We start from the raw sequence: 138,594 nt of genomic DNA, 5'->3' as shown, positions 1-138,594 counted from the left end.
TCAGCTACTGCATTAGCAGACATAGCAAAAGGAAATGGGGGGCCTATTTAGAAAGTTAACGTTGCAAAATGTCTATATTGTGAGGCAAAATATTATATTGTACAGCATATTGTTGCATGGCAAATATCACGAAACACATGGCCTTATTTGCATATCGGAAGTTAATGTTTGCACTAGAACACATTTATATGTAAAATTAACACTTATCACAACATAATGTGGGCTCGCAGGCTGATAAACTAGGATATCTGATCTCTGTAGGTCTTAATGAGGTTTGATACAGACCTCAGTCACTATTTCTAAGCAAATACCTACTATAATATGTATATTATATGGCTTAAAGTGTACATACATTCGCTCACATTATAAATGATGATCGGGTTGCATTTTTCTAGAACTTGTTGACAATGTTAATGTAACAAAATGAGCTGTGGTGAATTATTAAGACGTGATGATTCTTGGCGCACTCGTACCGCGCAGGGTATGATTGATTTTTACTGTTGGGACTCGGGTTTGAGTCCAGCATGAACTTTTTTGTTATTTTCATGTCAATGCACCTTGAATATTATGTTTGAATAGAGGATTCCTAATATTGTTTGCCGACACCAACATTCATGACCAAGCAGCATTTTAAAGTCTAAATATCCCCAATGACATTTCTGCTGCTATCTTTGCAAAACCAGGTAACAGTCACATGTTATCTGGATGAGTGCTGCACAATACCGTTTCTATAACCTGGGCGGGTCACGTTTTAACGTGGGCAGGTCCCAGTTCCCTGGGAGGATCACAGTTTAACACAGATGAAGACTTCTCCACGCTGCGTTTAACATTAACGCTGTATCTCTCTGTCTCTCGCTATCTCCTCACTAACCTCATAACATGGCGAAATGTTAATCCAATTTATATAGACTGGACCCATGTGCGAATTAATTAATTAATTAAGTCTGTACACCTGTTGTTCAATTGTATGTTTCACTAACAGACCGTATGAAAGTATAAACGGGTATAAAATCGACTCGACATCATATTAATAATAATATATGATACAAATGTAAGACTGACAACAATAATAGTTTGTAAAGGATTTATTGACGTGAATGTTTTGAACAGTGAACACTTAACACAGAAATCGTAACAGTTTAAAATGGGCGGGTCACAATTTAACCTGGGCGGGTCACATTTTAACGTGGGCGGGTCCCAGTTCCCTGGGAGGATCACAGTTTAACACAGATGAAGACTTCTCCACGCTGCTTTCAAACTGTGAGTAAACACCGTGTGCTTCACTTGGAGGCTGTCTGAAGGTATACACAGATGGACTTGGACATTAACTACGATATTCCGTAATAAGTCTGGCAACAATAGCTGGTTTAAAAGATTTATTCGAGCAACTCGTTTGTCTTGTTGTAGTCCTCGCTGTTCGCGTCCGGATATCGCCTTCGTAATCACAACCTCACACACTGGTACTGGATGTGCATCAACGTGTTCCTAAGAAGCCAAATATACCAAAAGATATATGTAAACGACAGAAGAAAGCGATCGAAATGTGTATTTCAGTCGAAAGCCACGTACCCCACCGAAACGAGTTGATCGGGAAACAAGTTGATCGGGAAACAAGTTAATCCGGAACACCGGTCACTCACCAAGATAGCTGCCCAGTTCTCCACTGGTTCTCCACACACCACAGCTCAATTTCTCTCCGATGGCCGTTATTTCTTCTAATCCTTGGCTGCTCCTGGTCTCTTGGACGCCTAGCAGGCTCATAATTATAAGGTTGTGGTCCGTCATATGCATTCGAATATTCATGTTCAACTTCTTCTGTGTCTTCTGTGTCAAAACTAGCATTGGGATCCATGTTTATTAATACGTTACACCGGCCGCTCTCCCCCTTGTGTCCCCCGTGTTACGTCACACGCGGGAGGTCACGTGCCGAGGCTTTTTTATGCGGAAGTGAACATTTCTTACAAAAACGACGCCAGATGTCACTGTAGTGTATATTTCTGTATATTTTTTTGAAAATCTAGTGTATTCATCATTTTCCTACACATTTATTCACAGGTGTCTTTAACCTGAAAGTTGCTCTTTAAGGCAAGAAGCAAAGCTGTTTTCCACGACAATGCTTTCACCATGTGAGCAGCCGCCATGAGACCCAGAGTCTGCATGATAGTAAAAGCTGTCACTGTTGCCCCCTGTCGCAGCCTGTGCACCCCCCGAAGAAGGGACGCACGTCTGTTCTCTGACAGGGTGGCGCGCAACGCGCCCGCATCGAGCACCACACCCAAATACAACGCCCGTTGGTGAGGTATGAGGGTGCTCTTTTTCCAATTGATCGCAAAGCCCAGTTTGGTCAGGTGTGTGATCAATTGTGCTGTGCAAAACATTGCCTGTTCCCGTGACCAGGCCATGATTATGAGGTCGTCTATGTAAAAGAAAACACTCATGCCGTGTGCGCGCAGCGTCTGAAGCGCTGTGGCCACTCATTTGCTGAATGTGTGTGGGGATAGAGAATAGCCGAACGGCATGAAGCTGTGGTTCTCTCTGGCGACCCGTCTCGCCGCAAAACTCCCCGTGAAGGGAAGATCTGCCCATGGAGGGTCGAAACCGAAAGGGACGACTATTTACTGAGGACTCTGAACGCACCGCCGCGTGCCCATGTGCGAGCACGCGCTCCCTCATAATGCCGTTCTCACGAACAGCATTAATCGGAGTCCCTATAGGAGTAGTGTGTTCTACTAAGGCCCCTGAACGCACCGCCACACGCTCTTCTGTGAGTGCAGGCGCTGCCATAATGCAGCTCCTACCACTATGGTAAACTGCATTAATTGGAGTCTTAGCCCCAGGCTTAGTGTGTTCCCTAACAGCAATACGCCGGCCATAATAACTCTGTACACGCATAGCACTACGATAGCACTGCCTGCGGTTTATCACTCTCATCTGCGCACTCCCACTAGCCTCCTCTCTTACAGGAGCTACGGCTGGGGCGAGTGGGGAATTTGTACAGACATCATGTGTAAGTGTAGCATTGTGGCAACAAAAGACACTTAAACTTGGATACAGGTCAACCTTTTCTTTATTTTTAAAAGATCTCAAAGGAATCTGTGCATGAAATAGGGAGGAGGCGGGATCCGCCCTTGCGTCCCGGGCAAAGAGATTTTCTCCCCCCGCCAGTCAGCTCCGGGCAGACGGCGCACCCCACCCGGCCGCTCTCTGCTGCTGAGGAGCATTCCAAAGTCGGGCAGCCCGCCCCTGTGGCGGCCGATACGCCGGTACCACGGGATGGGCCATAGAGGTGGAGGGCGCCACGGCCATGGAACCCCCGTGTCAGCGCCTCTCCCTCTGCTTCACTGTCACACTGCGCTCCCTCACCTTCATGATAACGCGCGGAGGAGCGCGTAGCGGGGCCGGAGGAGGGACCAGCGGTAGCATGCGGCTAAACTGGACCCTTTCCTCCTCCAGGCGGCTGAAGCGAGTGACGGAGGAGATCGACCCAAAGAGCCCGTCCGTGGACACGGGGGCTCCGAGGAGATCTTCTCGGTCCTTTTTAGATAGGGCAGTCAGTCCCAACCACACGTGAAGAGACGCCACTGTGGCCAAGGAAATCACCCGCCCTGCTGCAGTGGCCACGCCATGAATCAGATTATTCATCTGACCTATAGCGCGGTCCGGATAATCACTCCCGTCCTGAGACAGGAGGACGGGCCGACTGCCTGAGGGGTGATCAGGGAGACGCCCAACACGCCGAGATTATTCGCTGCAGCCGCCATCTGCGTACCGAGCTTGAACATCTTTTCCGGATATTCCAGAGTGTCTCGGTCCCGGGGCAGCGGGGGCAGGGGTCGTTTACCCTCCGCACAACCAGCTGCCCGCGGAAGCAGATGGGCCGCCAGGCTCTCATCAAGGGGGGGCACACCCGAACACGTTGTGTCCGAGCGGCCCTCCACCTTGATGGTGCCTGCCATAGCGGCTACTGGGGGATTCGTTTTAAATGGCTGTTGCCATGTTGCCTCCACACACCGCCATATATCAGGCAGCTGGGGCGAAACGAAGGTCGGCTGCGCTGGATGCACCGGGCCGTAAAACCCCTGTCTCAGGCGGCTTACAGGCCTCTGTTGCAGCGGCGGGGGGAGCGGTAGGCCTATGCGCTCCGCCGCCAGGGTCATCACCGCTGGGAAATCCATCCGCGCGGACCTGAGAGTCGGACCTCCAGACACCGAGGCGTCCTCGTCCTCCTCCTCCAGAATAGGGGTCGTCTGGCCCAACGGAAGGGAGAACCGGAACGGCACTCGTCTCCTGAATCGACCAAATCTCGACGATGTCGAGATCCGGATCCTCCAACTCCTCCTGTGGGGCCTCTCCTGACAGGAAATGCTGCCCACGATGCTCACGCTTGAGCCGAGGAAGCATCTGGCAGGCTGAACATGCCGGTGCCGGGGCTAAGCCGCTCACGGCGTGGTCAGGCCCCATACACAAGAAGCAGAAGGGGTGTGGATCCGCCCCCGCGATCAGGTTCAGACATTTCAGGCAGGTCCTGTGGTCAAGAACTGACTCCATTACTCTCTTTTCTTCACTCGTCTTTTAAAGCTCCGTGGAATCACTTCCGCTGCTGAAGAGAAAAGGATGATAGTCAGGAGGCGAGGCCTCGTTTTATACGGTGTGATGCGCGCACATTCAGGTAGGCTCGCTCAAGGGCGGCTACGTCTATAGAGAACCGCAGTGACGCGTCGTAGAACCCGGAAGTAAGTTAGCATTTTTAGCACTTCCGGTTCCTTCCTTAAAAAGCAATGCATTTTTTCCATAGGGTTTTGGAAAATAGCTCGAAATAAGGTCTGTGGTTGACACAAATTTAAGAGGTAAATCACGTTTTGTTCTACGACATTAAATACATCAGCAGTGACCCCACTGGGGATTTTTGAAGAGTTTACGTGTCTGAAAAACAATGGTTGTTACCGAATGGCTGAATAGGACTACAGAAATTGTCGAGGCCGTTGTACGTCATTACGCCGAACACACAAACACTCCCGCTAAGTTTGTTTTCCCCTGTGTTCTGCTTGAAAGCAAGTACCTGCCTATCTTTAGTATCTGTATATCTATATCTGACCATAAGAATCTGTATTTTTGAAATTGTCGTTTTTAACACCGTAGTTTTACAAATTATAGAATAATTAATTACCAGTGTTTTCCAATTTTACTCGGCAGTTCGTTTCGTTGGCTAACGTTAGCTAAAGCTAGCGCTACTAGTTAGCTACGCAATGGTTTGTTGCTTTGCTCCGGGTTGCAGCCACAGGTCTTCGCATGAAACGTGCTTGTTCTATCGTTTCCCGGCCAATGTTTTCCAAAGGAGAGTCTGGATTCGTGCCGTGAGGTAAGCTGACGTTACATTTTTGTCCATGTCACGGTCAAATGTAAATAATGGGTAGTGACTGTATCGCCGTTATAGAGATGGCGCTGCTGAAAAGACCGCAACATAAGTAAAGATAATGAATACATCCTATTAAAACCTGTGTGGCTTATATGATAAGTCTTATTAGTACAAGCAGCATAACGTTTCACCATGTAACTAAAGATTGTAGTCAGGGAAATCAGTTTGACATATTGAACTAATAACAAATCACCTCTGGCTGGCAGAGAACTCTCTGCTCCATAGCTTCTCTTGGACGTAAAATCACATGTACATTTTACATTTATATTCAATTTAATATTCCATCCCTCACATACTTTTGTATATATAATAACTTATATTTTGTTTTTCTTGTTATGCTGCTGCAACACAAACATTTCCCAAATTGGGATCAATACAGTAATATCTTATCTTAATTAATTAAGAAATATAACTATTATAATTAGTGTAGCAGCTGACACCTATTTTCAATATGGATTAATCTACCATTTATTTCTTTAGTTCAATTTTCATCTATAAAAATGTCAAAATAGTGAAAATGTTCACGAGACTTATCAAAGTGCAAGGTTATATCTTTAGATGTTTTGTTTTAGCCTATGTACTGTATGTCTTAATGCTCTTAGAGTATATGTGACGGTGTGACTTCCATGAAACTATATTTTATATCTTCCCAACAGACGAGCTGACAGGAAACCTAACACTCTAACAACCACAACATTGCAAAGGCGAGTAAATGTAAATTAAAAACAATTCACAATTTTTTAATTTCTTCTTCCTTGCAGTGAGGTGAAGCTGACCTTGCACTTGGTGCCAGTAAGGATGTTCCTCACGCAGGCTGAATGTTTCTCCTTCCTTACTGACAAAGAAGCCCTTGATTTGCAATGCTTCACTAATTGTCATTTCCCTGGCTCCGTAGGGACACTTTATCTCCAGCACAGCGGAAGACCCTACCAGACCATCCGGAGATGCCCCCAACAATCCTGATAGGGAGAGCCACAAATCTGACTCATGGACCTGCATCTGAGTTGCATTGGTGAATGCCCTGACGCCCTCACATTCATTCATAGTCCCCCACTGTACAGACAAAACACCATCAAGGGACTGTTGTTGCCCTAGCACCCTGGCAATAAGGGAAGCAGTCACACGCTTTGACCTCAGGACAGCTCCAAAGTTGCTGGCAGTCAACCTTCCTTTCCTGAACAAATGCCAGTTTGGGTTGGTTCGCTGACCAGTGGTAGCCACCTGAATTGCCCTCTGTTGCTCTTCAGACAATGCCATGCTTGCCACAATTGCCTCAGGTCCCTGATGCCCAACAGATTTGATAATTTCAGGAACAGTAAGTGTTTCCAAGCTGTAGTGTTCCTCTTCTGGCTTGGGGGAGAGAAGCCAAGAAATTCCTGAGAACCTGCCCCCGAGTCTGTCCCTCAGCCAGTCACGATCTTCGGAGGTGGGCTCTCTTGTCAGCGGGTTAAATTAGTTATTGGTTTCAACAGTCACATTAAAACAGTTACTAAATCAGCTTACTATCACCTAAAGAACATATCTAGGATTAAAAGACTAATGTCACAGCAGGATTTGGAAAAACGTGTCCATGCTTTTCTCTTCAGTAGACTGGACTACTGCAATGGTGTCTTCACAGGTCTCACTAAAAAATCTTTCTAAATTAGAAAGCTGCAGCTGATTCAGAACACCGCTGCTCGAGTCCTCACTAACACTAAGAAAGTGGATCACATCGCTCCAGTTCTGAAGTCTTTACACTGGCTTCCTGTGTGTCAAAGAATAGATTTCAAAATACTGCTGCTGTTTATAAAGCACTGAATGGTTTAGGACCAAAATGCATTTCTGACCTCCTGCTAAATGATGAACCATCCAGATCTCTCAGGTCTTCAGGGACTCGTCAGCTTTCTGTCCCCAGAGTCAGAACTAAACATGGTAAAGCAGCGTACAGTTATTATGCTCCAAATATCTGGAACAAACTCCCAGAAACCTGCAGGTCCGCTGCAACTCTTACTACTTTTAAATCCAGGCTGAAGACTTTTCTTTTTGTCGCTGCTTTTAATTGAACTATTCATATCTTAGACTGCACTGTAACTTTTATCCATGTATTTTTTCTTTTAATGTTTATTTTATTAGCTTTTCTTTTTAATGATTGATTTTAAATGCCATTTTTTTTAATGTCTTTCATTTTTTGTAAAGCACTTTGAATTGCCTTGTGTTGAAAAGTGCTATATAAATAAACTTGCCTTGCCTTGCCTAATAAAGATTTCATGTGACACATACAAACGTGCTCGCACATGGGCACGCGGCGGTGCGTTCAGAGTCCTCAGTAAATAGTCGTCCCTTTCGGTTTCGACCCTCCATGGGCAGATCTTCCCTTCACGGGGAGTTTTGCGGCGGGACGGGTCGCCAGAGAGAACCACAGCTTCATGCCGTTCGGCTATTCTCTATCCCCACACACATTCAGCAAATGAGTGGCCACAGCGCTTCAGACGCTGCGCGCACACGGCATGAGTGTTTTCTTTTACATAGACGACCTCATAGTCATGGCCTGGTCACGGGAACAGGCAATGTTTTGCACAGCACAATTGATCACACACCTGACCAAACTGGGCTTTGCGATCAATTGGAAAAAGAGCACCCTCATACCTCACCAACGGGCGTTGTATTTGGGTGTGGTGCTCACATAATTAATGTGAATAAATTAACTCGGTCTTAAAAGGTTAACGGTACTCTTGCTATCACTACTCACCGACACTATAAACCTTGTCCCTCATGCTAGCCCTGACAACACCGGTAAGCACACCTTCATCTAGGCTGCACTGTTTTACGTGTCCTGACTTGTAGTGGTTCTCTCCTCTATCTACACTCTTCTTGTCATCTTTGTAAAACGATATCAGACTGGTAATTGACACAGCCATGACTTCTAGTTAAATTCAGTGTGGCTAAAATGAAAATCTTTGTTAAAATATGCAAGCACGCGAAATTCAAATTCAGCTTTATTGTCAAAAATTCTACATGTGTTATACATCCAGAAATATCGTTTCCCACAGTGTGACATGTATACATAAAACAAAAAGGGCCTAGATAAACGTGGTATACATTAAACAAAACGGGCCTAGATAACCGGGGTATACAGTTTAAAATGTTGATATATTTAAAGTGTTCAAAGTGCAGTTTCAGTGAGAGTCAGTTGAAACGATCTTAAGTTGGCGTGACGTTGAAGTCGTGCGACCCTGCTGCTGTACTGGCTTGTAGTTCGTTTATAGCATAACGTTAGCATTTAGCTTTTGGCAACTAGATTTATGATTCAAAAATTATAAAGGTAGGGTTGACATGTGGAGATTATCCGGCTGAACAAAACGTGATCCCTCTCTTAAATGTGTGTCAACCACAGACCTTATTTTGAGCTATTTTCCAAAATCCTATGGAGAATTTGCATTGGTTTTTCGAGAAGGAACCGGAAGAAATTTACTTCCGGGTTTTACGACGCGTCACTGCGGTTCTCTATAGAAGTCTCAGTGGGAGAATGCTCGCAGGGTAAGGTAGTACCCCTAGAGTCCAGTAGAGGGCGGAGCCTGTGAGAGATATAACCCACGATTGGATTCCGCTCCAAATTTGCATGGCCGATTATACATACTTACAGTAAACTAAGTATCAATAAGGCCAGTAGTATATTCTGTCATCCCTTCTAGGAGAATGTGCACAGAGCTTGAGGAAACAAAGTCTTGGTTAACAAAGTAAAATGAAAACCACCATTATGGTATCCATCCTTTCTCTCTGATTAGAGTTTTAGGCTTTGTCAAGGCGATGAAAACCTGGGTCTGTCGTACTACATAGTTCTGACCTCAGGTGGATAAAATATATCGGGAATAATTCTGCTCATTTGACATAGAGATATATGGTGGAAATAGATTCAAACCCACAATGTGGTCATACCTATGTTGGCCCTTTTGTCCTTTTCTGAATGAAAATACGAGTCATTTCAATTGCTTCATGAGGCCAAATTTAAAAGAAATACAAACAACATTTATTTGTGTTGTTGTTGAGACTTAGAAATGAAAACCAATCAGTAAAGGTACAAAACTCAGTTAGCAGAACTGTGCACTACAACTAAGGCTAAAAAAGCAAAGCTTATCAACCATTCATTAATGATGGAACAAAAGTGAAGCAAGCATGTGGATTATTCAGCTGTGAATTACCGCGTCCTTATATTTATATGTAGAGCTGGGAGACAAACCTCAAAACACGCATGTAATTAAACTAAAAGCCTCTGAGATTACTTGTTTTGCTTATGGCTGACTGTACAATTTGTGAAAATCTGTTTTTAATCCTGTTGAACTTTTTGTTTAAAGTCACCCTCTGTGAGAGGATTTTCTAGGATGATTGTGGAAAAGGGAACAATATGTTTCCTCCAGGGGAGTCTCTGGACATGTAGTACCGTGTCAGCCAGTATACGTAACGCTAATTACCGGACAGATATGAAAAAAACTAATGGCATGGTTCCTCTATTTGTGTCCTCTAATCCTCACCTATAGCTTTCACACCTAATTTCCACATATTGTCAACACAGCCCTGTATGACCAATACATCATGTACCCGTTTCACTGGCTCTTTATGTAAGTGTTCATGTGACGCAAAGTAAATAATGATTTCCTATGTTGTGTGTATTTCGAATACGTTTTTGTCTTTACAAATGCACCCTTCACCACAACTTATATGTCATTTTAGTAATGTTTTAGTATGTGAGCCTGGGATTACAACTGTGTATGTACTCAAATATATTCAGGGCCATTTGCGGTTCTAGTATGTTTAAATCTGTTTAAACAAGCGTGCATCACAGAGCAAGTCACACAGCAAAGTCTTTAAGTGCATTATTGCTCAATACATGATGCTTGTTTCTCCCCTTGAACACAAATCAAAATGTCCCATCCCATCCTGCTTTTTAACAACATTCTGTTTCACCTAATTCGACAAAAGGTGATTAAAAAAACATACAAACATGAAATGAAGAAGATGATGAGGGGATAATGAAGATGTGTGAGAAACAACATTTTCAACTAATGGGCAACTAATAGATAATTGTACTTTTAAAATATTCAAGTAATACTGTACAAGAAGGGGAACAAGGGTTGAACTGGTCGTAAACAACAGAACATTGCAACCAATGACGCCATCAGTGGCAAGTAGACGTTGCTTAATATTAAGGGTACACATAAGGTTTGTAACAACTTTCTTATTTTTACTGAGTAGCTTGTTTTCAGATTAACTGTTGAGCAATAATGTGTGGCTCTCTGGGATGTGTGGGGTTGGTTCAGGATCGGTAAGCCTAAAAGCCGTACCGGGTGTACTTGTCTGATCTTTTACACACTTCAATCAAGCTAAGCTTCTAGGAACTTATCCAAATTGATGTATGGGGGTCTATAAATAGTAGAATTCACTCCACAAATAGTATGTTATGCTCCTTTTCTTTCCAACAGGTAAACATGCCATGAGAGACAGAGATAAATTGAATGAGGGAGAAAGAGAAAGAAATGGGGGAAAAGATTGAAGTGCATGGAGAGGTAGGCGAGCCTCTCCCATCAGTGTAAAGAGGATAATTGGTGGCCGACCCCTGGATGTCCATCATCCTCTGCTGAAAAGCAGGGTGACAATGACTAACACTGTTCCGGTGCATCAGGAGCTGCTGCATCACATGCACATTCAAACTCCAGTGTACACGCACGCACGCACGCACGCACGCACGCACGCACGCACGCACGCACGCACGCACACACACACACACACACACACACACACACACACACACACACACACATACACACACACACACACACACACACACACACACACACACACACACACATTCTCATACACGCACATTAAAACCTGTAACCTTGCAAACAGAGTCTTATATGTGTAGTACACACTCAGTGGAGTAGTTACTCACTAATGCGTGTAATTAGAGCTCTTTGATTAGGCCGGATGAGCACTCAATAAGTACACTGAGTACTGATGAGAGATGTGTATGAGGCATTTGTTGTGTGTGTAGTGGGTGAATGAGTGGGTTCATGCATGCATTTACAGATTTATTTTTTCTTTTATGGTACATGCTGCTCAAAGCAGAAAAGTCACCTGTCAGAACGATAAAATAAAAAGGTTTCTCTACAATCAAGGGAAATACATTGACTGGTTCATGGACACACATATACCGTGTTGTAATACTGTGTTGGGGATAACACTCTAAAACATAAAGTGCTGCATTCAGCTGCTTCTAAGAAAAGTTTGACATTTAAATATTGCAGCATTGATTGGATAAACTAGTAAAAAAAATGTTCTAATATATTCAACTGAAAAACCCAGCTTACTGTTTTTCCAATGTGGCTACCAGCACAAGAAAGTCAGCAATTCCGTCCAAGTCTCCCTTCAAAGCCAATAGCCCAAAATGATCATTATAAAGGTAAAACTTGTATACTGAACACAAGCAACAAACTCTAAAACTGTTTTCACAGTCGTCACGCAGCTTTTGGAAGGCTCAGTCAGCATTTTATGAAGTTTTGACAATCTGGATCACAACAAATGTTTCTAAAACAAATGCCAACCCTAGCTCAAAAGATAGTCAAAAGCAACCATCGCAACATTTCTGGTCCTTTTCCTTCTGGATAACTTTTTTATGTACACTTTGGGAGTTGGAGTGAGTGAGTATTTTTGTAAGAACTTTTAGAGAATTTATTTGGCTAAATGCGAATAATCTGTCGGGTTAACATGTACGATTAGGTGAAAATTGTCATCTCTGTGGTTGTCAGCACCTCCATGCAAAGCACAGTTAATTACTAATTCACTTTCAATAAAATCACGTCTGTACAGTTAACAATTATGTTCAATATGCCCTGTTTACCTTTGTGTTTAGGTTCTCGGCTTTTTCCGTTGTTGATTGAGCGTTATTTTAAGCCAGACCCTGTGAAACACCTGAGAATTTAAGATGACAGGGTTTGAAATTACTTCGTTTTTCCAAAGACTCTGTCATTGACTTAAAGTCATGCACAAAATTAACAAAACTATATACAGCTTTTTCTCGATTTCACAATTAGGTTCAGTTTAATACAGAACAAATGGAAGGTTGAACTGAATTCGACAATGTAATTTACTTCAGAAAAGGTAAAGGTACTCAACACTTAGCCTTGTCCCTCCCTTCTTCCTTATGCCAAATTCCCAGCATGCTTAGATAATTATTAGACCGATAATTGGAGAGACTAGCAAGGCTATTAAAGCTGCTTATACCTCCAAATAAATCTAAAGTTGTTAATCACACAGGACAGGTTAGTTCAAATCCAAACACCTTGACATTTATTGAAGTCCACTGAGACAAATGTAACATTTGTGATATTGGGCTATATAAATAAACATTGATTGATTGATTGATTGATTAATTGATTATTATTAGTGTCAGGGAATAATTCTGTAAACATGTTTGCCTTTTGCCCTCTGACGCAGATACCCAACCTTGGGCAGCCGCTATCTCCCTTAAAGAGGGGCTGCCCAAGCATGTTGTTGTTGTTACCAGTTTATGACCGGGCAATTCTTGGTCAGAGATAGTTATTTTTGTGGGACACCTGGAACCCATCCTTCTCGGGGTGTAGATGACCCCGAGCCATAAGCGACAACAAATGTGATTCAGTGTCCTCAGCTGTTTAGTCTATCTATTGATGAATGTTGATTATTACACTCTGAACTAGTTAAAATCTGGAACTACAGGAGGGTTCTTCAGATTTGATTGTGGCATCTCTACCGTGTGGTCAAACCCATGACATGTCTTGTGAATTCTCCGGCCGAAGCTCCAAATAAACAGTCAGTGTTTGCCATCAAAGCTCCAGCTCTCCTTGTGTCTCTCTGAGTCCTGACTCCAATTGCTTCAGAAGTTTCCCCTACAATTAGCATATCAGTCACACATGCCTTAAGTAAAAACAGTGGGAAAGATTTCTAATGGTAAAAGCAATTATTGTAGGAAGACAAAGCGTAGTGATTCAGACACTCAAGAAGTATTCAAAATAGATGACAAGATGGAAAAAATAATATCTCCTAAGAGGATGGCTATTGCTGTAACTATTTTTAAAGTGTCTTTTTGTATGACAGCGACATAGGCAAACTGTATGTTTCACTTGGCTCAGCATCCTGTTCTAATGTTGGGATCAGTTTAATCACTTCACCTTGAATTCAAGCCACATGTTGCCTTCTATTATATTATATATCAAGTCCCCAATTAAGTATTCGTAATTAGTATATATTTGATAGTGATAAGTGTTAATGTCTCAATGCAAATGAAAAGCAGTGAAAAGGCCTGGGAAGTGTCGTATCAACTTAAAATCAGCTGCTGTCTAGAGTAAATTATGAGTTAGGCAAATATGCAAAGAAACACAATATCGATATAAAGTATTTTGAGATCTTCGTTTTAATGCTTGCAAGCAGGACGCCTCCACCAAAGAGAGCTTCTTGTTCTGTGTGTTACAGCCACTCTTATGGAAACCATCCTTCCATCTTCTTCCGCTTATCCGTGGTTGGGTCGCGGAGGTAGCAGTTCCAGCAGAGAGCCTCAAACTGTCCTTTCCCTGGCCACATCAACCAGCTCTGACTGGGGGATCCAAAGGCGCTCCCAGGCCAGCGAAGAGATATAATCCCTCCACCTGGTCCGAGGTCTACCCCTTGGTCTCTTCCCAGCTGGACGTGCCTGGAACACCTCCCTAGGGAGGCGCCCAGGTGGCATCCTTACTAGGTGCCCGAACCACCTCAACTGGCTCATTTCGACGCGAAGGGAAACATCAAAGATAATTCACATGACAACACAACATGTTGGCCCAGGGTGATCACCCTATGGCAGTAGGCAAAACTCAAGACCTACAAAGAACAATGGGATATACAGATAACCCCTATCGTAAATTCCTTCCACTCATCCTCTCTTCCTGTAGTGTCATAAAAACCCCTTTCAAAGACATCTTTATCACACATCCATTTACATGTCATTCTCAGAATACAACAGGATTACATTATATTAAGCTTTAATACCATAATTGCCATAACAGAAGCATCCTGCCTAACTGTTTGACTATTTAGTGTTTAAACTTGTTTAGGAATGCTTAAAAGTAGGGTTAAAAAAAGAAGAAGTGTATGTTATTACCTGATTGATATATATTCAGTTAATTATTTTCAGATAGATTTCTCAAATAAACTCAGCATTTGGCAAATTCATAAATAAAAGCAGGAAATTCTGCGATAAGAGCAATGCTGCCTCCATCTGCCGTAGGACAGGAAGTACAGCAGTTTTCTAAATAGGGATTCAAAATGAAAGAAAGAGGACCATCTAAACTTAACTGGAGGAACTCTGATGAACATGTTAAATAAGATGTCCAGAGATGGAATACAAATCAGGGATCCAGCTATATTAATTTGTTGTTCCCACTGCGTACCTCTAACCATCGTAATCTGATTTTGTTTTATTATCCTGCTTGAGTGGGTTTCTTCATTAGGTCATAGCAGATGGGGTTTAAATCATATTAAATCCTTTGAATAATTGTAATGCCTGAAGCTTTTATTACAGGTTAAAACCACCTTGGAAATTATTTTTGCTTTAAAAAGGCACAATAATCCACGATTGGTTTGGTCAAAATAAAGATCTTCTGCCCTAAAGAGAGTAGAATATTTGACTGTTCTGTAAAATTAGCCATATGTTCTTCTTTGTCAGAAAACCCACACAGTTGAGCTATTGTGCAGATGGGAGGATAAATAAAGTCTGTGACCAATTTTCAGATACAAGTTGTGAAGATGAAGCAAATATAAACTTTTTGAAAATCACTGCTGACTTCTTTGGGTAGTCTGTGTTTTATTCAAGCAACAAACCCACTCCTCTGGCAACTGCAATATGTAGGAATGCTGAAATAAATATTTTATGAAAACAAATCTGACCTGGGTTTTTTAAAGTTTAAAATAGATAATTTGCTCTACAACAAAGGTCTTACTGTCGATCTTTCTAAGAGTGCATCCTCTGAGAAAGAGCATGACAATGTTTACTTGGACATTCAGCCCCCTAAAAGAGACAACCAGCAGAGAGTTAGATTAGACTAAAACTGGAAACAGGGTAAAACAACATAGAACTGTCCGACGGTTACTGCATCTGATATAACAATCCTCAGTCTGTTGTATTTTTGTATTTAATCTGTACAAATGGCAAATCACTGTTTTAAGAGGGGTTACGAGACGGACTATTTCTTGGCCTTGAGCTGTTCCCAGGCAACCAGCGGAGACTCCAAGGAGTAATTGGTCTGAGCCAAAATGAAGTTCAGCACATAACCTCTCTGCAAAATGGGGTATTGTTTTACAAGTCCGTTTTACATGTTAATTATTGAGCGTTAGAAGTGCCAGCAGGATAGCCGGTTCTCGATTCTATTCTTGTAATTAGCTAAACTTACCAAATGAAACACTCAGATATTGAGACTAGTATTCCTTTTATCACCTAACATTCAGCCAGAGAGAGAACACAAACATATTTCCCATAATGTCAAAACTCATCGCAGGGCTTTCGATCCTAGCCATTAGCAGCATTAGCCAGCATCAGGGTCAAGCAGAACAGCAGAGTAAGAAAGTTCATGTGGAGAAGCTTTAGGAGCCAGATGAGAAGTGCACACCTCCTAACAACTTGAGGTTTGACCATAACACTTAATCTTTAATTTTATCAGCACCACGTCACTATTATTTATTTATATGTACAATTTTAGCAAGTTTTTATATTGTCCTGTTCCTGTAAGCCAGTAAAACGAAATTTCGTTTTAATAGTACACTCTGTGTCTTGTTGAAATGACAATAAAGTATGTCTATCTATCTATCTATAAACAAAATATTCCTTAAGGCACCAAAGAGGACATATACAACCGCATTCCTAGCATTCCTCCTGTGTGTCAGTGTCAGAGAAGTTATGACAGGTCTTTACTTTATTTGACCTTAATTACTAGTTTCAGTCAAACGCGTTAGTCAGGATGGGAAATATTACCAAAAATATGTTGGCATTACTAACTCTTTTTTTTATAAAATAAAGTCAATAAATTCTAACGATGTGGACTCCAAAAAACTGTAGTTTTCTTTTGAGCCAAAGGGATGCTTCATGTCTCCATATGAAACACATGTTGCTATGGATTAAACACATTTACATTTCTCTGTTAACTTCTATTAGTGTTGTTCTAAACGTCTTCCCGTTATTTTTACTGTTTCATTCACACATTTATTCAAGGACCAAACTCCAATAAGTACTGCATTGTTGGATGCATCAAAATATTGTATTGAAGATGATGACAGCTATAGAGAACAGGAATGCAGCTCAATTGACTTAACATCCTTGATTTATCGCGTATAGCTTACGCTTTCCATCTGACTTCAATGCCAAGTAATCCGGTGGGTTTCACCTCAATACTACTATAAAAACAGAGTTGAATCACGTGCAAAGAGTGAATTTAATGATTTGACGCACATTCCTATTACTCCTGTTGTCTGGTGGCTTAGCAGGGTAAGTAACCATTGTAAAGCATGATGATTATTGAATAATAATAACACACATAATAATCATTCTAATTAACTCTGCTGCACTGACAGGAGCAGTTTTGATTATCTTGCTGAGATGCCTTGGATCTGTACTCCACTTTCTTATTCTTTATGGCCATAGACTACAAGCCAGTAAGGAAGGTATCTGGCGTCTCCATCTCCTCCAGTTGAGACTTGGCACAGAAGAAAGGAGGACTGTAGTCCATGGGGTTTGTGTTGCCAATGACCCAGTTGAAGGTGCTGAAACAAAAAATTACTATGTAAGAATCATCATTTACTGTTTGACACTTACAAAACAAGAACCTTAAATCCTTGCACAAGGAACAGCTGAGAATTAACTACTACAGCACAGGGTGTATCATTGTGTCACATTGATGATTGACTGTGATTCAGGGCGAGACATATGGTGTGATCTTAGAGATCAGGTATGATTACATGTCGTGGCCAATCATGCCCAGACTGAATTCTCTAGAAGTTTAGATTTGATTGATGATAATTCATTGGGGAACAGTTTGTCAGTTTTCCGAGGTACATTTCTGTTTAAAGTATTTAAGCACACATACAGGATTGATTGTAATGGTCCTCTCTCTTTAAATCTAATTTTGTATTTTACAAATCATGATACTGACAGTTTGATAAAACATGATTTTTCCAGACATAAAGCTTTAAAAGGATACAAGTTAAGGGTTAATTGAGTTTTGACAGATACCATTATCATTATCATTACATTAGTTTTAATTGGTTATGTTGTTTCTTCTATACTCCAGTGGTTTTGTAAGCCCAGGTTCTCACCTGATTGTGGCCCATCCAGTTGCGGGAGTGTAGGAAGTCATGGTCAAAGGGATGCAGCCAATCTCAGTGAAGACGGTTGTATAATGGCCTGATGACATCAAGCTTAGGTCAACAACAAACAGAGTGCTGCGCAATACTCACACAATACACTCTTTTTTTTCCTTCTGCACTTGCACACCATGCTTTTCACAAAGAAAATATTTCAGAGCATCATTTAAACATTTGGGTCACAGAGATTACCAAAGAAAACATTTATTTAAATCATCGAGTGTTTTGCCATAGAGATAGTTTTGGTTTTATATTCAGAATTTCTGAGTTAAACATATCTTAGATGTGTACTAGATAATCAACAATAGAGATAATCCCTCACACAATTTGTAACATGTATTACTCAGCCAACAACGTTACAATTTCTCGAAAGTTTTTCTATTTAAGTGGTGTCTTCTTAGGTGCTTAGCTAGTCTCCAGGAATCACCTCAAGAAAAACATGTGTAAAGCTAGTTCACGTTAAGATGAGGGGGAAATGCTAATAAAGCGAGAGAATATGTGTAACACTGCTCTCTCTACTGAACACAAAGATATGCTCCACTTAGACCAGGGGTGTCCAAACTTTTTTCATGAGGGCCACATACAGAAAAATATACGAAGGGCTGGGCCCCTTATATGCCTCATAAGTTCAGGTATAAGTTAGCAAAAATCAATCAAATGTAGGTAAATTATGCTTGTGAGAGTTGGCAGCTCATTCCTTAAAACAGAAGCCTCAGATTTATTATAATACTGAGAAACAGGAAGGGTATATTTCAAGCTTGTTATGAAAATAAGTTATTGAGCTTTTTTCTTACCAACTTAGATTTGTTAGAAAAAAATGTCAGCTTTAATTGACAGAATTTATTTGAAAAGTGGGCTTATTAACACATTAATACTACTGTATAATATCTGTTTACATCTATATTTAAGAAGTAAAAGACGAGCACAAGATTCATTTGAGGGCCATACTGCATTATATTTTTTGAATCTGCTGAGGGCCGATTCAAAGTGGTCCGCGGGCCGCATTTGACCCCCGGGCCGTAGTTTTGACACCCCTGACTTAGACGGTTAGGGTAACAGAGATATGTAGTGCAAATACTCAATGTAAAATATAGTAAATTCTTACACAACACTTAAAAATTAAAATAGAAATATAAAAGGGGAAATATTTAGTTTGATATCTGAATTACAGTGCGGTCATCCTGCCAGACATTTCTGTGGATGGATGAAATTGTGTAGCAATCATAGCAGCAGTATACGGCTAATCAGTGGCAGGTTACACTGTATAAAGAGCCATCATCTCTTCAGGTCTTGCCAAAATAAAACCAGATTATTTAGTTTGTATATTGTTATGTTTCCTCTTACCATTGTTTGGCAGTTCTCCATACCAGGTGTTGATAAGAGCACCCATTCCCCAGGAGGAAGAGGAGCCCATGAAAACCTGACCCCTCAGTTTAGCATCAAAGGGAGCATGCATGGTAATGAAGCTGGTATCCAGTGCTTTCTTCTTGCAAGATAATTTGCTCCAGTCAATCTCATAGTAGACTTTGTGGAAAAGGAAAAATAATGACAATAAATGGCTTCCTTTCCTGAGTCAACTCTAAAATCCTTGATTTAGTACTAGTGTGTACGAGTGACTTTTTTTTATGCGTTGTTGTCCTTACAATTGGTAGTAACAGTAAAATCCCAACTTGCAGTATAACTGCATGCACATACAGTATGAAGGTAAACATGCCACAATGCAGAAGCAAGTAAGTACCCATTTTAGGATGATGAGGATTTTACCCTTATTTGAATATGGAAGAAGTTGTATGAAGTCTTTATGTGATATTATGTTGTTTATAATCAATAAGTCAGGGAAGAAAATTAATCAAGTCAATGGTTTTTAAAAAGCCAAAACATTTTTTTTTAGGCTGAACAATAATTGCCGTTTTATTTGGAGAAGTTACAGCAAATACATAACAAATAGAATGGATTTAGATTAAAACTAATCTTGAGAAGTATTTGCAGGAACACTTGACCCAGGGTTACATACCTGTTCGAAAAGCATCAGCTGGTCCAGAAATGCGGTCTGATTGCCAACAAGCTCAAAGTGTCTAACATGCATCCTCTGACCAAAAGCATCATAGCTTAGTGTTCCTGTGGACATGTAGAGTCCATTAGCATCCATCTGAAAAAGAACCAGAGAGCAGAAATGAAGAAAAAGACAGGCACCCCTCGCCATGGGGCCGTTCAGCAGAGATTATGGGGAACGTTTTTGTGTAGCATATAAGTTGACTCACCAGACTGAAGCTTCCACTCATCAGGTGTGGGACAACTGCAAAAAAGAAAGTAAAAAAGGTTTAAGAAAACAGCATATCTATAAAATATCTAATTCATAAAATTGACAAACCATTATTAATAAGCTTAATAATAAATCATTTAAAAAATACAACTTTAGCTACCTAATTAATGTTTTGGTAATTAATACAAAGACAAAAATATGTGATACATTTTTAAATAGTTCACCACAAGTTTGATTTTCAGACACAAACATGGTCATTCTAGAAACAGTTACAGGCAGCAGTATTGACCGAAATGACTGACTGGAGTAATGCCTAAATAACATAGATAAGGAACTCAACTGACGTGCAAAAAATATGAAATACATTTATCCAAAACATAACTCTCTGTCCCCTCTGTCACGAACCTTGGAGTGACCTTCAATAGTGCTTTTAAATTCGATAAGCAGGTCAGCAGCGTAGTCAAAACGCGTTTTTTAAAATACGACTATTGGCCAAGACCAAGTCGTTTTTATCTTTTAAAGACCTGGAAAGGGTTATTAACGCCTTTGTTACCTCGAGGTTGGACTGCTGCAATGCTCTGTATGTGGGTATGGACCAGGCGTCAATTAAACGCCTGCAGCTAGTGCAGAACGCAGCTGCATGTCTACTTACTGGCCACAAAAAGCGTGACCACATCACCCCAATTCTGGCCTCACTGCACTGGCTTCCAATTCGGTTCAGAATTGATTTAAAACTCCTTTTATTTGTTTTTAAAGCACTAAATGGGCTGGCTTCGGCCTATATAGCTGAACTCCTCCAGCGCTACACCCCAGCCAGAGCTTTAAGGTCTGCTGACCAGCTGCTGCTGATAGTGCCCAAGACCAGGCTCAAAACCCGAGGGCACAAAACCATTCGCAGCAGCTGGCCTTAGGCTCTGGAACACTCTGCCCCTCCATGTGAGGTCGGCCCAGACCCTAGGGGTTTTTAAATATACACTAAAGACACACTTCTTCTCCCTGGCCTTCTAGTCAGAGCGGAGCACGACTTCTGACTTTTCCCTGTGTTTTTTATATATCTGTTGTAATTTATTGTCTTTTATCTTGATTGTAGTAATGTGTTTTTATGTGATTGTAGTATTTATTACATGTACAACACTTTGGCCCGACCAAAAATCGCTTTTAAATGTGCTTTATAAATAAATGTTGATTTGATTTGATTTGATAACGTTACAGTAAAAAAAATTAAGAGTTCATGTCCAGCTGCTGTCTATATATTTCAGTATTCTAACAAATCCGAACATTATGTAATTCAGGGGTTTTTCTAGAAAATTATAGTATGAGGGCAATACTGTGGTGGTGGCGCTGATCTTGAATATAAGATATATCTATTCTCACGAGAACAAAACCGGGTAACTGACACTACCCATGTAATATTATTGTTTTCCTTTAACAGTTTCCACACAATAAACTGACATGAAACAAAAAGAAAATAAATAAAGGTTTTCTGTGGTCACCAACAGGAGTGACTATACTCACTGCATGGTTTTGGAGCCTGGGCGGCAGCCAGCAGCAGGCCGAAGCACGAAAGGGCGCTGATGAAGTTCATGTTGCGAAGCTTTAGGAGTCAAACGTGGTCAACCCGTTAGCGCTCTGAGCTCTGGAGACAACACACGCCTCTATACCTGTGCTCACAGCTGGCCTCTCCCACACTCTGATGTTCAATCCCCACTTTTTCCGTTTGGACCCATCAGGGAAAACATAGTTGGTGTGACATATGACCATTGATAAGATAAGGCTATGACCAAACACCAGCTGATCAGATATTATGTTAGCCCTTTAGTCTGAGTTTTTAGATGTTAGACCTTTTCATTATTCCTTCCACATTTAAAAAAAAATTAGAAAGAAAGAAAATTAACATTAGGCGCTTTCACACGAGTACTTTCACACCGAGTACTTTTCCCAGGAGTAGTTCCGATAGTTCCTGGGATTTTGCGTTCACACCAAAAAGATCTGGAACTAGAATTTTTTTCCGGAAACCTTTTCACCACTTTTTTAGTCCCTGCTAGAGAGGTGGTACTTTCCTTGGGAGGGAAAGGTTCCAATTTCGGATTGACAGGGCGAATTGCAAACCATGCCCCGTAAAACAAAAAAATGTCATTCTTATCATTAGCAATAGCCTAGCGCACCAACGGGGAGAGACTAACTTATGGCAACACAAAATAAAACGTAGGAGCGGTGGAGTGATGAGGTGTCGGCGCTTCTGGCGATTTACCCGGGACTTTGGGTGGCAGTATACGCCGTTAAGTTGTTTGCGGCCTGCCAGTAAAACCAAAGCAGAAGAAGAAGAAGTGACGTCAGCGGCTTCATGCTTGATTTGCGTAACCCTCCCTCAGGGACTTATTCCGGTGTGAACGCGATCAACTAGATAGGAAAAGTACGTGGTGTGAAAGCGCCTATTGACATTATTACCTTTGGTCAAATTCTATATAATATTTATTACAAGAATGCTGTATTTGATCTGAAAATGTGAGTCAATGTTAGAAAGCATTTAGGCAATGTTGTATAAGACACCACCTCCTGATTAATGTGTTTCTTTTATCAATGATGATAAAATAATAAAAGTTTCACTTTAAACACGTATACCACTTGTTATGGGTGGAACAATATCCTGTTTCGCTTCATCGTGGTCGTGGGAAATGTTGTGCCTCGTTCTGAGCCACATTTAGCATCAAGAAAACAGGTCACAGCTCCAGTGTTTGACTGTGTTAAGGGTCTTTAGGGCTGCATTTATCTGAGAATGCTACAATCCAGTTAAATGTACTTAATCTGGTTAAAATATAAACCTTTTTGTCTTGGCAGTGATTACTGTATCACATCTTTGTTTTGCTTAATGCAGAGAAAACTTTAATCATAGCTAGTGATTGGTATCGTTTTAAATGTATCAATTCCGATTCTGCTTAATGATTCCGGTTCTTATGGATCCCCCGTTTAGATTCCAAAATTGTAAAAGAAAGAGGTCAAACGTTTAGATAACAAACATATCTTTATTCTTTTAAGCTTTAACTGACATTTTTATTGTATTGCACAATAGCTGTGCTTTATTTTAACTGAGCTATGCCTGTAGCAAGCTATTAACAGGCATTACACTGTGCCTTGTCTTTTTCTTTTTTAGTGTAGTCGAGCCTCACTATAGAGCGTTTACCGCGATCCATCTTTGGTGTTATGAAGTGACTGAGCTTGTGAACTGTCTACAGGAGGGCGGGGGGAGCCTCGCTGCGGGGCAACTGTGCACCTCTGTCGCCTGTCAGCGCAACTTACATGATGCCGTTATTAAGGGCGGTGCCGGCCGTCAGCGTACCGAGCCGGCCGGCCGTTCTGTGATTCTCCAGGTCCGCCCTGTATTCCACCGGGTCACGCGGCGCAGACGGACCCACTGGAATACACGGTCTACCGCATTTAGGAACCGTTAAGCAGAACCAAAATTGTGCATTTTGTATGGATACCCGGTACCCGGCATTTTCTTATCGGTTCTCATCTGGAACCGAGTTTCGATTCCCAACCCCACTCATAGCCTCTCTTTCAAATGCTTTGCCTGCGGATAAAAGTCATCAATGTGTGCAGGGTGTGCGCAGAATAGTGAAAGTTGTTCAGGTGTAGTAAAATAAAGTCAGGTGTAGTAAAATAAAGTCATAGTCAGGTGCACCATCCTTATCTGCAGGTTTAGAAAGTCACCTATAATTTACCTCAATGCATTCATTTATGGAGGGTATAATAATTATAGTCAATATTGCACATTATACTTAACACATAAATCTATTGAGATGTACAGAATCAAAATCCAGTCATTCAATGGTGTGAATTGGAATATGTCATTTTAACATATGTAGAATCATTTTTCATTTGTAAATATTCTTACATTTTTGCTAATGTTTGGTGAATATTAGCAATAGCCATACATTTCTTGAACATTTTATCAATCAAATGTGAAATAAAAATTAGGGCTGTCAGTCGGTTAAAATATTTATTTTTTTTATCTGTTCTAAATGTACCTTAGAGGGATATTTTTTCAAGTTTGTAATATATTCTTTATGCAAATGTTTGTTTATTATCATTTGAACAATGACAAATATTCTCATGAATATTAAACACAACAACCTCTGAACATTACAAATATTCGCCTCAATTCAACCTGGAACCTCTCTCATACAATACAATAATACAAAGTGTGTGTGTGTGTGTGTGTGTGTGTGTGTGTGTGTGTGTGTGTGTGTGTGTGTGTGTGTGTGTGTGTGTGTGTGTGTGTGTGTGTGTGTGTGTGTGTGTGTGTGTGTGTGTGTGTGTGTGTGTGTGTGTGTGTGTGTGTGTGTGTGTGTGTGTGTGTGTGTGGAGAGACACTGTGATGGATCGTTGGAGCTATGTGCAGCTCAAGGCATTATGCTCGAACGGGAGCTGCCTGGACGCTGCAATCATGTTGCGCGCACTATCCGTGTTGAGTATGCTGACTTTTTGTACAATGTCCCACTGTCTGGCTACCTGCATTGGCTACCGGCATTTCTGGCTACCTGCACTGGCTACCGGCATTTCGCCGACTTTGTTTTCATAACTTTCAAAGCATGAGACTGAAGTTCCCACTGTGGGTAAAAATAATGCGCTGTGACACCGAGGTAACTGTCATTACTGAGTGAAGTCCTATAGAGAACCGCAGTGACGCGTCGTAAAACCCGGAAGTAAACTTCTTCCGGTTCCTTCGTGAAAAACCAATACAAATTCTACATAGGATTTTGGAAAATAGCTCGAAATAAGGTATGTGGTTGACACACATTTAAGAGAGGGATCACGTTTTGTTCAGCCGGATAACCTCCCCATGTCAACCCTATTTTTATCATTTTTTAATCATAAATCTAGTCGCCAAAAGCAAAATGCTAACGTTATGCTATAAACGAACTACAAGCCAGTACAGCAGCAGGGTCGCACGACTTCAACGTCACGCCAACTTAAGATCGTTTCAACTGACTTGCACTGAAACTGCACTTTGAACACTTTAAATATATTAACATTTTAAACTGTATACCCCGGTTATCTAGGCCCTTTTTGTTTTGTTTAATGTATACCACGTTTATCTAGGCCCTTTTTGTTTTGTTTTATGTATACATGTCACACTGTGGGAAACGATATTTCGATATTTAAGGATGTATAAGGTATGTAGAATTTTTGACAATAAAGCTGAATTTGACTTTCGCGTGCTTGCATATTTTAACAAAGCTTTTCATTTTAGCCACACTGAATTAGTTTTGCCAAAATAACTTGATTTAATTGTATTTAAAATAACATTTCCAAAGAAATAAATCCTTCGAATCTGCCTATTCAGTTTCTGTTGGAATGTGAGGGGTTAAATGAAAGAAGCTCGTCTCTGCGAGTTACTGTGAAGAGAGGAGCTGTTGGACGTCCATGCGGTCCAGCTATGAATTCACAGAGGGCCCAGCTATAGTAACTGAACGAGAGGGTAATGTCAAATGACAGTACAATTGCCCAATCATATCTTCCCTCTAAATGGGTGGGTGTTATTATCGAGGACTTTATGACAGGTTCCGCCCGCTGTGAAACTTTTCTTGTTTCCATAGCAACAACAACTTCCTGTCAACAGCGTTAACTCGCCAAATTACATTTAAGACATACAACTGCAATGAAAGTAACAAACACAATGCAATATCCTTTTCAATTTCAAAGAACACAAATAGGGTTATTTACAGGTGTTGTTTTCTTTGGTAGAGGGTCGCTTTCATTGATGCGTTTTGCACCCCGGGCCGTTGTTTTGATATTCCGCTGAAGTATACGCTGTGACTAATAACTCGAGGGAAGGGGTGGGGGTCAGAGGGCCTAGGTATAAAAGTCACGGCTCGCCACTGGTCAAGAGTTACATTTAGGTGCACAGTGCTGTCTCTTGACTTGCAAACTCTTTTACCAAACAAGCTAACGCTAGCTGGGTAAATATGACGCTCTTTGTATCAAAACAAAACGTACCTTCTTATATATCAACTTTTTCCACTTCGATCAACTTTGTTTCCTCCGGCTTCAATTTGCAGCACTCTTGTTCGTTCTCTCTATGTCTGGTCAGACATCAATCTGTTCCACGTAGCACGCCCCCTAGAGGCCTGGAGCACTTCCGGAATGTTTTTTGTATTTTTGTATGTGTTTTGGGATTTGTATGTGCTTTGGACTTTATATCGTTTTGGTATTTGCAGCATTTTTTTGTTGCGTTTGTTTTCAGGGTTTGTGTGTTGTATTTAGTTTGCATAATTTCTGTAAATGCAGCGTTTTTTGGTTGTATTTTTTTTCAGGATTTGTTTGTTTTTCATTTCAGGATTTTCCTGCTAATGTATGCATTTTTTGGCCGTTGTTCCGCTTTTGCACCTGCTGGCCACTGTATAAATGTTCAATAAAAAGTTATGTTTGAAAGGATGTACTTGAATTATTATTGTATATTATCATTATGTCAGTGGTCTAAAATGGTCTTACAACGGTGCCGACAATATTATCGTTTATCACAATAATTTCCAGGAAAATGTATCGTCCAACAAAATTAATTATTGTGACAGGCCTACTTTAGACTTCTACTCCATTACTTTCAGAGATAAATATTGTTGGATTACTTTTTCATCTACATTTATTTGTCAAAATTACTAGTAATTGTGTACAATAAAAACACATATGCTGATATGGTATAATGCAGTACTGTACAACTTATCTACACAATCTTTCTAGTGACTACAGTTGGTCAACATTGACCAACTTTAATGCTAAAATTAACTTACTGTACATGTACACAACTAAATGGTGTGAATGATCCATTCTGCGTAGTAGTACTTTTACCTTTGACACTTAAAGTATAGTAGTACATTTAGCTAATAATACTTCTGTACTTAATATTATTCTAAATGGGCCGTTGTGCAGAGTGAGTACTTATTTACTCTGAGCATATTTGATTATAATACTTTTCCACGCTTCACTAACGTTGCTAAAATGTGTTCACAGCATAGGTAGGCAGGGGCGCCGTAAGGGGGTGAAAGGTTAGGACGATTCTAAGGGCCCGTGACTGACAGGGGCCCCAAACATTTTTAGAAATTAAGAAAAATGTTTAAGTAACCTTTCATCAATCATCAACAATTAACATTAATATAAAGTTAAATTGATAATGTACCCACTACACTTACGATTCATTTAACTTTTTTTTCTGCCAAAAGTTAATTATCCAAAGCCTCTGTACACCCCTCTCTATTTACATGTAATGGTTTGGTCCTGCCTCCAAAAACAGAGAGTGAGAGGCGGAGCATGTGAGGAGGGGTCTAGTACTACGTGTGTGCCATGTCTCAACCACTCACAAAGTCAGGCTTTCAAGAAAGAAAAGAAAGGAGAGAAAGAAGAGAGAGGGACTAAAGGGCGACAGTATGTCACCCAGTTTTTCAAGAGAAAAGGTGTGTGGTCCATGGTGGAAATTAGTCTGTTAGCTAAGCTTAGTCCATTGTAAATAATAATTGTAATGTTTTGCTGACATTAAGTACTGTTAATATCATCACAGAAAATGCTGAGGTTTTTCATTTCACTGCTCTTTTAGCTCACATTTAATAAATGCAGGTACATTTTTAGCAGCTATTCATATAAATCAGTTGTCCCTGCCCCTGGTGCCAGGACCAACAGATCCATCTCTAGGCTCAGCAGCCCTGTCCCCCCATAAGGCTTTGCAGTCTTGCCATGCTGTCCATTGAAAGCCAGTTGGCTAGAAAGCTGGACTTCAAGGACTTTATCAGTGACTTTGCCTGTAAGAAGGCTAGGCGCTGGGCTCTTGGTGAGTAAGGCTGAGCAAGGGCTCGTAATAACTGTTAAAGGGCAAGGCTATGGTAACGATATTGGATCACTACACACAAGATGCATGATGAGAAAAAGACTGAGAACAGGTAATAGGCTCTGATTTAGCACCACCATCAGGCCTTTTCACTTCCATTTCCGTTTTGTTGTCAATTTACACTTTAATACCTGCTTATTTTGTAGTTGGTATGTATTTTATTTAATAAAAAAATCTGCTGCTTATGTTATTTTTTTTGTTATAGCATTTTATAAATGATAATATTGGTGTTAATGTTCACTTTATTTTAATTTAAGAGGTCATGTATATTTAAGTTATATTTATTTATATTTATGAATGTTCCATTGAAAAATGTTATTAAAAAGGCATGTACACCATAAAAGATGACTTGAGATCTATTGTCAGGAATGTTAGTCTTATATCAAATAGTGAATTCTACTTTAGAATGTTGCACGTCTGCACAGTGTTATATGTTCACAGCTCAGTGTCAGTAAGTATTGTGCGGTTAGTATTGGACTACAAGATAGAGGCAAGCCTGTACAGGTAGAGTTATTTAAAGCATAAATTAGTGGGTTGGGTTCTGGAGGTGTGGTTACAGCAATTGTGCTTGGTTGGCGTGGCCTGGGTCTGGTGGTGGGGCCCAATGTGATATCTTTTCATGGGGCCCAAAATCCCTGGCGGCGCCCCTGTAGGTAGGCTACTATTACAATATTTTGTCTGCTTTATAGTTAAAAGAAACAGAACATGCCTTACCTGAAGCCCAGGTTAGCATGGGTCAGCTCGGCTAACTGCAATGGTGTAGTGGGCGTTGGACGCGGGGGTACGCCGTACCCCCACTTATTTGAAGCATGATTTCTTTTTTTAATAGTCTAATACATCTAAAATCATTGCCAGTGTTATAAGTTGCAAGTGTGTGTTTGTTGTAATAATGACGAAAACATAATAGGCAGATTTCACAGTAATTATAATAAAAACGTAGCTCAAGCATTTATGCAACTTGATTTGAAGCGTGTGTGTGTGAGGGGCAGAACCGTGTGTGTAGGGTGACCAGGTGTCCCGCACTGTGCGGGACTGCACACACAGCATTTTTATTATTTGTCCCGCGTCCCACACATTGAGACTATGTCCCGCATTTGAGTGATATTCGCGCAGAAAGGCCAGATCGGTTCGCTGACAGCCGGCACCGCCCTTTATTATTTTAACGTTCACAGATGGAGTCGGAAACAGGCTTCAAGTTATTAGGCTTTAATAACTCTTCTTAGCTTATAGGAATACAGGTACAGGTACAGCTTGGGGTTTCCACCTTACACTCTCTCTGACGCTAACTCCCACACATACCCATTTATATAACAGTGTCTACGTCACAACTTCCCCGCCCTCCCCCGTCTGCTCCCCCAACCACAGGACCGCACCTAGACCAGCATCACTGTGCAGCTCTGTGATTGGCAGAGAGACAGGGGATGCCTGAGTGACACCCTCAGCATCCTATCAGGGTCGCTACATTATTATAATTTCTAAACGGCATCATGTAAATTGCGCTGACAGGCGACACAGAGGTCTGCTGCACGGTACGTCTACACTACAGGCATCAAAAAATGCTTTCAACGCTTCGCCCATTCACTTGAATGGGGTGACGTAGAAGATTTTTAATATTCGCCGAACTGCATTGTGGGGAGCATGGCATGGCATGGCTTTGCAACTTTTGAGGCTCGATGCTTGGCATCAGCCAATCAAATCCCGTTTATGCAAATCCCGCCAGTGCAAGCGCAGCCAATCAAACCACGTGCAAGCTGGGAGAGCCAGACCGCAGTTCATTTCCTCATATTCCAAACGAGATATTACGGTAGCAAATCACCCGGTTCTTTACGACCGGAACTATTTACCGGGATACAAACCGGAGGAACCAAGCATGGAGGGAGGTGGCAGAGACAGTGGGTGAAACTGATAGTTTTTTCGCCTGTTTGGAGAGTTTATATCCAGTTTACTTCGTTTTAACATTGCTATTGCTTTGTATGTCGGGGGCGGGAGATTCATGTGATTGGTTGCTCGCAAAAAATCGCCAAGCTTCAGACACCCCCAGCTTCAAGATTTTTTCATGCCTGTAGTGTAGACGGGCATACTCTTCTGCTGTCACTTGATTCGCGCCTTATCAAGAATTACAACCAATCAACAACTTTGTTGAGGAATGTTAGCATGTTGACATTAGCATAGCCGCACAGAGCTGCTAATATTCTATCAAATGCATCAACATTTCACCATTAAAAGCAGTAGCTGATGTGCAGTATGTGTTCTAGTAAAGTGGGGTTCCTACGGGAGCAAATTGATTAAGTATTAGTTTTCTAATTGACATTTACATAACTTTGCCCGCCTTTTGTCAGCAGTGCAGTAGCCTACACTAAACAGATTACACATCTTCATCAAAGATAATTCATTACAATTCACAATAATGAAGGAACTAATTCAGATTTTTAGAGATGTTCATTCCTATATTTGTTGAATCCTATGTTCTTGTTGTATACATTATGAAGGTTATGTCTTAGTTGAATGACGAAATAACAAAGTAACATGGATGTTTCAAATGCAGTTTTAGATTACAGTTGAGACAACGGTCTTGTCAGTACAATCAAGGGTTAATTGAGCATATTAGGCTTTTAGCTGTAGATGGTTAATTCCAACTGATTGACCCAGGCCCAGGGTAACACACATTGAGGTCATACAATCTTCTGAGATGTCACCTTAATAATGTCCTCCGAGGAGGATAGAGCGGGGTAACAACTTCTACTGCATACATTTCTGAGCAAAAGTGTGTAGCCTCACCTCTGACCCACTGTTAATACATTTCCTTAAACAAAAGTGTGTGTACCCTAGCCTCTGACCCCGTCAAGTAAATCAAGTAATAAATAAAGGGATAGCCTAAATGTAGGAACCAATATCACCATACACCAAGACAGCAGAAGATCTCCTAATTACAAACTTGGTTTCTTTTTGTCCTTGATGCTGATGTCAATCTAATTGTTTTTAAAACATTAACAGCATATGAACTTTGAATTTGTGGTTTCAAAGTAAGAAAAATGTCTACCATACCTTCAGTTTTTCACATAGAGTTTCTGTAAGTGGAAAAGCTTGGCATGCTACGAATGTTGATTTTGGTGTTGAGTGCAAACCGTTGGTGGGAACTTTGTGTTTGAAAATCAGTTTTATATAATCTGATCGACTCATTATCCAACATATTTAAAAGGATTGTACGCAAGTGTCTAGCTGTGTTAGCTTTGTGACAAAACATGCATAAAAAAGGTATACGAAAGAGAAGAAAAAAAACACAAACGCCACATACTGCATATTATTTTTATTTTCCAATATGCATATTAAATTATTATCTGTTTTTATTCTTTAGATTTTCTTGTCATATTAAGGTTGGCAATTATTAAACCAAACATCTTCTGAGCAAGGAATAGTTTAAATGTTTCAGTGCAAAACAGCGAAAGCCAAGTTATTTAAAACAATACACCCCCCTCCAGCCCCACCAGAAAAAAAAAGATTTTAAAAAGCCAGTAGTTAACAAGTATAAATAAAAACATAATGCATTTTAAGAGAAGAAACACTTGTTTATGTGTAGGTTCTCTTGTCTTGCAGCAAAGCTCTAATTTACAAATGTCCACCTCATATACATATATGAATATCAACATTGTGTATATTATAATATAATCTTGTTACAATCTATAAAAGGTCCATGTTAATTGTGTTAATAGCTAAATTAGTTGCATTTTTGCTCATTTTAAGTTAAGACGTACTAAGGGTTTCTGTGTACAATCCGACAATAATTTGTTGACTAGATTTGAAAGATTTTCATTACTGTGCAATCTCAGATTCGCTGTCATACACTCCTTATTGTCGCTATACACAGGAACCTTGAGTGCTTTGTGTGTGACCTTGTGGAAACAGAGGCGGTCACGCTACTGGTTTGTTGTGTAGTGTCGGGGGAAATATCACTCTTTCTCCAGTCGCCGAGTAGATTTATCACTGGTTCTGTTCTGTTCATTCAATATAAAGTCGGCTTTGGTGTTTACATAATCATCTGTTCCTCCTCCAGCCTGCCCTTCCTGGATCTCTACATGTAACAATAAGCCTGTATAACTCTTACTAACTACAGCTCTATTGCATGTATTCCCTACTTATTTGTTCAGTGTCCTGCTACTCCTTCAAGAAATCACAAAAACAGTCATTCTAACATTCAGGCACTCATCCAGTGCACACAAGAAATCGTAGGACTATGTAATGCGTTAAATCCTCAATAATTGAGTGCAATTGAAAATGCACCAACGGTAGAGACACACGTAAAGACTCAGGGACACAGACAGGGTCCTTCTGGCCATTTGAAACAAAAAAACATGTGTGATTTAGGAGTTTTAGGTGTCCCTGTTGTGTTTTGTTTGTGTCCCGGTTTGGCAGGCAGGGATTCTGGCACCGGTAAGTTTGATGCAAAGTGATGAGAGAAATTGCTGGGCAGGGAAGAGCATAAAAAGACTGTTCGTATTCGATTTTGACGGTGGGGTTAAAATGTGAACAGAAAGCCATTCGATGCAAAGAATGTTCAAGGATTTCGAGCATGAACAGTGTTTTCCTGCAGAAGTTGTAGGAGCTGAGCGTGGGGTCCAAGTCTCTATCTTTTACAGTTTATGGACCAGTAATTTGTCCCTTGTTCTTGTATAAACTCCCTCCTCTCCTCCATACTCCTTTGTCAGCAGTCAGAGACTTCAGAGGTGTTGGAATCACTGGCCAGTTTCCTGCGTTGTCTCACAGTTTTTTCCTCATCCTAGAGAGCAGAAGAGAGTTTTTTCTTTTAAACGTACACACACTTTTGGATTGACATCACATTATTTTTGACACTTTATTGACCAAACTATCGATTAATCTAGAATTTATTTTTAAGAAAAAGTATGAACTACTGTGATTCTATCTAATGGATGACATGAACGGACAAAATAAAAACAAAAAGCTGAATTTTTCAAATTACTTCTATTTTTCAGTAAAAAATATTCCGGGAACACATTTTTATTTTTTCAGGTGACACTATTTTAATTTTCACTCCCAATCCAATTTACAACAAGAAAATAAACAGTAGTCAGTTTTGGCCAAATTGTTCTTTTAAATATTGGTATGGGTCCAGAATTTTCAAATGCCATGAAAGAAAAGACTGTATTATTTGGATGGGTCACATCATGTTTGTGTTAATGTGTGTGCTTACAGTCTGAAAGACTCCATTCTGGCCCCACTCTCCAGGGGAGATATCGTCTGGATCCTCTGCCTCTTCCTCCTCCTCCTCCTCCTCACCCTCTTCCTCTCGTACTGTGTCCATGCCATCTTCCTCGTACTCCGTCAGACAGTCTGACTCCTCCGCTGAATGGAAAGATTTAGAGGAGATATTGCAGAGAGAATTTATTGTGTGACTGACACGCTGGTTTAGATTGTACCCATAAAATATAAGGGCCATCTCCTGCTGTATTTCAATCAAACAGACCGGAAAAAGCGATGACCCCTGATTCATTACAAGGATTATATTGAACCTGATCTTGAAGGTTAATCGTTCCTTTATAGGAGACTGCAGCATAAACCTTTTTTGTGTGCAAGCTGTGTTTAAATATTTTAAACCATTCTTAACAGGAAATATTATTAGATAATGTTAATGAAGAAACTGGCACGTTGTCGTACCTTCTGTAGCCACGTAGCTTTGAACCGGCTCTATCCTGGATACAATCTCTGCAAGGTCAGTGAAGTCAGCTGCTGGACATGTGCAGGACTAAGGACCAAAAAAAAACATCATTATATGTGTATGTAGTAATACATGAACCATATTTATAATTCAATATTAGTAAACTTTTTTAAAAAAATGCAAATTGTGTGTCTGTGTGTGCTCTCACGTCAGTTCTCTTGCTGTCATTGTAGTCGGCTGAGCGGTGGTCCTTCAGCATGTTCTCGATAATGTCGCCTCGGGCCCAACCAGTAAACAGCAACTTGCCATGCTGGAAGCCCACATCCTGAAGTATTTTTAAAACAGAAATAAAAAAGGTACTTTCAATACAGCAACTTTGTTTCTTAATTATTATTTTTTTATTTGGCAACATTTCATTCATGTTAAAAATGTGCTGCTAGTTGCGGCAATGATCTATACTTCAGAAGAACATATATCTTCAAAACTGTATTTTGTACGTGCTGCAGTGAATCATTGTGTGATGTGCAATCAGAGGTGTAACAGAGGCACAGCTAGTGTTCACAGCTAAAATAGAGAGAGTTACGGAGTTAAAGCACATTTCCTGCTACTTCCCTGGCTCTTTGGATAACTTGTCTTCAATGTGGGTAATTGGCTGGGTATTGTGTTTAGGATGTGGCAGTGGGAACCACATGAAATGCCTAATGATTAAAGTGACCATGACCTTTGACCACCAAAATGTAATTGAACCATCCTTGTGTCCAAGTAGATGGTAAAAACAGGCATTATTTATAAAGTTACTTACATAAATCTCGTCAAACTTGCCGAAGTCCATGGTCTTGAAGCGGTCGATGGGTGGTCTGATGTACTCGCAGTAGGCGCTCTTCTTTACAACCTCTAACTGCCGCACACAAGAGACGTAAGCCAGCCGAGACTGGATCTCTGCCATGTCGGGGACCTGGGGAAGGAACAGTGTAAGAACCAGAAATTAACACTAACACAAACGCATGTATTTCGCAATCTGCAGACAGAGCCGATCCCCTCTTCTACATATTTATTTAAAAAAAAAAAAAAAAAATACACTACTCAGTATTTATAAGATGCTGAGTCACCAATAGTAGCCAGAACCTTGGGCTTCTAACTGTACCTTCACTTTCTCTGCCCAGGGATTGATCCGTTTCCAAAGCAACCACCAGCCAGACAGGCTGTCTCCATAGTTACAGAGGTCGGTCTCATCTTGGCTACCTACATCGATGGCAATAACTGTTCTGGCACCCATGTTCCTCGCAATGTCCGCTGTTGAACGTGTAGCAACCACCAGCATTCACACACAGACGCACAAACACAGCACGGCAAAATCCAGCAGCAGAGATGGTAAAACAATGGATCCTGTGTTATTATATATATATATATATATATATTTATTTCATTAAACATTAATTTTAGCAGCAGAATGTTTGAAAAGACTTACACCACAAAAATGTTTCAGTGGTCAGATACACTGCAGAGGATTTATAGCCAATTAGGGACAGGAAACACTGCAACTTTGAAAGTGGAAAATCTAGACTTCCCTGGCCAATGGGCGCAATGCCGGAGGTCATTACCTTTCTCATTGACTTTCTAGTGTTAAAACGAGCGTTGGGACAGCGAGCATTTTTGTGGTGTTGAGCCTATTCTAAGACAGAAAAACAGGAAGACGTCCCACAAGCCCAACGCACTGATCCATAGTGCCAAGAACAACTAGAAAATGCAGCTGATTGAGCACAAACTCCCTAGAGAGCAGGCAGAGAAACAAGAGTCAGAAATAAACAATGTTGATTTTTAAAGAGCCTTGAGTTAAATCAATCTTTGGACCCAAAAAGCAAAGCCTCACTTTTCACAGACCTCAAGAACGAGCAGAGAGAGAATTACATCAGCTCAGTCCAGAGCACTGTGAAACATGGCCCTGCTGTTTCTAGACAGAATATGTTCTTTACCATAGCGACACAGAGACCGACTCAAGGGGAGTTCTCATTTGCACACCAAAGTAATTTGTGTATTAATGAACACAAATTGTATGGCTGGGCAATATTGTTTTATTAACAGAATATTAGGAAGGATATTTTTCTGATATCAATCTTAACCATAGAACAAATCTTACTGAGGTTCAAGCAGAACTCATGAATTACATGAATCCAAACTCCTCATAAGTGATAAACTAGAACTTCAATAACTCCTTTTGTTGTTTTTAAATTACAATTTGCTTGAAATCATTCATTTGCACATCCTAATGATAACATGATATGATCATATCACCACAGTATGATTCAGCTCAAGGTGAAATATTGCCCAGCTCTACAGACAAGTGCTCATTTTGACATGAGGGGAACCTGACTTTAATATCAAAGCAGACTGGTGTCGTATGGCATAATTATAGCAAAATCACAATATGGTCTTAATGTGAAGAACTGCTAATCTGCTTTTCCCTTCCAATTTGATACAGTTGGTAACCCCTCTAAGCATTTTTTATTTGACGCCTTTCTGACACCGGGCTGTTTGACAGGCTAATAACACATTCCCCTTTTCAATGTGGTATTGCTTGAATAACAAAGTGTTTAAGTGTGACCTTGTCCTCATTTACATTCAAATCCAGCCTCATCACAAGTTTAAATGCTGAATTCTCCCCATCTTGTAATACAAAGAAAATGTCAGGGTCTGATAGAAATCGTTTCCTTACTAAACACAAAAATGTGGATACAATTTGTCTCATTTGATGGTTTGAACTGGCTCCATATTCCGACAGGGAAAACTCAGCACACTCCTCCACTACAACTTGACTTCCATTCATTCGCATTAAGAAAACCTCACATTTACATACTTACCTTAGCCTACAAAAAAACTGATTAAAATGACTCATAATAATCATCCCCGTCCCTCACTCCATCTCCCCTCTCCTCTGGGGGACAGGAGTTTGGTGGACATTGAGGATTGTTTTCTAGGGTGAGAGGGGGTACCACCTCTACTTGCCTGGCAGGTTGTTGATGTAGCCACCGTCCATTAGCAAGTTGCCGTCTTTGGGGTCGCAGAGAGGCGGCAGGTACCCCGAGAGGGTCATGCTCGCCCGCACATAGCGCCACAGAGAGCCTGACACACCAGGAAGGGGAGGAGGAAGGGGAGGTCGATAACATCTCAATAATGTTTGCTATACGTTTCAGGTTAGTGTCGACACAGACCACAATCCCAACATAAGAGGGAGGTCGGACAAAGAAGGTAGCCGATCCCTGCAAAGGCTAGGACTGTAGTTCTGCCCACCTTTACACTCTGTAGTAAACCACCTCAAACCTCATTACCTTGCACAGAGACCCTGTGTGACTTGTGCGTAAAGGTAAAAAAGTAAATGGCAACCATCACAGAGCACCAAGGCTGGTTGAATCTCCAAACAGTGTCCCAACAACAACAGTGCTTTAGGGCATGGGGCCATATTATAGGCTTCTTTCTAAAGCAAAATCGTATACAAATGTAAGATGAAACCAATCATGATATTGATTGAGAAGAATTAAAGAATAATGTATTAATTGCCTAGATGTGAGAGAATGAGCAGCGGCAGATGCTGTGACAATATTTGGAGATTCTTCACCGTGAACATGGCAGGGAAGCACCCAGCCTGCCCAGTCCTGCAGTCCAGCTCAGTGCCAGCAGGGGGCAGGAGCAGGAAGGGTGCTGCATGGGTTGGAAGGATAGGGAGCACCACAGAGAGAAGCGTTGGGGTGCATCTATGCTTGAAGTATATGTAAATGCTGAAGAAGAATCCATTTACTGAAATATGACTTGAGGGGATTCACTAAAACCTACAGCTTTATGTATTTTGTACATGATGTACAAAGGGCAACAGCAGGATCCAGAACACATAATCCTAAATAATGATAAAAAATCTATAGAAAAATTAATAATTAATCCATGCCATCAATATATAAAGAAACATATGGCTCACAGTGCGCAACACTGGCATGCACATAGAAGCAAGCAAAGCTAGGGGAGAGGACAGGTGCTGTACATGTAGGGGAGGCTTGGCATGTTTTTGTAGGTAGAAGTGATTGAAATGAAACAGTAGCAATTCAACCGTTTTATAGAATACAAGGAAAACAAGCTGCATTAGGCCCAATAAAACGCACAATGATCCTGACCGACAGACAGATGCGATGTTGACATGGTGCAGCCGATCACTATCTCCACTAAGTGTCTCCTGCAACGCTACTAGATTTCCTTTAATCGAAGTACACAATACTGCCGGGTCCTTAATCTCACAAGGAAAATCCAGCTCAATCCATACCACTTAAAAAGGTATGTCACCCGCTAAATGACCATTTGTTCATCAATGACTTAGCCCCCGTGACGTTTAATTCATGAAGGAAACCTTCATTTGGCATGCCTTAACAGTAAACTGAGAAAAGTAAGGTGAATTAAAGCCAATGGGGGCATGCAAACAGATATTTGGGCTAACACTGTCCATAACCCCCCATTTAATTAATTTCAAAGTCGAGGCAAAGAATAGAAGGTAACACGCATGATTAATTGATATTCAAACGATCAGTTTGATCATTATAATGCCACGTAAGGTCATTACAAATAGTGAATACAAGCCTCATCCAGAACTTGATGGTAATTAAAGAGAAGGTTCAAAAGTTTAGCAAATCTACTTAGGGGGCCAGAAGAATCCGGACCATCATGCATCTCTCTATGTCCCATAGATGTCCAGACATGCATGGGCAAAACCTCAAACTTACTAAGACAGTCTAAAAGTCTAAATCTCAGCAGTTATATTTAGAGGTTGTGCAAAGCCAACAGTAGAACATGTGCTGTGTGGGTGAATCGAAAAAGCCAATTGGAGTTAATGTAATATTGGCCAGTATAAGATGAGGCACTGCTTGGCTCAATCAAAAAACGTATAGTGGATTTAGTCTTTCCTTCCAAACCATGGGCTCCCAGTGTCCACCTGGTCAGGGTGGGGTTAGTTACGAGTGAGAACTTGGGAGGGAGAGGACAAGAAAGAGGAGGAGGGACGCCGAGTGGTCGATTGTCGACTTAGGGATGAGAGGAGGATGTTTTGGTGAGCGGGTTTTTAAAATCTGACCTGGGACATTGTTAACATAGCAACCATCCACAAGCAAGTGGCCATCCTTGGGGTCGCACAGGGGAGGTAAATAGGGGGTGTAGGAGGCGCTGGCTCTAACATATCGCCAGACGCAACCTGTCGGGAAATGGAGATGTAGAAGGAGGAACACATCAAATATGGACCCGACTCAACGTCACAGATGGATAAAGAGAGCAGGAAAGACATAAAGTATAGAGTAGAGTAGAGTAGAGTAGAGAGAAAGAGAGAGAAGAATGCTGAGAAAGAGAGTAAAGGTAGAGAAAGAAAGATTTAGAGTAAGAAACGCCCGCAACAAAGAGAAGTAAAGTGAAAGAGGTTGCAAGGAGCAAAACAGAGAGGAGGGGGAATACAATGTCAACAAAAATAATTTACTTCTGCCTGTGCTATCTAACAAAACGTTCTGTTAAGAGGCCAATTTTAAATAAAAGCATACTCTAGGCCAATTAATTATAACCTTTCAAAGGCTGATAAGGAAGTATAATGGACTTTGTTCAGAATGATGACAAGATACTGAAATAATAAACACAATAACAACACAACTTAAACTAAGTATACATAAACAGTCTGTGATATGAATGATATCAAATACGTCGGATAAATGAAACGAGATCTATGTAAATCAGATTTACAACCCAAAAACAGTAATGCAAGTTTTAGTTTTGATGTGTTCATTAGGCATATAAAAAGTAGTATTAGTGTTGTTAGATGACGAGTTCTTCAAGCAAGGTGGGAGGAAGACAGGCAGAGAGTGAGAGACAGGCAACGAGAGAGGCAAAAGAGGAGAAAGACTGAGAGAGAGTCCGTGATATCAGGAAGAGCTGTTTGCTGTTTAACTAAATACTCCAGACTGTAGACTGAAGTGAAAACTGCAGGTGAAACTGGAAAAGGTTTTACCGGAAATATTCCTGATTTGTGTCTAATCTTAAGTTTTCTCAGATATTAGTGTTATTTGTTTTTCTATCTGGATACAAGATGTAATTCAAACAGGAGCGCAAGTGATACATTCAGGTTAGCATCAAGCTAGCTATGTTTGACAAAAGCACACCAGAAAAACTACAGAAAGCCCAGAATTATGATGAATGATAGAAGCAAAATGGGAGGTCATAGGGAGTCATGAGGGGGAAGCAGGGGGGAGTGTTCTGGATCCTACATGTTGATATGGACATGGGAGACGAGTCAGCGTTTCTGGGGTCAGCAACTACACAAGTTATTTGTCTATGAAGTTACCTACGGATGGACAGATCTGTGATATCTCTATGTGCACAAAGACCGGATGTCAGGATTATAATCAAAGGGCATAATCAGGGAGTTTTAGACTCAAATGTGGGAGATAAATAAACTATAAAAAATCTACAGTTATATGAATTTAGTGTATGAAAAGGCAGGAAGTTGCTAAGAAAGAAGAGAAGTTTAATAGAGACAGAAAATACAAATTCTAGATATAAAAACTGTTTGAAAGATGGTTAAAAATTGGAAAATTAAAAGAACAAATAGACAACGAAAGAAAGAGTGAACTAAAATAAAAGGAGAAACCAAAGAGATAAAGGAGAGGAAACTATGCTGTAAAACATTGGAAAAGTAATGATAGGAAAAAGGATTTAGAGAGAGGAAGCTTTGCTCCAGCAGTTATTTCAAACACATGACAAGATGCTAACATAAGAAAACCCCTCAAATCCAGTCACCAGCCTAAATTATAATAATTCAGAACGTTGCCTTAAGACTCGCTATGTCTTAAGTTGATGCAACTTACTGTACATGACAGTGGTAGCATTAAATGATTTGACTGAAAAGTTAAATGGCATAGAAAAATGGCAAACTGGATTTGCAGGGTTGTTAGGGAGGTCTTCCAGGCTTCAGCTAATGTTAGGGATGGTGCATTTACTCAAGTCAAACAGAATACATTTGCAATTATATCATTAAATACAGTCACCGGCATAGAAACATCTAGAAAGTGTTTTCTTTTGCACTTATTAAGTCAAATCGGTCTCAGCCCTTGGCCGTGGTGTACTCCAAACAAGATTGAAACTGGCAGGTTTATGGAGACTAAAAAAGGGGCTTTGTTACTAAAAATGAAGAATTCATTTGGCTTTGATGACTGCAGTGTATGCATGTTGGTTAAAGAAACCTAGTATGTTTATTTCCCCAGTCAATAACACATTATTGCTTGTAAATCATCTATAATATGATTTAAATGGCTGCTGCTTTTAAAAATGATCTCTGAGCCTTGTGTTTTTGGATTGTAGTCATTGAATTTGAGAACATTTTTACACTGTTGTGTGGAACTTAATATTGTCTATATCCAACAAGACGCAAAGTCCTCCAGCCGGTGAGGAAACTATTACACAAACGCATAAGGAATCCTAGTAACTATTTAGCAGCAGTTTTATAATGCAACAACTTCAATTTAGCTCAAAGTACACCCGCCTTAAAACATAAATCAGAGAGCATGCAGTCACTCGAGATGAAGCATAAACTATTACACACATTTTTGCCTAGAATATTTAGAGACTTATTGTATAAATATATGAAATGCAAAAGGGCTAGTGTCACTAACATTTGAGTGCAATAGCATAGCATTACATTCACTTAGAAAATAACTTTAGTTAGGTTGCCATTTTACTCTTGACTGTCTGCTGCCAGCATTATTCAATGCTTAATTATTTTTGATACAGGAATTGATGACAATGCCAATTTCAGAAATTAGTTTTCCGTCATAGAGAGCAGTATTATTGATTGAGTTTTGTTAAATGAAATTAATAACATCCTTTCTTGTGTTTATGTGTATGTGCTGGCATTTATGTAATATATGTCGGTCTAAAGCTATCAAATAGTGTGCGAACTAACACACAGATGTTATGTCCTGAGCTTATCTAAATCTTAAAAAAACACTCAGCCAATGGCGATAGTGATCTGATAAAGCGGCCACTGCAGTCAGCTCAGCTGTAACTTACCATCCTGGTGGACACGCATGGCTGAGGCCGTGATGTCAGTGGTGACGTTGAAGTATGGCAGCCACAGGTCCTGGGGGCATAGAAAGTACTAAAGTGTCCTAAAGGTACCTTTTTCCAGTGACTGCTTCAAAAACATAAACCTCTCAGGGTCTTGCAGACCTTACTGCAGCAAAACATTTTAAAATATTTGAACTCCAAACTTGAGAAAGACTTTTTAGGAGATTCCTCACCTCAGCTTGTTTGTCCAGAAAGACTTTATAGATGCTGGTGTTGAAGGCAGCCCCAGAGAACATGGAGGTGATGGGATAGGTCAGGTCCAGCACTGTTTTAAATACCGAGTTCATTGCCTGTACAGTCAAGTTGGACACAAGTTTACTGTTAATCATATATTTTAGTGGAACATGTCAGGTTGTTGCTTTTCATCAGTTTTTAAGCCAGAGATGGAGTAGGCCTACTCGAGTCCTGGACTCGCGCACTGATTGACGCGGACTCGAACTCAGACTCGTGAATTCTCGCGCACGATGACTCTGAATCTGACTCGTGAATTTTTCGCCCACGATGACTCGGACCCAACTTGTACATTGATGCTCCGACTTGGTCTCGGATTCGAGCAAGTTTTGTTTTGAGTCAGATGTACTCTGTCCTGGCGTGTGCACCTGCTAGGCGAGTTCACATACTGTGCCCCGCTATTCCAGTCTAAAGATGTCTGGAGACCCACCCCGCATCATGCTGTATGCTTTAACACATTTTGCTTCGACATTGGGAAAGAGCAGCGCAAAATGCTCGTTAAATGGAAAATGATTGAGGAGAAGGCTCCGTAACACATTACTCTAAGGATCGAGTTCAGACATATAGGGTGTCTTGAACACTATCATCAGAGTAATGTGATCTAATCAATAAATAAAGATTTAGCTGATAACACGAAAACACATGGCTACTTAATATGCAGAATGTGTCATTTTGCATGCTAAGTAGCCATGTGCTTTCTGGGGCTTGATCTTTATTGATATCATTTAAACATTCCCTATAATAATTGTAGCATCCCCGGCTGAATGATGGTCAGACTCTCCAACTGATGGTATCTGTTTATTGCACACCCTTGCTTGTATACAATCATTACCAACGTAAGAGCTTGTGCCCTTATCAGCCAGGTGCTAAAAACCCAATGTAACTATTTAGTATATGTTAATTTATTCGTCATCTATCCGTCATTATACATGTGTGTTTACACTGCTCCTGTTCATTAACTTCGGGTTAAAGTTCCTTCAAAATAAAAGTTCCGATTTTATTACTATCAAAACGAAAACTTTACCATAAGAAAATATTGGCATACAAATATAATCACTTCTCTAAAAGGTAACTCATTTTAAATATAGTTGGACATATTAAAAGGTCATTTACAATAATAAAAATAATGATAATAATAATAGTAATAAGCTTTATATTTGTATAGGACCTATTACAAGAATTGTAGCCAAACTCGCTTCACAGCAGTTCAATAGACACATTAGTATGACATAACAGGATAAAAGCAATGTAGAGGAGCAGCTACATTTCAACACATATATCCACTAAGATTAATACATGAAGACTTGTGACTCTGACTTGACTTGGACACTCCTTGGGTGACTCCGACTCTCCCTAGGTGACTCGGACTTGACTTGGACACTCCTTGGATGACTCGGACTTGGACTCGACTCCGACTCTCACTAGGTGACTCGGACTTGGACTCAAAAAGTGGGGACTCAAGAGTGACTTGGACTCGTGAATTGGTGACTTGACTACAACACTGTTTTAAGCATTTCCCTTTCAATATTTTGCAATACACCAAATTAAAGGCTGCTCATTAACTAACCCTTTTCATTTACAAGTAAAATGTCCTAGTCTAAGACAGAAATGATTGAAACATTTATATAAATGCCAGCTGTACCTTGGACCACTCTCTGGCTCTCTGCTTGGTTCTGACGGCACTCCTCTCCTCAGCGTACAGTGCACCAATGAATGAGCCGATTGAGGTGCCACCCACTATGTCAATAGGAATCCCTGCTTCCTCCATAGCTTTGATCACACCCACATGAGAGCAGCCTCTGCATGAGGAAACACAAACTGTCAGGTACACTAGATCAGGGGTTCCCAAACTTTTCAGCCCGCGACCCCCAAAATAACAGTGCCAGAGACTGGCGACCCCCTGTCGACAGGGGGGGGGAGTGGACGGGGGTCCATGAGTGTTTTTTATTGGTTAAGTGGTCCTTGGTATAAACAAGTTTGAGAAACACTGCGCTAGTGGATTGTCAAAGGGGGAGCCTCGTTATTATTAATAATAATAAATAAAAAAATAAAAATTAATACATTTTTTTTTTAAATTTAATTTTCCTGTTTTTTTTTGTAATCATCTTGCGATCCCCACTCAGGGTCTCGCGAACCCCACACTCGATAACTGTTTATGTTGTTAGTTTGATATAAAAAAGTATAGTATAACATTTTTACATTACAAAATCCTTATCCGCATTAACCTACATTTTTCACAAAACACAAAGGCTTTTTAAAGTCTGTAGACGTGACTCACCGGGCTCCACCTCCTCCCAGCACCAAGGCGATGCTGTTTCCGGTCAGAACTCGGGCCAGCCTAGAGAAATCACTGTGCCTGTCTGCCGTTTTCTCGAACACCTTTTCATATACATCCCTCTGCACAAACATAGAATGACACATGAACATCACATCAAAGCTGTGTTTTTTATAAATGCACTCTGCAGTTTTGAAAGGACCTGATTCTGAAAGCGGACAATTATACAATATATGTACATGGCAAATTAAAGAATAACCTTTTATTTTTAAAGCTAGGAAAGAGAGTTAACTTTGCTGCATACTATTTTGCTGGGGCTGCGTCTGGAGAAGACCCTGCGGGGACACTTGAGGTGCAGATGTCCAGAGCACCAGCTGCGCATGTTGAGCCACTCGACCGTCCTGGAGGGGCCCGGTCCGTCCTCTCTGTGCAGAAGGACCAGCTGCTTCAGAGCACGAACCGCTGTGTTCTCCAGCATCTGTTCCAACTGGAGGGGGGGGAGACAAGAGGACGGAGACAACATTTGAAAATAGACAAAGAGAGTACATGTATTATTATTTGTATTTGTAAGTCTTATTGGTTAATATACTGTCCCCTCTTTCTCTTTCTTATTTCCTAGGACCAAGCATACCTGTCCCAGAGCAGGTTCCTGGTCCCCCAGGCCGACGATGAGGATGCAGTCAGCTTGGCGGATGCAGCGCTGAGTCCATGGAGTCATGCTGCTGTCGGTCTGATACAGGACAATCCGATTGATATCCTCCTGCTGGGCCAGCCAGCCGGAGAGACGGTACTCATGGACACTGACGGATAAAGGAGAAAAGTAGGAATAAAGTGATGGAAAAGTGTCTCTTCTGGCAGGGTTTTATAATTAATCGCTGCCATGCGATTTATCCCTTAGAACTGAGAGGCTTTTATAATAGTTAGACTGACCTGTCCAAAGCAGAGGCACCCAGTCGCTCTCTTATAATTTCGCTGGTTAATAGAAGAGTTGGACCTGCAAGTGTCAAAGTGAGACAGACAAACAACAGAGGTGGTGGAAAAATATATTACTGGAGAAACAGTTAAGAACATAAAACTAATATTAGTAAGTGATGAATACTTTTGTTATAACCAAACAATACCAGACTCAAGATAAAAAGGGTGTAGTGGACACGTGAAAACTGTGTGGGCCTACCGATGGCACTGAGGGCATGGCTGAGCTCCAGGTTGAATGCATTAATGGGCACATCATCACACACAGGCAGGACAGCCACCGTGGAGAGGTTGCTGGCAGGGTTGGTGACATCAGCACTGGCTGTCATCGTGGGCAGACTCAGGGCTGAGCCTGGAAGAAAGAAAGACAGAAAGTATGTTAATGGAGTATAATGTATGTTAAAGAACGTCTGTTTGTGTGCACATCAAATGCTACTAGTCATCATCTCACCTGAGAATGGCCCGCGACCATGCTGCAGGTTCCCCAGAATCTTCTGTCCTAACAAGTGGATCAGCCTCGTGACCACCTAAACACATGACAAGCATCAGAACCGGTTCAGCCGCAAACACAACCACAACCAGATCTAGGAGAAGTCACTGACCTGTGGATATCGTCTTTTGATGTTGTTGAGCGTTCCCTCTGGAAGTTTGACCAGCTCTGTGTCTCTCACAGCGTGGACGGTGGTCGCTCTCGGTTGTCTGGTCAAGGCCTCCACCTAAAGCATTACACTAGATCGTGAGATGTTTCAGAACCAATAAAACAGAATTATACTACAGAGGTCTTTGAGCTTAAAGAGCCTGTGACACGAACCCAACAACTGTTGTGCAATGAAATAGTGGGCTACTAGTCATCTCGAACCGTCAGTTTAAAAAAGAAGGTGCGATACCGTTCCGATAAATATCAATAATTTCGAACATCGCGGGAAAATTCCTTCGACTCATTTTGAGGTTTTGGGGGAAGCCGGAAGTGACGTCAATGCGGGAACGCTTCACTGTGCGGCGAGAGAACCAAACACGGACAAAGTGTGTTGTCATGCGTAGAAATGGTGAATTACTGAGTTTAGGCACGTTAATAACGTTTTAATGAAGTTGACTACAGTATATTCATATTTGTCAGTGCTTTCATGTCAATTCGGCGAACATAAACATAAATGATCGTGGTGAAGATGATGATTAAATTAGGATTAAAAATAGGTAGTGAGAGCTGCTGAATTTCCTCCCGTCGGATGTGATATAAAAACAAATCGATTATTTTTGTAGTTGTAAACTCGTGGATGAAACTACATTTATTAGTGCTTTCATGTCAATTCGGCGAACATATGATACATTAAATGATCGTGAGGAAGATGATTTACAAATCTTTTGTTTGAGCTGGTCTGCATTTCCTGATGAGAAAACAAACCTTAGCTTTTTGTAGTAGTCAATGGTGTAGTGGGCGTTGGACGCGGGGGTACGCCGTACCCCCACTTATTTGAAGCATGATTTATTTTTTTAATACATCTAAAACCATTGCCAGTGTTATCAGTTGCAAGTGTATGTTTGTTGTAATAATGACGAAAACATAATAGGCAGATTTCACAGTAATTATAATAAAAACGTAGCTCAAGCATTTATGCAACTTGATTTGAAGCGTGTATGTGTGTGAGGGGCAGAACTGTGTGTGTAGGGTGACCAGGTGTCCCGCACTGTGCGGGACTGCACACACAGCATTTTTATTATTTGTCCCACGTCCTACACATTGAGACTATCACCCGCATTTGAGTGATAGTCGCGCAGAAAGGCCGGATCGGTTCGCTGACAGCCGGCACCGCCCTTTATTATTATATTGTCTAAACGGCATCATGTAAGTTGCGCTGACAGGCGACACAGAGGTCCCCAAGCCCCCCCCCCCGTTGACAGTTCACGAGCACGTCCATAGTGTCTCCCGTCCACCCACCACCCCGTCCACCCAGTAAAAACATCCCCACTACACCACTGGTTGTAGTAGTACACCAACATGGATTAAACGTGTGTTTTTTTTTACCACAATGTTGGGGAAATTAATGGATAAAATGCACGGATTATTATTATTATTATTATTATTATTATTATTATTATTATTCCCACTCCGATCGGGACACTTGGTCCACCGTTTCCCCGCAGCGAGGCTCCCCCCGTTGACAGTTTACGTGGGCTGGGCTGGGTGCAGTGGCGGACTGGCCATCGGGAGGAATCCCGATGGGCCGGTAGCGAAGTGGGCCGGTCGGATAAGTCATTAGCACATCCCCCACTCCCCCCGTTGACAATTTACTAGTGGTACCAAAGTGGGCCGGTCGAGAGTCCCGGGCTGATTTTTAGTCCCAGTCCACCACTGGCTACATGACCGTATGATCGCCCATATTGACGCACCTAATTCCTAAACTTCTAACAGATACAAAATAAACCGATCCTTCAGCCTCATATGAGCTCCAGACACGTTCAAAATTAAACTGTCATCGCCGTCTGAGCTTGCTGCTGTGTGCGCCATCGTGCGTTTTCATGCAGATGCTGGGATCCTGAACGGTGCAGCTGGAGCGCTGTGCCCGCAATGACGTCACACATCATTTGGCGGGACTTGAAGAATCCCAGAGAAGATCCAGAAAATGGTCAACATTGAAGGGCAGATTAATGGTTATCAAAGTACAAATATCCAAAATCAGTTCAGTAACGGTTTTCAAGGGGACAATATTTACTCAAATTGATGGGTTTGGATGATGGGGGGAAATCGTGTCACAGGCTCTTTAAGGCTAGTTGGATTTAAGAATGTTTTGTCTTTTTAATGCCACTGGGGATGAAAATCCTATTTCCAACTGCTTATCTTTTTAAAGACATGACAGTTGAATACCTATTAAGGCCATATTTTCAGATTGTTTAATTTAAAGCCCTTTAAAAATGTGTAATGGTCTGTGGGAAGCCAGTTGTAAGAAGTTGAATATAAAGACAAATAACCAATCAACCTACATCATTGATTGGAATCGTTATATTTTTATATAAATATATTTCAAAATATGAAATATACAGTGTCTGTTTTAACTACCAATCTAGTAAAGAAATCATTTTTATTTATACTGTCCGGGTGTGGTTACATCTAATCAGACAACATAGTAATCAACTTCAAACAAAAATACCCAATAACAGCTTATCAACACATTAAATGGATAGCCATTTTTACCTTTTCAATCTGCTTTTAGCTCAATATTTGATTTTGCTGAGATTTATTTGACATGCAGGCAGAATTCTCTGACTGAGGAGAGAAAGACTCACCACTCCGATGAGGTCTCCTCTGCCGTATTCCCCAACAAGTTCCTTCTTGCCGTTGGACTTGCGGATAACTGAACGCAGACGACCATTCAGAACAATGTAGGTGCAGTCTGACTGGTCATCCTGTCTGTATATGTGAAGAGAAGAAACACAGATATTACAGAAGACAATACATGGAAATGAATACACTGACCGAGATCAATTTGCACAGGAAAGCTCAATATTTGCTAAACCTGTAGAGAGCTCTGCCAGCCTCCACAGCCATCCAGTCAATAGCAAAGTCCATCTGCCTGACGAACGGGGACATGCGGATAGCCACGGTGTGAGCGGCACTCAGCACCACGCTGGGCTGCTCCCTCATGATCCTGCAGGGGGCAGCACACAGGCACAGACGTGAGCCATACTGGCTGTACAGTATCAATACTGATTGGAAGCAGATCATTTATAGCTCAAATTATAATGATTTCAACTAATTATGAAGGAAATAATGGAAAATTATTATTAAAAAACTACTGAAGGTTTCTAAGTAGACCTGGGTCGCAGACTGTAAAAGGGAGCAATTACATTGTTTGCCCTGCATACAATTTTAGTAATTATGATCAGTGTAATTTTTTGTTGGTGAGTTAGTTGTTATGTTGTTGTATTTACATGAAACATAATATGTCCCAGGACGCAATCCAGATATTGGATTCCCAAAAACATGTTGTACATAAAGCTTCAATAAAAAATTGAGGGTTTTTTCCTTGTTCGTGAATTTTGAAAGAGATTGACTCACTCGTAGAAATCTGACTTTGAGATCTTGACATAAGTACACTCTCTGATGGCTTTGATGGTGAAGATGAGGGGCTCTCCAGTGAGCACAGCGAGCTGGCCCACCATCTCCCCCGGGTGGGTCACAAACAGGCAGACGGCCTCCTGCTTGTCAATCATTCGCTGGTAGACATGCAGACAGCCTGACAGGACAAAGTGGAGACTTGCATCCTAAAAGAGAGAAGAAGAAAAAAGAAAGAAGGGAGGAAAAGGATTTGCCTTGACTACATACATCTGAAATTGTATTTGATTAGCGTTTATTTCCACTTCTACTATACTTTACTGCCATACACAAGGCAAAGTGCAGCAAATACATATTAAATCCTGAATCTGAAAAAATAAATTATGAAAAAATAAATAAAATATAGACACACAGGTGGCAAAAAGAGTAATACATTTAATTTGTATAGCCTATTACTTGTAAGTTAAACATTTTTAAATAAAGTGTAACTTCTTAAACTAGTTAAATATATACAAAGAAAACTGAAAAAACTGGATTATTTGTAGAAATTGGATTTGCCACACTGTTTGTAAAGACATTCAAAGCAGAGTAGATTATTTGACCTTTTTAACATATTATGCAGGTTCTATGACAAGGATTTTTAGGGGTTACATAATCAGCTTAACATTTTTTTTACAGTTTCCAAAGCTGCCTAACTTGAGACCCCTTGTATTCCTTTATGTCATTGCTTCTGTAGTTGAAGTTTATTATGAGTCTACAAAAAGAGTCCAGTAATTATTGTGTTAAGTAGGCTACCTGGTCTCCCTGTCTGGCCAAGACGGCTCCAGCTTTTGCTTGGTGCAGAGTCACTTTCCCATTTAACAAGGATGGGTCCTAGATTTTAGAAAGAAGAAAAAACAATGGTCAATTAAGCAGCATTTTTGATTAAATGTCTTCATTCTACTTGCATGGAGCTTAAACTGCAGACAAATCTGTACATGTACTTAGAGGTAGGGTATGTAAGTTTGAGAAACCGGCTCGAGATACACTTTTTGTTATATTCCATGGAATGCTCTTAACATCCCGATAGCAATGAATATTTTAAGTGCTTTGACAAAAAATCCATAAAAAAATGTCATCTGTGGAAGCCGTAATACTGTAAAAAGCACGACCAATCATCTGAGCCGGCCCGGCTAAAGTAACTGGATGGCCTACCTGCCTGTCAGCCTTCCATCTGTGCACAAACTTATCTCGTGCCCTCATTGGTCATGTGTGTGTTGGAGGAGGGGCTCTATAAGGAAGTGGCAGATTTTCTCCGGTCGTGTATTTTCAAATTCTAGCGATCTCGAGCCGGTTTCTCAAACTTACATACCTTTAAGGCATCATGCTTTGGTCTCATTACACAGACACTGATGTTTTGAAATATTAGGTGTAGAAATAACCGCCAAGAGGCACACAGAGAGGGTTTACCGCTTGTTTCATTAAATGTGTATTAACAACTTCCTACCAGACACCATCTAAAATCTGCTGGATTTTAAGTTTTATGAAGCTAATTTAGCATGCATAGTCTGTTACCTCATTTTCCCCCCTTACATATATTACCAATATGGTAATATACAGTCTGCCCCCCAATACTCTAGGCCTAGCTCCTGTATAGTAGGCCTACTGTCTGACCCCTTTTCCCCATTATAATCTGTCAGCAGATGCTGCTGAGTGATTAGTGACAATGTGTTCATTCATGCAAAAAATAACAATGTAATCAGCCTAGTGTTATTTCTTAATCCGGGAAAGTGGGTCCTACAGTATACTGTATATGATGAAATAAATTGATATATACAAGTTGTTTAAAAAAAGCTTAAAACCGGCATTTGACAACAAATGTTGCCTTACAGTTTTTACATCTTCTGTAGTGGATTTGGTATTTTATTTAAGTGCCATTTAATACCAATATATAATAAAGACACAATATAAATAAGCAAAGTAATAAAAACAAACCTCAATGTTCATGAGTTTGAGGATCTCTTTCTGAGCATCCTCAAACAAAGCAGCATTGGATCGACTTGATATAGGTGTACAAATATTGTCCACTCCCGACTCTTCCTCTGGATACAGATAGATCCCTGAGGGAACCTCGTCTACGGTCACCTTCCTCTCCCGCTGGTCCTGGGATGTAGACTGCAATGGTTCACAAACATGAAACATTTTCAATATAAACTATGACTTCTTTTTAGATTGGGAGAGCTTCGCCTGCAAAAAAGTATCAATGATCTATGAGTAATAATGATGAGATGATTAACTAAGAATTACAACCTATTAAGTGTTCGATAATATCACATACTATGTTGCTGTGTTTTTAACGTACTTTAATGTTTAATCCACTTTTATATTTTTAAAACTTCTATGTTTTAAACAATACAAAAAAAGTATGATTGCATTATGAGAACGTTTCTAGTAAAAACTTGTTAATATTTAAATAAACTGGATAAGATTGTTGTTATTCATGCCCTGCGGAAGTCTTTTTTCTGCAACACCACCAATTTTGAAAATTCCCAGTTAATTCCCATGGAAAGTTTCCATCTTTGAAAATTCCCGAAATGTTGCAACCCTAGCTGTAGTTACCCAATGTTATGTCACAAGATAAATTAACCTTATCTTCTTTGTTTCTCAAGAGTCTGCAGTGTACTGACCCGAGTAAACGTAGGAGGAGTGCTGCCATCCTCTGCAGAGACAGAGATCCGTCCCCTTTCGTACGCCATGTCAAAGTCCGATCTCAGGCCTGTCTGTAGAACTGCACAGACAAAGACATTGAGATATTCAGTATTAATTCAACAATCAGCTTTTGTTGTTAGGGGGAAAAATACTACTTCACCATATTATTATGAAATGATAGGTTATTATGTTTAAACAGATCGAATTATGGAGCAATTTTCTGAAGATCGTATTCAGATTATTTCAAATATGTTTTGCTAAAGCACAATGGCTGAGAATTGTTTTTTAAAATATCAAGTTCATTGCTCATGCAGACACAAACAGTATGTAAGCTAAGAAGACTCATAAACACTTTTTTTTTCTTTCTTCTGCATTTTTTAAATCTAATTTTTATAAATTTATTTTTATTTGATAATGGACCTGTCTGCCTTTGTCTTCATCAATGAGTGAACAAATTAGTGAAAAAAGGTGAGACTGTAGTTTGCCCTCAGTTTCACTTCACTGCTGGTTCTCATGTTTCAACATTAACACTGTGTTGTCATGCCTGCAGAGGGTAAAGATAAGTCCTTCTTATTGCACTGTGCTTCATTTGAAAAAGAGAGGAAAACCTGTCATGCAGCTACAGCAAGATAAAAAAAACAAGCAAACTAAATGGGGGTAAAAGCTTGACTAAAAATGATTTCAATATGACAGACGTGAACATGCCCAGAAACTAAGTACTGTACGTGTTGTTTATTGTAGATTGGTATGACATGAGAAGAGCTGAGGGGTTGGTATTAGGACACGGGAGCCGACCCTTTTGTGGTGCCGTTGTCAACAAATCTTCTTTCCACTCTGACCCCTTCCCCTCAGGCATCTCAGCAATGTTTCTACGCAAGTGCCTTCTCAAAATAGCACATCGTACAGCTGAAACTGAAGAACATTAAGAAAAAATGATCTCTCTGTGAACAGGGGCAGAAGTCCCTCACCGGCAATGTCCACAGGCATGGAGATGGTCCTGCTGAGAGTTGGCACTGTCGCTCCTTCCTTCCCTTGTTCCCCTCCTGTAGGTACATATAGAAAATAACTGGTAAGGAATTTAAAGAGAAACTAAACCCAAAACGGTGGCAGAAATAGAGAGTTAAGATTTGTATTTCACACAGATAATAATTTCCTATCTGTCTTTTTCTCCCTACCTGTAGCTTCACCCTTAACGGCAGCTTCTCGATGCTCCTCTGTCACAGTCAGGCTGCCGAAGCGCTTAACATGCCGGATGGGACTGGTGCGAGTTGGATGGGGAGATGGAGGTGGAAGACGTGAGGGCTGCATTTCCTACAGGACCATTGCAAATTATATGTGTATGATGTGAGATGGGGGAGAGGTGAAACAGAGACAAAGCATTAGCTTATTGCAACTCAATTTGTAATAAAAACAGCATGTGTGCTGAGTTTATAGCGCTGAATTCCTGAAAAATGCCAAACCACATCACCAGCAGATGTTTCAATGGGAATGTCTGGTGTGCTGTGTGTGTGTGTGTGTGTGTGTGTGTGTGTGTGTGTGTGTGTGTGTGTGTGTGTGTGTGTGTGTGTGTGTGTGTGTGTGTGTGTGTGTGTGTGTGTGTGTGTTAACTCACATGGCTGAAGAGCTCATTGGTGAGCCCGAGATAGTTGTGCAGGGCTAGGACTGTTACTCTTTGGAGACGAACCATGATAATCTAAACAAATAAAACAGGAAGTGATTCGTTTTTTCACATTGATGCGAACTGACACAACATTATAAAACCACTTCAGTTTTATGACTGCGTACATTTCTACTGAACGATAGAGGAACACTAGAGCGAGAAAGATAGAGGGAGAAAGAGGAACCAACAGAATTAAACACACAACAACCCACCTGTACTACCCGCACCAGGCTCTCAGGGTACTTCTCGAATATAGCAAGGAAGGCCTCTACGGGTAAACGGAGAACAGTGGAAACCTCTGCAGCCCGTGCTGAAACAGTTCTGTAAGGCTTCTGGTGGCCCTGGACACAAAGAGCCCACATAGTACTTCAGAAAATGTTCATATTTTAATAAGTTCTTACGCGAGAGATTGTTTATTCTAGACCAGGGGTGCCCAACCTTTTTTGAACCGAGAGCTACTTTTAAAGTTGCCAGTCTGCCGAGATCTACCAGTCCAAATAGAGAGGCGTAGCCATTACTGACAGCCTACTACCAGGTAAATACACACTTCTACTTGTATAAAACTGACCTTTGTACGATGAATACTTCATAAAATACTGCAGATACTTTGTATTACCTCTTTCTACACATATACAAGTATTTACCTGAAGTTACACAACAGTGTTGTTGATACAGAGTTGGAGTTTATTCACGCGTCACATACTACAGTGGGTAATGTTTTCAAGAAACATTGAACAGTGCTGCCACATATGACACAGGGAAAAAAGAAAATAACCTTTATTTGCCATTATATAAAAATAGTGTTGCTACAAAAGTATAAATTAGGCTTACTAATAAGACAACTCAGATCTGAAGCTACACAGGAATCTGCTGCCAAAGTGCAATAAAAAAGACAAAATTAATAGAATCAAACCCTTTTTTTTTGTGCATTTTAGTAGAGTATAAAAAGAAATGGCTTTAAAATAGGATGCAAGCAACAAAGTTTCTTAACCTGAATTGATAATAGACTATAATCAATTTAAACAGAACCGATCTTAATGTTTGCATTCTTATACCATTTTGTACAATAATTATAATGAATAAGTTCAAACAAACTAAAACTTACAGCTGATTAATAACGGTATCTAACTTGAGTTTTTATTATATCAAAAACCTGTTGAAATGCTACTGTTATTTTTACTGTCCCCAAAAAGCGCGTCTGCAGCCTCCAGGAATGCTTCTTTCACAACTTCGCCGTCTTTGAAAGACTTCATGTGTTTCTCAAGAACGTGACTGACACGATAAGATGCTATGGTAGCAGCCTTGCTCTTGTTGTTGGGCCTGGTGAAAATGGACTGCTGTGCATTTAGCTGTTCTTTCAGGTCCCTCCCCTTTTGGGAGCGTAAGGCAGAATTAGGAGGGAATTCCGTCTCGTAGCGTTTGTGCACTGTTTTGAAATGCCGCTCCTAAATTACCCTTCTTCGATAAAGCTTGCATTGCAGATGAGACAGATGGACTTTGAATTGGAATAGATACAAAAATAATCATCCTCCCACTCGGAGTGAAAATTATATATTTTGGGCTTTTTTGCTTCTGTCAATTGTGGTCTTGTGCTTGTGCGGACTGTCACTCCTGTTGTCACGGGCAAAGTCAGCAAACTAGTGCCACTGCCCACCAGCCACCCCCCGATACATGGATCACGCCAATCAAAAAGCTTTGATGCGTTCAAGTGCATTATTCTGGCACAAGAAGATTACGTTATAGGACATTAACGATAAAACTGAATATTGTTGTTCTATTTTTAGACACATCTCGCGATCGACTGGGAATCTCCCCGTGATCGACCACGACTGGTTGGGCACCCCTGTTCTAGACCATTCTTGAAGTAATAATGTTGTTGTTCCTTTGTGACAATGTTTTATTAAGATATCAATCATAACATATCACACATCAGTATACAAAAACAATCTATTTCAAACATTTTAATGATAATCCTAGAGATTAAAGATAACTATTTCATTTTAAATGTACACTATATAACAACTACAATGTATGTGATGAATGTACAAGTCAGGTGTATGTTAGTGAAGGACATGAGTGAGTCAGCAGGTGATTGTGACTCAATGAGAAGGAAGTTGGTGTGTGGGGTCCAACAATAAAAGCCACATGTATGTGTAATTTGAATGTGTAGCAAGTCGGTGTGACATACTGTGATGACATCCAGGATGCTAAGGAGGCTGTGGACACTGTCTCCCGGATAGACCTCCTTCACCACGCTTTCTTTGCCATCCTAACAGGACAAAAAAAAAGCAACTTGTGTTCATAAGCTTTTCTAAGAAATTGAGGAGGTACAGACAGTTAAACAGATATAGACATAAAAGCTCGGACTGAGTAAATAAACAATCAGCAAGGCATACCGCTCCAGTAAGGCACAATTCTAGTTTTCCATCCTGAACCACGTAGATGCTGCTGTCAGGCTGTCCCGGCCTGAAGACGTACTCCCCTTGTTGGTACTGCACAAACACCATGTGTTTACACAGCTCCAGGAAGAGGGGCTTCTCAAAGTGACCCAGCACACTGCAATGAAGACAGGGAGGTTAGGTCATGTGTGAACTAATCAGTAATGATTGTATGTTTCAAATGCTTTTTCTTCATTATTTTTGTAGCTATGAGGGGTGTTCAATGAACACAGTTTGCTAGGTAACTGCAGCTCAAAGGCATGTCTCGTGCCTCACAGGAGTTGCCCATCAATCAAGTAATTCAACTCTGTAGTGTACAGACAGATTGGGTGTAACGCATTACAAAGTAATAATAATAATAATATTACTTTTGTCGGTAACGGAGTAGTGTAACGCTTTACTTTTATAATTCAGTAATCACACTACAGTTACTAACATTGCCCCTACACGCGTTACTTCGTTACTTACAAAAATCAGTCATAATCACACTGACAGACAAGAGGGGTTTCCGCCGCAGGTTTATATGTACGTTATCTGCGCGTCCACATCTCCACGTGCAGTGCTGCATAAACATGGCTGAGTCAGCGATAACTTTCGAGGGGTGGAGGTATGCCCATTATTTTGAGTTTGTCTGAAGAATAGACAGGAATGTGACGGTGAGGTGCAAACTGTATCCAGGCCTGAAGCTGTTATCCACTGCTGTAAACACCACGTCAAGCCTCAACCAGCACCTGCAAAGAACACATGCTAAGGTGAAGCTAATAGCTAAGGACCCCCGAACCCAGAGTGAGGATGTTGTGAGTGCGCCGCCGCCGACCCAGAGGCAACAAAAATTTGAATTTGGAGGACCGGTAACCAAAGCAGAGATGGACAGGCTTGTAGCATCCTTCAGAGTAGAGGAAATGTTGCCCATTTGCACAGTGGAATCACCATCGTTCAGAGATATACTGCGCAAAATACACACAGCAGGAGACAGAGGACAGCCATGGTCAGATAGGAAAACATTCAGGAGCTATCTGTCTCGCAGAGGCAAAACTGTGGTGCGTTTACACTGTAGGTGCGACGCAGTCTGCGTGATCTGCCTGTAGGGAGGGGCGGGCCGGCCCTGCGAGTAAAGTAACGAGTAAAGTAACGAGTAAAGTAACGAGTAAAGTAACGAGTAAAGTAACGAGTAAAGTAACGAGTAAAGTAACGAGTTACTTTATGTAGAGAGTAACGAAGTAGTGTAATATATTACTTTTTTTTTTAAGTAATATGTAATATATTACTTTTTTTTAGTAACGACCCCATCTCTGTGTACAGACATGTTTTAGCAAGTGAAGGATTGTGCGGTGTCAAGCATTACTGTCAGAAGAAAACCTAGCAGAGTTAACATTATTCTAGTTTTACAGATTTTCTTTGTACAATTTATTTTGAAATTACCATAATTTAGAGAAATAAAATGTTTTTGAAAAAATTACATTTTAAGAAAAAAAAGTGTGTTTTTGTTTTTGAATGAATAAATGTGACCATTTGGCTTATATTTGTGTGTTGTGCATGTGAATCATATAATATCACTTTTTCAAGTATAGAAAAGAAGTTGAAGTTGAAGATGAACTCCCCTAAAAATAAAACAATCATAGACATGAAAAAAGAAGATAAACCTACCGGACATTTTTCAGCATGTACAGCACCTCGGAGGGGAGGTGTGAGTTGGCCACATCAAACTCAGTGAGGTCCGCCTCCAGCACTGAGGGAGGGGGCTCCTTGGCCTGCAGGATTGGCACCTCCTTCTTGAAGCGCAGGATCCTGCACAGCAGAAGGACAGTGTAATATGAGGAGGGGATGGGAAAGTGTGTGAACTTCTTACAGTGAACTTTCAGTAGAAGTTTTTCTGTTGTTAAGAGAAAGCTTTCTTATTTACTTTTTGGCAATGTTGAGCATCTTCTGCTTCTTCTTTAGGCGCGGCCGAGAGGAAGAGGATGTACCCACCAGGGAAGAGGTAGACTGTGAGACCTGTTGAGAGACATGTTGGTTATAAAAATAGCCCTTATATATTGCCAAAAGCAGCCTGTGATAACTACAACACAGACGTGCAGGCTTGCTTATTGAGTATTATCATTTTCTGTCATCCAAACACTCACTTTACGCATGATCTTTCGGCCGTAGAACATTACTTTGTCCCTCTTGCGAAAGCGGTATTTGGGGGCCTGCTGAGCTTCTATGTCTGAAAAATAAGAAATGACATAAAACCTTCAAAACACATTACTATTTTTACATATTCTCAATGCATGGTGAGATTGGATTCTTAGCAGATACTGACTTCGAAGCTGGATCCTTCGCAAGATGAAGAAGATGAGGATGGCAATGAGCACTATGGCGATGCCCGCACCAATCACCATCCCCACCATCTGCACAGAAAAGAAGAAGAGAAGAGGAGAGTGGATGTGTTTACAAGGTCAACAATCTGATGACTGATTCACTTATATTATATTTACTTTGATGTTTTTAAGGTCAAAGAATGACTTTATTAAATCATCTATATCTTTGTGCTTTCTAAATACTCCAGAGCTACATTATATGTTCTGGCTATCTATGGGAAAACATGTATGGCATTAATACAATTTGCTGCACTTACCATGCTCGACTGTAGTTCCTCCTCAACAAATGTCTTGATGTTATTAAACCCATCCTAGTGTAACAGAAAAATACAGAGGATTACAAGCAGCCGCTTTAATAGCATACCCAATGGCAACAGCTGCAACAGTGATTTTGCAACAATATTGTAATGGTTGACAACTGCTTTAAGAAAATATTAAGACGATGTTATAATTAATAAATATCAGTTATGTTGATATAAGTCAAGTAATAGAACAGTTTGAACAGTCCAAGAACATCCATTTATTGTAATTCAGGGTTGAAAATAAACTTTTGCAATATCCAGATATCTATTTCCAGTCTCCAATCACAACATTGGTATCATAACTTATATTGCCCGGCCCTAGGGGCAAGGTCCAGGCGATGAGTGTTGGGAGACGATAGGAGCCCACTACATATGAAACACCTAGATTAAACTATTTTTGATCAAGAACAACAGTAATGTTTGAAAAAAAAAAAACTGTATTTTCAAAAAAGTAGAGATTTAAAAACTCACGTTTGCTTCCTCAAATAAAGCAGGTGTTGTATCTGCTTCGCTTGGTCCATTGTCTATGTCAGTGGGGACGAACTGGACCTGATAATAAAGATAGAAGGAAAAAAAAAATCACATCATCGTCTGACTCGTCTGAATTCCTACAGAAAGGTCAAAGTCTGCTGATCACTCTACAAGATAACATTTGCATATGACCCATGGCCCCCCTAATGTGGGTCAATCCAGTGTTAATGTAGTTTGACCTTGAAATAGCTGATGGATTTGTTTTATTCAGTCACATTTGGATGTAGGGGGTAATATGGTCTTGTGCTGCTATAGGGGGTGTAGCCTCACTACCTACAAACAAGGCTCCATGAGATGACGACAAGACATAATAAAAACTGATGGAGCTGGATTTATGCGAGGCAGAGAGACAGAACGCAACAAAGCATGAAAGAAAGAAAAGGATCAAAATGTTGTGTTCCTATTCATGTGCATAGCCTCCCAGCAACTACACAGAGGAAGAATACTCTTAAAAAGCTGAGTAGATTTTTCATTTAGCTTGATGAATGACTTTTTATCAGTAAAGTTCAGCAAACATTGAACTAAGTAATTCTCTAAACAAGACTGTCAGTTAAGGGAGTGGAGATCCTGTAGCCAAGATAAGCTTGTTTGTTTCACTCCAGTATGAGTGTGCAAGAGTAATATGTTTTTAGTGTCTTGGCTGACAGCCAAAGAAACAACATGTCTGTTATCAGTGGATATTGATTAGTGTGAGGAGCTAAGGCAGTAAAAGGCACTGGGGAATATTCAATGAGTGCACAGAAAGGATGTGCACACATAAATACACTGTAACTGGAGGCTTATAGGAGCAATGCAGTTTGTGAATCAAAGTGTAAGTGTGGAAAGTGTTCACGTGGGCAATTCACAGTTTAAAGGTGATGTCTCCTATCAATTGAAAGTCTGTTACTAAAACACTAGTGGAAATCTTAACATGAAGAGCTATGCGTGTGAAGACATCACAATACGTCACATAACAGGAAGTGATGGGTTGATTATCAGAATCGATTTCTAGCTTTAGGTTATTATATTTATTTTCCTAATGTTTGCTTAGAATTCTCATTTAGAGAAAATATTTGTCATGTTAAGTTCAGACCGAGCCTTACAGATCTGGTCATTCTTCTTAGCTTTCGGTCGATTTAGAGACGCTTTATAATGTACATCGTAGGGCTAATGTCTGGGAAAGTTATTTTCAAAGCAGGAGCATTTGCAATATATTAGACTTGCAAGCTAACAGTCAGCCATAAATAAAAGATATGCTAAAATTTGATTTTTGAAAATAAACTACAAATAAAAGGAGGGCTTCTTCCTTATGGGAATATTATGATCTGGGGTTTGAATTTGAGTTTAGCAGCCAAATTCATCAGGTCAATGTTGAGTTTGCCGGTACAGCAGTTTGCTGTTATAAGCTGCTATTGTGTGCTGTGCTGTGATTGGGACATAACGATGGAGCTAATTTCCTGCCATAACTCCACAAACAAACTAAACAGGTTTTTACAAATGCCTCATGATTCACTAACAAACACAATGTGGTTTGCAAATACAAAACACCATCTACAAATTTAGTTTTGCAAAAAAAAAACGTATCTATCAAATAAACACATACCATTTTTCTAATTAATCATGTTTCAGAGACAAATTCAGCATAGGTTTTACAAGTACTACGTTTTTCTTACAACCACAACACTTTTTTTTACAAGTACAAAACTGTTTCTTCTCACGGTGGAATATTACTGCCAAAAGTCACGTGACTTTTGGCAGTAATATCCCGCCTTGGCTGGCACATGCTCCACGGCAGCAGGGGGCGCTACTGAGTCCATTGGGGAAGGCGGGAGCCTCCCGCCGGGAGGTTGAGCAGAGCATGGAACAGCCCTTGCCAGCCTGATGACAGCGGTGTTTCTAGCGATCCAGCGATCTGGGTCAGTGTTATAGTGATAATATTATAAACAAGGCGTATTTAGCGATCACAACGAAAACAGCCAAGACACATATTGAGCACAGAAAATGAATGTTATTAGGGCTGTACATATGATAAGCATTTGTCTAAAATGGACAACATTGTAACTAAGGAGATTTAAACCATACAGCGATTCTGCACTCTTCATTTTCTTTCCTGCTATATTCAATGAGTGATACAAATATTTGTTACCACAAGTTCTTGTGGAAAATGTGTAGAACTTATAAAAACCTATGCTGAATTTGTCTCTGAAACATGATTTATTAGAAAAAATGTTTTGTGTTTGTTTGATAGATAAGTTTTTTCTTTGCAAAACTAAATGCATTAGTTTGTAGAGGGTGTTTTGTATTTGCAAACCACATTGTCTTTGTTAGTGAATCATGAGGCATTTGGCAAACCTGTTTAGTTTGTTTGTGGAGTTATGGCAGGAAATTAGCTCCATACATAACCTAAATGCAAGTTTTCATTAACTAATAATATAGGATGCTTGTGCAGTCTTTTGTGCTTGTGGACTGCTACACAGTATTTTGTGTAAGATCACTGTCTGTTCACGTTTTATATGTACAACTTGTGACTGATCGTCTGTGTGTCTGAAACAGGCATTTCACTTCACCCTTATAAAGGATGACACTTGTCAGCTATACAATTTATGTTAGCCCACTTACTGACTTCTATTTGGCACATGGAATATTTACTTTTTTTGTAGCTAAACTCGATTGCTCACTTTTTTGTTTTTTTTATTAAATATGCATATACTAGTGAAAAACCAACCTCTTGCGTGTCTCCTTGGACCTCTTGTTCTGAGGTACTCTGTCCCATTGTCACCCTGTTTCTTCATAGGGATGGTCCATCAACGGCCACTGGAAACAAAGACAAACATGATTACAAAACTGACCTTGTGGCATGTCACAGTAGAAAAAACACGGGTGAATAGTTGAATGTTTGCTTAGGAAATGTAAATATTTTCCTGACTTTTCATTTGTATCCATGGATAGATGTTACCTTGCTTCTAGGTACTTAACATTAACAAACATCCACTCACTGGCTATTTAGAGCTTTCTCATTGTGAACTACACAATTAACTCAGCATAGTTTGTACTCCTATTAGGAACATATAACATTGTAACAGGGACATACATGCACACAAACAAACACATAATTGCTTTAAGCTGCTGTAAAGAAAAACATGTTTAACCAGAAAGAGAATATGAAGCAGGGGATTAAAAAACAACTGTTTATATTCTCAATTGTCTGGTTGAAACAGACTTAATCTCTACTTAAAATCCGTTTAACCGAGCATTAGAATCAGAGAGGGATCAAATGATTGCATCCTACAGCAGCACACGAGGGAGGACACTAGTCAAGGCTAAGTCTCTGTCACACACACAGCAAGCTATCGAGATAACAGATAGAAAAACGTTCCAGATGGTAACCCCTTCCCATCTTTTTATCCCAGAATGGTCTCCTTACTGTCCCAATTCATCTTCGGTGCTTCTATTGGGGATTCAGAGAAAGCATTTAGGGCAGCATAATAAAAAAGTGTTTGTAGGCATGGTTTTCCTGTACAATTTCTCTTTTTTAAACCTGTGAGCATGTTCAAGGTTCAAGGCTTTTATTAGTCATACGTACATAGCTACAGTGTAGTTATGACGATGAAAATCTTAGGTCACAGGCTCCACCAACAGTGCAATACAATAAAATGTATATTAATATGTGTAAGAAATTGCGGTTAATGGAGAGGTTTCCCTATAGCCGACGGCTTGATGTCTCTGCCTCTGATAACTGTGACATTGTGCTGAGAGGCAATAATTGCCAAAGTTCATCGAGGATGGCTACATACCACCTCTCTGCCAGTACAGACGGATTCAGCTGACACGGGCTTATGTGCTGGAGCTGGGACACAAGCTTCATTCACTGCCTATGAACAAATAAACAGCTAATGCTAGCTTAGCTCGTTGAGGTCCACCGATTTCCCACTCCTACACCAGCAGAAGTGAGGCTGGAGGGTAAACTATTGGGCTAACAAGACACTCCATGTGTGCTGAGGGCATACAAAGTAGGATACAGCAGCAGAGCGAAGAAGCCTCTAAACAAGAAAGCGTCTCATGGCTAATAGCCAACACTTCAAGACCATTAGAGAAAAGTCATTACCATAGCCGTAGAAGTTACAACAAGCCTCTTGTTCTGTGTCTTAGGTATTTAAAGATGTTTTAGTGCATGTTCATATTGGTAAATAAGGATAATGTATAGTGATTGCATCTCCTCTGGCATTACATTATAATGCATTGATTTATAAACACTGTACTTCAGTTGCTCTTGGTGTATACTGCTAATAAAATGACTAACTTCAGAACCAACTAATGTTAAGTTGTTCATTTGATTATTATTTTTGACAATGTCTTTTTCAGTAATTTTACGGCAAAATTATCAAGAATGATTATCTACAGCCCTTTGATAAACATTAAATTAACTGGTAATTAAATAAATCCTTCAAAAAAAGTCATTAGGAATAGTAAAACAAATGTCCATCAACTTCATACATTTCAATTCACAATGAAATGAAACAAAGAAAAGACGCTTATCATTTCATTTAGGAAGACGGTTCAAGGTTTAATGTTTTTCTTTTAGTATGTGTGCCTAAAACTGAATGAATTTCCAATTACCGTCAATTCAGTTTTTCCAATTAAAAGCCATCAATTTATTGAAGGCTTCAGCTCTTATCTGACATTCAATGTAAAATAATGATGTGTTGTGCTTATATTGACTGTTAAAAGGTTTATTAAAGAACATATTTGCCAATGATACCAGCAATGTCCCCAACATTGTCCAGACTGATTATGAGGTAACAACACAGACTGGCATCAGCTGCATCCCTTGTCTGATGTATTTACTGCTGAAATCTATAACATCTGTGGCTGGGAGAGGGTGGCTGAACTGCTGCATGGATGAAACTAAAGCAGTGAAAGGGTGAGGATGCAGTGTCATGTTACATGAAGTACCCCTGTGAGTCACACACAAACAGAACAGGAGGCTGCTGCGAGGGAATCACCACTTCAAGCACACTTATTTATAACCAAAATATATTATATTGAAGTGCATTTGAAAATTAAAACATTTGACTTAATTTTCCAATATTGATTAATCATAAAAAGGTTATAATATGGTCTTCATTATTTTTCAGAAATTGTTAAATGACATTCTCGTATACAAGTTGTCTTTTAATGCAGAGTGCAAATTAATAAAATAAAGTAAATTATAATAAAAGTGTGTTTGACACTGAAAGCTGTCACCATGCTTTCAATCTTAGAGTGCAAAATCAACACCAGCCAAATGTCAGCAATGGGCAGGCATATTTATCAAATCTTTTACTATTTTTAAAATTGCCTTTCCAAAAACAAGCTTGTAGATTTTGGGATATAACTGTTATATGTAGTGCTCTTGTAAAACATGTCTTACTCTGCCTCTTGTAGCAGAGTCGGCTATCGCAGCAAGCGATGTAACAAAACGTACTTGCTATTACTCAAAACATGTTGCTTCACATTACACTTTGCCTCAGATTGTCTCTCTTTTCTCTGTATATAGCATCAAGTGTGGTGATACAACTGTAAGAAAAGCACAGGCCTGTTATCCCCGGAAATGAGACTATAAGCAACGCATTAGCCTCCTAGCAGTGCCTCTCTCCATGCAGGCCTATTCTCATTGTCCTCTATGTACAATGAAGCTAGTGTTGACTCTTCAGTCCAGGGGCAGACCTGGGCCAACTACTAACACAGCCATGTCTGTTTTCACCTAACACAATACACCCTCCAGGCCATGATATTCACAAAAACGTGCCTGTATGATGATGCATTTTAAACCCCCTTTTAGGAATATGTATGGCTGGAAAATGTCTGCCACAAGGTAAAGCCATTACTGTGACTCTGCACTATATCCACATTTGAAGGATGTTGCAGTGCCAGTGCAAGAAGACAACCACAGATGAACATTTATTTGGTTGAATGTGCTACTTTTAACACTGTGCTGGACTATCACCTTTGACCCTGAAGGTTTAGCCAACTGTACACTTCACACTTTATGGAGACAGATTTTAATAAAACTATAAGAAAAGACAACATAACACAACAACATACAGGCATCAGCAAACTTCTGACCAAGGTCAACTCAGAGGTTTGACATGATCTCATAATTCCCCCTGTCCAAATAGTTTTGCACCTCACAGAGGTGTTGATTTACTGACATCTCGTAAATCCCATGGCAGGATTGTTCAGTTGTAAACACATACGAAACGCAGGGAACCACTTAACAGAAAACTAAAACAATTGTATAATTTTCTACCAATAAACCTCAAGCTACGACACGAAATACGTAATGTTGCTAATTCGCAGGAGTAGTTCGTATAGGCTACTCGCATGGGTGTATTGATGTTGAGTGTTTGACGCAGTGGTGTACAGTTAGCTAAGCTAGCTAACGGGCAAAGGAAGCACACAGGGGATTGTGGATACATAGATATAGTTAGGCCTTATTGTTTATATTCGGACAAGTGTTAAATGTGTGATTTCAGCCTTGGGAAACGTTAAGCAAATGTGGTAGTATTATTTGTTAGTATTTTGTAAGATTCGTGGGTTGAAAATAGCAATCACAATAACTCTCCAGCGTCCAGGGCAGAGGGCACCTGCCTGAATATCCCATCCATATCGTAATCCCTGCAGCTAGCGCTGTCACTGGGTAACCGTAACGTTAGCTAGCTTTCGATGCTACTGATGTCTGTTTCCTGTGGTCATCATCGCGGATGTGGAAGTAAAGCACCTCAAAGCCATCATTTATGTTGAATAACATTTGGGTTGTCTTTTTGACCTCCGCAGCAGCAATCATACCGTTATTGACACACACTTGAAGGGGTGGCCCCTGTTTTCACTGCGCGGTAAACACAAAAACGCGAAAATAAAACGGTCAATAAATGACACGACCGTGAGCTTACATTTGTCATACTAACAATATGTCATCAAATAATACATAGCCGTTTCAAGAATGCATTTACCTGATCTGATAGACTCCCGTCAATCGGCACTGACTCAAATAACATACAAGGGAAATCACTGATGAAGCCCCTCCCGTTTTCCTTCCACCAGAATTGTAGCCAATCAACTGAGAAGCTGTAAAGATGGGCCAATCAAAACGCCTATTTTTGGGGAATGGTGTATATTCCACCCACATACATGTAAATAAAGAGTGTCTTTCCAATCATTTTTGTGGAAGACAGCCAGTACATCGCCGATTGGGTAACATCAGGACATATTGCATTTGTCTATAACTGCAGGTAACCTTTTGAGCGTTTTATTCGGACTTCGACATGAGACACACGGGCAAGTTTGAACATACAAAACACTGTATGTGAATTTAATTTAAGCTTTATATTACTGATCACAGATAATACATTTCAATTACTTTATATACCCGACCTCTGTACTCAGAGGTCTTCATCAACACGTCTACTTATTAAATTAGCCAACAACTCTTAGGTAATGTATTTATTTATTTCTATATAAGCTCAATAGCTCAAGCCTTGGAAACATATTATCGTACAGTGGTACTGGCTACAGTTATAAACCCAAGAGGATAGCATTATTCTGCAAGTCAACATGTTAGCAAGAAGCCTTTATATCGCTACCCCTGTGGGCTCAAACTATAGTATCACAGGCTGTTACTGGTCTTAATGTAAAAATAACAGTCAAGAAACTGAAAATAACATGCGCATCAAATAATGAAATAAACAAATGTTTCTCTTCCAAATACATAAACTTTATTGATGGGCGAGTGGCCAGAAATATGATTACAGGCTCGCAATGGGCTGGTGGGGCCAGTAGGGATATTTTTCCTTGTCCAATTTGGTCTCGGGGAAGTAATTGTTGAGGTCCTCGATGGTCATCTGATCGACTGGAATCATGTCCTTAAATTTACCCAGCTGAGACCAAACATGGAAGAATAGAAAAAGAGAAGCAGAAAAAAAACAGTAAGGTTATAAATGCAGGTTTACTGATGAAGTGCAAGAGTGGTTTTAGCAACAAATGTCTCACCTCTTTCTCATATTCAGCAATGCGGGCCTTAGAAGCTTCAATGTAGGCTAGAGCATCTTTATTCTGTAGGAGAAATATGAAATAATTAGACCTTACACTTCTACAGATAATGCTGGTACTATCAAATAATACATTTCAATGAATTCTGGTTCTGGTTTCTGTCTTTCCTTGCTTTAATGAACTAATTTTTTTTTCAGTGTCAGATGGATTTCGTTAGTGTTAACTATTGTGTATATTAACCTCATTTAAGTGCTTATTAAAAAAAAAATGGCATAGTTACCAATTTAACGATCTTTCTTTTTATAAAAAGTCAACCAATTATACAACTTTATACCGTTGTTGTAGGTATAATCACTTACAGTTTCAGTCTCCTGTGCGTTGATGGCGGAGGTCTGTGTGTCCACAGGCTGAGGAATCTTCAGGGCTTGGAACTGTGTGTAAAAAGAGCATTTTGCATTTAGCACTGTAACGCATAAACTGCAATTATTAAAATAGCACTTTAAGTCATTAAATCTGCAGGGGGGAAATAAGTTATTTTAAGACAAAGCTTCAGTGACAAACCAAGCTTTGTCAGATTCTACTGCCTTTAGAGAATCCTTTGAATTCACCATTTATTTGGGTCCTGTATTGTGTTTTACATTATGTGGAAAGGTCTCAGTAAAGCTAACTACCAGTGTCAGATGTGGGATTTTACTTACACCCACATTTCATTGAACGACTGCATTATGCTCATGATCAGTTAAATACTGCCGTCAAGTAAAGCTCACCTTCTTCTCAAAATCATCAACCATCCCAGCTTTGGCCACCGTGGTCCGGTAGAGACTCCAGTCAATGGCTGCAGCAGTCTCTGGCAGGGAGCTCAGTCTGGTTCAAAGAGACAATGGGAGTTTAACAGACAATATAGGTACAGTAAGCAAACTCAAGAGGACATCAAAGATTCAAATGGGTTTTTAAGAGTTAAGAATAAGCCAATGTGTTCCCTAGTCGATCAAAAAGGTGAGTAAGACAATAACTGTGCAGAGACAACTTAATAACTCATTAGCATAAATTGCTAATAAGAAACCCAATAAAATGCATATAAGCAAAAATAATAAAATGACAAATACACGTAATGAACTTTTTTTGTCCGCATTCATGAAAGAGAGGAGGTTTTCCTAGTAACACTGTTGGCAGCTGATGCAGTGAGAATTTTATAGATGAATGTACACTGGTTTAAATAATCTCCTGCGTTGCCGAGTTCAGCTGGAGAGTCTATTCCTTGTACACACTGTAAAGCCCCCTTAGACAAGTGTCATTTGTGACATTGGGCTTTATTAATACAATATGATTGATTAATTGATTGATGTGCACGCTCATGTCCTACTTGCACCCCGGGCCTTAAACAAATAGCACTACACTCCTCGCCAAAATGTCCTTAAAAACAAGTCAGAGTTTGAATTATAACTCACTTAATTTCAACAAGTAAACATAATAGTATTGCAAAGCATTGGTGTTCTCAAGAAGCGCCACCTCCACCTGTTCGCGCAGGTAACTTTCTTGTTTCCCCACGCACAATTTAATTTATTTTGTCCATGCTCCGTCAAACCACATTTTTCACAGTTTACTTCTGTAAAGTACAGTTCAACACTATAAGACCTAAATTGATTCAAGCTGACTTGGCATAGCATTCTAAGCCTGTTGTTTGTGTTAAACTAACTTGGCAGCGATGGCATCACTGCGAGTCTTCAGAGCATTGAACATGCTCTTCTGGTTGGGTGGGACCCTCTCGGCAAACGCCAACCAGTCAATGGCCTTCACGGCTACACGGCGGCCTGCCATTATGTATGTCTGAAAGGAAGAAGGAAATTTGTTCGTCAAATCAAACCCATCAAAAACATGAAAATAAACCAGGCTAATACGGAAAAAACTATTTTCTGGTTATATACACACAGAGTTGCAAGTTAATGAAGTACATCTAGCTAATACTAATACTATAGTACAGTACTGCAATAAATCCCAGCTCCATAAATGTTGATATTCAATGTGTCTTGAAGCTATTTGGGAGTTTGACAGGAGATAAAAAACTGAACTCAAGGTCCCTTACTTAGTTTTTGAATGAGCTTTTGTCTGCTAACAAGGTCAAAAGTGAAACGTAATACTTGTGTTTTAGGTAGGTGTTGATAAAGTGTATGATCATCTTGCAAGTTGTAATCGCTGGCGAATATTTTACCCCGTTTATATCAGTGAGGGTAAAAAACGAATATTTAAAAAAAACGAAATATGGATTTCAACATGTTACCCTTAACAGGATGTATTGGGATGTAGGATGTATTGCAGCGCTGTGTGTAATGAATGTGTAGCAGGTTTAATAATGACAGAGTTCTTCTTAATTTCCACTATGTAATGTATACTATGTAGTGATCGTCTACGTTAGCTATACTACGGTTGACATACATGGGAAGACATTTACCTGCTGCTGACACAAAGGTTATATGTAGCCTATATATAGATGAAAAATAATTGATTAATTGGTGCATTATTGTTGCAGCCTGGACAGAGAAACATACTTGTATTTGCAATTTAAGGCGCATTGTGATGTTATAAACACATAGCAGTTTGTGTTAAGGACAAGTGGCGTTAGCCTCAGGTATAAATGCATTTTCGAAAGTGACGTTTCGAAAAAAGACTATGCTACATTGTAAGGAATGTTTTTTAATAACTAATGGAGAAGTTGACAAGGTGAAAACACATGTTTGACCATAGGCATTCAATGACACCAGGCCCTTGACATTATGTTTAAGACTCCTGCTAGCTCTGTTAGCTTGCTAGTGAAGGTCAGTCAAGTCTCTCTATTACACAGGGTTTTTCACAAAACACCCAGGAAAATATACGTGTACTGTTGAAAACCATGCACAAAGACACGTGTATAAGTTGCACAAACAACTATTTAAACAGACTTTCTTTAGATTTCATTTAGGAGATCGCTGCTCGGATGTACTCACCTCGCTGCGGAAAGAGTAGTGACGTCGTGGAGCAGCGGAAGTGGTTTTCTTTATGAGTGGAGGATCAGCAACATGGCCGCCACCGCCCTCTGCTGGACGGGCAGGGCAGCTACCGAGAGTTACACTGCCCATTTGTCCGTCGGAAAAGCTCATAATAGGTCTGTAGTCTCTGGCAAAGGTGGAAAATATACTAACATCTTGTACTTAAATAAAAGTACAAGTAACACTTTGTAAAAATACTATGTTACAAATCAAAGTCATGCAATCAAATGTTACTCAAGGTAACGTAAGTAGAAAAGTATAGCATCTGAATATATTAAGCTACCAAAAGTAAATCTACTCGTTTTGCAGATTGGCCCATTTCACAATAATACATAATATGTTTTGATAAAAACAAAAACATATGAATACAATGAAGCTGGTAAATGTGCAGCTAGTTTGAATGACTTTGTATATTAATTGCAGGGTAAATTGTGAATTTACTCCAGATGTAACCAACGTCTAATTTAAGTGTTGATTATATTTCACATCATTTATCCAAATCTGCAAAGTAACAATATTTTTGAATAAATTTAGTAGAGGGAAAATACCCTATTTACTTCTGAAATGTGTTGTACAAAAAAATGAAATAGGCTACTCGAGTTCAATTAACAAATTCTACTTAACTAGAGTAGGCCTACCTGTGTACTCAGTTACTTTACATCCCTGACATTGAGGATAAACTGTATATTTACAACTAGGTGCTTTGGAGTGAAAATAAATACCTATATTAAACTGCAAGTCGCATTACTCTTGTTACTGTTGAGCCATATAAACCAGACATACGATCATTTTGTGTAGTGCGACTAGAACCTAATAACATAAAAATAAGACTGAGGGAAGTAGTTTTTCTTCTTAATTAAAGGTATAAGTACTTGCAATTAACATGGCTATAGATTAAAAATATAAATGATTACCTCAGGGATCAAAACAACGGGCACAATGAAATCAATTATTGCACCACGTTCACGATATATTTTGTCCAAATGTCATCAAACTGATCATTTGTGCTCATTTTGCCATATTTCTGGATTTATTTTAGCTGGAAGCATCATTTGCAGGTGAATATCGGTCTCTTTAGGTGCGCAGCAACCGCACAAGGCCCACCACATTTTACCAACTGTCCTAACGCTGTTTTATTGGGCAGGAGGTTTGTGTGAACAGCCTTCCAACTCCAACTCCCTTTTTTTGGAAATGACAATGAATTGACAATAAATGTTGAATTAAAAAGTATTCACCATTACAAATGTGTTGTAAAAAATAGTGGAAAAGAAGACAGAGTTAAAATTGTTGTGTTAAAAAAGGTTTTACTCAAATTAAGGCCGATGTTAACATATCCACAAAAGTGTGTATTTGCAAAGTGTTTTATGAATAGTGTCTTCGCTCGTTTGACGTATAAAGTTGTGTAAGGTAAATGGCACGATATTGGAAAAATCACAGTTGTAATTATTAGGCCATTTTAAGGTTCCATTATAAAACAATTAGGCAAGTGGGCAGGCAATGCTTCATTTATTGGTAACAATGGTTGCAGTTTGGCAGTGCTTTCACTAGAAATACATAAATAAACATTATATTAAGGAAGTCTGTTGAAATGTGTTGAATAAGCGCAACTCCTACTCCACTAATTCAACAAAATAGCTAACGCGGTTTTTTTTTTTTTAAATGAGTCAGCCACTTTCAGATCTTGTATAATGTTTATTTACTAAAATCAGCCTTTACAAGTTACTGAACACTTAGATAGAAGGATGTATGTACACAGTACAGATACAAAGATTATCAATAAATACCACATTTCCTGCTGCTCTTTTAGCGAGGCAGCAAGGCTTTATGAACTCTACACATTGTATTTACATTTACAGCAAAACACCTCGAAGAAAATCTATCATCACTCCCAGAAAGGCCACGTTGTGATAATACAAAAATATCTAATACACATTGTTTTTCTAAAATATAATTTTGCTCCATGTTTTGAAAAAGACGTAGAAATGGTGACTGCTTCAAGGAAATACAAACATTCAAACAGCAACTCTGGGAACCTGCAGTCGTACCAGAAATGTCAATCCTGATTGATAAGTAATACTTCAAGTGATACACTTAAGGCACTGACTCTGTTTAAGTACTTTTCTTTTGCTTTTAAACCTCCGCCTCAGCAGACTTGCTTCTGGACACACTTTTACAAACTACTGTGGACTGAAAGAGATATTTAAGGCATGTCGTTTAAAAACCTGACATTTACTTTTGGAGTCCTGCCTCAGTAATGTAGGCCTCCACAATCCACAGAACTGGCCTTAAAATGCGCACAACTAAACTCACTAAGTCCAATTACGCACACAATTAAATAGCAAAATGTGACCCAAATCATATTTTTTAAATTCTGGAGGTTAGAACATTTCTCTGAACCGCTAAAAATAGACGGAGGTGCACAAAACGCATCATCCTTGTTCATAAGTGTATTGAAAGAAGACACTTTCACTTTTTAAAACATAAACAGACACTACTACTAAGATAAATAGTACATCCCATAAGTGACGGGTCCGCCGAACAGTCCTGGGATCGGCATGCTGGGCCTCGCGAATGCGTTTGACGGACACCACGTTGGAGAGCCCATGTGCGCTCCGAGGGGGAGAGGCAGCGCGAAGGCGGGCAGCATGGGCTTGGAAGCCAGTTTATACTTTTCCAGCTCGGCCTCCTGCAGTCTCTTGGCTTTGGCCCTCCTGTTCTGAAACCAAATTTTGACTTGAGTCTCCGTCAGGTTGAGAGAGTTGGAGAACTCGGCTCTCTCGGCGATGGAGAGGTACTGCTTCTGGCGAAACTTGCGCTCCAGCGCCAGCAGTTGGGAGGTAGTGAAGGGAGTGCGAGGTTTCCTGTTGTTTTTGTGTTTCCTTAAAGGACACTGAGGTGGACTTGTGCTCCCTGTTGGAAAATGACAAAGAAATCGCTGCGGTAAGATTACATTGAAGCGTATGTTGATAAAGGCAGCAAGTGAACAGGCAAAGATTCAATATCAAATGCAAACACATACAACGCAAACTTCCATAAGTAGGCTATATTAAAGATATTGTTGATGATGTTCAGTTGTGCTGGCATTCTTTATAAAGCTGAAGCATATTGAAGTTATTATTATGTGCTTGCCACCTGCATTTTTGGGTATATATCACATATAAAGATGCTTGCAAAAATAACCCAACAAACCAAATTGCTTCACATGCTCAGTGGCAACACTACCATAATGTATCTGCATTTTGTAAAACACAGAATGCAAGAAAGAATAAAGACATATCCGCAGGGTCTTTAGAGCTATGGGGCAAAGCTAATAGGACTGGTGCAACAAATCATTTTGTGTATCTGTTGTCTAATAAAGCCTTTTCTCGGCAGCCTTAATTATCGACTAACATGATGTTTGTGGGAAAAGTAACCTTGCATTTCTCAAAGCAGCAGAGGGACGGACTTACGAGGCGAAGTAGAAAAGGAGGACGTCTGGTACCAAGTGCTCTGCTCTTTCTCACAAAACTGCGGGCTGTCCTCACTGGAATTGCTGGAAACACCCGGTGAGCCCTTCGCGGAAACCTTGCTTTCCGCGTAAAGAGTCCTTGGAGAGAACTGCACGCCTTGCCCAACCACGGGCTTCGGCAGGGCCTGAGCTAAGTCTGAGGGGGGATAAGAAGTCCGACAGGTGGTATTCTTGGAAATCAGCGACTCTACGCTAAACGGGAGGCTGGTCCTCTGAGGTTTGTATCCTTTCTCAGTGGTCATGTCTTTGGGCTGGTTGTCCTCGCCCTCCGTATCCGTCTCCTCTTTCTGATGAAGCTGTTTGGCGTCCTGGGACGGCGACCCCTGCACAGGATTCATCGTGACAGAAGGGGATGGGGCCATGCACCTCCGTGTGGCCCGTTCAGAGAAATGGAGTCGACGAGTGTACAGTGTCCAATATGCGTCTCCGCGCTGACAGCGGTGCCCAGTAGCTTTTACTCGCTGTATGGAGTCGTCTATAAAACGACAGGGACTGTTCCCCCTTTCCACTCCCACCAATCAGCTAGTCCCTTTGGCCTTGTGACGTATTGGAGTGCGGCTTTGATTGGCTAGCTGCCTTCCAAGGGAACATCAAGAGTCCTTTGAAAGGAAGGAGAAGTTAATCATACAGACCCCATGCGGCGCGCGGCTATTGATGGCCCTCACAAAGTAGCTTAGACCAATTTTAGCGCAATTAACCAGTGGGGAGGACTCTCTTGACCATTTACACCCATTAGCCCGGCACACCATCGCTGCTATTCTTTGAATTATTCCACTACTGTAAAGCTGAGCAGGGACCAAAGAGTCACATGTCAATATCAAAGTGATAGTTGTATCAAAGGAGAAGGAACAAATAAAAACATTAAGAGATCAAATAAAATCACACATAATTACTTACTATTCAAACAAGCTACGTAAAACATTAAAAACTGACTGGAAAAAAAACGAGTAAACAATTTATCAGATAATCAAATCAAGAAAGAAAAGGTGCAAACCTACGATCGAAATTGATTAGGTGACTGTTGGTCACACAGCATTACAGCAATTTAAGGCCTGTCATGAGCTCTTCTCGCTGCACAATGGCCTCAGTTGAGAAGCAACAGGCGTTTTCTTTCTGCAGGTCATACTATTTAATAAGCCAGACAAGTTGTGTTTTGCAAGGCGCCAGGCTCGGCAGGATCAAAAAGGAAGATACCTCGGGGAGAAAAGGCAACGGTTAACTCCACTTAACCAATTGTCCTCCAAATATTTCATAGTCCACTGCATGGAGCTGCTGGGAGGAAGCAGGCGCTGACAGTTAACTGTTTCACGTCTAGTCCGAAACTGTCGAAGGTGGGATTTAATTCAGTTTGACAAGTTTAATGAAATGTTCACAGCAATGATGCAAAGTGATCATCTCACTTCACCTCCTTAGACTTCAGAACAGGTTACAAATACATGTTGTAGGCCCACTGCCTACATATATTGAAAGATATTTAACAGAGTGAATTGTTAAGAAAACTATTTAATTTGCCATTGTTGTGCTCAGCAAAAAGTATTTGCAGGATAATATCTGCTTGAGTAACTACAGGTCACTTTCCTGATAAGTACTGGTGATAATAAGTCAGTTATCTCAGTAGCCTACTCATTTTCTTTTGCTCACGTTTAGGTACAAATACGTAAGTATATATTAGTACAAGGCATTTAAAACTTCACTTGAAAGTATAAGTTAATCAGCAAAATGAACTTAAAATACATAAAGAAACAAAAGTCATTTTGCTGAATAGTCCCATAAAATGATTGAAAAAAAATAGCATGAACAAGGAGTTGTACCTTGAATTAATGAATGTGACAAATACAACTTATTGACACATTTCCAGTATTTACACTGCTATAGTTAATGTGGAGCTATAGCTACTTTATAAAATGTTCAGATGGATGAATTCAATTTGATAGGGGGATCAATTCAGAATCAAATGGACTAAAGTCAGCTTGTAAGGTATCGTAAAGTGGGTTTATTTAGTTTTCTAGTTAGTTCTTTCTTGTGCCATAATGATTATTTCTCCTCAATATGATCCTTGTTTTACAACTTGGGACATAAAGCTCCTTGTACTTTTGCATCTATGAATCCCCTTTCAACAAAGGTCCAAGCTGATATCACATTAAATGTGTCAGCAGCACACTGTGGCCTCCTGGACATCATCAGTCCCAACATGAGACCCCACGAGAGCTCCACTCTCATCAACACTATCAAATATACAATTATAGAGGCTAAATGAGATGATGGATTGATCTGCGCCAGTGGTTAATCCGAGAACTTTAATTCATTAGTCCTTTTAATGCTTAATTGCTTAGTTGGATGAAACAATGAATCGTTATTTTTATTAGATTTTCGTGTGTAGAAACCACAATCAGTTGCCTTTCCCAACTCTCTCATCTGAAATGACATTGTTGTACAATTAAACTGCATTCCCAATAACAGTTAGAGGGAAACATGTTTTCTCCCAGATGGCAGGCACATTTTTAAACAAGTGGTTAAGATTGTAAATTAAAACAAACAACAACAAAACGAATTGGGTACGATTAGTAAAATATATTTTCTATTTAAATGCTGTTACTTATATGCAAGTTAAAATAAGTCAGTGTTAACTTTTTTGCCTCACACAGACAAGGATACCAGTGTTCCCATGTGTGTTAATGCCATCAACTACATCCTCATCTAGACTTTGACTTGAAAAGTGTTTGTGATATGTCAAAAACATACATAAATCAAAAGAAAAAAAGGTTCCCTCATACAACTTTAACTGTGAAAATTAGCTGCTGTTTCTCAAATCAATATAAAACAAGATTGTTTGATAAACAACACGTTTTATTGAGAGAACTAATGGTCGGCGTCTTGAAAGCCTTCAAGTGCAAAGAACAGTTGAGCCATCGTCAGGTAAGAGCCACGACTGGTTGATGATTCAACTTGAGTAAATCCTGATGTTGAGTGCGCTCCTTCGTTTTCTTTCTGACAAAGCCGGCCCTCTGTCTCCTCACTCACCAGGGCCTCTCGTAACCCAGCTGGTTTGGGTTTAAATCCCAGCGAACGTGTACCCTTCTCTCTATCTCACCTCCGTAGTGTTGTGAAAGAAGGGGATGAGAGTTGTCCCGTGGAGCACACAGACTCAAACAGAGATTCATCCGATACAGTTTCACCCAGAGATAAATCTACACATGAAGTATAGTTACCTCTCCTCCCCTGGTGTTTGCTTCAGTGTATTTAGCTTCGGGCCCCCTCTCCCCTACCTCAAAAGACATTTCTGTAACAGCATGCAGGCGAGTGAACTGTGTCAAAAGGTGTTAGTGAGTTTGAAAGCAGATCTGTCCCTCAAGGTCGGTGCAAGCTCGATGGGAAGCACTTTCCCCTTGGCTGGCACTGGAAATTAAAACTTTTGTACGTGTATGAAATGCTCGATGCTTAGATGGAACCACTTAGCCAGCTCGTAAAGAGCAAGGGCCAATTGGCTGAATGATAAGCTATGTGAGGAAACAATTCAACAAGATTATAACGTAATTCTCGCATTTGTTTTTCTCCAAAAAGATGATCCAGTGAGGACTTGAGGTGCTGATGAAGTCAGACTTTGTGGGAGTCCAGGTGAGCTTGTGTCTGTCCTCCATCAACAATGTGTGAATTCCCTGCTGTAGCGAGGCTCTCTGACAAACAAACACATCATTTAGAGGAGTGAGCGAGCTGTGGAACCCAATCCCTGTGAGATGTGTCGACAGTGACACAAAGACCTGTAGCTAAAGGCCTCCACGAGATGGACATTTTGCTGACATGACAGCGCGGAGTAGCCGCGGGACAACTGAGCGTCACCCTGACACGTCACTCTCACATTGCTCTCCCTTGTCGGTAAGAACAGGAACACCTCTGTGGGGAAGTGTAGTCTTAATTTCAGCGTGAAAACAAGAGGTAACTATTTATCTTTCTGTGTATTGGTTTAATTTCCTGCCTCTGTCGACACGTGTGCTTTCCTTACATACGGTAACCAGCATGGCGCTCTCCATTTAACAGCAGCTTAAATAGCTGCTCTGAGGGTTGCTCAGTGCTGTGGAAAAATATCTTGACCTTTCATTTGACTTAACAAGTTGATCCAATCCACATCAGAGCCGCTTCATCCCTGCACTTAAACGCTGGTTTGACATTTTCTGCCAAAGCCACTTCCTCTTGTGGCATCAGAGTGCCCCGTGTTCGAATGCAGGGTAATGAGGAAACTAGTTTTGCTGCACTGTAGCGAAGGATGCAAGCTGCCTTCATCATGGCTTTGTTTTTTGGACTGCAAAAAAGCAAACAGGGGATGGAGTGTCCTGCGGCGTTATAGCTGCTGTTTTTTTTTAACTCAAACCTAAACATAACAGAGTTTATTTCTTTCCACTGTGGTGGTGGTGGAAAATGAATTTGCTACTCAGGCTGAAATCGATGTTTTCTCATAAACTGACTACTTCTTTAGATACCATCTTGAACACTGTTTCCCACTCGAGCATCTTTAAAAGCAGATGTGTTTTTTTAGAGGGTTCCTCCTGAACTCTGCTGCCAATAGAGATTGTTGAGGAGAAAAACCACAAGAGGTGACAATGCAATTGGCAATTTTGTCTGGCTTGCCGTCGGCCATAGAAATCCACATTCTTGAGGAAAAACTAGAGACAATGCGAGTGGGCGAGTTAGGTTGAGCACTTGGGACGAGGAACTTTGTGTGGCTGCTCTGTGGTCTCATTCACAACCCAAGAATTTCACCACAATCTCATATGCTCTTAGCAGCCAAAGTTGTGATGCAGTACATTTAAAAAAAAAAAAAAAAAAGCCAAGGCAGCAGCATCAATTTTCTCTTTCACTGCTTGGCTGAGGTCAAAACCAGTAACTATTGTATAAATTACACCAATTTGGTATATATTATAGAACATATTTTTATTTTGCACCTCATATATAAGTCAATAGCTGTTGTTTAGATTTGGTTGAGGAAAATGTTATGTTCTATCTTTTTCTATTCATTTACAGATCTTTCTAAAAATAATAATAATCACAAACAATAAAGGGAGAAACTGCACTTTTCATAAGGCGATTACACAATATATATATATATATATATAAATAAAATTGAAAATGTTTCTTTCCATGAGGTTAAATGTTAAAACAAAAAAATGTAAATGAAGAAAATGAGAAGGATGAAGGGGTTTATTTTCAGTTAACAGGCCTTATATATAATTGTTTAATTAAATGTAATGGTGAAAATCTCTCTAATGGTAACCGGTTACACTTTTTTCTAGTGTCTAAATTGATGTTTCTTCACATTTTAAAAGACTTCTCCTTTTTAACTCAACGGTACATTTGAATCAGCTTAGGCCATAACTTAATTTTATATAGTTTTAATGACTAACAAGAATCACCCTTAATTTCTTAATCTAACTCACCATAGAAATACTTTATGTTTACAAAGCGTTGAAGTCAAAGTGGTTGAATGCAGCGCAGATCCAAATTGGCAATGCCTGTCTTATAGTAATAATGTTATTGCAGTCACCAAAGGTCAGAACAAATGTGTGTGTTTGAATATCCTGAGATTACAATTTCAAAGTCCTCCCCATGAGAAGTGGAACAATGGAGAGGGTGGGAAGTTTAAAAAGCGGGGTCTCTTTCAAATAAACAAGCATGGGTTGATCCTGAATAGGGCTGCTACCGAGCAGCCGGATTGGTTCTCAGAAGATCGAGAGTAGCAACTGTGCCGGCTCTCTTCTTCTTCTTCCTCCTCCACCTCCTCCTCCTCCTCCACCTCCTCCTCAACCCAGCTCCCAAACTAGCTGATGATGTAAACACAAACAACCTGATAAAGCCTCACAACTATAATTTAGCCACATTTCTTTATCCCACCTTTTATCTCTTCTGTACTCCCCCTTTCTCTCCCGCTGAACAGAGCGTGAACGGGAAAGTAGATGGGGGGTAAGAGCTCCCCCTTTTTTGTGCTATTGCTTAATGAGCCTGAAAATACAATTGCACTGTTCTCACTGTGAAGGTAGCCTGCAGGCTAGTGTAAATTAGCTGTGCGAGGAAGCCCAGAGGGCTGATTCTTGCTGAGCGGTCAGAATAGAGAGATGTGGTGAGAGGGGAAAATCCTCTTAGGGCAGTGTGTGGAGGAATCACGGTGCGTTTGAGACCCGACTGGAGACCATAGGGCCACTTGTTGGAGCGGCAAACCCCAGATCCAAGGAAATCTCACTGCTGATGTGTGAGATGTATTGAGGCTGCACCACAGCCATGTGTATTGGCTTCCATTATGTGCAATGTCCGTTGTTTGTCCCATTTCGAACCCATAATTCCAGTTTGTTCCGCACAATGGGCTCTTTTGAACTGCTACTACAATCATCATTCAATTTAATTTTCTATTCTTCTTTGGATTCCAAAGCGAGAGGCGAGAGTCTCCCACATTGCATATGTCCTCTCATGAGCTCGGCGTGCTCTTTTGACCGCTCCGCTAGGCATCTGCTGCCCATGGCCTGCCCATATCTGCATTCTAATGCTCATATCCTGCTGGGATGTTAACTTTAGGCCCTCAGTAATTGATGGCTTCCACACTTCAGCTGAGACCCCCCTCCCTTTTCCTTCTCCCTGCCGATTGTTGGTATATCTCTGTGGTTTGGGGGTCTTTCAGTCAACCATTGTTCTTTTATGGAGGAATTATAATAGACTAAAGGAGAGGGAGCAAAGAGAAAGAGAGGAGGGGGGAGAGGAGGGGTGGGGATAAAAAGAGAGTCACTGCTGATATTTAGTGAACTCCAAAGGGGGAGTTTTTTATTCTCATTCTGCAAGTTTGGCACATGCCTTCTGTTACTAAGTGGCAGTGCATTGAAAGAGTCCCTTGCATTTCCCATTCTGCAGCTCTGCTAGGTGCCTAGACTTACAACCCTGGCAGCTGTTGGGCCTTCTATGCAGCTATAGACTCCTCTCCACAGGTGAGCTCCCTGCCAAACTCACAGTCTCCACTTCAGTCAATAGGGCCTTTTTCAAGTCTTTTATCAGCGGGGAGAGGTTGACTTTATGTATGCCACTCACAGAAACGCAACTCATGCCTCTTAAGATCGCAATTAATGTTATTCATTGTGTCACGCACGCTTGTTTTAGCATCGTCCTCTCAAGCTCGATGGGATGCAAGATGTTCATGTCTTTTGGAAGTTTGTGTACACAGACATATTTATATCAACAAGTAAACAAACAAACACAGCATTGGAGGAATGCACTGTGTTTCTGTCTGTGGCACAGAGATTGAACCTTGTTCTCAAGCAATCAACCATAAACACATAGCAGTGACAATAATGTGGAGCACATTTGAAGAAGAATTAAAAACAAAACAGCTTTCATATCTAATTTCTCTCAAATTTGGCATGATGTAATGTTGCATGCAGTGTGTGTTTATGTGATAAGCTATGCCAGCCAGATAAGTGGCCAGCGGTCGGGTTTGTGTTTCTATATGGCCACAATTACTCTAAAAGATCAGCTGGATTGGTAAACCGCTCTAAATTATGTTGTTGTTTTGGTTTGGGCAGGTTTCAGCACCTTTTTTCTTTTCAGTGGCAGAATATTCTGTTGTTTATTTTCTTCCTCTTCTTTTTTCTCTCTCTGTGATGCGAGCTGTTACATATTACTCCTGAGGTGTGGTGCCTCTTCCCTCAAAGGCCTCCACTGTTTCCCCCAAACTGCTGCCAAGCTGGGCTATCTTTTCATTTGGTTACTTAAGTGTAATTGCTCCCCTTTGAAGCCTCAGAGAGGCAAATCATTTGCTTTGGCCCTGGGGCAGTAATGGTCACTGAGCCAGCGACCCCCTCCCGGTCCGAGAGCGTCGGAGAGACCGCGAGAGGCCAGCTCCCATACGGAGAAGAAATAATACGGCCAGGGCCGCTCAATTTCACCTCCCTTTTCATCCCATTCTTTGAAAACTTTTTATTAACAACAGCTTTCTCTCTCATACCGGGGCGCCAGGAGAGGGGAGGAGAGGAGGCAGAGAGGTGGGAAGGGAGGGAGGGGGGCTGGTGGTGGCATGAGAGATATCGGCAGCAGGGGAGGAGGGTGAGGGGTTCGCTGTCCCCCTGTAGATGTCTGCTGGATTCTCACACACTCACATGCACATATACACACACACACACATATACACACAATCACACACACACACACACACACACACACACACACACACACACACACACACACACACACACACACACACGCACACGCACACGCACACGCACATGCACACGCACACACACACACACACACACACACACACACACACACACACACACATACACACACACACACACACACACACACACACACACACACACACACACACACACACACACACACACACACACACACACACACAGATCCACGCACATACACACATCATCAATAGTGACAGGTCAAGGAGGCATTGAGAAAACAGCCTCCCGCCTCCTCTCTCCCCCACTGTTCACACTGCTAAACAGGGACTCATGTTTCATATGCCACAGGCCTCAGTGCTCTCACACACACACACACACACACACACACACACACACACACACACACACACACACACACACACACACACACACACACACACACACACACACACACACACACACACACACACACACACACACACACACACAAAGCTTGTCAGTGTGACTCTAAATGTGTTTGCAAATTTGAGTATGTAACTCTGCATTTATATTACCATAATGCTCCCATATACACATGCATCTGTATACCTGCCCACTGTATAGAACATTTGAGAAAGTATTAGACTATACGCCTGAATGCCTTCTTTCAACCTATGACAGGCCGCGGAAATATACAACAAAATAGCACACAAAGACCCCATTTAATGCTCAAAATTACTCCACCACTTACTGTAATTGTCACAATTCTGAGCACATTGACATTGTAATCTCATAATAAGGTAATGGGGGCTGAAACTGTGTACAGGAGTGCGATTAGAAGGGTGTAGCTCAGAAAAAAGGGGTTAAAATGTCGGGGGATAACATATCTTTGTCCACACAGAGAGGTTGCATATTCTAGTTATGTTTTTGGGTTGTTGTGATGAAACTAACCGGGCAAACCAAATACTGATGCTGCTTTTTCTTCCTTGTCACTACGGCATGCTGTACTGTATGAACATTGCTGTTTTTGTCAAAGGCAGGAAACATCCGGCTTTAAAAATAATACTGTATTCAGATGCCGTAGCGTTAGAGAGAATTAGTGAAATAAACGTTTTGGAATGAAGAAAATGATTGCTTCTAAATAGCGCGAGTTATCTTCAAGACTCTGTGGAGCCAAATTGATGTGGACAGGCATCCATAAAAAGCCAACCTGGTTATGAATACTGGTTTTTACTTGTATCATTTTGTCTTTGAGGTTTTTAGGAGAGAAGCATTCCCTGCAGTCAAGCCAGATGGTAACAATTCTTAGACATATTACGAGCTGCTCTGTGCCAAATAGCATACCTTAGGGCTATGTTTTCAGTGGGCTATAAAAGCCAATAATGTAATTTTTATCTATTTTATCAGATATCACCACAGCCCTGGCTACGTTTATATATGACAAAGTTTAAAACAGGATAAGAATTCTCTCTGTTTTGCTTTTCACTGTATAAGTGCAAGAATTTCAATATCTGACCCGCTGCGTGGCTTTGCTTGTTTGACTTGTTGGACTGAAAGGCGGCTTAAGCCAAAACGCAGAGGTTAGCCTCTGTGTTGTCAGGCATATGGTCCTGGGTTTATGTGAAAATACACTTTTCGTAGGTACGTGGTTGTCCACAAAATGACTTGTGCAGGCCAGCGCGGGGAGAAGAGGGGATCCTTTGTGGGAACACTTTAAAGGCCCGACCTTGACATCCCTTAACGTAACGATGACACAGTAGCAAAGTATCCCAGCGCTGCACCACACTCCCCAGTGGTCTGCCTTCAGCTTCATGACTCACCGCTGACCTTGCAACAACTTTCCAGCTCTCATCCAGACCCACTTAGGGAAATCTTGTGGGACAGTCACACATTTCAGCATTGCATATGAGATGGTATGTCTTTAAACACACCTGAAAACTAGGGCGAGCTTGAGCACAAACACACAAAACAACCGAGGCGAGGGATTGTATCCCAGCTGCAGGTATTTCTCCCCCATAATGTCTACACTACAGAATGTAAATGCCCCAGAGAAAAACCACAACAAGGTAGGACGGTCGAGGACATTAGCTCACGTTTTCCATTGTGAAGCTTGTTGTTTTCTTCTCGTCTGATCACATGCACAACTGGAGGCCTGCTGTGTGGAATTACTCGTGCTAATGGTGCTACACACTTTTGTTGCAGGAAATCGGACAGTCGCACTGTAACTGCTAAAACGGTGATTAAAAAACCTAAATTGCATCATGATGTTGGGCAATCTAGCAGTAAGAGGGGGGTAAAAGTGCTCAGAATGAAGTGAATGCGATTATCGACCGGTTATGGGATGTGTAAACTTCTCTCGCATGCAGGCATTGCTTCATCTGTTGGATTTCTATGGAAAAATAAGACTTTAAAATAATTTTTCCAAATCTAAAGCGACTAGTAAAGTCTAATTAAAGATTGCAATATAAACTCTGTAATTTGCTTGTCTGTGGGGGCATTAAGTGTCCTTCTGGCTTGGTTTAATGGGATACAAACTGCAGTTAATGAGACAAATAGTTAGCTGTATGCCTGGCTGACTGTTGGCTATGGACGCTGTGAAGACGAAACAACTCAATTGGAGATTTCTTTGTACTCTGTAGGTGAGAACAACTGGGAGAATGAGTGTGTTTTAGATTATTTGTTTAATGATGATTAAAGGTGGAGTATGAATACCTAAGTCATGATGAAGAAGGGATGATTTGAGAAAAGAGCCAATGTTGCATTACTTAGGTGCCACTGAGAACAGGGAAAAACAGTTTGTGATCAAATAGCTGCACGCAGCAGCTTTTAATCATATCTGACCTTTTTTAAAACGTGGTCTTGATTTAACATCAGAGGGAGAAAAGTACAGTGTACGTTATTCTGAGGTTTTATCTCCTTATAGTCATATCCCCTTTTGCTTGTGGTGCTTGTTAAAAGCCATTGTCGATAACAAACACAATTTTCCCGAGTTAAAATGAGTACGACAGGGGAGCCGTATTTAGTAGTTTGCACAAAACTGTCTTTGTCTCTCATCTCCAGCGAGCAGCTACAAAGCCGCGCTTCCCCGACGACTGAAGTCTGAGTTAACTAAACATTTTTTTCTCTTTATCCCCTTTTCTCTCTGTGAATTTGTGGTCGTGTGCAATCCTTTAACGAGCTCCATCTTTGACCTGGTTGTATGTTTCCAGAGATGTCATGTCTTGTAAGTCAAGGAAAGACTTTAATGTCCACATGATTTAACATTAAAGGGAGGGATTCCGAAAACGGGGCTCTGTGCCAGAGAGGTAATAATATCCCCGTAAATGAGAAATTGTAAATGCTAAATACATCCTACAGATCCTGGGAGTAAACTTGGGCATAGCTGTGCATTGGAATACGAAAGCTGAGATTGACCGCATCAACAAGCCTTCTTTTTCTGAGTTTCTTTCTGTTGAATTTAAACTTTTATACATGCATGCAGACATAAATGTTATTGTAGGGATTTAACCAACTCCTCCCAACATTAAAGTAGAGAGGCTGCTTTTTCTTTACATGATACACAAATCAAGATTGATCATTTTCCTTATGCAGCTCAGCTATTTTTTTTTACTGTAAATTTGTTCTGCTTGTCGTCTGTTGACATAACACATGACTTATGTCTTTATTCTTAACTTCAGATCATAAGGATGAAAAGAAAGAGAAGAGAATGAAAAAACCCAGAAGGACTTTGGCTTGTGACTCTAAGTGACATGCTTTCCACGGCATTGTTTGAGGTTTTTGCAGACCAGTAATCACATTTGAGAAGGTTTGGAAACCTATCGTCATGGTGCGCTCTCCAAGACAGAATGATGTTCGTTAAAAAGAAAGAAAAATACATTCACCATGCTGTTCTGAACTATGACTTTTTCAAAAAGAAATATGCCCCACAAAAAGCAATTTCCATGCACCATGAAAAAGGTTTCTATTACAAATACAGTTGTTATGTCCTTAAATCTGTTTGTTTTGTCATATTGCTCCAGGGTTGTTTCTTTTCAAGGAAACGTTGCTTCAATTAAGAGTGATGGAACCCATGTGTCCCTTATCAGGGGCCAACATCTTCTACTGTTGGCCTTTTTGAAATGACACTGGCTCCATGAGATAATTGAGCTTTAAAGGGTGATTCTCCCGGGGTGCCGCTGCTTGGGCCTGTCGGCGTGGATCAGCTGACGCCCGGCGTGTCTATAGAGTTGTTATAAGTGATTATAAGTGGTTGTGCATGTAGTCGTAGCCGCGAGGATGATAGTGAAGTGATCCCAGGAACCAACTCTGTTTTGTTTGAGGCCCCTGGCACACAGACAGACATGAAGCCATCCTGCGTGTGACTGAATCTGATCACATTATATGGATAATCTTTTAAGTTTTATGCTTTTTGCAAAATGGATGATTGGGAAAAGGATTATTTTATTTTTAACAAAATGTGGCCACAGAATTTTAAATGTGTACATGTACGCATGTGTCTTTATTTGCAGGACTTTACAAAGATGACACACACGCACACACGCACACACACACACACACACACACACACACACACACACACACACACACACACACACACACACACACACACACACACACACACACACACACACACACACGTGCTCTTCAAAAGTATCCTCTCCGCTGAAATCCCACAATGGATCAGTGTTTACTGTTATGCTCTGTTTGCGTCACGTCAGAAAAACAACAATTTGCAGCCCGTTCGTGAACAAAAGCCCTCATAATAAAAGCTTGTGAAAGGGAGCACTTTTGTTTTTAAAAGATAAAAGTTTATCCTCCTCGAGGTTAGGTTTGCTCTGAGGCAGAATGGAAAATTGATTCCCTGCAATCATCTCCCGTCGTCTTTTGTCTACTCTCCGCACCACATTGGCCCACACTCCAATCATCCCTGAGCTCTGACTGCTCCTTTGAACAGATGCACTTGTTTTTACCCGTTTTGATTTTGTTTATTTCTTTATACGTTGTGTTTATGTTTTTGCAAATGCATTCCTGTGACTTAAAAGCAAGAAAATTAGGAACTCAATCACTGCATTGCACCGAATGACCGGCACATACTTTGACTTTTTTTCAAAGTAATTTCAGCTAACTATGGGGATCTCCTAAAGCGCTCTCTTTACAGCACTGTACGTAGAATAAGTATGTACACCGGCAGGAGTGAGGAGCTGCCGGGGCTCAGAATAACTGCGTGAGCCGTCAACAGGAAGGGCTTCATGACTGCAGGCCAAGAGCTTTAATTGGCTGTCTGTAGGAATTTCTGCTGTGGCAAACTAATTGACCCACAAGTCCCTGGTGCTTTATCAACACGGGGAAATGCCACTGGGCCGATAACCAGCCAGCCTTGTAAACCAATCTATAACCAATGGCCAATTTGAAACACGTGTTATTGCCTATTTTACGAGAGGTCCCCTCTCCTACCTGACCAACATGTTTGAGGGTAATAACAAGGACTTTTTCAGGTTTAGACAGCAACTCGTGTGATTTACAGTTTGAAAATTAAAGCAACAGTTTTGTTTTTTAATGTGTCTCAAAGATATACCTTGAAAATAATTTGTGGCATTCACTTTTTACTTTAAAGGGAATGCTGAAAGTTGAATGACATTAACAAAACTCGTCTTATGTGGAATAAAGATAGAACACAATAAGTTCACAGACACTTTAAATAACCTCTGCGTCCGCCGATCCATGTTGCCTTTGCGTCAGTAGCGACACATTAGCCCTGCACATGCTGTTAACATGACGTGATGAAAAGCCACAACTGAAGAGACCGGTGCGCTCTCACAGACCTGGTATTCACTTACCCAATTGATTCAAAAAATTATGCCATAAAATCTCTGAGTGACTGTGACAGGTCTTGATCAAAACCAGCTGCCAATTAACTTAATGACTGAATCTATCACATTCAATTACAGCGAGACTCTGTGCTGTCAATCCAGCCCCCGGCCCGCTCATTAAACAAAAACACAGACGGGGAACGATCACTTTAGGAGGCATGTCTCTGTCTCTGTGATCCTTATCTGACGGGCCCTGCGTCGTATTTGAAGCGGTCGGCCCTGACAGGTCCCACGGATAAACTGCTGTATGAAAGGGGTCACCCCGACCTCTGGAATCCATCGTCAGCTTTCTGTCTTGCACAACTGACAAATGGTTTCAAACAGTGCTCGGGAAGCTACAAAGAGGCATTCCCTGACGTCTGTAGAGAGCAAGGGAAAAGTAGAGAGAAACAGAGAGAAGGAGAAAAAGCGAGATAGAAGAAAGAGATTTAAGTGAGATAAATGAACCAAAACAAAACAAAGAATGAGCACCACTTTCCCTCAATTGCCTCCTTACTTTGGCAAAGGGCCTACTGTAATCCCCCAGAGGAGCGGCTATCTGGAAGGGGTTTGCTCCATGGTCAGTGTCTTTAACCCCAGATGATAACACTTAGCCCGGCCATAAAGCATAGGCCCCTTTAACTGATCCATTAGCGTCCGATCCCTGAGAGTGGAACCGCTGGTGTCCACTGAAACTTACCAGGAAGCCTTGAGGGAAAACAGCATGGCAGACACTGAGATCAAAGACACCCCCCCCGCCCCCACCTCCTCACCATCCAGCGTTCTGCCTCTCTATCTCTTTCTGTTCCTCTGATATCTAAGAGTACGCCTACACTTTAAGTTTGGAAGTTTCTCTTTTTCTCTCTGCTTTTTCCCTCCATACAAAGTCCATATTTTCAATCAATATTTAAATTGGCAAACAGTGATTGAATACATACCTACAGGGGATAGATAGAAAACACAACTAGGGTTGGCGGTTGTATGTCAAATTGGTGTTGTACTTCCACTCAATGACAACAAATGAAAACTACTAATTCAACTGTCAAAAATATACAAATTAGGACAACTAATGTTGAAACTAGACTGTGGGTGATTTGAAGACTTAAAGACAGTTCAATAGTCTGTGGTTTTGTGGTTTGTCGTGTGAGCTACTCGTGAATGTGACTTTAAGATGCCATTTCCTGCTCTATCTTGCTGATACTGCGCCTCCTCTTTGTCTAACCCTCTATTTAACTCTATCTCTGTTTTCTCCTTGAACTTCCCCCTCAGCAGCCATCCCTCCCTTTCTCCTATCAGCATCCTATTTACCTCATTTTCTCTCTCTCTTCCTCCTCTTTCTTTATCATCAAAACCTCTTCCTCTCCCTCCCTCTGTCTACTCCCGACATCCCCATGTGCTCCGTCTCCCTCCTCCCAGTCTTTACTACCATCATCCCATGCCTTCCTCCCCTGATGTTTTCAATTTGGCGGCACTATGAACCAGTTCAGATTGTAACGCTATCAATTAGTCAGCGACTCCAGCACATTTATTCAATGGGGCCGGTAGTGAGCTTTGGTGATTTACAGGCTGCGAGGGAGATGTAAGGGAGGGATGTGCAGACATGGGGCTGATATGGGTTTTTGAGGTCTGTGGGAACAGAGCCTGTGTACCGTGTACCTCAAGGATTTGGTCCTGCGGTTTAAGGTCCCTGTAGTAATGTGGTGAAACCTCCATAAGATGAAAACGTTTGCAGAGGAAGAGAAGAAATGCAAAGGAAAGAGAAAATGTTAGACATTTTCTGAAAGGCTAAAAGCCGCTTTTCATGTGTATTAAATTTCAACCACATCTTTTTTTGTGCAGGAGCCACATTCTTGTGATATGCTATGGAAATGCTTCAAGATAAAAAACAGAAGGTATACATAGTGTATGTTGATTTTGGCTTTGAATTTCAAAGAAGAAATGTGACTTAAATTACCACGAAAACTGCTGAGAATTATATAACTTGTCTGTTTGGTAATTTTTTCCCAAAAGGACCAAATGGAGATAATGTGATGTAAAATGGAGATATGATGATTTGAGGTTGTAGCTCACCGTTTTTGCACCGACAATTGTTAAGGCGGATATCCATTATTGAAGAGGAGAAGTTAAATGACAAATGTACTTATTAAAATCACAACCTGATCTTTTCCTGAACATAACCAAGTAGCATTGTTTTGATGCTAATGTCTACCTTACGTTCGGCAAACTAAAACATAGTTAACTGGTTAACTTTGGAAATATTCATCACAGTTTTTGTCATTGTCCCCATGATGCGGTAAATACAATCTTATCATAACTGATGGCGAAATCTATGAAAATAATATCAAAGTTGCATTAAACACGATTCATCCTTAGAGGTCACCTATCCTGCTATTTTTTAGGCAATAGCATAGGTCTCAGATATATAAACATATATAAAAAACATGTCTATGAAGTGTTTTGCTCAAAATACCAAACAGATCACCCATTCTAGCCATGCCTCATATCCCTCTATTTCACTTCCTGTGACAAAAGTAACCGTTCCAGCTATGTTAATAAAGTGCTGATTCGGGGTATAAAGGTTTTTTAAAAAACAAAAAGAGGGAGCGGAGCTTATGCCTGCTCATGCGGGACCCCGGCAGATACTTTCTAAACGTTGCAGTGATGAAACGCCATATCATGTTCAAAACCACATCAAGGATTATTGATGAAACAGTATGGAGCTAAAATGTTTTTCTCTGGTTTACCACAAGGTGAGTTCCTTTTTATAACCTGCTTCTTTACACATACTCTCTCCAGTACAGGTTAGCTCTGAGTGTTAGCGATGCTTGCTAATGTAAACAAAGACCATATTACTTCCAAAACACGTCGGGCATTGTTTCTGTGGCCGTGGGTCCAAATCTGAATCAGCTCTGTTGTATCCCCGTTTGTATATGGCGTTATATTTGTGCCTCTATCCTGAGCACGCAATGAAACATGTTGAGCATAGAAAATACGATTGAGCGCGCACTTGAAAATGTTTGAGCACAGAGAAATATATTTTCTCTCATAAAACTCCTGCTCCGTGCGCAAGCAGACCGCTGCACGCGCTCTCCCTCGCTCGCTCGACCTCTCCAGCCTGTGCACGCTCAGCTTTGCCTGCGCTCGCTCAAGTTGTCACAGCGTTACAAATATGCCACAAAACCAACCAATCGGAGAACTCGAGAAGGTCAATTCTGATTGGTTGGTCCAGTCCAGCACCATGTAGAGAGAAGAGTTGCGACAGCGGAAGTCCAAAATGCTTGATCGTCATGTGGTTCAGAGAAACTCAGAAAGTTCCCGGAAGTTCGTGGCGGGCCATTTGAATCACGATTTGAATGCATGAATAACAGGATAGAAATGCAATTTTTGATAATTAGTGGTCAATAAAGGTTTTGATTTGCAATATGTATACAACATATCGATATGTGTATGTAGTTACATCAATGTGTTTGTTTGTTTTTTAAGTAAAATGTGCTAATATTTGAGGATTAAGACAAAATAAGAAGTACTTTATTGATACCAATTGTGGAAATGTTTACGCTGCAGCAGCAAAAGACAAGGCATTGTACATTAGACAGTTAAAAGACTAGAATTAAACAATCGAAAATGTAAACATCTTAAATAGAAATAACATAGCATTAGAAAAAGTAGAAAACATACATAGATAGTGTGAACAGCTATCTCACCTGTTAACATATACATGTTAGGCTAATGTTGCCTTGGTTACAGAGCCTGTTACTGTTGTTTATTGCTTTGAATTCTTTAAAACAAATATTATCTTCTTAAACCTGTATGGTAGTCAGGAGCCTCACATCCTAATGTTTATTGATATATTTAGAGGGAGGGAAAGAAGGTTTCAAAATTCTGATTAGATACATTTCTACCATTTCTTTAATTCATGGTGGTTTCAGTAATCCCATGGTAATTGAGGACATAAGTAATCTAAAGTAATAATGTAATCTTTATGACTTTCAGAAAGGACAGGAGACTGACAGGTGCCTATCAATGATTGTCAACTGACAGCACAATGAGTCAAAGGACTAGCAGCAGCAGCAACAGCATTATGATGTTAAATGTGTTGTTTTAGGAACATCCATTGTAAATAAATGGAATTCAATAAACATTGAATAGCATATCATGCAGTTTGTCTGTGCCTTTTCCTCCGTGTTGTCCTGGCATATAGTCTCCCCCATGATTTGCTGTGCTGCCGGGGGATGCTCCAAGCGCTCAGAGAAAGGAGTACACATGTAAAGTTTCCCCACTGACACAGAGAGGAGGAAAGAATGGCTGGCTCAAGTCAGCAGGAGCAATTTAACCATCACAAAAGACAACAACAGCAACAACATATGTGAGGTAATCATATTTTTCACAAAACGAAGACCACATCATTGGGAAGCTTAATGTCTGTTTAATCAAAAATAAAGAACAGGGAGAGGCTTTCAAAACTCTGGGAGTTGAGACTCAGGTGCAGGGTGAGGGTCTCATTGCAGGTCTTCAGGCTCCATTGAATCCCCCTGGGGTTCTTGTGCTGAGAGAGGGAGACAAAGACAGGAGAAAGATAGAGTTAGGTTAGATACATCTAACAACCTATAGGATGGGAAATGGCTGGCCTATTTGAAACTTACCTTGTGTTTTCACTCTCACTTAAGTCCCTATCCCTTTGCCATCAATCCAAAATCAGCTGAGCTGCAACATAATACAGACAGGTAATAATCAACAGAATCACAAGGACATAATATGGCTCTGCTAAAAACACTCACCCATAAGTTATGTTTTTGTTTACTGTTTGGAAGTCTCAAATATGCACTCTAAATCCATATCAATAGCAATGTATCACACAAATAGCTCTCTTCCTTATTATTTTGTAACGTTCGTTAACTATATTATACTAGCTTGAACTCCAAAATGGATATCCTTATTGCACCACCTCCACCCACTACAATCACACGCCCCAATGTTATATATTTAACTAATATGTAACTCCCTCCACCCCGGATAAAAGCACGTTAAGAAGCCCCTTTTCTCTAATTCCACAACGTTGGAAGAAATAACATTAAGAGAACGGATTAATAGGCTTTTCATGGTTAACGTGTGTTGCTAACTTTATCCGGTATCCTAGCCTCATCTGTCCGGTTGAAAAAATTGAAAAAACGCAAGCTCTATGCCCATTGTAGAACAGGAAACAGAAGTTGGTCCAGGTTCTGGTCAACCCAAAATTGTGATAGAGAGAGAAACATGTGTTGTCATTCTGCCACCTCTAATGCTTACAGCAAGTAATCAATACCTCAGAAGGGTTCATGTACATGTAGGCTACGGTTTGTTAGCTGTTTGCTTAAACTACCCCTATAGCTATGTTGCCGGCTACCGAACTCAGGCATTGCAAACAATAACGTGATATCAGAAAACTAGAAATGTATAACTCACCTGGCACTGTGGCATGCTATTCTCTTAATTCGAGTCTGTCATGTCCTGTAAATGTCAACGATGGATGTGTAATAAGAACGTCAACAGCCTGATGGCAACTGAAAATCCCTCTCTCATCTCAGATAGAAGATATGATTGGAGACTCCCAGCCAATCAGAACTGACCTTCTCTAGTTCTCCGATTGGTTGGTTTTGTGGCACATTTGTAACGCTGTGACAACTTGAGCGAGCGCAGGCAAAGCTGAGCGCGCACAGGCTGGAGAGGTCGAGCGAGCGGGAGAGAGAGAGAGCGTGTGCAGCGGTCTGCTTGCGCCCGGAGCAGGAGTTTTATGAGAAAAAAATATATTTCTCTGTGCTCAAAAACGTTCAAGTGCGCGCTCAATCACATTTTCTATGCTCAACATGTTTCATTGCATGCTCAGGATCGAGGCACAAATATAACGCCATATTTGTAGAGATTTCCGCACAGAGGAAAAGAGAGAGGGTTTTATTTTTCTGACACTTTGTGAGTTCCCTGACACACCGGGGACACATATTTATGTATAAAAGACATCAAAAAGTGCATTTTGCATGATAGGTCCCCTTTAAATTGTTTCATCTTTTTAAACTTTCTTACAAAGGCCTTGTCAAAACGCAGTCAGTATCAGTATGTGGTATGTATTCAGGACAGTAGTGTGTGTGTGTGTGTGTGTGTGTGTGTGTGTGTGTGTGTGTGTGTGTGTGTGTGTGCGCGCGCGCGCGTGTGTGTGTGTGTGTGTGTGTGTGTGTGTGTGTGTGTGTGTGTGTGTGTGTACGTGTGTGAAATCGAGCAGGGGACCAGCCTGTTATTGGAGAACCAGAGATGGGTTTGTTGGCTTGTCGGCACACACAGCCAATGGCCTGTCGCCTGTCACCGAGCCCCCGCCGTGCCTCTCAGTGTCTTCCTCTTAATTACCCATCATTCCTCTCGCGGTAAGGCCCCTCACAAATTACAGTGCATTGTCCCCCGCCGATCGGCCTGTCATCACCGGGCTCCATGTTTCAGAGCACGGCTCATTGTGAACGGAGAGCAGAGCTGGGGGGGTGCAATGGGAGGGACACATGCACGCATGCATGCACACACACACTTCCCTTAATGTGTATCTGCATGCACACACAGCGATTACATTGAATAGACATGCCCACAGCAAAACCATTAATGTGCCCACCTTTATATACACACACACACACACACACACACACACACACACACACACACACACACACACACACACACACACACACACAACACAGGCCCATTAGCTCTGGTGCCAGCTGACTCTGTGACCCAGACGGTTTTCTGCCATGTCAGCAGGGCCCAATGACAGTGCTATGGTAGTAATACCCCCACACACACAAGAACACAAGTGCTGGACCGAATGTCACTTTGGAGAATTAGACATCTTCTTCTGCTCATCTCCCCCCGGAGAAAGTGACCTCTGCACCAAACCTGTTCTGTGTTTGCAGCAACACACTTCTCAACAGGATAAAACGTGTATGCATGCAGGTGTAATATTTCAGATGACAACAAAACGGATTCAGCAAGACTCCCCCAGTCTAATTTTTATGTTAAAGGTATAAAGCTGGATATTTTTCTTTCTGTCAAAAATTTCTAATCCAACATATTTCCCAGCCTCTGCAGCTTGCAGATCTTAGCGCAATTAGGAGATGTAAATTGTTAACAGCAGGTCAGAAATATACTTTATTTTTTTCCCCTTAAACAGCTGGTCATTGTATTTACTTAAGGAGGAGAAATCTCTGACGGGGTCTCATTTTAGATGCAGATTAATTCATATTCAGTGGACAAGGACAATGAATATGAGATTGAATAAAAAATATATTCAAGTGTGTGTGTTAATGGTAATAAAGGAACAATAATGGAGCTAAAGCTAAACATACAATATGTTTTTGTTAGGTTGTGCTGTTAGTTATAAATAATTTCCACTTGAATTCTCAAAAGTTATAACCTATATAAAGATATGATCAAAAATAGAGATTTCAGCCTTTTACTGTAAATGATTTTATGTTATCAGTCACTCTAGGAGATCACTTGTTCCTCCTCAACATTTGGTTGTATTAAGAGTTGATTAAGTTATCGTAACTTTATCAAAATCATAAAGAGGTTTCAGGAACTTGAGCTAATAGTGCAACACAGGACGGAGAGGCCATAATATACAAGACATATAAAACAGACAAGTCATTTTTCATCGATAAATGACATTTCTGTCAGAATTGCTCGCTCCTCCTGCTCACCTTGCCAGGTTACAGACGCAGTGAACTCGTCCTTTAACTTGTTTCTCCCTCGTTCAGACTCACTGCAGCTCTGTTTATCTCACAGGAGGAACTTTAGCTGCCTGCGTCTGCCAAGTTGTTGCATCAGCCGAACGTTAAGGACCTATTGAAAAACAAACACATAGTAAACTTTAATTGTAGGCATTTGCCTTGGGTATGAGGACTCACAATTTTACTGGTTCTCTCTCTCATTCCCCAAAATGCAGGCAAAACACTAATTAATAATCACTAGCATATGCTGGGTGAAGAGTGGGCATCTTTTACTGTGGCATTAGGTGCAAATGAGATAAAAAGTGCAGTAATGGTCTTCAATCCAACATGTTTACTTTAAAAAGCACCTCTGACAGCTTGCTTCTAACATTTCAGTAAACATACACATAAATATAAGAAGAGAAAACCAATAGGAAGATAAACAAGAAAACAAAGCTCTATAGGTAACAGTATTTTTGATTAACCCTTAGGCTCTGCTGTTGTACAACATGCGCTGGAGATTTTTTCCTACAGTGCTGCTAATATGACAAAAAAAGGGCCATATGTATGAAGAATTTAGCACCCTGCAGCTCCCAAACAAATACCTCTTAATTATAAGCAATTGGCCCTCCTTCCCCACAGACCGCTGCCTGAGACACATGAAAGCGTTGGTAATTGTATGAGTTGCTGCGTTTATGTGTAGGGGGGGGACCCAATGTGACGCGGCTGTAAAAAATAAAAATGGAAGGCTCTCATTGAATACAATCACTTCCTTCCTCTCTCTCGCTGAATTGCCCAAGCTGGGAAAAATGTCCATTTGGCACTGATTAGGGAAGACGCAAATTTGAAGGAGGGGGCTTAGAGACCACAGGGGTTACACACATGTATCCGAAGCCACGACACTTCGGGCCCCTCTAATTTAGATGTCTAAAAATTTGCTGTATGTGCTGCCTCATGCCAGTAAGTCTCAGCCTCACTGTAAATAAATGGCACAGTGCAGTCTGCAGTCACCCCCATTTGTAAGTCATTAAAATATTTTCTCTGTGACATATTAATTAGAGTGCTGCGTTCATATCTTCTCGCCTGCGCACAAAGAGTGCTGAGGTTCTGCATGTTTGATTGCAAATGTGCAATTTTGTGTGTGTTTGTGTACGTCTTCATTCATGCTACAATATGTGCTGAACAAGGACAAGATAGCTGAACACATATTTCAACCATCTGTAACTCATCAACTCATCATTTAAAGACACAGATGTCTTACAATAACTAACATTGGAAGTGTACTTCCTAACTAAATCAAACAGGGCAGTAGCACTGAGGAACAAACACTGAGGTCATGATACAATCCCAACAGGCAACAATGGCCAGAATAAAAAAATATGTCATTATGTAAATATTTATTAAATGTTGTTGTTAGAAAGTACTTTATTTGAGTTTTTATTCCCCAAGTTGGTCTAAATGTTGTTTCACAGGGTTTTCTACTAGGAATGAAATTGCCACACTGTATTCATTTATGTCTCCCTTGGGGGGAGTGAAACAAGCTGCAAACCTGATGAATGTAATGTTGCATTTACACTGCAATATACGGCATGGCACTACTCAACTGGACTTGCTCTTTCCTTTGTTTTACATTAGCAAAGGTTGTGTATAGTACTCAACACTCGTTATTTTTATTTGGTAAGGTCAATTGAGCTAAGCTGACAGAAAGTGGAAATGAAATATACAGACCTCTGATTGGACAGAGAGACGACACAAGCACAATTAATTGCCAAATTCATAAATAGACACTTTGGGTCTCAAAACAATCTATATTATTATAACATTTTAATTCAAAATGTAATATTGAAAATCTGACAAAATAAAGCGAGGTCCTGGTACGAAAAAGTCAGTTGAGTCAAGAAGAGCCGTTTCACAACAACAACATCCTCAGTGGAAAGAAGGTATACAAATTGACTCTCCTTTTAGCTCTGCTTTGTTCTCCACCCACCACTGAGAGAATATAAATAAATATGTATGTCAGCTGCTGAATGCTACACTAAGTTCACCAGGTTATCTGCAAATGTATTTTCCTTTTTTTCGGGGCAACTTTTTCTGCAGAAAAGTAACATGTTGGACATTAAAGGGTAACACAGTCTGCACAGTAATTAGTAGAGCGAAAGCAGATCTATATCATCTTAAAACTAATTGAAATTAAATTAGTAAATCTCTGAATCTCTTCCTGTACTTATACAAACACAGCATTGATTTCATTTTATCGTATCTTCATGCAGATTATCTTCATATCTCTTGGCCCACTGGGAGAATTATGGCTCTAATAATTTTCATCTGAGGCCCCTGTAGCATTAGTAAAATGTTTACTACAAGATCGAAGAGACGTCTTTTGGTGAAGCTATGCGTTTGTTACGGAGCCATTGACTCAATTCTGTGTGTATAAATATATCCATTTCATTACGGAGGCCAGTCAAATATTTGTTTCGGCGGTTTTCCCCCCATATAATGTAAATTGCTACAAGCTGTTACACTTGGAAAATGTTTCCTCATAATGCTTTTCTGACTTCACATAAATCACAACTAAATGTTGCATTCAAATTACTACAGACAGCCAATTTATTCTTGGCTTCCCGCGTCTCCCCCTCGAGAGTGGCTTGTGGCAAGAGGGTCGCTTCGGTTTTTAATAGCGACTGTCATCATTTGTTGACAGTTGTTCATCATAGTTTCCAAATGTATTGTGCTTTCTTGAGAGTATTTCTTTTTTTCTCTGCAGTTATGACCACTATCAAATTAAGTGAGGGGTGAAAACATAACAAGAATTAGGCCATATAACATGAGTACTTTTCTATTTTGAATTGCGAAGATAAGTGGGGATTCTTATAATACCAATCCCTGTGTGATGCTAAGAATGTTGCTCAAGAGATAGTCCCATAACAACCTATTTACAAGTGTTTCGTTTGGCTTTCATGCTACAACATGTAACAAGTTCCAGAGACCTGGAATAGCACCTCAAATGGAGAGTGACATTTGTATTCCCTTTATAAAGGAGGATAACTACAGAGGTGGAAGAAATACTCATCTTGCACTTGAGTAAAAGTATGAAGTACCAGAGTGTAGGAATACTCTGTTAGAAGTAAAATTCCTGCAATCAAAATGTTACTGAAGTAAGAGTACTAAAGTATAAGAATGAAATATACTTAAAGTATCAAAAGAGTACTCATGCAGATTGGCCCATTTCAGAATAATATATATTATACTTTGGCCCTCAAAAGAAGGTAGATTAAGAAGGCCCACAGCAACGACAACATGAGACACCCTTTCATTTACTGCAACGACATGTCGGGAAACCCCCTCAAGGGGCCCCCATGCATAGCGCGCCATCAAAAAAAAAAGGGGGGGGGGGGGTCATGAACCTTTTTCGGACCACTTATTTATTTTATATCTGACCTCCATGCTGCTACTCTAGTTCAAACTGCATCCACCAAAGAATATGATTTATCTCGAACCTCCCCAAAATAACCAAAATCTGACACGGTATGAGATGTCTTTTTTTAGCTGTTATGTCGTCATTTCCTGCGATCTTCTTCATGCAGTCAGTCAAAATGAATGAATGAAAGGGCGTTTATTTGACTATTTATAGGCAAATATGGGCGTTACGTGAAGCCCGCAAAAGCTGCGCCGCATTTGGAGTTGATTGTGATTTATAAAGAAAGCCGGCGTAGGATGTGCCGTACGCAAGTCCTGCGCCGGTACGGAGTCTTTTATGAATCAGAAAATGTCTGTGCGTATTTATTTGCTTTGTCCTAGTAAGCAACCTTCCCACGCCAATCCTACGCAAGGCTTTATAAATGAGGCCCCAGGCCTCATTTATAAATGGGGTGCACGCACAAAAGATGGCGTACGGCAGTTTCTACACACTGTTTGCGATTTAGAAAAAACTAACTTGACGGGAAAATGCTGGACTCTTCTCGCAAAATGTGCGGTCCTCCACGCAAACTCTGACCCATGCGCACTAAGCACAAAAACGGGAGAGACGAAAAACTGCGCCACCGTTGGCAGAAGGAAGAATGGAGAGAAATATGTGAAAATAATACCATAAATATAATGTTACCTCTCATGTATCATATAATAATTCATTTGCAAACAATGATTAAACCAATCTTCAAATAACGCCTGTTTGCGACTCCTCAGTGCACACACAAACATAACTTGGAGAATTAAATAAATACGGAAATGTTATTGATCACCCCTCAATTATGTTCTCTTGTTAAGAAATGTATTCTCAAATGATGCGGTAAACAGAAGGATATTACTTTAAACTGACGCTGTTTTGCATTTCTATAGGTTGTACAGGAGCATGGTAATACTATCATGTTTAATCATGTTTTATGCCGTTCGCCAATAGCCTACTTGATAAGTCGCTCTTAAAACACAGGAGGTATGAAAACTAAGAACACCATGTGGTAAATTGTACAGCTAATATAACACAACGCATTAGTTATCTTTCCTTTAACTGGTGGATTATGGATATATACTGTAGTTGCTGATCGACAGCTGGAACTCAAACCACCAAATACAAAAAAATAATTCAGATCCAGTCGTCATTGTAGAAGTTGTCGATACTTCTTAATACATGCATGTGTGTATGTACAAGGAATACACAATGCATAGGTGGTGGCTTTATTTATGACCACAGCATGTACAGTGAACATGTACGTTGCATGCCTACTAACAACTGAATGCCTATTAGTCGGGGGCCTAGGGGATTTTTTGGTTCAGATTCTCGCAAATTCGCCAAATTTGGTACAGATGTTGTCCACACCGTACTTAATCATTTTAAGATGGGTGCCAAGATTGGCGCCCCATGGTACTGCCATATTGCGCAATCCAATATGGCTGCCACCCGAAAAAAACGGAAAGTCATAGAATCATAAATAATACCACTTTTTAGGGGGTTTCTGGGTCGTAGAATCTGATTCTGGTGTTATTTTAATGATTTGAGGTCAAGATTACCCCTCAAGGTCAAGTTTACTCATCAAAGTTAGTACATAAAGGTAATATTGGGGTAAAATCCGGTATTTCTGGTGCGCCATGCCAGATGCTATCCCCAAAAAGTTATTTTTTTCCATTATAAGTTGTAGTTGTATATATATCAATGTTTCACAACTCAAAACAGTAGATTGTTTATTATAAACAACAAACTAATACAAGTCCAACTTCAACAACAGTAAACAACAGTAGGGGACAATGTAATCAAAATAGTTACTCCGTAAAACTTGCTAAAATCAAAAAGTTAGATCACAATGTTGTCTTTCACATTCTTTGTGTCTCCATCCCTTGCAAGGTGTGGAGTTACTGGCTGTCATCTTCATTATTAAGGCACCCACCTTCGCATTTGCAGAGGATTGTGCATCGGACACCGATACAGTGGCATTTGCACTTTCCCATGCATCCCTTGAGGCAGCCACAGCGCACAAGAAGGTCACATGCTGCTGATGCATCACTAAGAGTGGTCCACAGTGGTTGCCATGTGCCAGTGCCATCTTTGTGCCAGCCCCACTCACTGAAGTCAGGAATTTCCTGCTGGACCGAGGTTGCCTGATTCCAGTAGAAACTTGCCTGCAGTAGCGCTCGCTTGACATGCTGGAACAGTGCAGCTTGGGTAGGTGGGAGGTTTTCCAGGGATCTACTTCCAGTGGTGAAGAGGCAATGTCTGGCCTCATTGACACCAGCTGCACCACACCCCTTGCTGTACATGAGCACGACAAATCGTTCAATGTTCTGCATATGCACAGACTCAAGACTGAAGAGGTCAGGGGTGTTTGTGAGAGCAACTAGTGTGTTGGTGAGGTCTGGTATGCTTCTCCAGGCTGCCCAAGCTGTCTTCTTGCCACATCCAAGAAACTGGGAAGTTGTGTCACACCCTGTTAAGCTGTGGAAGAGGGGTAGTGCCAATGACTTTGATGGACCGAGATCAGAGTAGATGGTATGGACTGGTATGTCACGATATTTTCGACCAGTACCGAAACCCACCCAGAGCTCCGTTAGGCCAAGGGTCTCGAAAAACCGGATTGCCAAAATGACAACATCGCTGTCTACGGTGCGAACAAAGGCTGTTGTATGACCCTGCTCTGCTGCATGTGCCAGATGCAGGAGGATCCTGGTGTCTGCCTCAGAATGGTTGCACTTCTGTAGTTTTGTGACATCACAAGGCATGTTGGAGAGCACAGTCTCAAAGTGGGTAGTCAGAAGGAGCTTTCCACGCATGTCATTCTTTGAGATCTGTGTGCTGATGAATGAGAAGAGCTCCTTTTTGTTGTCCTCGTTTTTTAGGAAGCCACTCCATTCATGCTTAGGGATTGGAGTGCTACCATCACCGACTTTTGTCCGTGAACCATTCCCACGCCGTTTCTGTGTAAGATATTTTAGGTTATTTTCCTCTGGGTAGTTGTCCCATACAGCATCAATGCGGTGGGTACTAGTTGTCATTTGGGCCTCCAGAAATGGTGTAATGTTGAGCAAGACATACTCGCTGAATGTCTTTGCTGTTGTGGGGCGCACCATGTGGATGACTGCTGCCATATCCAACACCACAACGGTAGATTGTTTGGCAGAAGCTGCACGACCTGTGCTAGCATTGAGGCATTGAAGAATGTCAGACTTTGTCCCAGATCGCAGAGACCCTCTGTCCGCCAGGCTCGGTGGCTCTCTCTGATTTTCGAATTGAAAGAAGTCTGTCATGTCAGCATTGGGACGTGACTGGAGTGAAAGGAACAGTTGTGCTATTAAAACCATGTTCTGCTTCTGTATGCCACCGTCCTTTGTACCTTTTTTCTTGGGGCCAGTTCGGTTGGCGAATGTTAGCATGTTTTTCCGCTTGACGGTATGAGATACTGGTACTGAAGCCATTTCCAATCTTTCCTTGACATATGCTGCATGAAGGGTCTGGCCGGCTTCATGGATTTGAGATAAAGAAGCAACAACTGCCGGCTCCATGACATTCTGTGTATCGAGTGCAATAAGCTCCTGGCTTGTAGCAAGGAAGGGGTTGCCTAGCTGCTGTACCACATCGATGAACGAGAGTACATCCTTGCGAAACTTTACTTGCAAGTTATGTCCTTCCTCATGATGAGCAGTGGATGACGTTGGTGGGTCATTGATGGCCTCAAACTCCTCAACTATCCGTGTGCAATCAGGTCCAGCCAGCATAAACAATGTAAGGGCTTCAGGATTCTCATAGAGTCCAACGGCTCCGCCATGCGCCTGGAGGCTTTTGTTGGACTGCTCATGTGCTTGGTCCTTGGCCATGAGGCTGAACTTTCTAGCTGATTTCTGCACAACAAAGTTGCCTTTCATGAATTCAGCATGTACTTGAGGGTGTTTATCAGCTATCTGAACCATGTCACGGACATGGACTGGCATCCAACGTGCGTAGTTTGTGTGGTCCAGGGCGTGAAACCAGCCGCAAAGTTCGTCACATGCTTGCACATATAGTGGAAAGTCCCCTTCCCGCAGGGACCGCACAAAGCGACACATCAGAAGCTCCAGCTTCATTATGGTTGACCAGAACTTGAACTGGGGAACAGTTTGTGAACGTTGATCCCACATATCAAATGACTCAGGTGGGCCCATTATACTCTCACAATACTCTGCGTAGGCGGTCTGTTTGAGCTCATAAAGTGACATGAGAGAAACTTGATGGGCATACCTTGTGCGTTTGATGTGATGCTCATTGAGCGCAGATTGTGCGCGACCGGATGTCAGGACCTCAGCCTTAGCGAGGATGGTGGCCCACCCGGAGTCGAGCAGCAGCTTCCCAATCATTAGGTGCATCTTGTCTTCAATATGCAGCGCACCCATCATGGCAACCAACTTGTCTTCTCCCAAAGTGTTGGGGTATTGCCATTGGAGCAGTTTGATGATAGCAAATAGTGGCTGATCTGCACCGAGTACGCTAGTCTGGCCTGGGTTGAGGAACTCTGTGCCTTGCATCGTCAGCTCCATCGCGTGCTTCCTTGAAGATGCGGATGCGGCCTTGTCTGGGAATAGGGGGTAGATGCCGATCTCAGCTGGGGGCTTCACTGATTGCTCGCTGGCTAGCATAGAGTTGTATCCCGACCAAGTGATGATGTCACCCTCTGCTAACGTGCCTTGCTTCAGCACACTGTTAACGTGTGCCATCCATACCTCATCCTTGACCGTGGCACCTTGCACATCAAGCGGTGGTCTGACTTTGCTGTTGCCATATTTTGGTGCAAAGACATCTGTTTGAGTAAGTTGGACTGGGGGCTGGATCACGTAAGAGTCTGGTAGCTTTGGAGTCGACGTGTCAGAGGGGTCAAGCTTAATTGGATCCCGCTTCACACCTAGGTTCTCATGCGAGAGATGGTTGGTCACGCTAAGGGCATATCCGTGGAACTCATCAAGTGAGAAGTTGCCCTGAGCCTTGCTGTCTAAATTATCCACATCATGGGTGGTGAAGACATTGAGACGGCTGTTGGTTGGTAGTACCACTCCATCTAAGACATGGCGAGCACACACCGCTTGAGCAATACCTCGCTTAACTTGCATGACCCGTTTGTATGATACTGACATGCCTTGAGCATGTTCAATATCAATCTGTTTTTTGTTCCGTCCATGTCCATGCAGCCTGAGGCCACGATACAGGGGGAAGGGGTTTTCTCGCTCCTTGTTGTGGCGTATTGTATCCGTCTTCACAGCGTGGTGTGTACCCTTACTAGTATTGTAGATAAGCAGTTGTGAGATGTTGCATGCAATTCTCTCCCTTGCATTCAGATTGCTGTCTTCACTAATCTTCTCAAGAGCTGATGGGCCCTGGAGCACTACATTGAAGAAACTCCTCATCTCTTCACTAACTGGAGCTGTGAGGCAGTTAGCAGGAAAGGAGCCATCAAAAGGCAGTTGACTCTGTATAAAGTTGTGCATCATCATGGCAGCCCGCATGAAAATAAGAGCATCTTCTTGACCAATTTGTGCGCTATATGTCTTGGCAAGCTCATCAGCAACCTTAAACTTGTGAGATAGATAAATATCCTTCCGGCCTTTATTTTCCTTGGAAACCTCAACCCATTCAGGTAGAAACTTGAGAAGGTGATCCTTGAATCGGGTTGAGTGTGGCACTTTTTCATCTTGGCATTGATGACCTTGATCACTCGTAAACTTTCGATACATATTGCGTAGCTCTGAGAGCTTGAATAAAGTGTTCTCTGAATGTTCGATCAGGGCTATTATCTGAGCGCAGATGATCGTATTGAAGGGCGAAGGTGCAGGCCGCACCGAATCACGTTTCTCAGTAGCGATAGCGGTGTTTCTTAAACTTACATAACAGTTATGGTGAGTATGGAAATCAGCCGCATGTGCATCAGAAGCTGGGGCAACTAGTCTGCCAAGTAAAGCAAAGTTTTTGTTGGTCTTCGCCCAACTCTTTAGATTGTTATCTACATCATCAGATGTTGCCCTGTGGAGGTTAGCTGGATCCACGCCCTCACAGATGATACAATATTTGACATTGCCTTGTTGCTGAAAATTCCCAGATGATCTGAGTTTTTTGGGACTAGGGCCAGTCTCTGCACTGGGGGCAGCTTCTTTGTCTTGCTTCTCTCTCGCCCGTTTAACCCGAGAACTACTACAATAAAGCCTGCACGTTTTGTGATACACAGCCTTATGCAATGTAAGAGTTGCTGCAATGCCTGAACCATCATTCAACTGACTAATCGTGACGTTACAAGGAAGATCATTGGCATTGATATCATTGAAGTCTTTTAGATCCCTCTCAAGTGATACAAGTCCCTCTGTCTTTGGAGTTGTCAAGCTTTCTCCAGGTTTGACCATTTGACAAAGACAACAGAGTTCCCAGTTCATAATTTTGATAGAAGACATGCTTGACTTGACACTCTTGTTCTAGTCCATTATGATGATGTAGGCTCGTCGACACAAAGAACTTTCACTTGCCATCCCGTCTTATAGGTGACATAGCAGGCACCTAAAAACAAGGACATAGGTTTGGTATCAACGTTGTTTGGGACCAGAGAGCAGAGTGCACATGCAAAAATGATAGCAATATTAGTATCCCCAGGACTTCATTTAATTCACTTCATATCATTGTTCTAATTTATTGATGACTTTATTTGGGCAAAATAATGAATTAATAATGAAATTTCTCAAAATGACATTAGTTATCTTATTAGCTGGCAAGTGTACAGGCAGATTAACCTTAGCTCAGCAAGATATCATTCACCAACAATCACTGAGCTAGCTAGCTTCTAATCTCTGAGCAATTGTTAGCTAATGTTAGTCAGAGCTAATATAGCTAATGTTAGCTAGCTTGAAAACATCAACTACATGTTCTTTGACAGTATTCACACCATGAAACTATAACAGCACACTAATTTCATTATGTTGTCTATCAGAAAATGCATGCACTTTTGCTAACATTACAACTTACCTGTCTTTTGTATGTGGACCATGAATCACCAGTACAGCCTCATTAGGTTACCTTCACCTGGTTTAACTGGCAGGCTGATTCAGCAAACACAGCACATGTTGTTACTGTTTGACTCCTGCCTTGTCTCTCAAACAAGTTTGAAAATAGGTTAAATGGCAAAACATTATTTCCAATAAATAATGATACCATTTTATTTTTTATGACACAAAATGACCTTTATGTTAACTTAGAGGGGTAAACTTGACCTCATATCATTGAGATGAAACCAGAATCAGATTGTTTTGAATTGTGAAATAAAACATTGATACATACAAGTATAGCTTATAATGAGAAAAAAAAATGGGGGTAGAATCTGGCATGTTGCACCAGAAATACTGAATTTTACCCCGATATTACCTTTATATACTAACTTTGATGAGTAAACTTGACCTTGAGGGGTAATCTTGACCTCAAATCATTTAAATAACACCAGAGTCAGATTTTACGGCCCAGAAAACCCCTAAAAAGTGGTATCATTTATGATTCTAGGCCTTTTTGTTTTTTTCGGGTGGCAGCCATATTGGATTGCGCAATATGGCAGTACCATGGGGCGCCAATCTTGGCACCCATCTTAAAATGATTAAGTACGGTATGGACAACATCTGTGCCAAATTTGGCGAATTTGCGAGAATCTGAACCAAACGGTCCTTTTTTCCCCCCTAGGCCCCCAACTATATTCCCTTAACACGTCACCGGGTGGCGCACCAGCTACGGTGGCCTGCAAAGGACAAACTTAATCATATGAGAATGATCTACACTGTAGATCATTCTCATATGATTAAGTTTCGATCATTTCTCATCAAGGGGGGTCTCCCCGGTACAAACACAACTGAGGAAGGTTAGGTTATGTGTATTTTTTTTTTGTCATTAACCTTTTTCGGACCACTATTTATTTTGGTGATGATCCGACCTCCATGCTACTGTGGTTCAAACTGCATCCACCAAACAATATGATTGATTTCGACCTCCCCAAAATAACCAAAATCTGACACGGTGTGAGATGTCTTTTTTAGCTGTTCTGTCGTCATTTCCTGCGATCTTCTTTATGCAGTCAGTCAAAATGAATGTATGAATGGGCATTTCTTTGACTATTTACAGGCAAATATGAGCGTTACGTGAAGACCGCAAAAGCTGCGCCTCATTTCGAGTTGATTGTGATTATTGACGGGAAAATGTGCGGTCCTCCACGCAAACTCTGAACTATGCGTGCGCACTAAGCACAAAAACGGGAGAGACTTGAAACTGCGACACCGTTGGCAGAAGGAAGAATGGAGAGAAATATGTGGAAATAATACCATAAATAAAATGTTACCTCTCATTTATCATATATGAAGAAATAATTTCCACAAATTGATTAAAGCCAATCTTAAAATAATTAAAGAAACGCTTGTTTGAGACTGTTGAGGTATAACATACAGAGATATGCATGGGCGTAGGAAGGGGGGTGCTGAGGGTGCTGCAGCACCCCCTAGCGTCAGGCAGGCGGTGCGGAGCTCCCCTGTCTGAATTATTATTTGACGGTTATTGCTGCTCCCGCTGTGCATAATCTGTGTAATATGTAGCCAATAAATGTTTTTTCTGTAGCCCCGGACAATTCTACGTCAATAATATAATACATTAACCGTGCTTTACGTGAACCTCATCAAGACACTAGAGAGGACGGCAGGACTGTAATTTCTCATGTTCAGTGAATGCAACAGGGGCAAGACACCAGACCAATCAGAGAGTTGCATGGAAATAAAAGTGTGCTTGTGTCATTCAAGCTCGGCTCTGTGTGTCTGTGGAAATAGCGCATTTATGGCGCATTTCCACAGGCCAGTTTTTGGTGGCCTTTCCATATAGTGTAGCACCGGCTAGCGGGTACTTTTTCCCTCTTTCTCTGGCCCCATAAAATCGTGGTTCTATCAGGCCAGGGCCAGGGCTGAACTAGTGACGTCAACCCTCTCAACTGCTGATTAGTCAGAGAGAATCGTCACAAGATCGCCCGCGAGATCATCCCTAGCGTTGCATATATATCTAGAAGCAAGCTTGCAGCATTTTTATACACAGTATTTTTGTAAACGGAGGAGCTACAAAAATGGCAACGTCAAAGAAAAGCACACCGTGGTCGACCGAGGAGGTGACGACGTTCCTACATCTCATTGGCCAAAAAAAAGCCGACCCCAGGTCCTAAACTGCAATGGAAATGCGCCACAGCCTCGGACGGCCAGCGAGGCAGCCCGAGACCTGAGCGAGGACGCTTAGGGATGCTTAAACGGGGCTACCCCGCTGCAGTGGAAATGTGCCATTAGAGAGAGAGAGAGAGAGAGAGAGAGAGAGAGAGAGAGAGAGAGAGAGAGAGAGAGAGAGAGAGAGAGAGAGAAGAGAGACCGGTGCCAGCAGGGACCGTGTTGTTAGCATCTGGTTAGCTAGCTGCACTAACGGACATAAGGAGCTGTTTGTTCCACAACAAGCGGGAGGAGAGTCCTCTCCTCTCAGACTGAGAGACTCAGGTGAGCTAAAGGACTCTCTGAGTGTTTAGATAGTTCACTTTATCTCAGTGAGTCTCAAATGGTTTGGTCACAAATTATTCAAAAGATTATTTCCGCGGCACACCTTCATATGATCATTATCGTTATAAAAAAAACAAGAGAATAAACGAAAAACAGTTATGAAATACTATATGGCAGTAAAACAAGAATACAGTTTGAATGGGGAGTGATTTGTAAAATATCCATAAAGAAAAAGAACATCTGCTTACAATTCTGTTTCATATGGGTGTTGAGAGATGTATCCATAGATCTCTTCATGTTGCTCTCAAAGTGCACCAGATTGATGCTTTTAACTTCAATATTTAAAAACAATCTTCCCGAAGGAGCATCCCCCCGGACCCCCCTAGAGGAGGTGAGGTCCGCTCCCCACTCGTAAAAACTCAAACAATCAGGCACAGGAGGGAAAACAAAGGAAGTAAAACAGGACAAGACACAAGGAGAAAAGGCATTTCAAAATAAAACAGGAACACAAAAACACAGAATCATGACACCTATGTTCTGTTGCAAAGCATGTTCGGTTTTACAAACAAAACCTTTGTTAATATGAAAGCAAGTTGTGTTTAAAATATCTGGAATTCTGTTAGGTAACACTATACACTAGGATTATTTTTTAAGCTTTCTCAAATACACAGTGTTAACTTTTAATAAGAAAATATTTTATAGTCACACTGACATAAATCTATGTCCTTGCCAAATAATGATATCGCTGTCATGCACTGATCCATAACTCACAGTAACTTGTTACAGCTAGAAACAATGCATTTTGCAGCCTTGAAATTAAAACATTTTTGAGTTTTGAGATGACATTTGGTGCTTCTATCATTACAAGTGACATACAAAATTGTGACATAAATAAAAGGCCATTTAGTTTTGGAGCACATCAAGGTTCTCGGATAGTGACGCCTTTTTCGGGAAGCCCAGATGCTAGACAAGGTCCCTGGGACTTGTTGGGTCAGAAATCTGTTGGGGGTTGGGAGATGTTGTCAGGGGTCCCAGAATTGATAGCCACACCCGTGTTTCCTGGTCAGACTTGGCAAACTGGTCAGATAGATGGTCATGGGAAAAACAAGGGACATTGGATTTGCTTAAAATGAAAGGTTTATTGATGAGTCCTTAGTCAGTTTTGTCATGCATAGTTGTAGATCAACTATATGTTAATTTCCCGTGTTTCTGAGCTTTGTTCAAAACACACTATTAAAAGAAACATTAAGAGTACATTTTTGTAGTTGTTGTTAGTTGGTAGTGGTGATCAGTTCAGTTCCCATATGGTCTAGCGGTTAGGATTCCTGGTTTTCACACAGGCGGCCTGGGTTTGACTCCCGGTATGGGAACTTTCCTTTGGAAGGACTGTGAAGACTGTCCTTGTTATTAATTCAGATCCCCAAAAATATCAAGTACTCCAGGGGGTAAAACACAGTATCCCCACACTTCTTCCCAGGTGCTTGATAGCAGCTGTTTACTGCCTTCCTTAGAGTGGGAAGGTTTAAATTACTATATTTCTGTGTACATGTGTGTGACAAATAAAAGGGGATTCAACTTGAATTTTTCATTTCCTTTTGGCAATTCAGTTGATTAAAACAATTATGATTATAAGGCCATAATATTGCACGGTGTCAATGCTGCTTTTTTATTGTGGTACTTTTTAAGGCCCCCTAAGATAAGATAAAATAAGACAAGATAACTCCCTATAATTACCACAACAGGGTTAGGTCTTAGGGTTTTGAAGCCTTACAGCAGCGAAGGGACGGTACAACACCAAGTGAAAAATAAGAAAAGCAAGATGTATCACTGAATATTTGAATAAAATGATAGCACATGTGATATATGATATAGCACATAATATTGATTTTGCGTAAAATAAAGATACAATGCAAATATTTCACAGAATTTGGAAACTCAATTGGCAGAAAGTATTAATAGTGCTCTCAAATGCAGCTTCTCACCTTAAGGAAAGGTTTTTGGAATTTAAAAGAGAAATAGATGAGAATGAACACTCAATGTTCGGCTTGAAGTTACGTAAAACACAGAGGTGGGAAGTAACTAAGTACATGTACTCAAGTACTGTACTTAAGTACAATTTTCCGATACTTGTACCTAACTTGAGTATTTCCATTTTATGTTACTTTGTACTTACTCCACTACAAATCAGAGGTAAATCATGTACTTTTAATCCACTACATTTGGATAAATGATGTGAAATATATCAACTCTTAAATCAGACTTTAGTTACACCAAGGGTACATTCACAAGCTACCCTGCAGTATACAAAGTCATCAAAACTAGCTGCACCTTCACCAGCTGTAATAATACTTTATTGCATCAGTAATTATAATCTAAACATATAATGTATATTATTCTGAAATTGACCTATTTGCATAATGAGTACTTTTACTTGTGGTACTTTAAGTATATTTTGTTGCCAAGACTTTTGTACTTTTACTTGAGTATCATTTTGAATTGGACTTTTACTTTTACTACACTCTGGTACTTCTACTTTTACATTAAGATCTGTTAAAAGGAGCAATCCAATATCAACATTGTGTTCCAATTAAAAAATGGAATCCCAAATTTGCTTTGTGTTTCAACAATGACACCAGCAGAGAGAGAGGAAGACCCCTATGGAGACAAAGACAGGTCAGTGAGGACATCCTGATATAAAGAAAGAGACAGACACAGCTAAATACCCCGAACAAATTACAGCAAAGAAGAAGCAAAACAGTAGTCTTTCTGTAGGAAACCTGAGCAAATCTGTTTAATAATTCAAAATAATAGTATGAAATATATAAGGCGTTTTTAAGATCATCTGCCAAATATTCCATCGTTATAGATCCTGAATTATCTTGTGTTTCATGCGAACGTTATCTGTAAATCTTTATGGTTAGAAAACTATTAGCATATGTCCCTGATCTGACATGCTGTAGATCGAAATAATCTACATAATAGTCTGCAATAACAACAGCAGTCCTTAGTTGCAGCCCTAATTATATACACAGTAATGGCTTCAGTTGTTAATTTAAAGGGACTGGCCATTAAGGTATTGCACTTCCATAAACTTGAGGGACATACATGTTGTTTTTAAAAAGAGTGGTCCAAATCAAAGCAGGGTTAGATATCCTGCCTTTTATTGTATGTGTCTCCAAATACAGTGGATAATACATTAACCATAATGCAACCTAATAGCATGCTTCCTTCCTCCCTTTCCTCCGCAATGGTAACTTCTTTCTAACCCTACACCTCAAACTGACATAACCTTGAAAACATGAATTCCGTCTTTAGTAAGCTTGCTCCAGAGAAGACAGGAGAGAATAAGAAAAGAGAGGATAACTCCTAGTGGTGATGAGTAATCTGTTATTCAGTGGAGTGCCATTTAGGTACATTTTGGAAAACAAAATACAGAATATGCCCTTGCCAACAACTTAGAAGAAACAAGATGTCACTCACTTTTTTGCCTATGATGCGATTGGGGTATATTCACCAGCGATTATAATGAACAGTACGCTCGCAGACACTATATTCATCTTCATAAAACTCGTGTCGACACAGAAACCAGAGTCCTTGTCCGGATACATTTAGAAACCATGTTGATTAAAAGACAAATTCAGTGTATGGTAAACCCACTTTGGTTTTAGCAACAGTTTGACATTTTTATACTCACAACATTTCAAATTTCTGCTGCGTCATGCTCGGCATTTTTCCCGCTGATTTTTCTGATAACTCATCTCGTGCTATGTCTTAGCCGCAGAGTCATGGATTCAACAGATCACCATTAATCACACCGTGACCTTCCTCTCAACCAGGCCCATATAAAGCACATTCATCCCCATTTGCCATGCAGCTCTGCGGGTCGATAATTGGCAAAGCAAAACACAGATTAAACCCAATTTGGAGGATTTCAACTTGAAGCTTAGCAGAGACAGCCGGGGCTCAGGCTGAACTGGAGTTCACTGCGCTCTGGTCCTCTCTGCCTGTCTGAGGCTGCACCGGGAGGGGACCACAAACCTAAATCAAACCAGTCTGTTCTCTGTTTGTGTTTGCGTGCGTGTGTGAGTGTGTGTGGGTAGAGAGAGAGAAAGGGGGAAAGATCATGCAACAATGCACTTCTCCATGCTTTACCATGCCTAATAGAAACCAACTTCCAGCGTTCAAACTCCATTTGTCTCATTAACCTATTAGCTTAAAGTTTAATTGCAGGATGTCGTAAAATGATTTGGTCTATGAGTAATGACAATATTTCAGCTGCGTAATGGCCAGAACAAAGCAAAGTAAAGCTACGTTAAGTGAAGCCGGTTGTTTTTCTTTCTCACGCCATGTCTGGGCTGCAGATTTGGGCCTTTACCTCGCCGCATCGGTCGGGTAATTGTTTACTGGCAAGTTTTTTTAAGCATTAGGGCAACAACACGGCAGGATAACAAACTAATGACTAATTTCATGGCTGTTGAGTCATTTTAAAAAGGCCATCACAAGGATCAACTTTAAAGAGCCACTGTGACTAATCTGACAGCAGGCACTCTTAGGTATGGTCGACAACATATAATTCCCTTGTAGGGTACAAAGAAAAGAGTATTAAGATGTCTCAATGTCAGCTTTTAAGTGACTTTAAAGGTCTTTATTAAAACATAATCCACTTAAATTATGTTCATCAAACTCGAGGTTCAAAGCACAACGGGACACATTCCTCTCTGCAACCATGGGAGATGACCCCTAGGTGGCAGCGTACCTCCTGAAACCTCCACCACTGTAAAAACAAACATCACTCCAATTACAAAACCTCCTCAATTGTCCTCCCTTTTATTTGCTCCGCAGGGCAGAGAAACTAGATGACAGTGCGTCCGAAACCTCGATAAGTTATGATCAGCTGCCCCGGCCCTCGCTGCTGCCCTTTAAACAGCAGCTTGATAGGATCTGTGAGGCGCGCTGGGCATGTATAGTGTTACTCTCATCAAAGGGGACTGAATGGGGGTGAATGGAGGATGATGTGTGTACTGCCTCTGCTTAGTGGAGGCATTTCCAGCTGGCGCCAGGGCAGAGGAAACCCACTGAGACACACAACAACACACACAGACACAGGGGTCAGCCTGGATTCACCCTCCTCCACCTCCGTGCCTCTTGGCCTCCACCGCCTCCTCTTCTTCTACCCAAAACCCCCTCACCCCCCGCCTTCTCTTCCCAGGCCTGGCCGCCTCTCGTCTGCTCTTTCTCTCTTGTTCATCTTTTCTTTTGGTTTTCCTTCCTTCCATCTCTCTGCTGTTCCTTTTTCTCCTATTTATCAAACTTACACTTTAATGGCATGATACACTTAAAAATGCTTTAATGGCAATTTAGGATTAAAAAGGGTCTTTGTGTGAGCGTGAAGAAAAAGACACAGTTATAAATATACTTATAGTGAAGTGTAAGATCACCTTTTTGTGCCATTTTCTTCTTTATGACAGTGGACAGTGTAGAATTGAGAGGGAGATCAAAGGTGATCTTACACTTCAAAGGAATAAACCCTGGGAATTTGCGGCTGCATTTAAAAAAAAAAAAAAACATAATACAGAGAATATAATTCTAGTGACATAATTTCAGAGAATGAAATTGTATCTAATGATTGCAAACTAAAATATTTGTACTTATAAGTTTAAAAGCTTTTACAATTCCAACAAAAGCTCTACATTATGGGATATATTCATATAAACGTTCTTATTGAGTCAGACGACAATATGAATGTCATTCTCTAGGCCTGTACATGATGCTATTTCAAGTCTTTAGGTTGACTCATATTTAAAGGTCCCATATAATAAAAAGTGTAATGTGTTTTTGATAATAAAGCAGCTCAAAAAGCTACAATTGAAAAATATGTTATATACTTTAATTTCTGCTACAGTGACATTATAGACATTTGCCGGTAATGATGGAAATGGGATGGCAAGAGTGCAGACACGGAAACAGTGACCAATCAGAGCAGACTTCTACGAAGGGCCGTAAAGAGACAGACACTGAAACAGAGCGTTTCAGACTTTGGATAAGTACAGATATTAACAAATAGAGAGTACGAATAAAGTGTTTTTTTTATAGCTTAAATGCATGTAAACATGTTCTTATAAAAAACCCCTGCCAAAAATAATGATAACTGAAAAAGAACATAATTTGCCCCCTTTAATGTATAAGAGTGGTATCATTCTGCTCATGTAATGCTCCGGTAGAATGCAAATAAGCATATTTCCCAAAAAAGGATTAGAGATTAAGAGTAAAAGTAAAGAAATTTCACTTCAAACTGTTTGTTAAGCTCTCCATTCCAACGTCTTCTGCCTTTGATCCAAATCTACTCAGCTTGTTATTGTATATTGACTCTTAGTGATATTCTGAAATTGCTCGGGAGCGAGCTGCAGCATAACGCCTCCAGTCTGATCAGCTTCAGGTGCACAGAACAGTTTTAAGATCACCACACAGCTTTGTGTGTCCTCTTCAGGAAAGTTAGATCAGGTCTAGGAGTAATAACAGCTAAATGACTCTTGGCAAGGCCTTCCCTCGCAGTCTTCAGGGAGGAGTTGGAAGGGGGAGCTCTGAACGGTCAGGACAAATTAAAAAGCCAACCTGCTATTTTACTGTTCAGATCTGTTGATGCTATAAAGCAGGAAAATGGGGCTTGGCGGCCTTTACGTGATTTCCCCCCGGCACTGAATCTAAGCCTTTTTGGCACAACATGTTATGCATTGACCAAGCATGGGATCTGTAAATTCCCCAATAAATATGTTTTAGCACTTTATTTAGTTCCATGCCCTAGGCCAGCAGCATCTAAAGTATGTCACCCAGCAACAGAGGGGAGAAAAAAGACCCTACAGGCTAAACAGGGCGTAATGTAGATTTAATTAACAAGCTAAGCATGGGCACACACACACACACACACACACACACACACACACACACACACACACACACACACACACACACACACACACACACACACACACACACACACACACACACACACACACACACACACACACACACACACACACACACACACACACACAGTATAATGCTATAGCAAACACATACATAGCAGAAGGTTAATGATTTCAGAGTCACACGCACCAGGCAACACACACACACAAAATTCGAGCCACACAGCGATGGTGTGAAAATATGTGAGTGTAAATGAGATGCAGACAGGCTCACAGCAGTGGAGAGAGAGAGAGGGGGGGGGGAGAGAGGATGTGGCTTGGCTTTGAATTGCTAAACTTAAATTTGAGGAGGAAGGAATCATATTTTGAATGCTATGCATAGTGAGCATTTTTTAGCAACAGACTGTAAAAGGAGATCTATATTTTTTTCAAAAGAAAAATGTAAGTGTGAAAATTAAAGTGTATTCCTATGTAGAACTGACCCCCGCACAAGTGACACAAAGCATTACATATACAAACGTTAGTAGAGAGCGTTGGAGGTACAAATATGGGAATAACTGACAATGAAGTGTTTAATTATACTCAACTAATTGTGATTTACAGCTCTGTGTTAGTTTTGTAGAAGGGTGCTTTGTTTTACTTGAGCATAAGGCTAAAGAATGGTAAGATACTCATGATGCAATTGAGGGTTGATGGGCAGAACGATGTTATTCATAATTCATTACTTATAATAAACCCATAATTAGGTAAAAATTTATCGTTTCATAAGATTTAATTAATTGTGGCACCTCAGCTGCTGATTTGGAGCTGCTGAAGTGAGGAATGACTTTTGAAGAAAGTTTATAATATCTTTAGATACAATCTTAAAATAAGAAAGTGTGCTTTAATTTAACTGGAAATAATTTGTACCTATTCATCCAGATATTTTCGTCATTCCCTGTCTTTTAGAAATATTACAGTGTTTGATTATTTCTATTGATGTTTTAATATGTAAGCAGCATTTGACTGCTGTGGCTGATAGGGGTGTAGATGATTTAAACATTTGTATTCAATATTATTGAATATACAACAATAAATTATATTTGATATTTTGACCTATGTATCTTCAAGTACTGTACGCAGTAACTACAACCCGCACACATTCTTACAGTATCACTATTTTAGTTACTCTATATTACATCATTATGATTTTTACTACATTCAGGTACTGCTTCTACTTTAGTATACTAGTTCTAACTTGAAATATAAGCATTGAATTGAAGTACCTCAAAGTTGTACTCAAGTACAGTTGAGAAAATATATTATTGGTGAATGAGAGGGATCAATAATTACTTTTATTTCTGTTCAGACGGTGACACTCGGGCAGATGGCGCTGATGCAAACGTTTGGCACTTAAGCTCCAAAGAACAAGCTGTGCTGCGATCTCACATGAAGAGTTTTACTTTTCTCCAAAATAATGAAAGAGAAAAAGCAGGTACAAACATGTGACAGAAGATCATTTGGACAAATTAAAAGATTTGTCAGAATATTTTGAGATACACAAATAAATGGATGTACAATGGATTGAAAAAAACTAACAACATAACACTGTTCATGGAATAAATAGAAACATGTGAAGACAATTGAAGTTTTTAGGTAGCACATCATAAGCACTAATTACATCTACTGCAAGATTAGAGCCGCTGCTTCATACATTCATATAAGGATCATGACGAGTCAAACCTGTGGGGATACTGTACATGCTCATTTACAGCGGCAGCAACATTAACCAAAAACACAATTTAGTAACAAAACAAATAATTTTCCAGTTTTTACAATAATCTTCCAATATGCTATCATTTCAGTTTTACATAAAAATATCTCAATTTGTTGTCATTATAACAGAAAGTAGCTCACACATGTAGAATAATAACAGTTATCAATTGAAAAGTTGTACAGAAAGTTTTCAGACTCATTCACTTGTTGAACACTTTATACTCATATTGGAGGTTGTAGTTGGTGATTTTTACTATTCTGAGACTATCCAAAGCCAATGTGTAAAACTATTTAAAATACATTTAGTCTGGTTTCAACTGTAGACGCACACTGAACTAAAAATTACAGTCTCCAGATGATGAGATGAAAAATGTACTCATTTCGACAGAAAATGTAAAGCGTCAATTATAGTTCCTTGCCTGTGATCACATTCAATGCTGATTTCATACGTTCCCCTCTAAAACGAAATGAATAGTGTGAGATAACGAGACGCAGTGATGGGGAGAAACTCACTGTATGTCATTAAAAACTTGTTATCTTCTCACTCTGAGCTCTTGCCTCGCTTCTCTCACCTCCAACAACTCCACAAATCCTACAGCTTACGCATACACACATGAACACATATAAAGATGATACATACTGTATCTGTGCCCATGTGAAGTATGAACGCGAGGGTATACACACACACTGAATGCAGATGTCTGAGATTTTCTCATGCCTCAGTAACGCTGTAAAAGTCAGGCACATTCTCCAACACTTTAATAACATTCCTGCCTCCAACCACAACAACTCACCACTAATGCGCGCACACACACACACACACACACACACACACACACACACACACACACACACACACACACACACACACACACACACACACACACACACACACACACACACACACACACACACACACACACACACACACACACACACACACACACACACACACACACACACACACACACACGCACACACACACAGTTGGGTATTAGCTTGAATTGAGTATTAACAGAAAATAACTGGGGAACTGTGTGGTTCACATAGCTGATGGTTGAACATTCATTTGTTATAAAGACACCTTTATACAACGGCATATCAGGGCTAATACGGAGTCATTAAGAAGGGTAATATTTTAAATACATTTACAAAGAAAAGAAAAACACGTGGATACATCTTTGAGTGAATAAAGTTGTATATTTACTTCACTCAAATAGATGACATTATAATCTAAATATATATTCTATTGAATTAACAACTTAATTACTGTTAGTAAAATCTCTGACTTGGCCCTAGCATGCCATTGTACCTAAAGGTTTTGGAGCACCGGTATAAGCAACTGATGTAATGGTCTGTACGAGGAAAGAAAACAAATCCTAAACACAGGGTCAAAAAAGAACCTACGCTGCCTCCCCATCATCATTTCCTGTTGTAACACCTGTCCGCCCCTCACTACTCTCCCTCCTGCTCGCCTGTCAGCAGCTCGCTGCGTTGGTTGGTCACCTCGGCCTCGTTCAGGGCACTGGGGACTGGTAACCATGCCGATGGCAGTTCAGGTCCGGTCCTCTTCACCTGGTTGAGGTGGCTGAGCGCAGCATACAGCCCAGCGCCACCGTGCACCCCCGGCTCCTCCTGCTGCTGCTGTTCGGTGTAGTACATCTCCAGAGCGGCCGGGGTGCAGTGCTTCTGCTGTTGGAACACAAACACAAACACGTCTTTGCTGGTTTCACGTAGGGGACACACTGCGCTGAACATAACAACACACGTTTATCCCGGTAGGATATACATAAATAAAAAAGACACATTTATTTATAAGGCTCAACTCTTTGTCAGGGGGAAAAAAGTGAGAACAAATGTTGTTTTTTATGCACCGCACATTTTCCTACAAATCAGATTGGAGGTGTTTAAAATACCTCATGTAAAAGAATGTTATCACAGGTTGCCATGTCCATCTCAGATAATCCTTCATTAGAGGACAAAGCATCCTGTGCATCTTTAAACATTTGCCTATCGAGATAAAAGCTTTTTTAAGGAGGAATGTTTTGAGAAGAGATTTCAAAGCAAATGTACCAAACCTGAGGTCAGCAGGTAAGTCATTTCAGAGTTTTGGGGCCTGGACTATTTGTTTTTAAAGTGGGTGATTATGTATAAGACAATGCGTGTGAATAATTTGACCTCATGAGTGTTTCCATCGTTGAGGATCCCCTACCTGACCTTCCTTCTCGGCAAGGACTCGAACCCACCCAAAAGCACAGCAGAGACTTCGCCTTCCTCGATCCTCGCTCCTCTTTTTATGTCTCCAACAACCCATTAGCAGGAAAAAATGCTGAAAACAACTGTAACCGGCAAAAACTTCAAAAGCCTTGCCCGGAAGGTCCCCCCCTCCCCCTTCCCTTCCTTGCTTCCCCCCTCACTGTTAAGCCTTTAATCACAGTTTAGTCACGCTCAGCCCTAATTAAAGACCCCTCCGATTCACAGGCGGGCGTCCCAATCTCTGCCTGAGCAGAAAGCTGGCTCTGAAGCTCTCTCTGTCTCTCTCATTTTCCTCTGCGAGACGGCCTCTTTAACTAACATGCGTGGCAGCGGCGGCTCGCTACACGATTCCTCCAAGGTGTTGTTTGGAGATAATGAGTTTGAGTTCCCAGCTCCAGTTTTCTGATTGACTGAGGAGAGGGTGTGCCGAGAAACAAAGCACCCGCTACATTGTAGACTGTGTAAGGACTCTTTGAGTGGGAGTCGCACGTACCACTTCGGCCTGGATAATCAAATGAAAAGTTTGTAATAACTGAGGACAAGAATATTGCAGAAGATGCTTCTGCTCATCTGTGCTCAACTGCAGGATGACGATGGCCATTAAGATTTTTTTCTCTACCTAAATCATATGAATCCACCAATATTTGTGTAGTGTGGGTGTGTGTGTGTGTGTGTGTGTATAAAAGACAATGTGTGTTTATGCACAATTAATTTCTGTGTTAAATGGCATGTGTTCTCATCAGTGTGTGTGTGTGTGTGTGTGTGTGTGTGTGTGTGTGTGTGTGTGTGTGTGTGTGTGTGTGTGTGTGTGTATGTGTATGTGTATGTGTGTGTGTGTGTGTGTGTGTGTGTGTGTGTGTGTGTGTGTGTGTGTGTGTGTGTGTGTTGCAAACCTTCAGGATGAATCCCTCTGGGCAGGTAAGTTGGTCATACCACATAGCTTTGTACATGAGCAGGAGGAGCAAGCTGGTCAGGAAGGCCAAAGTGATGAGGATCAGACCTGTGACCTGAGCAACAACACACGCGCACAGACATCAGTTTAGCAACAAGTGTCATTAATAGTTAAAGAATAGGGTTGATAACATATTTTATTGTCAGAAAATGTCATAAAAAGACCTGCGTTAGTCTCCTAACACGTCCTGGCTTTGTGTCTGTGACCACCACTCTGTTCCTTCCTACTGAGGACAGGTAAAAGCTGTTCTGTTACATTTTCCCAATTAACTAACCTACTATCATGGACACACAACTTTTCCTGGATCTTAGCTTGTTCAAAAAGGGAACAGATCGAAAGTCATTGGAGGAAAGTGCACTGGGGTCAGTTTGCATGTTATAGTAGATGGCTATTGATCCGCTCAGCTGCAGCACATCCCTGAAATGTGTCACTACGATCAGGTTGGATCACGGTGTGTTCTTACCCTGCACAACTAACCAACAACACACTGTCTTCCCCTGACAAGAAGGTAACACGACAGGTTGGTTATTTTGTGTCCTGTTTAGTAGTTCATTGCACTCACTATGTCAGCCTGCCAGATGTTGTCAGTTCTATGCTGTCATGTGACCATAATCGTATTTGGACAACAATGGAGCTCTATGGTACAGAGGAATAAACAACATCAGTGTTTGGAAAGTGAATACATGTAGGTGTGATCCATCAATTGTTGGTCATGGTCTTATCATGAGACTTGTTGGAAATCATACAATATCGCCAGGCTTATCTTTTAATCAGAACATCAGGCTGTTGTAGATACCTTGGCTTTCTCTGTAACATCACTGTAGAAGTTGATATTCAGCTTCTTGATATTGGGAACGTAAGGCTTGTTCTTTTTCTTCTGCTGCAGCTGATATTGCGTTGATGTCTTCACAATGACCTGCAGCAGAAACAATCAACTGTTACTGTGACTCCTGTGGAAACAAAACTGAGAACTACTTGTAAGCTTTGTTTAATTTCACATTATGGTTGATGATGGATGATGTTGTCCTCGGTGTTCAGTGCTGGTTCAGTTTGTGTATCCACTAAAAAGGCTATTGTCTAAAAATACACAAACATGATTTGCAAAAGCAGCCTGCTTTAATTGATGCCTTAAAAATACATCTGGGAGCTGTAAAGTGTTTTTTATGTTAATGTTTCAGCAACATCTAATCAGCCTGTGGAAGATTGGGTGCTGCTGACTGCATCGTCAAACTTAAATATAATCGTGAGGGCTTTCTTCTCGCATTCAAAGAGGTACTTGAATGGGCTGATGCCAAGGGTTTAACCTGGTACTGTACGTTATGAAGGGTAAATACAGCAGTCTCAGTGTTGGGATGCTTGCTCATGCTTGGAAGGTAAGCACGCCCACATGCATTTTAATGGTGTTTGTCCAGGCAAGTTCTAAATTGTAATCTCTTAGCTATTTCTGTGAGCTGTAATGGGTTTGTTCTGGTCGGCATGCAAATCAGAAATGAGCCTTTGAGAGAAAAACAAACATACGTAGAAATACACATAAACAAACTCACAAACACTGACCCAATAAGCCTTACTTACCCTGTCTGCGTATGACCTCTGGAGCTGGCTGACCTCCAGTGGTGTGATCAGCGGGATGTTATCAAATCCGTCTTCAGTAGACGGCTGCTTCTCCAGTTTATCAGACAGATTGCTGCCTAACTTCACCATGGCTGCTTAGCTGCCTGAAAATGCCGGGATTGATCTGGAGAGATGGCAGGGGGACAGGCAGCTCAGGTCAGACTGACTCAGATTGTGTGCTCTATAACCAAATGCGACAAATGCTTGAAGCTCAAATCCGGGATGCTGCTGCTAGGACACAAAAGAAGGTGAAGAGAGGACAGTGTACTGAAAAAACTGGACAGGACTAGAGTATAGGCCACACAAAAGTAAGACCCGAATAAAAAGACAATTCTTATACTACAAGAAATTTGTTTGATTAGTCAGCCTTTTGGTGCAGATTGACATATCCCACCAACTATTGTATGGATTGTGTCTCAAATCTAAATGATCTCTCCCCTCAGAAAGAATAGTTCTTATTTTAGTGGTCAACATTTGGATTTGTCCAATATTTTAATTTATAAATAGGAATCTGCTAAACCTATGGCCTTCCCATCATGAGCCTGTTGCATTCTGAGTGTTTAGTGTAAATAAAGTGCATATATTAGCATACTATCTTTCTTAACCAACACACAAAAAATATTATTTTTGAAATATCATTGTAAAGATGAGCATGTTGATGGTAACATTTAACACAAAGCACAACTGTGCTGAAGTACAGCCTCACAGAACCTACCGCATAACTATAGACGTTATGTTTTTAGTTAGGTAAAGCAAATAAAACACTAACAATACATATAAATAGTCAAAACAACAGTTTGCTGTTCGGTTATGTTCTGGATTATTTGTTGGCTGGAAGCTGCGACCTCCTGGGGTCTTGACTCGTTGCCTGGCAACTGCTGAGAGCCATTACATTGTCCAGCAGAAAACCCACTGTAAAACCACCACATGTGATTTTAAAGTACAACATCTATATGAGAGGTGTTTGTTAGTGGATGTAGTTAAGTTTGGACTGAGCTAGGCTAGCTGTTTAAAGTCTTTATGCTATGCTAAGTTACTAGCTTCTTGCAGTAGCTTCATATTGTAAAGATATGATAACAATATAGAGCTTTCATCATCTCACTTTTAGCAACAAAATAAGGGTTATATGACCTAAAATGTCAAAGCATTCCTTGTAAACATGTTGAAGTAGAAACCCAAAATACCTGTATTAACCTTAAGAAAAGGATATCACCCTTAATAACTGTTTAATTGAGTGAGGTTATGCTAAGTAAAATTATAACTAAGTGGTGAAAAAAAAAAAACTTCAGATTTCTATTTTCAACCATATGCTCTCCTGCTATACAATCCAACCATTTAAAGTTAACATGTTTCATAACCACTGTGAATTATTTATTTTGTAAACTTAAGCCCAATCTCTCTTCTAAAAACTTGTATCTAGAGTTTCAAAATCAATGTGTAAATCTAGCGCTCCACCAACACGGCGCTGAACACCTCTCTATGCTGATAATATTTATATTTTCTCTCGATCAACTGATCACTTAAATGTGGAGAGGAGAGGATCCACTTATCTCATTCACATGCAACACAACACCTTCCCACAGCCAAGGACCCCACAGGCCCCACTGACGCCGGTGACTCACAATGATGATCCACTCACCAGGAGGCAAAGTGCTACAGTTTATGCAGCGGGAGACATCCCTGGTGCACAAGAAATGTGTTTGTTACAAAGAAGATACAGGATCATTAACTAAGGACTCCAGACACAACCAATGTGAATACATGATCTGCTAATGATGGAAGTATGTTGTCATGAACTGGAAACATGTAAACCAAATTAACAAATTTGATTCTGGAAATGTGGAGTTTAAAATCTAACTATTATCCAGGTTACTACCCATTATTACATGGTTGATAATAAGACATTCTAAATGATTATAAGAGAATAATTCAGAGTGGCGTAAATGATGAAGGCGTATTCTCTGATGCAGAATTTGTTCATATTTTTTTATTTTCTCAAGAAGTTAAAGAGCAGCTTTTGTCAAGTGACCAAAAGGATGCTAAGTGAGAAAATGATTCAACACTACAGTACTGCTTGGTGTGTCCTTGTGTGGGTGGCTTAAGTGGTCATCTGTGGTGACCACCGTTTTTCCCCCCCACAGTTGAAAGGGAAGTGTGGGTATTGTGAATCATCCTGCATCTGTGATTAACAAATGAGCCGGCTGTCAGACACTCAGTGCTCCCACACTCACAGGAAATGAGTCCAGAAAATAAGAAAAATTACTTATTTTAAATACAGATTAGTAAAATCCTGTTAATATTCAAATGATGGCATGATTATGGCATATGTTTAAGAGCTAAAAAACAGGGCAGGGGGGAGAGAGGTATCTAAAGGTGAAGACGTACTGTGTTATGAATAAGTAAGAATGGGCTGTCTATGTCTTTCAAGTTCTTCAGGGTTCACTGGTCATGCATATCTGAACTTGCTGCATTGAAGACTGCTGCAACAAGATGTACAGGCTGTGTAACCAGGAATCAGGAAGCAGAGATGTGGCAGCATCACAGGAAATATGGAAGGTTGATACAAATATATAGGCAAATCTATATAATTAGGGCCTATAGATATTAATTACATATTTGTCCAGCTGCACACTTTTACGATCTTCAATCATCCACTGTAAATGTTCTATATATTAAGTCTTGAATGATATAAAAGGCATGTTTGATGAGTTGCTGACTTAACGCATGTAGTCTATAAGCAAAAAGGACAATACATAGATGCGTAGGCTATTTATCTGAAGTCTCAACGTGGAGCGCCTATTACAACACAATTCCGGCTGCCACAGAGAAATACAGCCTTATATTTAACCTGATGCTATGTTTTTCCATTCATTCACTAAAGCAGATGACAATTCCTGAATCACCTGCACTACATCACGTCATGTAGAAACAGCTCTCCTATCGGGAGGTTTACTGCAGCAGTGCACGATCTCTGGACCCGCAAACACGTGTGTTTGATACGCAAATAAACGTCTACGCACTCAGAAACATTCATTTATGAAATATAATATAAACTTACTGTGTGTCCTGTGCTCTCCGGTGGGCTCTGGATTTGATCGGACCCCGGTGATGCTGACGGGGACTTGGTGTGACCGCCGGTTGCCGTGGTGATGTGTGATTCACGGCAGGACTGCGCACGTAGTTCCGCCTCGCGCTGCTCGGTGCTCCGGTCAAAACAGCTCTGAATGCGCATCTTCACGCGACTCACAGGGACTGTGGCTGAGCAGGAAATTGCGTCTTTGTCCGTGGGAAATAGTCATATATCGGTGTAATGTGTGTCATTAAATCAGTTAGAGTCTGTATGTATTACGGTGCGAAAACACATATAAACCAGTTATTAAATAGCTGCAAAGAGTTTAAGCACATAGCCTATTGTAATGTGTGTTCACATGAAAAGTGATAGGATCAAGCCAATGACGCAATTATAAGTTGGTCGGTCAAACAAATTAAAAAAAGGACACATGCCACAACTTCTGCAGGCATTACTTTGGGTTAACAAAAAGGCTATATTTGTTTTGCTTACTAAAGGTTTCTTTGTTAAAAGGGCTGACTGGATCATTCAAATGCAAGTTAGACTTTATTAGTCTAGCAGTGGGGAAATGTACAGCATTCCAACAAAAGTGACGTATAGCAGATATAAGGCAAGCAATAATAAAATACGCTAACATGTTAAATATAGAGGAAAAAGCGGTACCACTTTACAATAAGATTACCCTTATAGAGGGTTTACGAATAGTTTGTAATTCATTGATTGATTAGGTTGTGAACACTTTATAAATCATTAATAAGCTTTTACAAGACATGAGATAAACAGGGCAACTGTGACCGGTTGCTTGCCAAATAGTGAGCCCGCATTTATCTGTACTGCTAAGCCTTATATTGGCTACTTAGCTTACTTCGTCTTCTTCATCAGCCAGCATCCTTGGTATCTGTTGTTCACTGAGGTGATTCTCGCTAAGTAAGGCTTAGTCATCTTGCCAAATAGTGAGCCTGCGTTGATGTATGAAAACAATGTTAGAACTGGTTTATAAAAGGTTCTTAATGATTAATAAAGTGTTTACAACCTAATTAATAACCTAATTATAAACCCTTTATGCATCCTTTATAAGGGTATCTTATTGTAAAGTGGTACCGAAAAAGCAGTACATAACACATTTAAATTAAAATAAAGGCAACTAAGTACTGATCCATGTCTAAAAAATGAGTAGCAGCATTTAAGTAGGTATGCAAACATGAATATATTAAAGTTTGAGACACTGTTCTCTTCTATGCCACATCTCTGTTTGCAAATGTTTGTGCTTTTCCCACACAACATTTATTTGATAGCTTTATGATAACACTGTAAGGCCCTCTATTTAACAATCATAATGATACGGTTAACAAATAGTCTAAAACAAACCAAAGTGTGTTTTTAAGTGCATTTTGTTTATTAATGTACAATCCTTGGCAACAACTTGTTAAGACATATTTTGATATGTTAATGAAACAGCCTCCACGCCTATAATTTATATCGGCTTACAACTACATTATAGTGTCTGATAAACCAATTATTATACTGCTAATAAATGCAGGGGACTTGAAATAATGTGTTGCCCTGGCTATGTTACAATTTTAGATTGTACAAAATGTTTATTAACTTGTGAAATGCAATTTTAACCCTCCAACAATGTAAGTATGTTAAAAATTAACAATACAATTCTACGAACATATTTGTGCATTACTAAAAATATTGCAACAATATGATAGAACTCTCTATAAGGGTCCATTCCGCATAGGAAGCATTTGATTCTTATATTGCTTTATATACCGTGGTACCTTTCCCGAAGTATAGCATTAAGAAATTAGTACTTTCATTAGTAATAGAGAATTTTACATTGGGTTATTGCTTCTTTAACTTAAGTGAAAGATAGTTAATTCAGCACAAACTGCTTCATCTGAGTGAAATAATCCCACCAAAGCTGCTGCAAATTTGTAAAAGTGAAACGTTTAGATACATTTGTAATTCAGCCTGCCAATATTTCGGTTTGTGAAAGTTGGGATCTTAACCTCACTTTAAAAACATGAATTTGTGACAATGTACGGACGGCTATCAGGCATGGTGTAGCTGAGTTGCCTTTGACCTATATCAGATATCCCGCGACCCTGGTGACCTGAGTAATCTTCAAAGGCATATTCAAGAATTTGTGTATTACTGGGTTATTGTCTCTTTATTCAAAGTTGTCTTGCTGTGAGGAGGCGTTAGGTGGAGCAGCTAACTGAGAGTTTTTTGTTCCAAGGGGATGTGGTTCACCTCTGTCAGTGAGGTAAGGAGGAGGTGATGCATATGCATAGGTGTGTGTCAAAGAGAAGTGAAAGACAGAGATATTTTGGAGTATTTATACTTGTGTGCATGTGAGTGTGAGACAGACCAGTGTTTGAGAGTGAGAGAAAAGAGTAATGTGTGTGAAGAATGAGTGGGAAGAAGAAGCCAGACTCGTCTGCAGATTTAGATCAACCTTTTCATGGAAAGAGGCCCCATGCTGTTTTTCTCTTTGGCCGTGCCTGACTGTATGAATTCATTATGCCTTTAGGGGAGCACTCGTCCAAAAATCAGCACTGAAACCCCCGCGCCCCCCTGCCAACCCATCAATTGGGCCTACATTTATTATTTTGACCTTTCCTTTACGGGGGGAGTGACATCAAAGTGGATTGTTGACTAGTTTCTCTGTAAGGAGACAGAGGTGTCATCCTCACAGTGTGAGAGGCAGACTGCCGGCCCGCGCTGGTTTTGTTGTCAGTGAAGAGGAGAGACAGAGTCTCAGTCAACATAATTAAAATGAGAATCAATTAGGCCGCAGTCTATGGAAGAAAAACTGTGTGGAACCAGGCGTGTCAATGTGTGGGCAATGGGCATGTTTGTTTATGTGTTTATAAACCTATGAGCTGTTTAGAAGAATGGATATTTTACAAATTGCTTTATTTTAGACTTACATACCAAATACTTCAATCTTAAACAATCGCAATCACTCCACTCTATAAATCATTCTTATATTCTATATTGTGAAACACGGGGGGGGGGGGGTTTATTTGTTTGTTTTTTAAATATTCTGTTTATGATATTATTCTTGTTTATATTTTAAATTGTAAAATCATCTGACACAGCATGGATTAAAAGCATATCAACCAATAATCTTAACCTCATTCATTATAGCTGATTCAGATATTGTAATTCGTGGTAATTAAATTACCTTTTTTAGAGCTCTAATATAGGTAAAACGTACTATAAGAGAAAAAAGTATTGTACATTAACCGAGAGCGCCTTACTGTTTGGAGTTGGTTCCAATTGGCAAAGTGAGTTCTGACATTTGAAGGTGATCAAAGTATCACATTGAAAGAATTATGTCATGGAAAACAAAAATGACATTTAAAAAAATATGTCTCAATTTTAACTTAACTGGTAACAATGTCGTAAAAAAAGACAATGGTATTTCCTAACAATTAACAAAGCTAGTATACTTCCTTTATAGAAAATGTTCGAGGACCACAACTATTCATACAATAAAAAATTGACAACCCTTAATTTATTTGTTTTACTTTTACTACAAGTTTAGATATTGTTATTACAACTTCAAATCTTGGAATTTACTATTTCAGTTTAATGAATACGTTAGAATATTTGAGTTACTGTTATTCTTTTTAAACTTTACATGTCTGCTAGTCTCCGAACATATTGGATGTTAAAGATGTATGTATAGATATTTAAACACATTACTACACATTTTTTATGAGATTTAGCGTTATCAAAATACCCAGTTATCGTGGTCTTTGAAGGCATTTTCAACACTTAAGTTAGAAGGAAAGGTTAAGGGAAACAAATAAATAATAATAATATTATAAGCCCATAGTACAGTACTATGCTGGAGAAGTAAAGGCCAGTGAATTATACAACAGAGGGAACCTAAGGTAAAAGGTCTCACACAATCCACACCTTCAGGATAGAGATGCAGAAAGGAGATCTGCAGTGGGACGTGCCGCTCAGCTCTCCTTTGCCATCTGACCTTCATATATTTCTCCTCTGGTTCAACAGAGCACCAACTCTCCTCCCTCCTGCAAAGAAAACTCATTTTCTAAACAATGTCGCCCTCTTCCCACTGAATGATGTAAGCTATCCATGCTCTCTGGGAATATCTCATCCGTCTCCAAGTATCTTCATGTTTCTTCCCCAGTCCTCGTTCTATAGTGTGGTAACATCAATATTTTAAAAAAACTAAGGTGGCTTTTGCTTGTATTATTTTGTGGCTTAATCTTATTTTGTAGCAGTCAACATTCTAAATACAACAGTAACAGTGGGATTCCTCATGTAGATTAATACAAAAAGGGTGCTACATATTACGTAATATAGATTTCAGAATTCTGAACAAAACCAATAAAAAACATATATGTCTGAAAATCCTAATTAGTTTGCATTGTTTTTCTGTTTATTTTTTAAATACTATGACGTTTTTAAACATGCTCTTTTGTATTTGTCAAAACTATTGCAGTCTACTTCTTCCCCAAAGGGGCCATCTAGTGACTGGTTAGCCACATTAACACTACAGTAGTGTTACAGGCCAACAACAGAGGCGCATTCTTCTACCTTTAATACTGCAGCTGCCCTTACAAGACATAGTATTTTGTCATCACATCTCAAACTTTGACCGTCTTGCTCATGTATCTGCTGTACAGAGGATTGTGGTTCAGAAAAGGCAAAAAACATGCTGGCTTGCAAACTTCTGACAGAAAAATGCAATTGGTGCAGTATGACATCCTTTTTGGAAATGGTACGTTTCCTGACTGGGAGCAGATTTGTCTTTCAGATGAATGCTGAAAGACAAAACTGCTCAGATCTCAATGAGAGTTTTAAGTTCACTTCTGAACACGTTCAACATATGACCATTTATGGATCAGTTGGTATCATAATCAGTAGATGGCAGCACTACATTATTGAGGAAGGTTATCTGACATGGTACTGATATTTTTTTTCATTAAACATTAATAATATGCAAATATGAGTCTGTAAACAAAAATAACTTGTTACGGTTGATAGCTGTGTTGTGTACCAGTTCATTCCTAATCTCTGATAACACGTTAAGCACAGGAGAATTATATTCAAAGGTGTTAATAAACATATTTAAACATCAACACATGATGCAACAGTATTCCCGTTACAAAAGTCAGCGATGAATTTAGCTTTGCCAGAAAAACAAACTACTATGCAAATATCATTCACTTGAAATAAAACGTTACCTACATTTAAAAGTTATGTGCTTTTGGAGCACTTAGAAAGCAACAGAGGCTAGATCTATGAAAGGCTTACATTCTTTTTGTATTCTTTTTGTAAGGCTTACATTCTTTTTGTATTCTAAACATCTAACTTGATCATAAAGTCACATTGTGACCGGATGTGAGAGGACGCTGGCGTCGTTTGCTCGCCGCTTCTCTGTCTGGATTTTTTTTTTTTTTTAATTTCTACTCTTTCCTCAACATTTCTTAGCAGCTTTTTGGCCGACCAGTCCGGTTAAGATCTATGTCAATTACACTGCCTGGATCACTGAGATGTGTGAAAGTGTCCGTGTTTTCCTAACTGAAAACACCGGCTCCGTTTCGCCGCTCCACCTGCTCTCCTTCTGATCCTCCCGGCTTCACCTGACTAGCTCCTCCAACGCTGCCTCCACCCCCATTCCCGGACTTCTCAAAACGTGTCCTGCCTTTGGCTGGCCTGGACCCCTCTTCCGTGGACTACTTGGAGCTAGCTGCCTGCACCTCTGCAGTCATCAAGCTGCAGGATACCCGCTAGCTGCTAATGCTAGCGGCTGCCCGGCTCACCTGTCCACTCAACGCTCCGTCTCTCCTGCCTGGCATGGCATTGAGGTACTCCGCTGCGAGACTTCTACAACTCAACAACCATTCCACACCGTTATGCATCTCTGTCATCAAAAACCACAAACTTCTAAAACGAACCAGATACATCCATAGAGGCTCCGGTCGCAAGTTTGTTTACTTTCACACAGGTCACTCCATCCCCGTATTCTGGTCAGCTGAGCGCACACCCACCTTTCGACTACATCATCACAACAATACAGACGAGCGCGCCCCCTGTCTGCAAGCCCTGGCAATGACACCTGAGTCAATCCTCACCACACAAAGCAATATGAAGCTCACTCTGTTTAATACCCGGTCCCTCAACAATAAAAGTCACATTCTCAACGAATTCATTCTGGACAATATACTGGACTTTCTCTGTCTGACAGAAACCTGGCAACAACCTCTGGATTATCTCTCACTCAACCTCACTACACCCAATGGATACTCATACATAAATAAGCCACGCTCGGAGGGCCGAGGTGGTGGAATTGCCGTAATACACCGACAGGACATTAAAACCAGCCTCATCCCCATCTCATCTGCTCCTTCATTTGAACACCTGGCTTTTAAACTCTCTGGTCACACACAGTCAGTCCTGGCAGTTGTCTACCGCCCAGAGGCGTCAATTGGGTATGGCAAGGTATGGCAGCTGCCACACCTTGGCTCCAGGGGAAAATGTAAATGTTCGTTTTAAAAAAATAAATTTATGGAATTACTCTGTGTCAATTTGTATTGATTATTCTATTATTTAATACATATAAATTAAATACAAATGAAAATCAGAACAACACAATCGATTTCTCTAGTCTAGATATTATCTTTCCCAATACTTATCGTAACGTATCCCCCCTCCCTATCTTGAAATGTGGTATCTCCTGACGAGAAGCCGCCGGAGGTCAGAGCGGGTCATGTTATCGCGGTTTTTTTTATTTTTCGGCTAAGCTAATTAACTAAAATGAAAAGAAAGCAAAGAACTTTAGAATCTTTTTTTATCAAAAAAAAGGCAGGTGAAGGTGATGGCTCCAATGTTGCCCCAGCAGCAGAGGGAGAAGGACCAGGTAGTGAAGGTGGGATTCAAGCTGTTAACGAGGCTGTTAGCCACTCCAGCACCTGCGCCGGGGATGCAGATGCTAACAGGGAGACGGAGACTACATGCATGGAGGCTGAGAACTCGTCCACACCGACTTCTCGAATTGAATCCGAGTCTGAGTCCCCACCAATTTCTCAGATTGAAAGAGCTGGATCAGACGTGGACAGCGATAAGGAAGGTCAAGGCCCGGGTGCAGCAGCAGTAGCAGCCTCTGGGTCAACTGGAGCAGAGAAGAAGGATATTAGTGGATGTAAAACAGACGGACTCAGGCGTCCTCGTTTGACCCACTTCCCAACTAGAAATGGAAGACGCTTTAATGTCAGTGTGTATCAGGAATATGACTGGGTTGAATATTCTGCGCAAGAAGATGCAGTTTATTGCTTTGCATGCCGTCATTTTGGAGGAGCCTCAACTTTAACAGGTGACAGGCATGGACTGCGTGTGTTCATAGACACTGGATACACATGTTGGAAGAACATGAAAAAAAATCTCCGGGATCATCAAGGGAGCAGTAGACACAATTGTGCTGCATTAGCGTGGTCTAACTTTAAGGCTGTGATCAGCGGACATAAGGAATCCATCGCAAGTCAGATTGACGCAAACAGGACAGATGAGGTGCAGGAGAACCGGGCTCACGTCAAATCCTTGTTCAAAATCACGTCATTTCTGGGAAGACAGGCCCTCCCTCTCCGTGGCCACAACGAGAGAGATGAGGATGAAAATAAAGGAAATTTCCTTGAACTTTTGGACGTTATTGCAACAGATGACAGGAACGTGAAAAGCAAACAGGAACGCAGGTATGCGCACTATTCTTCCCCAGAAGCCCAGAATGATATGGTGAGAGTTATTGGGGAAAATATCAGAAGTATAATCATAAATGAAGTAGGAGAAGCACGGTACTTTTCAGTGTTAGTGGATGAAACGAAAGACCTGTCTAAGAAGGAGCAGCTGGCCATTTTGATCCGTTATGTACATGACGGGATTATAAAGGAAAGAGCCATTGGAACCTATCACATGAAGGACCTGACAGCTGAATCCCTGGCCCAGAAAATAATAAAGGAATTATCGAGTTTAGATATTCAGCTGTGTGTTGCACAATGCTACGATGGTGCAAGTGTTATGCGGGGTAATGTGCGTGGAGTGCAGGCTTTAATACGTGAAAAAGTGCCGCATGCAGCGTATATACACTGTCATGCACATAGACTAAATCTTGTGCTTGTGAGCTCGATAACTGAAATACCAGAGATGGCAGAGTTTTTTGGTGTTGTTCAAACACTATATACTTGTATTGCAAATAGCAATACCAGACACATGCTTTTCATTGAGGCTCAAAAGAAGTTGGGACACAACAAAATACTGCACTTGGAGCGCACCTGTCCCACTCGGTGGCTGTATTGGTATAGGGCTCTACAGAAGATAAAACTGCGCTACGAGGCTATACTAGCTGTGTTAGATGCCACTATTGACGCTCATGCAGAGGGTTCAACTGAAGCTGCTGGACTTCGGACAAATATGCTGACAGTCACTTTTGTTGTGCGTCTTCATGTCCTAGAAAAAATCTTAAATCTCACTTATGGACTGTCTGAACAGCTTCAGACAAAAGACATTGCAATCACGATGGCTTCCAACCTCATACGGAGTACTAAGGCCCAGCTGGAAAAGATGAGGTCAGATAAAGAGTACCAGGACACACTGAGCAGAGCCAAGGCATTTTCCACAGAGCTCGGCCTCCCAAGCAGCGACACTGCCCCTCTGCGACCAGCAAGAGCACGGAGTGTGTCCAAAGCCTTGGCAGGGTTTATTGTCGGATCATCCAGTGGCCAGAGACAAACAGGAGATGACCAAGAAAAAAGACTATACTTTGAAACACTGGACCGCTTCATCTCTGAGTTAGATCGCCGATTTACAGATAATGATGAGCTACTTAATGCTATCCAGGCATTTGATTGTTCATCTCCCCATTTCATGGATGTAGTTAAAATGGAACAGTTTGCACAACTCTATGATGAACTGATCGACACCACCCTTCTCAGTTCCCAGTGTCACACAGCAAAAGCTTTCCTTGAACTTGAGATGAAGGAGGACGTGGAGGAGGAGAAAAACATAATGCTGGCTTTGACACGACTGAAGACCATGTCTGTCGCTTTTTCAGAGGTCATCAAGCTATTCAAGATCGCAGCAACAATTCCTGTCTCCACTGCATCCAACGAAAGATTCTTTTCCGTTTTAAAAAGAGTCAAGACTTACCTGCGGACCACCATGAGCGATGACAGGCTCACAAACCTCATGTTGATGGCTGTTGAGCCTGCTGTCGTAAAATCCCTGGACGCAGATGAACTCGTCAATAACTTTGCTGCTTTGAGGACCCGCCGTTATCCACTTGTGGAATAATTAATAAAGTTCATCTCAAAGTAAGATACCCAAACATCTTATTAATATGATTTCTCTTTCTCTTTTCTTCTCCCTCCCTCCCTCTCCTCTCTCCCTCCCTCCCTCCCTCCCTCCCTCTCCTCTTTATATTTGGACTTTAACAGTTTACAGCAGTTTACCTGGTATGTTCACGTGATATTGTTGCAATTACATAGTGAATGAAGTGAACAGAAAGAGTGAAATTGTGTCAGAAAGGCTATTACTGCTGTCTAACCCTGCCGCTTGCTATCCATGGTGCTGAAAACGGATGCGTAACGGCGCATTTGACTGAATTGATTGATTGACGTGCGTAGTTAAGTGTTTGTGTCCATAGTTACTTGCGCTAGCGGGATGTGAGTGAGGCTGCATTTGAAAAAGTTCAAATTTTCCTAACCACACAGAAAAGCTACATAGCAGACTTGTCACTTTTGTTATGATTATTTGCTGGGCATGTATATTGATTGATACTGTAGTTAAGTCATGTGACTAGTAACCTTGCCATACCTTAGCTTTGGCTGAATTGACGCCACTGCTACCGCCCTCCCAAACCAAACCCATCATTCCTCTCTGATTTCTCTGAATTTCTGACCCAGCTCTGTTCTCTCTCCACCTCAGTCCTCCTACTTGGTGATTTCAACATCCACATGGACTCCACTGACTCTACAATAACTACAGACTTCACGGACATGCTTAACTGCTTCAACCTCATTCAACATGTCAACTTTCCGACCCATAACCGTGGCCACATTCTGGACCTTGTTTGCTCGACTGGACTAAACCTTCACCATCTGTCTGGCTCAGACCTCTTCCTCTCCGACCACTTAGCCATCACCATGACCATCAATATTCCCACCCCACCACCAAAGCAAAAACGCAAAATCAACTTCCGTAAATTAAGCTCTGTCTCAGCTACCTCGCTCTCATCCTCCCTCTCTGAAAAAATATCCACCACTCCCTTTGTGGACCTCCATAGCCCCTCTGATCTCACTGACTACTACAACAACATTCTGTCCTCCTGCCTTGACCAACTTGCACCCATAAAAACCAAAACAGTTTCCTTCACCCGCTCTGCTCCCTGGTTCACCCCTGAACTCCGTCTGATGAAAACCCGTGCCCGGCAACTTGAAAGACTCCGCAATAAAACAGGTCTCACAATTCATTCTCAAACCTACAAAGACCACCTACAGCAATATAAAGATGCCCTCTTCCATGCCCGCACCACTTACTACTCTCAGTTAATCCACTCTGGCTCCGGAAACCCCAAAACACTCTTCTCCACAATAAACAAACTCCTCAGCCCCCTGGACACCAAAACTCAGTCATTCACAGTAGACAAATGCAGCTCTTTTCTCAAAAAAATTCAAAGCAAAATAGACAACATTTACAGCAGCTTAACCACTACCACACCAGCTCTCCCTCAAGCCACCTGCCCCCCTTATCCTGCCAACCCCTGTCCCAGTTCTCCCCTGTCTCCCCTACTGACCTCTCTGATCTCCTCACAGGAATGAAAACTGCCACCTGCACCCTGGACCCCATCCCCTCCAGCTTTGTTAAGGCCTGCCTTCCTACTCTCTCTTCACTCATCACTACAGCAATCAACTCCTCCCTGTCTTCTGGCACCGTCCCTCAAAATAGCTGCTATCACCCCTATTCTGAAAAAATCCGGACTAAACCCTGACAACCCTAAGAACTTCAGACCAATCTCGAACCTACCCTTTCTGTCAAAAGTTATGGAACGCGCTGTAGCGTCACAATTTAAGCATCATCTCTCTGCTAATAACCTCTATAAAACTTTTCAATCCGGATTCCGCTCAAACCACAGTACCGAAACCGCACTCCTCAAAATTACAAATGACCTTCTCCTCTCCTCCGATGCTGGTAACCTCAACATCCTCATCCTCCTTGACCTCAGCGCTGCCTTCGACACCATCAATCACTCCATCCTCCTCACCCGTCTTGAAACCACCTTCAACATCACCGGCACTGCCCTCTCTTGGTTCACTTCATACCTCTCTGACAGAAACCAGTTCATCTACATCAATAACTGCAAATGCCCCACCGCTCCTCTCCCCCAAGGTGTCCCTCAAGGCTCAGTTCTCGGCCCCCTCCTCTTCATTCTCTACCTGCTTCCCCTTGGTCACATAATCCGCCGTCATGGACTTCAATTCCACTGCTTTGCCGACGACATCCAGCTTCTCATCTCCACCAAGTCCATCTCCACTGCTACCCACTCCATCCTGACAAACTGCATCACTGAAATAAAATCCTGGCTCCAACTTAACTTCCTGAAACTCAACTGCGATAAATCTGAAATAATAATCATTGGACAAAAAAAAAGCTCACCACACCTATCCATAACTTCACCCTCAACATAGACGGCTTCCCAGTTCAAACCTCCCCTCACATCCGGAACCTAGGCATCATATTTGACCAAACCCTCTCCTACAACAGATACATCAAACAGATCACAAAGACAGCCTTCTTCCACCTCAAAAACATCGCCCGTCTACGTCCATCCCTCTCTCCCACTGCTGCCGAAACCCTCATCCATGCCTTCATCACCTCCCGTCTGGACTATTGCAATAGCCTCCTCTATGGTTCACCTGCAAAAATCCTCAACAAACTTCAATATATCCAGAACTCCGCCGCCCGTCTACTCACCCACACCCGAATCCGTGAACACATTACACCCGTCCTCATCAAGCTCCACTGGCTCCCCATCCCCCAGAGAATTCAGTACAAGATCCTCCTGATGACGTACAAAGCCCTCCATAACCTGGCCCCATCCTACCTGACTGACCTCCTCCACAGACACACTCCCACTCGCTCCCTCCGCTCTGCCACTGCCAACCTCCTTTCCCTCCCCACCCGGACCAACCTCAAGTCTTGGGGCGACAGAGCCTTCTCCGTTGCTGCACCTACCCTCTGGAACTCACTACCCCAATCCATCAGAGATTCTTCCTCCCTCACAGCATTCAAAACATCACTCAAAACCCACCTGTTCAACACTGCATTCAACCACTGACCACCCCACTCCCCCCGTATTTTTTCTGTTTTGTTTATCTCTTTGTCTTTTTTTTGTTGTGTTTTCTTAATTCTCTGTCAAAGCGTCTTTGAGTTTCATGAAAAGCGCTATAAAAGTCCCATGTATTATTATTATTATAAACTCATTAGTTGCATGTTAAGTCTTAATACCTTGGGAAGTAGCAATGGGTGCTGTAAAGCACCCTTAGTGGACAGCACATAATAAATATTCTAGACATTAAAATCCAGTGCTTCGACTAATCAATAATTTTTTCAATTATCTTTTTGAATCCACTGATGTGGGGATGGGTTTCTGTACCCAAAAAATACTGCCATGGAGGAATACTTCATATGCCTTCCAGCTCACGGCCTTATTCACAAAAACAGGCCGATGCAACGCTGCACCAATCCACCTGTTCATATACACTTAACCTCACCAATGAACAACACCACAAGATACTTGAACTCCTTCACAAGGCAGCAATTCAACCAGAACCCGGAGCGAGCAATCAATCTTGGTTATGTAGAGACCACCGCCTCAGAAAGGGTTTGACTCTCATTTTATCCACTTCACATGCTCAACTGCAAACTGCCCCAGTGTGTGCAGAAATTCACAGTTTGATGAAGAAAACCAAAACAGATCCCACCTCATCTGCAAAGAGCAGTGAAGCGATTCTGAGACTTCCAATCCACCAAGTCTTTAGGCAGTAACCTCTCTAGGACCCTTCTCAGAGAATCTAAGAAGGCTGTAAACTTTGAACTGCTCAGAGCATAAACAAGTGGCGCTATGTTTCTGACATTCCAATTGCAATTTCCCAGGCCACAAGTTCACTCCTTGTCAATGTGCCTTATTAATAATCTAAAAGCGAAACACTATGAAAACAAACAAAAAAACTGCAGGAAAAAGCAGGGAATCCTGTTAACAATTTAAGTGATTAGCTTAAGAGTAATACAAATCATTGTTGATTACATTTAAATTATTGTTGATTTATCCTAAATACTCTTTCAATGATACCCACATAGAACTGCAGAGAACAGTTTAGAGACTAATCTGGCTGAAATCACTACCGTACAAACTGCAATTGGATCTCATTGGCTCTCATTCCCTACACAACTGATTTGTGCCTGTGCTTGTACA

General features: G+C 40.8%; 5 protein-coding genes and 1 long non-coding RNA gene across 7 annotated transcripts; all 6 read right to left on the bottom strand.

The window, feature by feature from the left end:
• Positions 1 to 15,883: 15,883 nt before the first annotated feature.
• LOC307028090 (ependymin-like) lies at positions 15,884 to 23,969 on the bottom strand. The gene is made up of 6 exons (XM_079662857.1): positions 21,594 to 23,969; positions 20,077 to 20,111; positions 19,826 to 19,964; positions 19,160 to 19,339; positions 17,768 to 17,855; positions 15,884 to 17,215 (listed from the first exon to the last, which is right to left on the bottom strand). Exons 1-6 carry the CDS (start codon positions 21,661 to 21,663, stop codon positions 17,098 to 17,100), a joined length of 630 nt encoding a protein of 209 aa, XP_079518983.1. The 5' UTR covers positions 21,664 to 23,969; the 3' UTR covers positions 15,884 to 17,097.
• Positions 23,970 to 31,249: 7,280 nt separating this feature from the next.
• On the bottom strand, positions 31,250 to 66,312 carry pnpla6 (patatin-like phospholipase domain containing 6). Its single transcript, XM_079692323.1, has 38 exons — positions 66,244 to 66,312; positions 61,977 to 62,065; positions 59,213 to 59,290; positions 58,697 to 58,750; positions 58,382 to 58,469; positions 58,203 to 58,285; positions 57,983 to 58,074; positions 57,727 to 57,867; positions 56,038 to 56,197; positions 55,830 to 55,910; positions 53,854 to 53,982; positions 53,594 to 53,674; positions 53,157 to 53,292; positions 52,950 to 53,024; positions 51,960 to 52,060; positions 51,268 to 51,447; positions 50,089 to 50,166; positions 49,297 to 49,502; positions 48,755 to 48,886; positions 48,525 to 48,648; positions 45,845 to 45,958; positions 45,694 to 45,769; positions 45,445 to 45,594; positions 45,201 to 45,264; positions 44,902 to 45,070; positions 44,575 to 44,757; positions 44,274 to 44,392; positions 43,638 to 43,794; positions 41,938 to 42,054; positions 41,708 to 41,777; positions 38,736 to 38,852; positions 36,632 to 36,748; positions 34,773 to 34,921; positions 34,431 to 34,583; positions 33,837 to 33,953; positions 33,628 to 33,715; positions 33,164 to 33,315; positions 31,250 to 32,731 (listed from the first exon to the last, which is right to left on the bottom strand). The coding sequence occupies exons 2-38, from the start codon at positions 62,022 to 62,024 to the stop codon at positions 32,657 to 32,659; spliced, it is 4,254 nt and encodes a 1,417-aa protein (XP_079548449.1). The 5' UTR covers positions 62,025 to 62,065; positions 66,244 to 66,312; the 3' UTR covers positions 31,250 to 32,656.
• A 670-nt stretch (positions 66,313 to 66,982) lies between these two features.
• On the bottom strand, positions 66,983 to 70,385 carry atp5pd (ATP synthase peripheral stalk subunit d). Its single transcript, XM_079651273.1, has 6 exons — positions 70,261 to 70,385; positions 68,976 to 69,106; positions 68,047 to 68,143; positions 67,639 to 67,710; positions 67,280 to 67,342; positions 66,983 to 67,167 (listed from the first exon to the last, which is right to left on the bottom strand). The coding sequence occupies exons 2-6, from the start codon at positions 69,095 to 69,097 to the stop codon at positions 67,036 to 67,038; spliced, it is 486 nt and encodes a 161-aa protein (XP_079507399.1). The 5' UTR covers positions 69,098 to 69,106; positions 70,261 to 70,385; the 3' UTR covers positions 66,983 to 67,035.
• Positions 70,386 to 71,900: 1,515 nt separating this feature from the next.
• LOC307015822 (homeobox protein MSH-C-like) lies at positions 71,901 to 74,258 on the bottom strand. Its single transcript, XM_079644707.1, has 2 exons — positions 73,752 to 74,258; positions 71,901 to 73,212 (listed from the first exon to the last, which is right to left on the bottom strand). Exons 1-2 carry the CDS (start codon positions 74,170 to 74,172, stop codon positions 72,800 to 72,802), a joined length of 834 nt encoding a protein of 277 aa, XP_079500833.1. The 5' UTR covers positions 74,173 to 74,258; the 3' UTR covers positions 71,901 to 72,799.
• A 17,954-nt stretch (positions 74,259 to 92,212) lies between these two features.
• On the bottom strand, positions 92,213 to 93,357 carry LOC307023059. Its single transcript, XR_013803582.1, has 3 exons — positions 93,249 to 93,357; positions 92,450 to 92,510; positions 92,213 to 92,352 (listed from the first exon to the last, which is right to left on the bottom strand). It is a non-coding gene; the product is annotated as an uncharacterized lncRNA (long non-coding RNA).
• A 23,497-nt stretch (positions 93,358 to 116,854) lies between these two features.
• Positions 116,855 to 125,241, bottom strand: caly (calcyon neuron-specific vesicular protein). Of its 2 annotated transcripts, none has more exons than XM_079674901.1 (5): positions 125,070 to 125,241; positions 121,973 to 122,135; positions 121,197 to 121,316; positions 120,342 to 120,455; positions 116,855 to 118,881 (listed from the first exon to the last, which is right to left on the bottom strand). In XM_079674901.1, the coding sequence occupies exons 2-5, from the start codon at positions 122,099 to 122,101 to the stop codon at positions 118,648 to 118,650; spliced, it is 597 nt and encodes a 198-aa protein (XP_079531027.1). In that variant the 5' UTR covers positions 122,102 to 122,135; positions 125,070 to 125,241; the 3' UTR covers positions 116,855 to 118,647. The 2 variants fall into 2 exon arrangements, with proteins under 2 accessions (XP_079531027.1, XP_079531026.1); XM_079674900.1 differs by having other exon boundaries at positions 116,855 to 118,884; positions 125,070 to 125,238.
• Positions 125,242 to 138,594: the final 13,353 nt, after the last annotated feature.

Source organism: Notothenia rossii (assembly GCF_949606895.1).
Source record: "Notothenia rossii genome assembly, chromosome: 1".
Taxonomy (NCBI): domain Eukaryota; kingdom Metazoa; phylum Chordata; class Actinopteri; order Perciformes; family Nototheniidae; genus Notothenia; species Notothenia rossii.
This window is presented reverse-complemented; position numbering and strand designations above follow the sequence as displayed.

Excerpts from the sequence above, each read along its gene's own strand:
- LOC307028090 (XM_079662857.1), bottom strand. The coding sequence starts at position 21,663 with ATGAACTTCATCAGCGCCCTTTCGTGCTTCGGCCTGCTGCTGGCTGCC. Across the intron at positions 17,856-19,159 it reads TGGAGAACTGCCAAACAATG|GCCATTATACAACCGTCTTC; the intron begins GTAAGAGGAAAC and ends TGATGTCATCAG. Across the intron at positions 17,216-17,767 it reads ACTGGATGGGCCACAATCAG|CACCTTCAACTGGGTCATTG; the intron begins GTGAGAACCTGG and ends TTTTTGTTTCAG.
- pnpla6 (XM_079692323.1), bottom strand. The coding sequence starts at position 62,024 with ATGGGACAGAGTACCTCAGAACAAGAGGTCCAAGGAGACACGCAAGAG. Across the intron at positions 53,025-53,156 it reads CGTTAAGGGTGAAGCTACAG|GAGGGGAACAAGGGAAGGAA; the intron begins GTAGGGAGAAAA and ends ATGTACCTACAG. Across the intron at positions 45,265-45,444 it reads CCATGCCCTCAGTGCCATCG|GTCCAACTCTTCTATTAACC; the intron begins GTAGGCCCACAC and ends TGACACTTGCAG.
- atp5pd (XM_079651273.1), bottom strand. The coding sequence starts at position 69,097 with ATGGCAGGCCGCCGTGTAGCCGTGAAGGCCATTGACTGGTTGGCGTTT. Across the intron at positions 67,343-67,638 it reads ACGCACAGGAGACTGAAACT|AATAAAGATGCTCTAGCCTA; the intron begins GTAAGTGATTAT and ends TTTCTCCTACAG. Across the intron at positions 67,168-67,279 it reads TTGCTGAATATGAGAAAGAG|CTGGGTAAATTTAAGGACAT; the intron begins GTGAGACATTTG and ends GTTTGGTCTCAG.
- LOC307015822 (XM_079644707.1), bottom strand. The coding sequence starts at position 74,172 with ATGGCCCCATCCCCTTCTGTCACGATGAATCCTGTGCAGGGGTCGCCG. Across the intron at positions 73,213-73,751 it reads CTCCTTTTCTACTTCGCCTC|GGAGCACAAGTCCACCTCAG; the intron begins GTAAGTCCGTCC and ends ATTTTCCAACAG.
- caly (XM_079674900.1), bottom strand. The coding sequence starts at position 122,101 with ATGGTGAAGTTAGGCAGCAATCTGTCTGATAAACTGGAGAAGCAGCCG. Across the intron at positions 120,456-121,196 it reads ATGTTACAGAGAAAGCCAAG|GTCACAGGTCTGATCCTCAT; the intron begins GTATCTACAACA and ends GTTGTTGCTCAG. Across the intron at positions 118,885-120,341 it reads CAGAGGGATTCATCCTGAAG|CAGAAGCACTGCACCCCGGC; the intron begins GTTTGCAACACA and ends GTGTTCCAACAG.